The 134,921-nt window shown below is 40.2% G+C and overlaps 2 protein-coding genes and 2 pseudogenes across 4 annotated transcripts; 1 reads left to right on the forward strand and 3 right to left on the reverse strand.

Annotated features, from left to right (window-relative positions):
- The first annotated feature begins 2,677 nt into the window (after nucleotides 1-2,677).
- LOC143671220 (A-kinase anchor protein 17B-like) lies at nucleotides 2,678-38,030 on the forward strand. Of its 3 annotated transcripts, none has more exons than XM_077146229.1 (7): nucleotides 2,678-2,772; nucleotides 8,397-8,501; nucleotides 23,792-23,939; nucleotides 25,548-26,316; nucleotides 29,786-29,916; nucleotides 31,487-31,718; nucleotides 33,486-38,030. In XM_077146229.1, exons 4-7 carry the CDS (start codon nucleotides 25,564-25,566, stop codon nucleotides 35,130-35,132), a joined length of 2,763 nt encoding a protein of 920 aa, XP_077002344.1. In that variant the 5' UTR covers nucleotides 2,678-2,772; nucleotides 8,397-8,501; nucleotides 23,792-23,939; nucleotides 25,548-25,563; the 3' UTR covers nucleotides 35,133-38,030. The 3 variants fall into 3 exon arrangements, with proteins under 3 accessions (XP_077002344.1, XP_077002343.1, XP_077002342.1); XM_077146228.1 differs by lacking the exon at nucleotides 2,678-2,772 and adding an exon at nucleotides 2,812-2,861; XM_077146227.1 differs by lacking the exon at nucleotides 2,678-2,772 and adding an exon at nucleotides 6,226-6,666.
- Nucleotides 38,031-39,911: 1,881 nt separating this feature from the next.
- Nucleotides 39,912-48,026, reverse strand: PGRMC1 (progesterone receptor membrane component 1). Its single transcript, XM_077146261.1, has 3 exons — nucleotides 47,584-48,026; nucleotides 43,959-44,114; nucleotides 39,912-41,220 (listed from the first exon to the last, which is right to left on the reverse strand). Exons 1-3 carry the CDS (start codon nucleotides 47,909-47,911, stop codon nucleotides 41,117-41,119), a joined length of 588 nt encoding a protein of 195 aa, XP_077002376.1. The 5' UTR covers nucleotides 47,912-48,026; the 3' UTR covers nucleotides 39,912-41,116.
- An 18,569-nt stretch (nucleotides 48,027-66,595) lies between these two features.
- LOC143671813 (coatomer subunit alpha pseudogene) lies at nucleotides 66,596-70,202 on the reverse strand (annotated as a pseudogene).
- A 2,352-nt stretch (nucleotides 70,203-72,554) lies between these two features.
- On the reverse strand, nucleotides 72,555-74,370 carry LOC143670965 (WD repeat-containing protein 1 pseudogene; annotated as a pseudogene).
- Between the last annotated feature and the right edge of the window lie 60,551 nt (nucleotides 74,371-134,921).

Here is a 134,921-nt window from a genome sequence, read left to right on the forward strand (position 1 = left end):
TATTTACTCAGGTTACTATGCAGATTGAATATGAACAAAACAAGTGAAAACACTTTGAAAACTATAATTTGGTACAAATACCTCAAACATTTTTTTTTTATTTTTGCCATTAGCCCATCCTGCTTTCCTTATGCTAGGTGTTAATAACTAATAAATGTTAACATGTGGCTCTTCCACGTGGTATTTGCATTTTAAAAGAGGAGGTCCCAAGGAGACATCCAACCCTAAAGGAGAAAAATGGGCAGAGAAGCAGTCTGGGCACCCCTCAAATCATTCCAGAGGTCATGAAGTTGGCTTTGTAAAGCCATATATTTTAACAGGGAGAACAAAACCTGCTTTCAGATGGCAGGGAGCTGAGAACTTTGTAAAGAACCTGAAAAACTACCCACACAGTAGTTCGAGCACATAGGGTGGGGTTTGACTAAATTAACTTAAAAGTCCTTTTTAACACTGAAGTTCTGCGACTGTGTGATTCCAGTTGATTCATTTTTACAGCATACAGTCCTGTCCATGTACCTCTTCTTCAGGCCCAGAAACATTAATGTCTAAGTTATGTTACAAATTGCTATCCTGATCTCAAAAAAGAAAAAGGGAAAAGAACCCAATGCACTTACACAGAACACTTTAACAAGTTGTTTTTTTCAGAAGTTAACCATGAAATTTAACAAATGAGTATGATTGTTGGATCATTTTATTGATATTTCTTTTAATCTTCAGTATCTTAGAGCAGCCAGAAGTAAAAACCTAATGTTGTGAAATTGTAACCCATACCAAACTCTGAAATCTGTTCTACAAGTAATTGTTGTGATGTGCTTTGAAATTGGTTGCTTTTTTGTATACAATGTTCCTTACCACAAAAAAAAAGAAGAAAAAAAGAGGAGGGATATAATAGAGAAGATAGAATTTAAGAAATGAGTATGGCTGCTGAATCATTATATGGCTATGTCTTTTAGTCTCCAGTATCTTAGAGCAGCTAGGATTAAAAACTTAAAGTTGTGGAATTGTAACCCATACCAAACTCCAAAATCTGTTCTATGACTAATTGTGATGTGCCTTGAAATTTCTTGCTTTTTTGTATATATGTTATTTTTCACAAAAAAAAGAAAAAAAGTCAGTTCTGATGATAAATACAAAAAGTCGATTGTGATGATAAATGATATTTTGAACCATTGATTGTACACTTTGGATGATTACATGGTATATGAATATATAACACATAGTAATTTAAAAAAAGTTAACCATGAAGGAAAAGGGTCATGGCCTCTGTCTTTCAAACTTCCAAACTTAATGGAATGGGTTTGAATACTCTTTAATGATACTCGGCAAAGGAGAGCATTCCAATTTCAGTTTTCCCCACCCCTTCAGTTATTTGGATGAATCTGAAGTCCAAACCAATTATTCCAATTAGCTGCCTTGATATCTGTGTGGCAATGTGACCGGAAACACAGGAACTTCACCCCTTACTCTGGAGCACCTGATACACATTTTTTATACCCCCAGTACCTGATACAAGATAGGTGCTTATGACATATTTGTTCAGTGAACGAATAAGATACACCAGTGTGTTGTAAGTCGCTTGGCCTAGGAGGGTAGGGAGAAGGTTGTTCCAGACTTTGTCTAAAAGGCATTTGAGAAACATCAGAAAGTGCCATCTACCTGAAGTTTAGAATGCTCTGTGGTGGAGGTGGAACAGCTAGTAAAAGAGGCTGAGCAGGTGAGGTCAGACCAAGGGCTGAATGTGCCATGACCTGTTTTTTTTTCTTCTTAAATTTTTAATTTTGAAATAATCTCAGATTTCAAGACAGTTGCAAAAATAATACATCCCGCCCCACCCCCATCCTAGAAACCCAGATCCACGAATTTTAACATTTGCCCTACTTCTTTTGGATCTTATCCTGAAAGCAATTGGGGTGGGAGTGTGTTTTTAAGTTGGGGTGTGAGGACATGCTTTTGTTTGTGCTTTAAAGTAAACTCTGGCTTCTGGTGTAAAATGGGAGGCCAGGTAGGAGGGTGCAATCTTAGAGTTAAGTTGAACAGTTAGGAGGCTCTTTGGCAGTGTGGTGCAAACAGGATGAGGGCCTGAGCAAAGGCAGAGATAGCTAGCAGAGATGCAGAGGGTTTTAGGACAGCAAATAGCGAATAGCTATTAGCAAATAGCAAAGTGATCTTGGTAGAAGAGATTGGAATTAGCAAAGAAAAAGAAAGAAAAGAAAACGACCAGCTAATCAAATGGAAACCAGGGTCCCTGGGCCCCGTAATAGCAGCAGCAGTGAGAAATATCGCAAGGGTGAGTTGACAGTAAGTCTGCTATGAGTCATCTGTGTGATCTGACAGTCAAGAACGCAAATGCCGTGTTAGGGAACTTGAGTAGAAAAGTCTAGTATCTAGACAAGGGACGTTGACCATCCAGGTCTACTCTGTGCAGAAGGGTCTGAGGGAGAGGGGGGACGAGGGGAGGGGTAGGACTCATCTTCCCCCTTCCACTTTCAAAAGATATAAAGGAATTGGCATAGACTCAGAAAGGAAGGGTCTTGAACTCGGTCTTTGGAGGAACAGAGCCTAGGGGCACAGTGGGGCCAGAAGAGTTGTCTTCAAATAGTTCGACCACCAGGGGGAAGAGCTGGGGGCAAGGCTGGCTTTGCGTGGCCTCGAGGGGGCAGAAGTTACCAGGGGGCGGGTTTCACTGAGCCTCGAGCGAAGAGGCAGAGAGACCTAAGCGGCAGTCCGCGGAACCAATGAGTCTCGTCGCTGGAAGTTGTCCAGCCTACACCGGTAAGGACCCTGTCGAAGGGACTAAAAGTAACCAATGCCGGGATGGAGTCAGTCGATGACCTTCCAGGTTCTTTTTGACCCTGCGATGAGTAAGTTCTGGCCGAGGGAGTCCGGTCTCAGGGATGAGGGTAACAACAGTACCTCTCTCGTTCGCTTTATTTACACCCGTTTATGCAAAGGAAATAGATTGGGTGGGGGCTGGCAGACCAGGTAAATAGCAGCCTCTAAATCATTATAACTTCGTCGGAGAAGGGGAAAAAGCCTGGAGGAAAGGCTTGGAATCTTCAGGAGCAACCACAAAACCCGGGAAAACTTTGGCTGCAGCTTTGCCTCACGAGAGGGGCAGGGTTATTTGAATGGTTCCTTAGGAGAAGACGATTGGCCCTGGGGAAATCGGAGGGGCGGGACTAGTCCATTGTTGCCATTGGTCCTGCTGGTAAGTTGAGGGATGGCAGCGAGGAGGGCGGAGCCCGCGAGGGGAGGCAGTCGGCTTGGCGAGAGCCCACCGAGGGGAGCGAGCGGGCGGGCAGGCAGGCCGGCGAGCCCGGAGCGGGAGCCGGAACCCCGAGACAGCGGCGGCGAGCTCGCCAGGGCCGTGGCGGGGCGAGGGGCGCGCGGGGCGTTGGCGCCAGGGCGCGCGCCTGCGTCGAGGACTTGGATGCGGCAGGGACGCTGGTGCGCCCCCTTGCGCTCGAAGCGAGCGGTTCAACAGCTGGCCTCGTGGGCAACGTTCGCAGCGAGCAACGCGGTGTGTTGACGGTTGCGGCTGCGGCGGCTGAGGGGAGGAGGCGGAGAGGGCGGCGGCGGCGGCGGCGGTGGCAGCGGCGGCGGCGGCGGTGGCAGCGGCGGCGGCGGCGGCGGCGGCGGCGGCGGTGGCGGTGCAGCCCGAGCGGAGCCGACAGTGAAGACGCAACGGTTCCTCAGGCTCTCGGTAAATGCCCTCGGCTTTGCCCTCAGAGAAAGCAGCCACGTCCCGCTGCGTCTCTGCCGGGCGGTTGCCTTGGCCTACGGGAGCTGTGGGCGCCTAGCAGATAGGGGCGCGCCGGAACCTCGGTGGGCACTGGGGAGGGGATGCGCAGGAGAGCCGTGTCGCCCCGCCTTCCCCAGCAGTTAGGTTTTCCAGAGATGCACCCAGGCTCTCCCCCGGTCCTATCCCTTCTTCACCCAGACACTACCGCTCCTTCTTCGGCCCTGATGGCGCACTAGGGGGCGCTCTGGCACCCACCCCAGGGCTCTCTCTGGCCTCTGGTCCCAGCTGAGGTTACTGGGAGGCATTCCCCGAGGGTACGCTGGCACTCACATCCCGCTAATGGGAACTGGAGGTACCCTCTCCCGCTCGATTCGCCCGCCAACGGCCGGGGCGCTCCGTTTCCCCACAGCTCCCGCTGTGTTCATCCAATTAATCATTAGCAGGGCAGTGCTGCCCCCGGTTCACCCCCGCCCCCAACCCGGTGACCCGGGACTTGCCAAGAGTCTCGGCTTGAGGCAGAGCTGCCCTGGTTTCCACTGCGGCTGAAATAAGGCCTTTTCCGATCTGACCCGGAGAGCAGGTCTCACCCACAATGTTGCAGGGTGCGGGGTCCTGAGCTCGGGTTGGTGGGCAGCAGGGCAAGGGGGAAGAAGCAAGTTGGAGAGGCTTTCACTGTAGATGAAACGGTCATCCCCACACGTTGGAGGAGTCGCTTAGTCTTGGTCTGTGGGACCCGCGCCTTATTTACATTTGATGTCCTGCTTTTTGTGATTTTATTTAAAGCCCATGACCTGCACCCACCTCTACCGGAGAACTTTTGAATGTTGCTAACTCCAACCGGTGACTTGTATTGGAATCCTGGGTTCCAGCATGGGGGGGATGGGCTAATCTTTGGGCCTTTTTATTTCTTTGTGTCTTTTCTAGATTGAGAATAAGGTTCTCAGGGATCATGCCCATTTTGCCCTATGTTTTCCTGCCTGCCTCTGATCTAACTTTGGAATGTCGTGCTGTTGAAAGAGTGTGAGCTTGTGTAGCACCGATTGGTAGGACTCTGTCTTCATGCTGAGAAAACCACACTTTGGGATAAAATATTGGGACATCTCAGGTCCTGGGTTTTTTTTGTTGTTTGTTTGTTTGCTTTTTAAGGATGGTGACATTCCAGGTGTCACATTTTTCTTACTGTTTTCTAGGGCAGGGGGTAGAGGGAGGGGGGTCCCTCAGGCCTGGAGTAACCTCCATGAAGGTATTTTTACCTAAGACTCTTTTTAAGCACAGAGAAAACTGACAAGTGGAAAAAGTCTGCTGGCACTGATGCCCAAGGGATCCCAGTGATCACACACATCAGAGTATGTATGGGGCTGACTTGAAGTAGAGTAACATTAGAGGAGAAAGGGCTTGTAGAAGTCACCTAGGCTGCTATGACTTGTCATGGGTTCTCCATTTAGTCCCCAAGATCACCCCAGCGATGTGGCCTGTTTATCCCCATCATATACTCATGTGAAGAGAGTGGCCTTTAACTGACTTCACTTATCATCTCCAGCATCAGAAGGAGAGGTGAGGTGTAGAGGTTAGGAAATGTGGAGGTGATGGTAGTGGTGGTGTTGGTGTGGGCAGGTGAGAGAGAGACAGACAGACAGACTTGTTCCAAACTTTGAGGCAGCTCTCTGCCACTGAGACTGGCTACCTTTTTATCTTCCCAGCATGTATTCCTACCTTTGCTGGGGAGAGGAACTTTGCTGAATTGTTTCAGAGCCAGGGTGACATGAGATGTGCAACTTTCTGATTCAGTGTCCATACAACCATGGACGCTGTTGTATTCAACATACTCCTGACACTTTAAGAAGCTTTAAAGCCAAGTTTGGAGGCTGGGGCAGACTAAATACCTGGGGCACAGTCAGAGCAAACATGGACAGCATGGAATTCAGTGGTGCTTTGCACAAAAGAGACAGTGTATGGAACTAGAGCATTTACAGAAGGAGAGGAAGATTGGGGGAAATTGAGTGGTTATAATAATAAGAGCTCACATTGAGTACCTAATAGGGGTAAAGTTTTTTACCTGAATCATTTCATTTAATCCCTCAATCCTATAAGGCAGGTGTAGTTATCATCTTCTGAAGCTCAGAGTGGTTGGGCAACAAGTTCAAGTCATCATCCAGGTGGCAAATGACAGAGTTGGGACTTGAATTCAGATCTCCTGGACACCAGAACTTGAACTCAAAAGCATTTTGCTTTTTACTGTCACAGAGTAGGTTTTATAAAAGAGGTGGGATGTGAGTGAGGCCTTGAAGCGTGGGTAGGATATAAATGGAAAGAGAGGGTATTTGGCTGGGGGGTGGTGGGTGTCAACATGTTTGAAGACTCAAGGAAGACTGGCCCTGCTGGAATATATGCAGGGCTTGATGGAAAAATAAGACAGGTGAGGTGGGGTAAGAACTTGTTCTGGAGGGCCTTGAAGGGAATTTATGAGTTGCTGCAGAAAGACATAGGGAAATGTGAATTTTCAAGCAAGAAAAAGCATGACAAAAGCAATACAAATCACTTGGTGTAACCTGGGTCCCTGAAACTTTCTTTGTCTCACTTTCTTGAGAACCTTTCCCAATTGTCAGCATATTTAACTCTTGTTTATGAATTTCTTGAACCCTGGGGGAGTATTAGAGGTGAAGGAAACAGCCCTGGCACATTTGAAAACAATTGAAACATATTCCAAGGAATTCTAACGCTCCATGTGAAAGAATGTTAAAATCATAATCATTTATCTGTAGCAAACTATCCTATGCCCCTCTCAATGGCATTCACCATTTTCTTCCTCAGATTCCAGTTAATTGTCTTTAGTTCTTTTTCTTTCCAGACTCAGTTCTTTGCAAGCGACTCTCTTCACTGTAGCCCCCTACCCCACAAGGTGTCTTAAATGGAGTAGGTGCTTGGTATGTACACTTGAATTAATCTCAGCGTTCACTGATTAATGCTAATAGCTCTACATATGTAAAACAATAAGTAAATCTGCAGCATCATTTCACTATTGGTCTTTAGGTGCTTTTATTAGTATTTTAAATATGGGAGTAGCATCTTTTAAATGTAATTGAAGAAATTCTTTGTTTTAGGTAAGATTTGGCATTAAGTTCCTATCATGTGATAGGTAGGCACTGAAGATAAAATGGTGAACCAGACAAATGGAACTTACAGGCCCATGGGGGGAACTTCATGAAACTTACAGGTCCATGGTGTGGGAGGTAATAAACAGGCTAACAAATACCCAGGATCATTTCCGTGTAACAGAAAATAAAACAGGGTGATATGCTAAAAAGTGACAGGGCTAGGAGCAGTGCTACTTTAGATAGTGTTCACTGAAGGCTTCTCTAAGGAAGTGACATTTAAACCAAATATGAAAATTAATAAGGAACCAGCCATGAGAAAGTTGAGGGGGGCGGGTAGAGCACTTCAGTCAAAGGGATAAGTGCAAAGGCCCTGAGGCAAGAGCAAACCCGAAGTACTTCAGGACAAGAACTAGGTTAGTGTAATTGGAATAGAGAGAGCAAGGGCAGTGGGGAGAGGGGTACAGAATAAGATGAAAGAGGGAAATCAGGGTCATATTTTATTCAAAGCATGATGGGAAACCACTGGGAGGTTTTGGATAGAGGAGTGACATGATCTAATTTGACATTAAAAAAAATTACTTTGGCTGCTCTGTAGAGAAAAGAGTGGCTTGGACCAGGGTGAGGGCATTATAGATGAATGGATTTGGAATGTGTTCTAAAGCTGGAGTCAAAGGATTTGCAAAAGGGTTGAATCTGAGGGGAAAGGAAAGAAAACTAGGTTTTGAGCCTAAGCACCTGGGTTGGACGTATCTCCATTCAGGGATATTGGAAGCACTGGGGGTCGGGGGAGCCAGTTTGAGATGGAGGGAAGATGGGGTGGGGATGGAAATTAGAGTTGTATTCTACATGTTACGTTGAGATATCAATGAAACATTCAACTGGAGATATTGAGTGGGCAGTAAGGGTTGGCTGGAGGTTCAGTCTATATAAAAATTAAATAGCAAATGAAAGCCACTTTAAGTTGCCATTATATACTAATACAGGTAGCAGAAATAAAAATGATGAAGATTCTATATGAGCCAGGCTGCAAAGGGATCGGACATGTTAATAGTGCTGATGGCTTGGTAAACTGACTTAACTTCCAGGAGAACAATTTGACAATATATAGTGAGGCATATAAACTATTCTTACCCTCTGGGTTGGTAATATACTTTGAAGAAATAATTTTTTTATAAGATTTATGCAAAGATTTTCATAATGGTGCTCTTTCTTAGAGTAGCAGTATAGTCATAGTAGTACTGTTTTGGAAAGAGTAGAGGTCTTTCAGAAAAATTTTTAAAAAACTTAAATGCCCAAGGAGGGAAAATCGCTAGCCAAATGTATAGTAGCACAGCAAAATTCTCTCTAGCCATGAAAAATGAAAAATGTGTTGACCACATCAATATCTGGGATTATTATTAAAACACATGCAAAAACCAAATCATAATGGTACATCAGAAAACTGTATCAAGCTCACATGCTGTTCATGCTGAAAACTGTAACTTTACAGTTGTCTTTTTTTTTTAGAAAAGAAAATCACTTCATCTGCTTTTGACTTTGTACCTCTTTCTCTCTGACAGTATTCCCTCGTGAGGAGGCCGCATCGCAGTGGTTCACTATGAAGATTTCACTTGAATCCCAGCTTCTCCAGGCTTTCCTCCTTTGAGCTCATTTGTTTGCATAAGGTATTGAGTAATATCATATCCCATTCTGCTCGACTTGTGTTCAAATAAGTTTACCTTGGGAGTTCAAAAAGGTTGGGAAATATTGCTGCTCTCAGAAGCTGTTTAGTAATGCAAAACACAGCTTTATGACAGGGTTGCTTTTCCCCTGTAGGGGGCGACTCATGGGCAGGAATTCTGCTGGTGATTTTCAGATTGTGAAGATCAAACTGACAAGCACAACACTGGTGACTTCATGAAGTGCATTTCCCACAAAGAATACTCTAATTATCCAATGAGTGGGGCAAAAGTACAGAAGTTACTTGGCCACATTCCTTTAAATCCCTGATAGCTTTTTTTTTTTAATGTGAAGAAGAGAAAGTGATGAGTCTACTTTAGTGCATTTATGATAAATCAGTCCAAGGTATATGGAAGCATTCCTGGTTCAGTTGGGGCTGGAAGTGTCTGGAGAGAGGTGTTTTACAACAAAAATGTTCCTGGTGCTGAAAAAGAGGCAAAAGACCAAAAGACTGGTCAGACAGGTCTGCTGACTGCTCTGTACATATTTTTAAAAATAGCTGCCTCCCTCGCCATCATGGAATGGCTCCTGTACATACAAGAGTACAGAGTTATGTAAATGAATTTGCCAAGAAAGGTCTAACACAAACCTTTTTTAGTGGGTTAATTTATTTTCTGTTAATCTTGGAAACACTCATAGCACTTTGCTTTCACAAACATTGTCATGTAAAGTAAATACCAGTATGTTCTTATTTTTAATTGCCTTTTTTAAAACTTTTTTTAATTGTGAAAAATAACATATATACAAAAAAGCAGTAAATTTCCAAGTACATTTTAGCAAGTAGTTATGCAACGGATTTTAAAATTTGGTATGGGTTACAGTTCCACAATTTTAGGTTTTTATTTTTAGGTGCTCTAAGGTACTAGAGGCTAAAAGAAATGTCAATATACTGATTCAGCACTCATAGTCATTTGTTAAACCCTACCTTCTCTGTATAACTCCACCATCACCTTTGATCTTTCTCTTACTCTTTAGGGGGATTTGGGCTATGGCCATTTAACTTTTTCACTTAGGAAGGGGCTGTCAGTAATATGGGGTAGGGAGATGGAACCAGCTGATGTTCTGGAGTGGCTGGCCCCTCTAGGTTTCAGGACTTATCTGGTCAAGGAACCCATCTGGAGAGTTTAGGTTTCTGGAAAGTTACCCTAGTGTGTGGAACCTTTGTAGAATCTTATATATTGCCCTAGGTGCTCTTTTAGCTGGAATGGTTTTGGTTGAGGTTTGGCAAGTCATGATAGGTAGCAATGTCTAACTGAAATTTGCATGAGAGTGACCTTCAGAATAGCTCTCAACTCTATTTGAACTCTTTCAGCCTCTGATACCTTAATTGTTACACTTCTTTTCCCCCTTTTAGTCAGGATGGTATTGTTGATCCCATGGTGCCAAGGCCAGACTCATCCCTGGAGGTCATCTCCCATGCTGCCAGGGAAACTTTCATCCCTGGATGTCATGTCCCACATAGGGGAAGGGCAATGGTTTTACTTGCAGAGTTGGGCTTAGAGAGAGAGGCCACATCTGAGCAACAAAGGAGATCTTCCAAAGGTGACTCTTAAGGATTCCTACAGGTAGGCTAAGCTTCTTCGCTACATGCATAAGCTTCACAAGAGCAGGCCTCAAGATCCAGGGCTTGACCTATTGATTTGAGTGTCCCTAATGTTTGACACAGTATTAGGGGATTCCCCGGTGGTAAAGTTTAACAGTTCCATATTTTTTCTCCCATCCTTCAATGGACTTTGCCAATACTTTTTGATTATCTGCTTAATATACTGTATGATATATCCAGGCATTACATTAAGATACACAGGATTAAAGGCCCTCATTTTTATTCTGAGGTCCCTGTGTTTGGATTGTTTAAAGGATCTATCCAGACAGGTTGAGTTAGGTTATGTGCTACAGAAAATTTAGGTTCTGGACAAAATAAACCTTTCTTCCTTTGGTCTCAAAGAGTAGGTGAAGTTCTAAAATACAGGCAATGTCTTTCATACCCTTGTACAGTATACTCTTTTAACATAGGAAAAAGAAAGTAGAGAAATTAAGTTGTCCAAAGGGACGAATCCAGATTTCTTCATTTCAAGATCAATATTTCCTCATGCTAAACTCTACCCTAGAGTAGATTTCTTTGAGCGAGGGTAGAAGAGATTCTCTATCAATAGGTCTGTAAAATTCATTGTCACAAATTTATGCTGAATGGCCACAGATCTCCAAAAACCCCTTTCTGTCCTGAAAGTCCCTGGGGACCCCAGGAACTCCTTTCAGGCCATCTTAATTTAACCATTTGGAGGGTCATTTATTGGCTGTATTTCTACTATTGCAGCACTGAGTGCTGATCATTTTAATGATGTGACTTAAATTATTCAACATGAGAGCATATGGTCAGCCTCAGTTTTAAAAATGTTGTTTGGGTTAATGATGTGTCAGAACACATGAACATTCATCTATGGCATCTTGAGCAAAGATCTGGGGAATATTTCTATTTGGTTAAAACCTACTAGGATTTTTTACTAGCCAGAAAATTGGAAATTGGTTGGGTTGATTTGACACAAGTAAATTTTGCCTGCCGTGCTGACATCCATAAATATGTTGGTATAAGTTTATATATCTTATATGCTTAAAAATGAGGGTTCAAAGAAAAAAGAAAGGCAGCAAAGAACTACTGTGAAAGAGGATATTGAATTGTATAGATGATCCTGTTTTTTCAACTCTTAAAAAAGTTTGCCTCATTCAGATGTCCTTGCTAGCACTCTAAAAGCAAGTATTTATGAGTGCAAGAAAGTGTGAAAGAGGATGAGAGGATGGATACTTTACTTATGACTCAAATGCTTTTAAAGTTATTATTTTTCTGATTTAGATGAATCTCCCTAGTATCTTCTTCTGAAGTGAGAGAAAGTATTGGGGTGATGCAGATAGTGCAAATTTATGGAGTTTTCACTGCAGGTTAAAAGAACTGTTTTAGGCTTGTGATAACCTCTCAGGCCCATTTCCTTTTCTCTCTTCTGTGATTCTACTTTTATTTAGCCAGCTTTGCTACTAGGTAAGAGGCAAGGAAGATTACTAAAGAAAACAGCCATTTTCCCTAAAAATCTACTCCTAGAAATGTTCTGGCATTGGAATCATGCTGAGTGGAATACCTTAATAAACTTATGTGCGCAGTATAACTGCTGGAATGCACACTGTGTAAACATTATTGAATAACTTTTTTTAAGGTCAGAGGAGTTCTTATTTTCTTCTGCAAAGGTGTTAAAGAATAAGTTATCTTAGGAGTGTTGCTTTTAATCACAAGACAAGGAAAGATGGGGGTAGTTGTGGTGAAACAATAGAACATGGGAATAGTTTAAAGTATTTATTAAAATTCAACTTTTTGATAAGTTATGGAGGTCATAATCATGGCATTCCTTGCCATCCAGGATTGGTTTATACTAGGCTATTAATAAACTTTTGTTGAAGAAACTAATCTATGTGTATGACAGTGATTGGGGAAAATGATGGAGGAGTTGGTCATTCTATGATTACTGTCAATTGAAGCGCAGGCTTATTAAAGGAAACTTAGAGGGCAAATTCAGTTGTTCTAAAGAATCAGTTTTGACTTATAGCCTAATAACTTTATTTCAATGAGTCTACCTGTTCTAAGTTTATAATTTTGAATATATTTATTTGGTCTACTTAAAAATAAGGATTGTGTGGAGGGGGAAACACAAACCTTTTTAAGGCCTATTTTCAAGAGCAGAGTAGAGCCCCATGCAGCTTTAACTAGATTTAAGGATTGGTACATTTGAGCTTAGAGTTGAGAAAATATTCTCATTTAGCTCGGAGGAAAGTTACCTGTTAAAGTTGTGTATTAGATTTAGCTGTGAGTATTTTCCAGGAACATCTGACTGTTTTTGCTATATCATGAAATAAATCAGTTAAGATGTGAAAGTACTGCAGCCAGATCAGTGGTTTCTTGGAGGGGGAAAGGAGGGGGTCAGGAAGGAAGGGAGAGTTTACAAGGGGGCAGGAGGAAACTTTTAGGTATGATGCTCACTAGCTTGATTGTGGTGATGGTTTCGCGAGTGTGTACATATGTCATTTATTAAAATGTACACTTTAAATGTGTAGTTTATTGTTTGTCAATTATACATCAATAGAGCTGTTTTTAAAAAATAAGTTCTGTAGCCTATGAGATAGCTAGCATAGAAATTACCAGGCACACATTCAAAGTCCTATTCTAGTTTCCCAGGCTCCAGTCGTGACTCATACAAACTTTGATTATGCGTTGAGGTATCTACAGGCATTTGCAGTGTTGGCGGATAGAGAAGTGTCTGTGGAATGAAGGTGCAGAGTTCCCGTTGTATTAACGTGGTAACCCTTTTCCTGGACAAGTTTGTGTCAGCAGTAGTGCATTGCTTCCTTTTAAGACTTTGTTATCATTTTTAATTAAAATGTTAATATAAAAAGACATACTTCTAAACATTTAAAAATGGAAGCAATGACATGTACAAAGTAAAAATTCAAAGTCCATTTCTCTCCTACATTCCCAATGCATTTCCAAGGGCAGACACAGTTAACAATTTGATGTACATCTTTTGAGACTTGTTTAGGTGGAGGTATATGTGTGTGTGTGTGTGTGTGTGTGTGTGCATGCATGTGTGTGTGTTTACATTACTTTTATTACCTTATTATGTCACCTTTTTAAAAAAAGGATCATAATGCACATTATTATTCTACAGCTTGCTTTTAATTTTTTCCTCACAAAGGTATCATGGGCATCCTTCCATGTTAGAATTTCCCACTATCTCCTTTTCTCTGCCTCTGTTTCTCTGTTTCTCTCTCTTCTTCTTCTCCTCCTCCTGCCCTACCCCCAACCCTATTCTTCATTTTTTGGTTAGTTTGAGCTTGAGGTCTCCTTTAAGGAAGAAGCATCACAGAGGGAATTCATAATTGTATACCTATGTGCCATGCTGTGTGCTGGTTTAATTTTTACTGATCTGATAAAAGTCAGAATATAAGAATGTTCTCTCATGAATTATAACAATGTACAACTCTATTACAAGGTGTTAATAGTAGGGTGGTATATGGGAAAATACACCTAATTTAACCACACCCCATTGTTCACAACAGGGTTCACTGTGTTATACAATCCTATGTTTCATCTTCTAACTTTGTAACTCTACTCATTCTAGTAACATACACAACCCCAAACTTCTCCTTTCAACCACATTAAAAAATAATTCAGCCCTGTTAATTGCACTCACAATAATGTGCTACCATCACCACTATTTCCAAACATTTACAATAAACCCAGTTAGAAGTTATATGCAAATGAAGCATCAGCTTCCCATTATTTATCCCAATATATCCCCTGGTAGCCTCTATTGTAGATTCTAACTCTGAGTTTGCTTATTATAATTAGTTCATGTCAGTGAATTCACACAATATTTGTCCTTTTGTGTCTGGCTTATTTCATTCAACATAATGTCCTCAGGTTCATCCATATTGTTGCATGCATAAGGACTTCATTCCTTCTTAAACCTGAATAATATTCCGCCATATGTATATACCACATTTAGTTTATCCATTCATCAGTTGATGAACACTGGGCTGCTTCCATCTTTTGGCGATTGTGAATAATGCCACTATGAGCATCAGTGTGCAAATGTCTGAGCCACTGCTTTCAGTTCTTCTGGGTATATACCTAGTAGTGGGATTGCCTTATCATATAGCATTCTATATTTAGCTTCCTGAAGAACTGCCAAACTGTCTCCCACAGCAGCTACAGCATTTTACATTCCCACCAGCAATGAATGAGTGTTTTCCTGTTTCTCCACATCCTCTCCAACACTTGTTGTTTTCTGTTTTTTTTTTAATAGTGACCATTCTAGTAGGTATGAAATATCTCATTGTGGTTAGGTTTGCATTTCCCTAATGGCTAGTGATGTTGAGCATCGTTTTATGTACTTTTTAACCATTTGTATTTTCTCTTTGGAAAAATGTCTATTCAAGTCTTTTGTCCACTTTTTAATTGTTTTATCTTTTATTGTTGAGTTGTAGAATTTCTTTATGTATCTGGATAATAGATCTTTATCAGATATGTGGTTTCCAAATATTTCTCCCATTGAGTAGTTTGCCTTTTCATGTTATTGACAAAGTCCTTTGAAGCACTAAAACTTTTAGTTTTATGGAGGTGTGACTTATCTATTTTTTCTATCATTGCTTGTGCTTTGGGTGTAAAGTCTAAGAAACCATTGCCTGCGGACCACAGCGGTCCAGGTGTTGCAATTTATTTTTACATTTCCGTAGAGAGGCATTTTTCTTTCTTCTTCAAAGATTTTTGCCACCAAAAGAAAACATTTGATCTCCGTGCCCCCTCCTGATCGTGACTTGTCAGTGCTGATGGTTGAGTCCTTGCTCAGAGTTGTAGGTCCCAGCCCTCCAATACTATATCAAACACTATTATGTACATGATACAACACTGTGATCTAATTTAAATAATACTTTTTAAATGATTTATACTACTATATGTAATGTACATCAACACTTTTGCTATATAACCTAAGTGATAAACCTCTTTTAGTTACCTGCCAAACTCTGGACTTGGGTTTATACTGCAGTTAACAGTTACAGAGTTGTAATGGTGTCTTTTTTTCTTTGTAATGGAATGCGTAAATCAAACTGTATACATAGTGTGGTATTTTTGTTTCCAGAATTTCATGAGGAGTTACACACCAGCACCAGGTATTCTGTATAAAACTACCTACACTTGTGTGTCAACTTATTAACCCTTCTTCATTTGAGAATGTACTGCCGATGATGGCAAACTCCTTTGTGTTCTTTCAGATATAAGCACAGACTTCTTCAGCTCGGTTGCTTTATCATGAATCAAGTGTGTGACCTTGAAATTCTTCCATGGTTCAGCATACAAGTGCTAGTTTCACTGACCAAAAATTAAGAAAGGAAAATAGAATTTTTAGAGCAATCTATCTTTTAATGGCCAAAACCTCCATATCTATGATGATGCATCTTGCTGTTGTATATTTGAAATCAGACATATGTGTAAGCTCACTTCTGACTTACTGGGGTATGCTCACAGTACCCTTCCTTTTGTTTTGTTCGCATTGAAATCAAGACTATTTGGAATATTTACAGCAGTGTATTCTACTGAACTTCAGTTGCAGAAGCCGAGAATAGCGTTCTCTCCCTTTTGCAAAGAATGGCTAGCCCATATTGGATTCTCAAAAACTTCGATATGTAAACCTATCAAATCTAGAAATTCTATTTCATCCTATCATGACTGTGGCCTGAATTCCCCAACTCTTTTGTTTTTTAGATGAAACCTATCCTGCTTTCAGTTATTTCAGCATTAAACCTTTCTTGAGTATGTCTATTGAAGCCATCTAAGCTCATAGCTGATTCAGTAACCAGTTGGATGCTGCATCATTCATAGTCACTTACTTCTACTGCCATGGTAAAAATGAGGAGGAAAATAAAGTATCCACATATGCCTGGGAAGCATTATTACATTTGTAGATTTTTTATATACTCTGATTCTGTAACATTTCTTGAGTTTTTGTTTTTGTTTTACAGAAGGAAAAAAAACCAAAACAGTGATAAAGCAATTAGTAGACTAAAGTTTATATTGATGCTTAGGACCTCCTGGTCTGTGCTGGACAATAGGTCTACATGGCCAAATTAATTTTCTAGAGTAATAATTTTCCAAAAGTCAATTTTTTTTCTGTACTTTTTATGTGAAACTGCCTATATCATAAATAGAAAGGGAGAACCATAAAAGAGAAAGATAATGATGTTCAGTTGCATTTGTGCTAAAGAAGCAGTGTGGGGGCAGGTGTAATTGACTGAACTTTAGGGACTCGAGGAAGTTGCTTTGGCGGCATCCATGTTTGCATTCTACACCTTTCATATTGCCTAAGACAAATTATTTCATTATTTATTGTACATAACACTTTCCCCTAGACCTACCATAAAGTTTCTGTGATGTACTGTCTTCCAGTTGCAATAAAAATTACTGAGTCGCATCAGTTGATTAAAAAATAAAAAGAAGCCATTACCTACCAAAATATCATGAAGATGCTTCCCTACATTTTCTTCTAGGAGTTTAATGGTCCTGGTTGTTATATTTAGGACTTTGATCTACTTTGAGTTAGTTTTTGTATAGAGTGTGAAATAGGAGTCCTATTTCATTCTTTTGGATATGGACATCCAGTTGTCTGAGCATCATTTGTTGAAGAGACTAGTCTTTCCTAATTGAGTGAATGGGGTAGCTTTGTCACATAACCATTGGCCATAGATGTAAGGTTTATTTCTGAACTCTTTATCAATTTCATTGGTCAGTATATAGGGAGTTTAAGTTCTCCAACTTTGTTCTTCTTTTTAAAGATGTTTTTGGCTATTTGGGGTCCCTTGCCCTTTCAAATGAATTTGAAATTGATAATTGGCTTTTCTATTTCTGCAAATAAGCCTGTTATGATTTTGATTGGGATCATGTTGAACTTGTAAGTCAATTTGGGTAGAATTGACATCCTAATGATATTTTGTCTCCCAATCCATGACTTTGGAATATCCTTCCATATATTTAGGTCCCCTTTGATTTCTATAAGCAGTGTTTTGTAGTTATCTTAATATGGGTCCTTTCTGTCCTTGGCTAAGTTTATTCCTAGGTATTTGATTCCTTTAGTTGCTATTGTAAATGTAATTTTTTTCTTTATTTCCTCTTCATATTGCTCATCACTAGTGTGTAGAAACAGTACTGTGTTTTGTGTGTCGATCTTGTATCCTGCCACTTTGCTGAATTCATTTATTAGCTCTAGTAGCTTTGTTTCAGGACTTTCTATATATAGGATCATGTCATCTGCAAATAATGAAAGTTTTACTTTATTCTTTCCAATTTGAATGCCTTTTATTTCTTTGTCCTACCTGATTACTCTAGCTAGAACTTCTAGCGCAATGTTGAATTACAGTGGTGACAGTGGGCATTCTTGTCTTGTTCCAGATCTTAGAGGGAAAGCCATCAGTCTTTCACTATTGAGGATGATGTTAGCGGTGGTTTTTTCACATATGCCTTTTAACATATTGAGGAAATTTCCTTTGGTTTCTGCCTTTCAAAGAGTTTTTATCAAGAGAGGATGCTGAATTTTGTCAAATGACTTTTCTGTGTCCATTGAGATGATCATGTTGTTTGTGTCAATCGAGATGATCATGTTGTTTGTCCCCATGATTTGTTATTGTGGCATATTACATTAATTGATTTTCTCGTGTTGAACCACCCTTGCATACCTGGAATAAATCCACTTTATCTGGCTTTGGTATGAGAGTGATGTTGGCCTCATAGAGTGAGTTAGATAATGTTCCCTTCTGCTCAATTTTTGGAAGAGTTTGAGCAGGATTGGGATTAATTCTTCTTGGAATGGTTGGGTGAATTCACCTGTGAAGCCATCTGTTCCTAGACTTTTCTTTGTTGGGGGGATTTTGATAAATGATACAATCTCTTTGCTTGTAATTTGGTCTTTTGAGGTCTCATATTTCTTGTAGAGTCAGTGTAGGTTGTTCATCTATTTCTAGGAATTTGTCCATTTCATCTAGATTACCTAATTTGTTAGTATACATTTGTTCATAGTATCCTCTTATGATCCTTTTTATTTCTGTGTTGTCAGTAGTAATGTCCCTATTCTCATTTCTGATTTTATTTATTTCTATCTTTTCCCCTTTTTTGTCAGCCTAGGAAAGGGTTTGTTAATTGTATTAATCTTTTCAAAGAACCAATAAAATTAAAATTTGATTTTGTTAATTCTCTATTGTTTTTGTTATTCTTGATTTCATTTATTTCTGCTCTAATCTTGTTATTTCTCTCCTTCTGCTTGCTTTGTGGTTAATTTGCTGTTCTTAAGTTTCTAAGTGTGCAGTTAAGTCTTTGATTTTAGCTCTTTCTTTCTTTTTTTTCTTCCTTTTTAATGTAGGCATTTAAGGCTATAAATTTCCCTCTCAGCACTAACTTTGCTGTAGTCCATAAGTTTTGATATGTTGTGTTCTTGTTTTAATTTTATTTACTGATTTCTCTTGCAATTTCTTCTTTGGCTCACGGGTTGTTTAAGAATATGTTGTTTAGCTTCCTTGTATTTGTTACTTTTACAGTTCTCCACCTGTTACTGATTTCCAGCTTCATTCCTTTATGGTCAGAGAAAGAGCTTTGTATAATTTCAGTATTTTTTAATTTATTGAGACTTGTTTTGTGGCACAACATGTGTTCTATCCTGGAGAATGATCTATGTGCACTTGTAAAGAATGTGTATCCTGCTGTTTTGGAGTGCAATTTATTTACAGGTCTGTTAGGTCTAGTTCATTTATCATATTATTCAAGTTCTGTTTCCTTATGGATCCTCTGTTTAGATATTCTATCTATTGATGGTAGTGATGTATTAAAATCCCCAATTATTATTGTAGAGATGTCTGTTTCTCCCTTCAGTTTTGCCAATATTTAACTTATGCATTTTGGGGCACCTTATTTAGCTGCATAAATATTTATGATCGTATCTCTATAGCAGTTTTGCATTTAAAATGTATTTTGTCAGATATTAGTATAGCTACCCCAGCTCTTCTTTGGTTACTGTTTGCAGGAAATATATTTTTCTAACCTTTCACTTTCAACCTATTTGTGTCTTTGGTTCTAAGTTATGTCTCTTGTAGAAACCATATAGTTGTATCATATTTTTTTTATCCTTTCTGCCAATCTGTGTCTTTTGATTGGTGAATTTAATCCACTAACATTCAGTGTTATTACTGTAGAGGCTGTACTTATGTCAACCATTTTATCCTTTTGTTTTTATATGTCATATCTTATTTTTGTCTCTCTTTTTACCCTTTTAGTTACCCTTACTGATAACCTTCATTTTTACGATCTACTCTAATCTTCTTTCTCTTGTCTTTTCCTTTCTTCCTGCAGAACTCCCTTTAATATATCTTGTAGGGTAGCTTTCTTATTGATAAACTCTCTCAGTTTCATTCATCTGTGAATATTTTAAACTTTCCATCACTTCTTAAATCTCCCAGTATTAGTGTAGAAACATCTGTTACTGCTTTCACTTTTTTTTTTAGAGTAAGCTGCTAAAAGATGTATTAGGTACACAGGGGAGAGAAGATGCAGGCAGTCTTGTAGACAGAAGTAAGAAAAGTGAGAAGCCTAACTCCCCTCACTTTTGCCAGTGTTTGCTTCATGTACTTTGGAACACCTTGATTGGATGCTAAAACATTTATGATTGTTACTTCTTCTTGGTGAATTACCCCTTTTATTAATGTATAGTGTCCTTCCTTGTCTCTTGTAACATCTTTGCATTTAAAGTCTATTTTATCTGATATTAGTATAGCTGGGTTTCTTTTTGTTATTGCTTGTATAGAATATATTTTTCCATCCATTCACTTTCAACCATTATATCTTTGGGTCTAAAATGAGTCTCTTGTAAATAGCATATAGATCTATCATTTTTTTATACATTCTGCCAATCTGTGTCTTTTTATTGGAGATCGAATCTATTAACATTCAATGTTATTACTGTAAAAGCTGTCCTTACTTCATCCATTTTATCCTTTCACTTTTATTTGTCAGATCTAGCATTTTTCTCTCTTTTTATTCTTTTAGTTGCCTTTAATGATAATCATCATTTCTATTCTCTCCTCCAAGTCTCTCTCTCCTGTCTTTTCTTTCAGCAGACAGAACTCCCTTTAGTATTTCTTGCAGAGAAGATTTCCTGTTAACAAATTCTCGCAGCATGTTTATCTGTGAAAAATTTAAACTCTCCCTCACTTTCGAAGGCCAGTTTTGCTGGATAACGAATTCTTGGATGGCAATCTTTCTCTTTCAGAATCTCAACTATATTATACCACTGCTTTCTCACTTCCATAGTGCCAAGCAAGTAGTTAGCATTTAGTCTTATGTGGCTTCCTTTGTATGTGGTAAATTTCTCTTTTCTTGTTGCTCTCAGGACTCTCCTTTTCTTCAGCATTTGATAGTCTGATTTGTAGGTGTCTTGGAGTGAGTCTATTTGGATTTATTCTATTTGGAGTTTCTTGGGCTTCTTTGATTCACATATTTCTGTCTTTTTTAAGGGTTGGGAAATTTTCCCCAATTATCTCCTCAGATAATCTTCCTAATCCTTTACTCTTCTCTTCTCCTTTTGGGACACTAATGATTGGTATATGTCTACACTTCATGTTGTCCATCATTTCCCTGAGATCCAATTCAAATATTTCCATTTTTTCCCACCATTTGTTCTTTTGTACATTCTAATTCTGTTGCTCTGTCATCTAGTTCATTTATTCTTTCTTTTGCTTCCTCAAATCTGCTGTTGTGTGTCTCTAGTATTTTTTAATTTGATCTGTAGTATCTTGCATTTCTTTAGTATCTTCTATTTTTCTATTTATTCTTTAAAGTTCTTCTTTGCTCTTTTAGTTTCTTCTTGGTATCCTTTATCTCTTTAGCCAACTCTGAAGTTATTTAGGATATTTGTTTGAACATATTTGATTAGTTGTTCCAATTCTATGCCTCCTCTGGCTTTTTAATTTGATTATTTGGCTTGGCCATATTTTCTTCCTTTATCTCTTCAGCAATATTTTTCTTCATCTCCTTGAATTGATTTAGATTTGTTTGAACACCTTTGATTAGTTCAGAATTTGCTAATCAAAAGCCATGATCAGTGTTTGGCCATGCCATGCCAGCCCCACTCTCATTCTTGGGGAAGAGGATTCTTATGCCCCTTTATATCTGCAGCAGTTATCCAGAGACTAAACCCCAAAACATCCTGCATCAAGAGTGGGAGACTGGTGCCAGCAAGCACTGCAGAGTGAGTTACTCACAGTTCTTTACTGCTTTCTCAGCCTCTTCTTCCCACTCTTCCCTGGTTGCTGTACAGTGTTCTTCTGTCCTCCAGAGCCCCAAAACTGTTAGTTAAAATAGTTCCTGCCTGCTTACTTGCTATGTTAGAGGAGGAATGAGTCCTGGAGCGCCCTACTTTGCCATCTTACCAAGAAGTCCCACTCTCCTTACCCCCTTAGTTTTTTTGTTTTCAGGTTTTTTTTTTTTTTTTTTGCATAGGCAGGCACCGGGACTCAAACCCAGGTCTCTGACATGGCAGGCGAGAATTATGCCACTGAGCCACTGCTCCCCCCATTAGTTTTTTAAAATAAGATTTGAAATTTAACTCTCTATTCTGGGAGAGCATTTACAGATTAAATATTCATAGGAATTTGATTTTAAGATCAAAAGCCTATAAACAATTGGGGAAGTTATGAGAAGCATAAATGTGTCTCTGTTGTTTTTTTTGTTGTTAGGAAACAGGGATTTGAATTGTAAGGATTTTAAAGGAGGCCAGGTTTTTTTGTGTTTGAAATTTTGTTTGGGTTGATTGCCAATGTCTAAAAATCAGATTTCACATAAGGACCTAGATTTCTGGCTACTCTTGAATAATAGTGGTATCTGGCCATCCTAGCACCTCTTTTCCTCATGGCAGCTGGAGCTGAGTAGCAGCCACCCCTTCAGACTGAGCATATATTGTCCAGTTCCCCAGTCTCTGCATTGTATTAACTGATACCATCTTGCTGTCTACTGTAGTAATCTGAATTATGACTCCTGCTTGGTTTAGAATTTATTCTGTTTTTGCTTCAGTGTGAGATGGAAGTGATAGCTGGGTTTCTTTTTTTTTATGTCAAAAATACAATACGTCAAATATTATAAAATATTGGTGTTTTACTCATTTCCCCCCAAATGTGCAGTTTAGGAAAGCAGAAAAATATGGCTAAAATATAGACACTTATTTTACTGGGTAGAAATCACCCAAAAATGTCGGTTGTTTGTAAAGGGTATGAATGATGCAAATATTTAATCTTAAAAAGTTTCTTAAGCGGATTACTATATCAAAGGAGATAGACATTTTTATATGATTCTTGGTTTATTTTACAAGATTATTCTGGAAAAAAGAGGCAGCTAATTTACATTATCTCTAGTAATATATGAAGGTGCCTATTTTTTTCTCTATTCCCCAAATTATCCCAGAAATTGGTTTTTACAACTTTTATTTCTTTTTGTAGAAACTCTATTGACTGGAATTATATATCTTGAAACTAATTAAAATTTAGATGGTCATATCAGTTAGCTATTGCTATATAACAAACTATCCCAAAACTTAATGGCTTAAGCAACAATCATTTGTTATTTCTTACAAGTCAATGGGTTGGCAAGGCTATATACTATTTACAAGTTTGTGTAGCTCATCTGGCTTCTCCTGGTCTTGGCTGGACTAGCTCATGTGTCAGTGGTCACTTGGTGGGTTGGCTTGCCCTAACAGGTCTAGGATGGCTCATCTGTGATAAGTGGGCTCTTCTTTATGTGACCGCTCCTTGTCTAGCTAGCAAGCCCAGGTTTGTTCTCATGCTGTAAGAGGGTTCAAAGAGAGTGAGGGCCACTTGAGACCTATGCTTAAAACTGTCATTCTGTCACATCTGCCACATTCTGTCAGCTGAAACAAGTCAAGAGGCCAGCTCATATTTAAAGGCTGGGGAAAAATAGACTTTATCTTTGGATAGAAATAGCTCAAAGTCAAATAACAAAGGATGTGGATACAGGGAGGGTGGGGGATTAGGGTTAATTTTGCAGTCATTCTGCCACAACATTTGAATGAATGCTGCCCTTCAAAGTGGTTATCTTTCAACCTCTATACCCATCCAAATATGTACCAACAAATTTAGAAAATATATAGAGCCCTTCTTAGAATTTCCTTTGAAAGAGAGTTATATGCGAATTAGAGAAATCAGTTTTTTCTTTATAGTCATTCATTTTATCCAACATTCCTAAGTCTAAATAATTTTTGATGATTTCTAAATATTATACCAATGAGAAGAAAATTAGAAATTGGCCTCAGTCAAGGCTATTTAAAAGAATTCATCCCAGGCTTTGAAATCAATCCAGGCATTCTAAAATGTTTGAAATGAAGTATATACTGGAATAAATGGAGAGTATGACAACCTGAAGTAGCTAACTTTATTTTGGGTGTATTTCTTTCTGAAATGTTTTTTAAAGGCTGTTGCTTTAAGTTGTTATATAAATGAATACCTATTGACAGTAAATAAATTTGGGCATTCAGCATATCTTTATTAAATCTCAAATTTATTTTTGCCCAAAGAAACTTAGTGTTGGCTATTATTTATATTGCAGATTGCAGCCAACTAACTGGATTTTTTCCTTCATTTCAATATTTAGATAATACGTTTGGAGAAAGAAAACTTGTTTATTCACATCTCATTCCAGTTCAGTGCTGCTATCATAAGGATTTCTAGAGCCTAATATCTTTAACACTACTTTTGATGTCCTTTTTAAAATCAATCTATACAACCCTTGTCTCCTAAAGGTAAGTTAACTTGTATTGAACTTCAGGGACGGTTGTTAAAGAATTCTGTACTTATGAAGTTACCCAAGATTTAGTAGTAAATTTTGTGTTATCCATTTCTTGACTGTATATGTTTGGGCCTAAATCTCCTGGAAGTTGGTAGTCATATAGGTGTATCAGATAATATAGACTCTGAATAAATCTACTTTTAGAAAAAAAAAACTTTTTTTGGGAAGTGCTATTTGAAGTAAGAAAATAGAAGTAGAAATCCCTAATTCCCAGCATTAGTGATTATATTCACCTTAGGATAGCTTAAAAGAATTTGTTAATACAAAGTGCCAGCCAGTCTTACCTTAAGCCTGGCTCTCTGGGTTTTTCCAGCAGACTTCCTGAGACCATTCCCTCCCCAGAAGTTCTGGGCTCAAAGAGAAGGAGAAGAAAAGGTGGATTTTGAGTACTTTCTAGAGATCAGTGTCTAACCTCTGAATAGGGGTTTCTACCTTGTCTGATATTCATTTTACTTCTTTTATTTTGCTTTTGCATTTGTCTTACCCTTAAATTTTAAACTTTTAGGTTCATCTTTCTTTAGGTGAGTCTCCTGTGAGCAACCTATAGTTCAATTTTCATTTTTACCCCATTCTGAGGCTTTGCCTTTTTAAAAGAGAATTTAAACAATTGATGATTATTGCCTTAACTGATCTGTAGGCTCTTCTGTCATTTTGTGTTATGCTCGCTGGGTATTTTTGCATGGTTGTATTTTTCTTCTTTCTGCCTTTTTGGTAAATAAGCTCTGTTTCTTTAAAAAAAAAAAGTGCCAGCAAGTACTCATGTTTTCAGGTCAGGTTTTTCCAGTTTTAAAGTAGAAGGGCAAACTCACTTTGTCACTCAATAGAAAAGATTGTTTCTTCCTCACTTGAACTTGGAGTCCAATTTAGTTAAAGTAACATATTGGAGGAAAAAGAATAGAAAAATTCATGTAAGACTTGGAAAACAACCCGGACAAAGGATGTGGCATAAATCAGATGATGGGTTAGAACTATCAGTTGGGTGCATGTTCATGAATGTGCTACATGTATTTTACTCTTGCCCTGTTTCTGTACTACCCCCAGCAGATTTTTATGGGAATTTATATATGAGCTCTCCTGTACGAATGATTGGAGATTTTGAATCTCAAGGTCTCAATACATGAGCAATTTCTCCAACTGTACAACAAGGAGAAATGTATCTGAATTGGAAAAAAGAATGTAAATACCTACTACACATAAGCTGCTTCATGAGATAAAGTAATATCATTACCTCTAATAATAATATAGTCATAGCTTATGTTTATTGAGAACTTCTTGTGTGTCAGGCAGTGTTTTAAGGATTTCACATGTACTTGCTCGTTTTATCCTCCCAGAAATTCTATTATCTCTATTTTATGGTTGAGGAAACTGAGACAGAAATCAATAGATACTCTTGAAAAAGTCTAAAACCCATCAAGCAAATGGAAGATATTTTAATTTTACCCCTAGGATACTTTTCTCTATCAATTTTGACAGCAGGGCACTGCAATGCTAATGCCATTTCAAGATCCAAATCTGTGTTTTGCTCCATCTGCGTCATATCTCTTCTCTTTTGCCCTCTAAGGAATCCCAGCACCACCATGACTGTCACGGTGGTATATGATAACTCTGAGGCAACAGAGCTCTGTGCAGCTCAGCACCTCTACCTCAAGCCCATAGCAAAATTGATGATCAATGTATTGCTCCCTGAGAGTACAGAACCTGTGAGACCCTTCTCCAACTGGGAAGTTCTTGACCAACTGAAAAGCCTGATTTGCCCTGACCAGTTCACTACGGTTCGGCTCTCTAAGAGTACCAAGGACTTCATCCGATTCGAGGGTGAGGCTGAAACCCGAAGTTTGGTTCAGATCCTGAAGTCAAAGTTACATGGGAAGATCATCAAGCTAAATGGTTTGAAAACAGACTTAAAAGTAGTGGTTACAGACGCCCAGGGAGAGTGGGAACATTTTCCCAAGGAAAAGGAGGCCTCATGGGGTGAAGGGCCAGAAGAGCAGGACCCTGATAAGAGCCCAGATTCTATATATTTTGAAGGCTTGCCCTGTAAATGGTTTGCACCTAAAGGTTCCAGCGGGGAGAAGCCATGTGAAGAGATACTTCGAGTGGTCTTTGAAAGCTTTGGGAAAATCAAGAATGTGGATATCCCTATGCTTGACCCCTACAGAGAAGTGATGACTGGTGGGAGCTTTGGGGGCTTTAGCTTTGGCTTGCAGACCTTTGAGGCCTTTATACAGTACCAAGAGTCAACTGACTTTGTAAAAGCCATGGAGTCCCTTCGAGGAATGAAGCTGATGCTTAAAGGAGATGATGGGAAAGCTCTGGCATGTAACATTAAGGTAAGAAGTAGCCAGAGTTGCTGTTATTTTCCACTGTTTCGGTGGTCCTGAATTGAGGCTTGAAGAAAGCATTTGAAATACATTTCTATGAACTCCACTAGGCTCTGATTAATAGCTCATGGAAATATTTGTGTTGTCATTAATAGGTGAATGTTTAGGAAGGAAAAAAAATCCTCATTTGAACTCTCATTCTTCTACAATCACACATGCTGCCAGCTGTGGTTATAAAGTGATGGTTGTCATAATCTGGGGCTCTAATGTCCTCAGCTTCTTGAGGGCATTAAAGAATTCTTCATGGCCCTTATATAATTGTCTCCCATGCTTATTATATTAAACAAGTTTCTGAGAGAAACAGATACACACAGTTTGAAACAATGAGAGCAGTTTACTCCCTCTGTACTCTTGGGGTCATGACCCATGTGACTTGACTGTCTTTAGGGTCAGAGTTCATGCAATAAACTGTTACAGTTGTTCTTCCCTTTCCATTCTGCCCTAATACCCATGAATAATGTGAATATATTAGTGATCTTTATTTATTGCATAAGAACTAGTAAGGTATTAATAACCATCTTGAGCTCTTATGTTTTCTCTTTCTGAGGTGTGGATATCGGTTAATGTGGCTTTGGTTTTTTCATTTGGAACTTTTCTTGTTAGAGCATTGGACACACAGGTTTCAGATTTTGACTCCTGGAGTATGGGTTGGTTAATAGGGGAAGACATTTTTTGAAAGACAGATTTCAAGAACTAAGAAACAGGTAAACTCTTGTGTTGGGAAAATAGTAGTGCTAGGAAGATTGCTTATAGAATGGGATAAAGTCAAAACTCCTTAGGAGAGCACTTATAGCTCTCCACATTCTTATCTCAAACTACCTTTAGAACTTTCTCCTCCCAACCTCCCTTTCCCACGATTTAGAGTCCAGTTAAGTGGAATTACTCACTGGTCTCCAAATGGTTCCCAGGCTTTCTCTTCTCTGTCTTTCTTTACACCTGATATTTCTTCCCTTGGAATCTCCATACTATACAAATTTCCAGGTGTTGAAATCCTGACAATCCTCCAAAGCCACCAGCTTCATGAAAGGCTGCCCCTTCAAGTCTTCTCTCCATTCCCAAAGCAATTTGTGTCTACTTAGCCTTCAGCACTCTTCACATTCTCTACTGCATTATAGCTATTATATGCATGAATTAACTTCCTTCCTATATTATAAGCTACTTGAGGAAAAGGGATGTGTCTCTATTTCCCGCTGTACCAAGAACTGGACTCTACCCAGAGTAAGTGCTCTACAAATGTGGTTGAAGTGAGCAAAATACCAGCACTAATTTATTGCCTTTGGAAAGTGGACAGTATTACCATCCACATAATCTGAGTCTCACATGTGGGTAAGGGTCCTAACGTAGCCAGAGAGGGAGAAGCAGAAAATGGGTAAGACTGTCTCTTACAGCCCTCATTACTCCACCCGTAAAATATTTCCCTGAAACTTCTTGAGGGCATTAAAGCATTCTTCATGGCCCCAGTGGAATGATCTCATATGCTTATTATATTTGACAAGTTGCTGAAAGGGAGGGATGTACATAGTTTGAAAACACAAGGAGAGCAGTTTACTCCCTCTTTACTCTTTGGGGTCACAGCTCATGTTTTCAGGATGTCTGTCAGATAAGTTACTAAAACATAATCCCAGCAAACTTGGATCCTTTACTTTCAAAATCAACCTGTTTATCCAGTCACATCATCTCATTTATGTGTGAATCCTTTGACCATCTCCATCTTGAAGTCTTAATCCAGCAGTGGAAAAGATGTAGCTAAACACTCTTTTCCCTCTAAATGAAACTTTAGTGTGAATTTGGACTTTTCAAATAGCTTCCTGTGTATGAATGTGTGTGTGTGTGTGTGTGTTGGCATGTGTTTCCATGTGTATGTGTTATGTGTAAAACTGAGTATACTAAGATATATATTTTAAAATTATGAGCTTTTTGTCAGTCAGACAAAAGATACAGCAATTTCCATACTGGTCACCTGCTACCATGGCCCAGCTTAGAAAAGTAAAACATTACCAGTAGGATGGGAGAACCTCCCTCAGCCATAAACTCATCCTCAGTCACATTCACTTCCCTCCCCTGAAAGGTAACTGTGATCATGAATTTGTTGTTTATTATTCCCACTCATGTTTCAATAGCTACTTCTTTTTATTTTTTAAGCAACTCTATTTGTAATATCTCCATCTTTCACTTTTTTTGAGATTTGAAAACTCGTTTAATAATCATGATAGCTCTTTTATCTTATTAGGTCACTCTTTTTGTAATTTTGCTACCTCCATCCTTTCCATGCCCCCCCCCCCCCCCCCGCTTCTTGACTATTTTTGTCTCTGGTGGTTTAAAAGATACATTAACTCAGTTGATCTTAATAACGAATCAAGGTAATATACTCACATCTCTCAGAGCCAGAGTCTGTAACTATGACTATATGTAAAGTGAGCTCCTCTAGAGTTCTGCCAAAGAAAATCCTGGAGCCCTTAGGTGCTGTTTGGCAGGTGACTAAGAAGCAGCAGAACAGTTACGGGTACTGGGATGGAGAGAGGGCATTTTGTTTGTTTGTTTTTTATTGTGAAAAATGACATGTATACATAAAAGCAATGAATTTCAAAGCACAGCACAACAATTAGTTGTAGAACAGATTTCAGAATTTGGTATGTTACAATTCCACAATTTTAGGTTTTTACTCCTAGCTACTCTAAGATACTGAAGACTGAAAGAAATAACAATTTAATGATTCAGTAATCATACTCGTTTGTTAAATCCTATCTTCTCTTTTATAATTCTACCTCCTTTGATCTTTTTTAAATTTTTAATTTTTTATTGATATACATTATATATTCACATACCATGTAGCCATCCAAAGTGTACAATAAATGGTTCACAATATTATCATATAGCTGTGCATTTATCATCACGATCGACTTTTTTGGGGAAAAATAACATATATACAAAAAAGTAATAAATTTCAAGCACATCGTAAGAATTAGTTGTAGAACAGATTTCAGAGTTTCGTATGGGTTACAATTCCACAATTTTAGGTTTTTACTTCTAGCTGCTCTAACATACTAGAAACCAAAAGAAATATCAATATAATGATTCAGCAATCATACTTGTTTGTTAAACCATACCTTCTCTGTATAACATCACCATCACCTTTGATCTTTCTATCCCACTCTTTAGGGGTATTTGGGCTATGCCCAGTCTAACTTTTTCATGTTGGAAGGGGCTGTCAGTAATATGGGGTAGGCAGATGGAACTAGCTAATGGTCTGGAGAGGCTGAGCCCTCTAGGTTTCAGCACTTCTCTGGTCAGAGAGGACATTTTTAATTCATTTGATTTTGAATTGATATATACCATCTTAGTTTTCTCTCTCTGACCTGGGATATACCCAGCCAACTGGTAAATTTTTCTAGTGAAATTTTGAATTGTTTTGGGGCAGGTTATGTTTGATACAACCAAACACTTCAGTGAAGGAGCTATAAGAAAGAGAAATCAGGAAAGGCTAAAGTTACAAGAGCTGGAGGAAGAACGGAAAAAAGAAAAGAAGAGAGAAGAGGAAGAGGCTGAAAGGTAAGGAGATGAACTTTAATGAAGAGGTTTTTTTGCTTTTCCTTCTGTTTTTGTAAAAGGATTTATCCCTTCAGATGAATGGCTATATGTGATAGATAACATTGAGGATGGAGCAGGAATTGGCCCGGATTGGAAATCTCCACTGAAGACTACATTCTTTCAACTGTGCTGTTAAAAAAAAGCAGAATGAGAAAATAATTGTAAACAAGAGAGTTGAAAAAATATATTGGTCAGGGAAAACAGATAATGAGGACTAGAAAGATGAAGTTGCACAGAAAGAAATGAATGATAAACAAACAAACAAAGAAAGGCCAAAACTTTTATAGTCAAAACTCTAGCTTAACAAATTTTTAAAAATTTAGTTCTGGAAAAGATTTCCTGCCATAAAATGGCCAATAATCAAACTAACCTATAAGCAAAAAAGCATGTAGTTTGGAGGGGCCATTTTTATTGTTTGCCTAAGGTCTTTCTGTGACTTTAAATAATCTCCATCTTTATTTCTTTGAACTTATCCTTGTTTATCAGTTTGGGGACTGATATCTAAAAGGAATATGGGATTGCTAAAAGTTTGCCAAGAAGGTACAAATGGGCCAGAAGTACAGGCTTCTGAAAACTAATTTTACCTCCTGGCTCCTCCCCACGCATGTCTAGTCTTCTGGTCTTCATTGTAAATTGTAGTCATTCAAAGAAGGAGATAAAGAGTACCTTTCCATGTGCCTCTTACTCTTTCAACTGGTGGGGTGACAGGAGTTACTTGAGGTCATGTCTGTGAAACTTAACCAGCACTTGAGCCCAGTCAAGATAACTGTTTCCCCCCACCTTACCCCAATTCTAGCATAAACATGCAGTTAAGATAATTTGCCAGTTGTTGGCTGCAGTCCTGACCCAGGTCATTGTCCCTTCTTTGCCCCTCCCCACGTTCCCATAAGGGCCTAATCAAAGCAGGTTTAATTTTCAGAAAACAGCAGCAAAAAAGGCCCACATTCTTCTGGACCAGTAGGTTTTTTTTTTTTTTTTTACATGGGCAGGCATCAGGAATCGAACCCGGGTCCTCTGGCATCACAGGCAAGCATTCCTGCCTGCTGAGCCACTGTGGCCCACCCTGGACCTGTAGGTTTTAATGATAGTATGCTGTGTTAAGTACCATGTGCCTAGGACTAATTCTCACTCTTAAGAATTTGAGTGCCTTGATTTATCTTTATTTGCCTATGTGAAACCAGCCCACAGAAGGTTTTTTTTTTTTTTTTTCCCACAGAAGGTTTTGATCTGAAGAAAAATGAAATTGTCACTGTGAAAGCTGTATCTGGTAGTCCCAGGTTATGGTTTGAAAAAGTGGAGTACTAGAGGCCCCTTCCTTTGAATTCCTTTTTTGATACTTTACTTCTACATAAGGTCTCCTTTATGCACTTTTCTTTGCCCAACTCTGATGATGTGTAATGGGTTTATACATTGTTTACTTTTTTGAAAAACATAAATCGTCTAGGCCCAGCACTGGAGATAGCAGGAGGGGAAAGGAGGTCAAATGCCTAATAAATACCTTCTGAATGGTTTAATCTTAACCTTTCTGCAGAAAAAGAAAAGATGAGAAGAAAGCCCTGGAAAAGAGGAAGAAGGCCAGAGTCAGGAAGCGGGCTTTGAAAGAAAGGGACAGACAACGGCGAAAGAAGCAGAAGGAGAAAGCCAAAACTGAGGTGCCTGAGGAACCCGACTCTTCAGAGGAGTGGGAGGAGAGGAAGTACCTGCTGGCTCAGAGGCGGGTTGAGGCCCTCCGGTTGCTACGGGTTCTTCTGAGAAAGATTGCAGTAAGGCTATTTCTCAGTTGTTCTTAAGTTTTGGTAGATACCAACTTTGCTGAGACACAACCTGTGCATTTAAGCAGTAGCCTATTTAAAATAGGTCCCATGAAAGACTCATTGCATTCACTGGGGTTTGTTCAAACAGGCTGCTCTCTAATAAGTCCAGTTATCGATGTACAAAAGGGGTTACCAAATCCAGCAGAGAAGTTGTGTCTCGCTCTTGCCATCCAGAACACACACAATTTGTGTTTCCAAACTTCAAGATGGTATTACCCAGATTCATTTGGCTAGTAAATCTACTTTTCTAAGATCTTTATGAATGCAACAGAAAATACCAGGGGTAAGAAATAGATGGCATGAATGTTAGGTCTAGTCCTCCACTCACTTTACTTGCCCATTCATCTGCAACAGGTTTGGCTGAGAAGGGAGAGCTTTGAGCAGATACCCTTGTTTAGCAAGCTCATGTTAGCCTAGTCTTAAATTATCTGATAAGGAATTTCTCGTATTATAGAGCAGTCATTTGATTTGGAGAATTTCATTTTTTCAAGGTGATTTTCCCACTTTGCGAATTCCTAAAGATAGCCAGACTCTGCAGATGTCCCGGATTCAAAGTCAGAAAAGCTCCCAAAATGTTAATTAAAAAATCCATATTCAGGGTCTTTAAACATGAAAAGTGATGGGCATAAAGTATTGTGTAGTTAATCTTATGTATATTTGTAGTCTGGGCCTTTTTCTCATCAGCGTGGACACCTAAACTCAGTGAAATAGGGATCAGAAAAATCTCACATTTGTATTTATCATAAGCATAGTGGGATCTTTTTGAGTTTATCTTAATGACTGCCAAGGGTGACTATTTTTTTAAAAATTGCCTTAAGTTTGTGTGGTGCCTCATGTTTGGCACTGTTAGTACCTTTCATCTATTAGGCAGTCCCCAGGTTCTAACCCCAGGTAATGGGTATGTACTGTGCTCTGATTTGTGACAGGTGTCAGGGTGGGGCCTGGAGCAGCACCTTTCACCTACCCTGAAATTATATAGGGCAGATAGCACTATAGATAGAACCACTGTCACGCCCACATTTTCTCCTTACTGTCTTGCTTCTCACTGAGGTGGGCCGGCGAGGCACGGGGGTTGCTCAGAGACCCCCTCCCCTGTAATGTATAATGAGAGACTGGAATAAAAACCAGAAAGCTTATCTTTTAAGCTAGTTGACACTTTCAGACAACCCCATCTGATATACCACACATTTCACCCTTCAGTCTTTCCTTATATTAGAATTTTCTGGAAGGGCTAGAGATTATTTTCTTATTCCTCCTCATATCCCTAGCCCCTAGCACAGTACCTAGAAGAGTAGGCTCTCATATATATATATGACAGTTCGTTTTTGGTTTTGTTTTGTTTTGTTTTGTTTGCATGGACAGGCTCTGGGAATCAAACCCGGATGTCCAGCATGGCAGGCGAGAACTCTGCCACTGAGCCAGCATTGCCCACCCTCTCATAAATATTTGAACAAATGAAAAATGGGTTCAGTTACATTGAAGGTAAAGCCTTCTAGAATAAGGATGGGCACAGACCTTTTAAAAGCAGCACGTACTAGATTAAGTCATTACATGTTTTTGCCTCTTGTTTCTTCAGTGCAATATTGTTTCTAATTTGGTTTATCCCATATGTTAGTAGAAATCTCTTCAGAACAATGCTAGGGAGCCCAATTGTTTCAGAAATTTAAAAATCTGTGTAGTTTTTCATGTGAGATTTTTTAACCTTTTTCTTTGAAGGAATCCACACAATTCAATCCACACATGGTAGATGTTGCAGGCCCTGAAGAAGAGAAAGATCATGCGCTGGAGAACACATTGGAAACTTTGGAGAAAGAAGAGTTAAATACTCAGTATCCTCAAAATCAAGAAGAAATGCCAAAATTTCAGGTTGCCAAGTCAGACAGTAAACAAAAACAAAAAATGAAGAAAAGAACTGGAACTCACTTACGTAAATCTTCCCACTGTCTTGGGAGAAAAAAATCAAAGTGTTCAGCTGGAAAAGAGAGAGCTGGAAAATTATTAAGTGATACAAATAATCACAGTTTGGTCCCTGACCAAAATCCCTTGCAGATTACAATGATTCAAGGTCAGTCTCTTGAGAAAGAAGACTACCACAGTTCTGATAAATCCTATTCAAGATTACTTGAGAGAGACCATGGCAGAAGACAGAAGATCTATGAGACAGATGAATTTATTGACTACCTATTAAATTATTATCGGACTCCAAAATATGCCCGTATCTGCCTAGAACCAAGTCACATAACAAGCACATGCCATTGGCAGAGGGATGTCTATGCTAAGGGAAATGACCTTCAGATCAATTTGAGAAAACTTGAGCCTTACTTAACCAGTTTGAGCCAAATGCAAAACCCGGAAAGAAGAGAACAGGTTCAAGAAGATGATTACTGGGTAAAGATTTATACTCAGGATCCTGAACATAAACCACAAGAGAGAGGAAAAGTGGACTATACCAAAGAATGTACTAAGGACTTTAAACATCATTGCAAGGATACAGCCAGTGAAGCTGATGATCAGCTATCCCCAAGTAATGAAAAGAGCCATCTGTTGGAAAAGGCAGATACTCAACATGTGAAAGACTCAGAATCTGGAAGGCAAAGCCGAGTTTCCTCACCCTCTGCATCAGTCAGCTTATTTTGGGACTTGAAAGATGTCTTAGAGGAAATTAGTAGTGATTCCGAATGCTTCAGTGAAACCATTAGCAGCATAAACAAAGAGGAGCAAGAAAAATCTGTGGCCACATATCGTAGCTCCCCAGAAAAAGGATCCTTTGACTCTGATGAAATCATCACTTATGATCAAGACAGTAGGTCAGGTCAGCAGACCTTATATCCAAAATGGAAGTGTGATAGTGAGAAAAAATACTCTAACTACAGGCTTAGGAAACCAGGCAAGAGGTCCAAGTATGAACTGAGAAGTTCATGGCTTGAGGGTGAAAGCAATTCCAGTAGACCTGAGAGAAACAATAGTAAAATGAGGGAAAGACTAGCCCCCAGGTATATGTCTGATGAAGGCTACTACCATGAATCCAGTTCCAGTGATTTATTAGAGGACAACCCGAGGAAGAGGAGGAGGTTTAGTGGCAGTACATTTCACCAGAAAGTAAACTATAGGCCCTCCCATGTGCCAATAGCATCATCAAAAAGTGTGAATAGTTTCTATTTAGGGAATTTTTCCAGAAGAAGAGAGACTCCTTGGAAGTCGAAACATAACCAGGATGCCAGAAGATGTAAAAGACATGGAAATTCTAAAAATTTCATGCTAAATTGTGATCAATATTACATTAGACGTAACAGTCAGGAGCACATTGACAATGGAAGGTATTTTGGAAACTATACCAGTTCCTTATATTTTCAAATGTTTTGATGTTCACTTAGATCAAGAACACTCTTCTTCACAATAAACAATTTGAAAGAAGAAAATTAGAAACCAAACATAGTTATATAGTAGCAACTACAGAACAAGAGAACAACCTTAAAGGCTTGAGCAAGGTCAAATGCAATGACTTCTTTCTCTTGCCCAAGTTTATAGCATAGATCAAAATGATTGCAGGTATTTGGTTGATTGTATTTGGAGATACAAAACACCTAGATTCTGAAGTTTGGTACATCAATATGCTTGTAAAACTTCTTGATCCAAGGACAGCTGTCTCTACAGTTAAACTGCAACTTTAATTTGGTGCCAGCGAAGGAGCAAATTAACATTGAAAGGCCCCCTTAGCTGTCCTAAAGCCATCATTTAGTATCGTATCTCTTCTAGGGGGACAACAGCAGACAAATAAGGATCTTTTTTCACATTCTTCGATTTGGTCAGAGAAACCACGTGCAGCAACAAACTTTCCTAACTCACTTTTATCTACAAATAACCATAGATAAAAGAAGAGATGCAACAGCTAGAATATATAATAGAGTTCTGCGTGACATTAGGCAGTTTTATGAGCACCCACCAGAAGGAAAAATATCTTAGTAATACATTCATAGTACTCAGTGTTGTCCTTTTGGAGATGAAGTTTTGGAAGAAGAATCTAAAAGGGGCTTAGATTGTCTTTTGAGGTTTAAATGGATAATGGATCATTAGCAGAGTTGTTTTTTGAAGAACCTCATGTCTATTCATCCTGGAAAAGCAACAGAATTGAAGTGATATAACCAGTGGGATTTACAAAAGGAAATATTGAAAGATCCTAGGGCACCAAAAACGGCACTTGGGAAGAGAGGACATGACAGTATTCCATTTCAGGTTATGTAATCCTTTCACTCAGGGTTGGGTGACATCAGTTTGTAAAAAGTCACTGAATATCCCCAAATTGACTTTTATAAAACAGTAACAAGTGCCTCCTCAATCCTCATTAATGCCATGGAATTAGCAAGAGTCAAGGGCGAAGCCCATAGTTTTCTAGCTGGGGAAAAATTGTATGTGTGCAGGATTTGTAAACCCTTAACATAAGCAATTTATCTTTTTACCTACTGGTTTTGGACTTCCTAAATATGTTTTAACTTGAGATATTTTATAGATTCTTAAAACACATCTCAGTGCAGTACATGTTCTGTAGAAAGCTTGGCTGATTCATTCTACTTTATATTGGACTTAGAACCTCAGGGGCAGTAGACAACCTTTTTTTTTTTTTTTCCAACAAAACTATACCTGACCTGGCAATTGAAGACACATCAATGAGATTAGGAACTGCCTGCGCAGAAAAAGGTGATTTTAATCCACAGAAGGAGTGGAAAGCAAGACTTTTATATGACATGATTCATTTCAAACAGTCTTAAACTTGGTATTCTGTAGAAAAATACCACCTGGCGGAGCCAGGTAGGCTGCCATTCAGTCCAGTTGCCTAGAATGATGTCACACGATGTGTGCTCATAACCAGCCTCTTGAGCAACCTGGATTCTGAAGGGGCTACAAAATCTCCTAATTTATCTGAAATGAGAGCCACAAGTTTCATTGATCTCCTCTAATCATATTTTAATAGAGGTGTACCTGCAGAAATTCAGAAACAAATATGACATAGCAGAACATGTTTGCTATTAATAAGATAATAACCAATGAATGGTTGGCTCTCTTGTGTTCAATTCTACTTTTAAGTCACTGACTGCCATCAAAACCAGATTTGGCTTGTCAAATCTGAAAAATCACTCCATGGGGCGAGTGCCTTTTGTTCTCTGAGCACTAGCAATGACTTTTAATGTTCAAAGTACTATTTTCCAGGTTAGCCTTTTAAACTACTAACAGCTTGTATTTTGTTAGACTACCTTCAGTAAGTAGGTATTACTCTCCTTCACTGAGCACCTGCCTTCTTATTTTTTCACGTTTCATGCCACCAAAACAAAGAACGTTATAGGTTTCTAATGGAAAACAGCTATGCTTGCCTCGAAAAACAAAATCTCAATTTCTTCTGTCAAAATGTTCAGTTTTTCTTTGCAGAGTTTATAGTCATGAAACCAATTTGCTGCTCAGTATCCAGACACAAAAAAATCAATTGCAGAATACAGCACGTGGAGTTTTTTTTTTTTTTTTTGTATGATAGAATTGGTGCTAAATCATTCCTATATAACATTTTTGTTTTATTTGCTAAATACTGTCCTGGGACCCAGAAGATAGTACAAATACTGGTTTTATGTTTACTTTCTGTACAACCCTGGATTTTTATTTCCATCTTGTGGTAATGCGTTCTAGATTTGAGTAAGTCTTTTTTCTATGAGATCTTAAATGAGGAAGAGAACAACTTATCCTGTACTTTTCAATTGAATGACTCAGTAATGAGTGAAACAGTACTGAAAATATTATAAACATGTTCTGTTAATTGACCTGGTTATTCTTTGTTGTGCTGTTATTTCAGTGTACAAAGTAATTTCACATATCTCTTTTTTCTATGCCCTATTAAGTGAGGGCCTGAACTTTTGTCTTTTTAAATAGTTTAAAAACACAAAAGTTTTTGTGTTTTTCCTTGTATGCGCAGCTGATAGTGCTTTAAGCTAAAAGTCTGTCAATGTGTTTTTGTTCAATTTGTTTGAATTTCTCAGGTAGAAAGCCACATAACCTGATAATTTTGAAAATAAGAACCAAATAAATGTATTTTCATTTGTTGCAAGACTGTTTAAGATGTAAACTTTTAAATACATGCTGATAATTCCACTTTGGGGGGAAAATTTCTACCTGTAGTATGCTGCTTTGCACTAATGTTGCTGATTCTTCTGAATTTCGTTGTTTGAGAAATACATATTTAATTTTCAGATATATTAAAAATAAAATTGTCATGGTGAACATTGGGTCTTTGTTCATTTACTACATGTATTGACTAGAATGTTACACATCCACTATAACATTTGCTTTGAAAGTAATAATGTCTAGTTTAATATTTTCTATTCAGCTTTCTCCTTTATGGTACTTATCTCTGGAAAATGTCAGAGCTAATGGAATGAAGACCATGATTTCATTTTAATTTTGGATAAATTGAAATCATGATATTTAGGTTTAAAATTATCTTCCTTTCAGCAACTGTTATCAGAGCTATTAAAAGGGGGCAAAATTGACTCCACTGAAATTCATCTCATCCCTTCGGCACTTGTTGGAGGTTAAAATTATACAATATCCAAAAATAAGTGTGAGTGTGGGATGGGGAATCCGGTTAGAGAAGCTAGTGGCCTCAATAATCTTTAACCAAACAAGAGTTAACTGTATTTTTACATGAAATGTACAGCAAACTGCCTCTACGTATTTTATCACAAAGGCAGACTGTACCTTAGAGTAAAATCTGGGCACATTAGAACTGAAAGGGTCCTTGTTGGGTTCAAAGAGCTCTTTCTGTAACAGCAAGAATGTATGGACGCTTGTTTCTGGATCTAGGATTTGCATAAGTTTGGCCCTCTGAGATAAGGTGAATGTTATCTTATACCTTATGCAGAGAAGCCACAAATATGGGGCGATAGCAAAAACGTAGCAAATGCTGAGTATGACCCACAGATCCTGGTACCGAGAACGAAGTGTCTTCTCTATAGCTGGTTGGATAAAAGCAGGTGGGGAGTAGATGTTAACCTGACACCCCCCACCCCAGCCCAGGCCCCCTGGACGTGTAGTGTGGTAACTCCGCATCTTCCTGAATAGCGCCTTTTACATAATATGGCTTATGAACATGCTAGCTGGTTTCGAGTTTTTAGATCAAAGTCCTAGCTTATAGTAATATCCCTTTACATATAATCAACACAATGTTGAATCAGTTTGGAATGGAGAGGAATCAAGGCTACTGGGAATGAAGTTTTTTTCATGGGCAGGCACTGGGAATCGAATCTGGGTCTCTGGCATGGCAGACGAGAACTCTGCCTGCTGAGCCACCGTGGCCCACCCTGGGAATGAAGTTTTAACAAGGTTCTGTATGTTTTCTCTTGGCAACAGATAAGCTTGTTTAACTTTGTAAAAGGAGCCTAATTTAAATGAGATTTCAGGCTGCAAAGGTGGCCCAACTTCTCTCCACTAGTTTGCCAAAGCATACCGCCTAAGAGGTTGCCTGGCACAAAATAGGAACTTGAATATTTGAATGAAACCTTATGGGGAAAAGGCACATTGAAAAACAAAACGAAACATGTAGTATGGCTTAATAACATGGAAAATGGAAAACTGTACATATCTGGTAAGAAAATTGCCAATTTCAACACTCAAGCGACAAAGCAGAGTAATAGGTTGCCCATGTTTATACATTGGACTTCATTTGCAGCTCTACTTCTTTTGACATGAGGTGAAGTAAGTGCTTCTATAAGGATTCCTGAATACTTTTTTCCTGATTGGATAATAAATCAGAGCAAAAACAAAAAAAATCCTTCCTTAGCACTTGTTAATGTCTTTAGTAAAATCACCTCTTGATAACCTTGCTATAGATTTCACGATGGAGGTTTGCCTTTTATTGTGTTTAGACAGTTCCAATTTAAGGAGTGAGAATTTGACAAGTCAACAAGAAAATTAATTTAATACTTCTTAGCATGACAAGCCAGTATTTGGTTTGTGGTCTGATGTCTCTGAATTTTTGTCCCTTTACTTGTTTCTTTCAGAATACAAAGAATCAGCACTCAAAAGTGAAATTCCATTACGCTAATGTAAAATGATTGAATCTGGTTCCTTAGATTAAGATTAATAAAACAATCCACCACACTATGCTGGGTAAAACCATTTAATTAACTGACCAAAGCACTTCATTTTTTTTCTGATTTGAGGTAAAACCATTAAACACGGTTCACAAGAAAATACAATGATATTGAACTACCATTACAAGAAGTTTGAAACCTCACTAGTTGTTCATATAATACTTTTACAAATTCATACAACTGTACAGTCTACTTAAGCTAAGTTTAGTGTTAACCAAAAGACCAATATCAAAGACCTAGACACTCAACTACTACTTTTGCAGTGACTATAGTTTTGCAACAACAGAAGAATGGCTGTCACCTTATGAAAATATTCTACATTAAAAATTACTTGGCTAGTGATGTGTACGGTTTTTACTCATTCTTTGGGTGGGTGTGTGAAGGCTCGTAGGAGAGCAAACACCTGTTCCTATTTTGTATGCCCCTCTCTCACTTGTATAAAATAACCACTGCCTTGCCATGCATATGGGAATTGGGAAGATAGTGCTACAAACTTCATAAATTTTGGTTTTTAGGCAAGCTAGCTGATTTTTTTCTAAAGCTTTTCTTTTGTGTGTTCAGATCCTATTTTAGTCCTAAATGTAGATTACCTTGTTAGTGAGGGTGTCTGAATGTCCAAATGAGGACCGAGACAACAAAGCAGTCCAGAAACACAGTAAATGTTTTTCTTCCATGTGAATCCAGCTTTAAGGTGTCATTTTGTCACCAGACAGTTCTCTTTAATCAACAGCAAAAGCTTTGGAGCACTGCAGATTTGCTTTAGAGGTAGATAAAACAGAAATCATGCAGTTAAGTCAATTGCTGTCTTCAGAGAACATCATCACTAAAAGATGATCCCATATTCTTGGTGCTTGAATGGCCTTGCCCTTTTAACATTTTTTGCCTGTTTTGGGAAATATCAAAGTCTTATCTGTCTCTCAAAAACAATTTAAATTCAGCCTACACTAATGACAGATAGAAGCAAAACAGTATTAACATTACTATTTTTGTTACAGCACTGCAGTTCACTTTCTGGATATGAGACATACATATCATGCACATTCCAAGACAGAAGTTAAGTATATCAGTGTCACAAATGATGTTACAAATAGTTTAAAAATTTACAGCAAGTTCAAAACTTTCCTAAATATTGAAATCACCATGTTTTAAGGACAGACTGGAATGTTACAAATGATTCTGCAAAATACAAAAATAGATATGCTTCCACTGAATGCTTTAATCATTTTTCCGATCATTCTCATCTTTTGGTTCTTCCTCATCTGAGTACACAGTGGGCTCCTCCCCCTCCTTCAGCAGTTTGCCCACGTGATGATACTTAACTGGAGGTAGAGAAAAAACACAAATTGTCATTCATGCTTTATAGACTACTATCACATTTCATTCAAAGGCATTTATTAGAGGCCTACTATATACTTAGCAATGTGCTGGGCTTCTTGAAGGATACAAAGGTGGTTTATAATACAGTCCTTGCCAAAAGAGAAATAGAATTTTGTTCGGAAGACAGAAACAAAACAGATAGTCATGTCTGATAATGAGTGCAAGGTTATGTCCAAATGAACTGTGTGTAGGAGTATTTAGAAGAGCAAGGGCTTGTTAAGGGCTGCAGAATACTTCATGGAAGGACAGGAACTTAGGCTGAGCTTTGGAAAATGTGTACGATTTGGGGAGGGAGGGATTTTCAGGAAATGAAAATACCATGCACAAAGGCATGCAACTGGGACTGAATACATCTGGAGATCAATAACAAGACCAAGTTGGCAGGAATAGGGGTGGCATTTGAATGCAGTAGAAGTTAAAGTTGGCTAAGTAGTGTGGGGAAATATTATGGAGGATCTGAAATATTCTAAGCCAAACCTGAGGAATTTGTATTTATTCTATAACTGACAAAGGGTACTGAAGGTTCTGAGCAAAGGAATGACAGTAAAAAATGCCTCAGCAACAATGATATCACTGTGGTGCCATGAGCACATTATATTAAAGGCATATTAGAAGCAGGGAGACCAAAAGGCTAGCATGCAGATCCTAATGTGAAAAGACAAGAGCCAGCTATTGGGTGGTACCCATGGGAATGGGAAGGGAAGAATATGAGATACTTTAAAGGAAATCTGGAAACATGAGTTAATGAGGTGCTTAGAAAACGAGATCCTACAGACATAAATGGAGAATCTGTAGAGGGAGCCACCTGTATGGGGAGGGGGCATGACAGGAGACTGGAACAAGGACTAGAGAAGTGAAGTTAGTGTCGGCAAGAAGCAGGTCCCTGAAACTTTTGAGAAAGAAAGTTCACTCACATTGAGCTAGAAGCCATATTATAGGGAATTAGGAGGGAAGGTGTAAAGAGGAAGTGAAGCAGTGCTTAGAGATAAAAACTTATGAAGAATTTTGTTTGGCAGTGAAGGGAAGGAATGATAATAGTCCAGGAGATGGCGAGGATAGCAGGAGCCAGAACTGTTTCCCCAACATGGGAAGAAACCAAAGCAGTTAAAGAAAGCAGTAAAGGGGCCAAGAGAAGACCAGAGATGTTGGAGAAAACAGATTTAAGAGCGCAAAGCAGAATGCCAAGACTTGAGAAGGGGTGGAGTGAGCAGAGCACCATATTACTGCAGCCAGGCTAGTGTAGGGTTAATCAGAGGGACAGAGGACTGAGTCTCCTCTTTCTGAACCTGGGTAGGAATTAGAGGAGTAGCCAACCAGTCTAACCAGGTAACCAGAGCTGCTTTTGTGTGACATAATCATTGGAAACAATTGAAACTTCCCTATTTGAACATATTATAAAGATCCCTAGGGTGCTTGAGACTGCAAGACAAATAACAGAAAAAGCTGGGTGGTGCCTGGGAAACATGCCTTATGGGAAATCCATTCTGACTTTAAGTATACCTGAGGTGTCACAACAGTATCTGGAACTAGCTTTAGCTTAAGAAAAAGCAAACACTTTTTCCTCCCACTGATGAAGGCAAGTCCTAGAAAATAGAGCTGTATAAACTATGAATTCCAACTAATTGGTTTTGTATAGAGACCATAGTTACAAAGGCATCCTTAGGAGGCAAAGAATGAGAGACTAAGTTAGGTGGCTGAATTATGCTATGAAAGTAAAAAGACTTGCCTCTAGACTTGAAAGTTACACTTAGTCTGCTTGAAACCTGAACTCCAAGGTAGAGCCACGTCTGGCTAATTATCAACTCAGAACTCTCTCTGAAGTCAGCATTATTTTCAAAGAAAATAGTCACATTTTGCCAAAAAGGCCTGTAATACTTAACTGATTATAAAGAACAGCAAATAGAAAACCACACATTCTAAAAGAAAAATTTTCCTTAAAGAAATGGTCATGATCTTTACATACTGTTTCGTAAAAGCTGGGAATGATTATTATTCTAATTCATGGCAGTGAAATAACTGCTGAAGTGATAATTGTACACTTAGGTTAGACAGAATCCAATTCCTGAATTCTCAAGAATTGAACTTAACTTCCCATCCTTAACTCCCACAAAAGACCTCAGCCCACAGCATAAGCCATGAAACAAGTGTCTCCTTTTTTCTTTCTTTTAAAAAATGCAGACACCATTGTTGCTGGGCAGATTATAAGAATTATTTGTAAATGAGGCCTATATTTAGGCTCAATTAGATTCAAAGAGAAGCTGTTTTATAGAATACAAATCTCCCATTCTTTAAGAGATGTGGGCTGCTTTTAAACAGCAAGTTCTACAAGAGAGGGCTTATGGAAATCACTCTTTCTGTAGCAAAGATGACCCCTGTCCTTTCCCCTACACACTGAGTATGAAATATTAGTGTGGAGTCTATGCAAACCTCTCAAAATTTTATAAACCAATGGCAGAGACCCAAGTTTCCAAAGAGAACTAGCTAAAAAAAAAATTGGTATGCAATCATAGCAAGTGACTCAGCACTGCTGCAATTCAAACCATGAACTTGATCCGGCCAAGGTTTAGGAGCCTATCAAAATGCTCGCAAGGTTCAGGCTGCTTAGTAAAAACTATTGTACTACTGTGAATCCCCATTACCAGTAGAAATTTGATCCAGGCACAATTGAAAAACCGCTTACAAGTGAACTGAGAGTCCCAGTCACTCAGGGTCTCCTGCTGGGCAGGAGTGAGGTCAGACAGGTCATCGTACTCGTCCTTCAGTGCTTCCTTATCCAGGCAAAATGTGGCAAGGCCCCTGGATGCATCTCTTCCAGCAAAGACCCCGTATGGTCCCTCTTTAAAAACAAAATCAAACCAAAAAAAAAAAAACCATGATTCTTTATTAGACAATTTTTTCTGTGGTTCATACATAGAAAATGGCCTCCTTACTGATCAACATAGAAAGCCCCCTTTTTTGAATACCAAATTCTGTTCTGAAACCCTAATGCTGATGCTGTTGTCATTATGTAGTGGGCACTGAAAGACCTGTTGTCTTAAACTTTTACATGACTAAAACTAAAAACGCTATACATTTTTATCAATCTACTGTGAGTTTTAAATAGTTAATAAAAAAGTCATACATAATTTTCTCTTGGGGATGGTAGGGAATGATCCAAGATAATACCGAGTCCATGGGTCAGAAGTCAACTTTAGGACACTGAACCTTGAGCCTGGCTCTGTTCTAAGGCACGTGGACTATGCCAGTGAGATTTATGATTTCATAAGAGAATGACCACTCATGAGTAAATGAAAACATTCTTTTAAAAATGCATTCTAATATTTTTTAAGGAGTCTTCTTATAGAGATAGCTGGGTGCAAGACTCAAACATTAACATCTGGCATCTTCAGAACAAATTGCTTTATAAGAACATTGGTGATTCAAAAATCTATCCATGTTATATAACCTTCACTGTCAATAGACAGCACCTAGGAGATCAGCTCCTTTACCTGTTTTTGATGGGCTTGAAGAAAAGATTGTGAAAATACTAACTTTCATGGAGAAAAAAATTTGAATCAATACCCCTAAATAGTTCTATTGAACATTAGAATACTACTCTATATGATATTGTACTGAATGTTTGTCTAAGAAAGCAATAAATCATTCTGTAGGTTCTTAAGGTAGATGTTTAGACTTATTTAAATATTGCACAAGTAAATGAAAAGAATTCAGTGTACTTTAAATGATGTGTTATTTCCCCAAAGGCAGGTCGAGTTGCAAACTGACATTAAAAACTTTGTACGTAACCACTATGAGAAGTGTGAGAATGCCTCAGATTTCAACATGGCCTATTCACCTCAAACCTCAAATCTCAATCCACCAGGAAATTTTTACCAATTAGATAAATTTTATGACCAAACTTTTAAAGGCAATTAAGATTCCAAAGAAAAACGGTTGTTTTTAATCATTAGGTGCTGCCATTTCCACTAGAGAAGTTAAAAAAAAAAACTTCCATAGATTTTCCACAAACATACCTCTAGTGGGAATGGTAGCACTAAGTGCTTGAAAATAGGCAAACTGTATTGTTTTGGACCTCGCCATTTCAGAAATTAGTCACTGGATTGGAGGTGGGGGGTTTACCTTACAAATCTCACAGTATACTTAAAGAAAAGGGTATAAGCCTTTGGAGAATACATAATCTTCACAACATATATTCACTAGAGCACAGATTTGTGTCTGTTTTGTTCACTGATATATTCCCAGCACTTATGACAGTGCCTGGCATAAACTGGTAGGCACTCGAAGAATTTTTAGGAATCCTTTACAACACGAAGTATCGTTTCCATACAAAGTTCTCATATAATCACGGGCTCAGTGGATGACAGTGCAGGATGGAGAGACGTGGGAAACCTCAGCATGGACTATCCTTTTAATTTTACAGATGGAAAACTAAGGCCCATGGAGAACAAAGATTTCTAAGATGTCAGCCGGTCAGTGACTCAACCAAGTTGAGATCCACTGTTGCCTGTCTTCCAGTTTTGTGCCCTGTGCTCAGACCTATACTCCTCTCAATGACTTTGCTAACTCTTAATGTGATGATGCCCACGCTTTGCCTACTTTATGGTGTAGCTCAATAATAACAGGGTATTGACATGATTATGTTAATTGTTAATGCCTCTAGGTACACCATAAAGGTGACAAATAATATCGGTGTGATTTTCAAATTATTTTGACAGTTACATGCCTATGGAAATTAGGCATTTCTAAACTGCCCACTAGGAAAAACTAAGTGGGGGTGTTACTTAAGGATCTTAACACATTTGATTTTGATTAACTGGATTGGGAGAATAAGAAGGCAGAAGTGGGATGATGGGATTGCTGCCTTCTATACCCTTCCCTCTCTCCAGGCCAGTGCAGAAGAGAACGCTGTCCATGTGGACTCACCGAGTTGCCTGTTTTTAGGAGTCCATATTGGAGGAGCTAAAATCTCTTTCTCTTACGAATAGTCTATAAAGCAAGACTTTCCAAACCTGTCTGCTTCTCAAATTCGACTGGGAGGGTTTGTTACAATGCAGATTCCTGGACTTCACCCACAAAGACTCCTCTTCCACGGTTATGATGGTTAGGCCAGGAATCAGTATTTTTCCTCAAGTGCATCAGGTGACTCTGATGCGCAACTGGATTTAGAAAAGCCTCATCTCTAAGGAACCCTTCAAGCCTGCCCCCTCCAATGGCTTAGCAGTCATCTATTCCTGATGCGCAACTGGATTTAGAAAAGCCTCATCTCTAAGGAACCCTTCAAGCCTGCCCCCTCCAATGGCTTAGCAGTCATCTATTCCTCATTCCCCTTCTGGTTGGCTTCTGAAATCCAACCCCCCCCACCCCCGCCCCGCCCGCCCAAATCAGCAGCCTTCCTAGCTCCACCCCTTTTGTTTCTCAGGATCCTCCCACTTCTCCCTCCCTCCATTAAAAATTTTTTTTTTGGCTTCTAGTCCTTTCTCTCCTGCTTACACTAAATACTGCATTACCTTATCATCTTGCCACATGATCCTTGTCCACCACATTCAGCTTTTATTCTTCACTGAAATCAGTTCCCTTTCTCCAATGGAGCCTCCCTGCTCATCATTCAGCTTTTCCCCGTCTGCCACACACAGTACGCGCACACACATACGAGACACATGCCACACACATACCTGACACATGCAAGTCTGCACGCGCGTGCGCACACACACCCGACAAGCCACATACAGTGTACACACACATCGCTTGTGCACACACACACGCGTGCACGCACACACAACCCCCACCATCATACACAATGCTTCTTTCTACCTGCTGCTAATCCCATCTCCCAAACCCCCACATTCCACCATGGCTACTCCCGGCGTCATTGGCCTTCGCGTCTTCTCCAAGCCTGGACCTCCCTCTTCAGCCCTCCCCACCCCCCCTTCCATTTCTCCCTCGAGACACCCTCATTTCCTTTCTCGAGCCCGACACCACCCCCTCCCTTCCAAGAATTCCCAAACCATTACCTTTGGAAACTCCCCCAACACCCCGCGTCCCACCCACGCCCGGCCTAAGCTCCACAATCTTCCTCCATGCCTCCATCTCCGCGCGAGCGGCGCGGGACCGGGATATGCGCCCTCCACAGGCCCGCCGCCCTCCCGCCCGAATCTCTCAAGCCTCCTCTGCCTGCCGGGGGAGCCGCCCCACCTACGACCGCTCTGCTCTCCTCAAGGTTCGCCCTCCCCTTCGCCTCTCCTGGGCCCTGCCCCGTGCCAGGGTCCCCTTCTTTTGTTTTCTCGCCCCTCTGCCGGCCGCCGTACCGGGCCCATAGAACTTGCGGCCTTTGGTCACGTCGAACACCTTGCCGTTGATGGCCATGAGTATGCGCGAATCCTGGACGCCGTCGAAGCGCCGCAGCTCGGCAGGGGTGAAGTCGCGCCGCTTGAGGCGGGGCAGCCGGGGCGGCTCGTCGTCGTCGCTGTCGCCGCCGGCCGCCGGCTGGTCGCCGCGTACGATCTTGTAGAGCAGGAAGATGCAGAGGCCGAGCAGCAGCAGGTTGAGCGGCGACGTGAAGATCTCGTGCAGCAGCCCGCCGCTCTCCAGGTCGCTCGGGTCGGCGCCCGTAGCCGCCACATCCTCGGCAGCCATGATCTCTGGAGCAAAGGTTGGACTGGGCTAGGTAGGGCTCTGGAACTAGCCGCTTCCTTCTCCCTCTCAGCTAGCGAGTGGCGCGGGGCGCTAGGCGGCGAGCGACCACAAGCCAGGGGCGAGGGGCGGGGCCGGAGGCGGGGCTTCCCAGCCCCGCCTCTAGCGTGGCGGTCTTGGTGCCCTGCTGGGCTCAGTCCCGCTTATGCCGGCTGGGGGGGGCGGGGGGCCCTCGTTGCCTCCGGTCCTGCTCCTCACCCCCCACCCCACCCCCACCGCCACCCCACCCCACTCCCCCGCCACTGCCCAGGCCAGATCCTGCCTCTTTTTCCGCCGATCGCAGCCCGCCCTTCGGTTCTACCTGCGAGGCCCCTGCGCGGGCCTCTCATCAGCCTCTGCCAGCTTCTATAACAGCCACGCAGCGCGCATCCCTCCCCGGCACCCCCCTCCCCCCATTGCTCCTCGCAGACCCTCCCGCTGTGAGAGCCTTGGCTTGGTAAAGCTCCGTCTGAGGCCTCCTCCCCCACCTGATGCTAGCCAAACACCGACTCCATTTCTCTTGCTTGGGGTTTTTGCCGGCTCCATTACGAAGCTTCACATCACGTCCCGGCCACCCCCAGGGAACCGCAAAGCTCTCTTTAGGAGACAAGAAACTCATTCCTCGAGCTCCCTTTTTCCACTTTAGAGACCCGGGCTACCAATTTTCACCTTGGGATCCCCGCCCCGGTTCGTTCTCTTTGACGACCCTCCCCCAGATGTTGTGGGACGGACACCCCTGGGATGACTAAAGTGGGTGTACAGGCCCTTCTGACAACTCTCCCAATATCTGGGAGAAAGAATTAGATCCCCCGATTTACTGTGGGTCAGTACTTGGGAAAACGAAATCCTTTTGCAAACTCTGATTTGCTTAAGGCTCAGCACGCAATGTTCAGTTCAGAATAATGGCCAAAGTTTCTTTGTTTGGCAGCATTTTTCTGTTTGCAATCTGTCGAGCTACCCTTGGCGGTCACAATAACCCTGAGCTGGAGTACGGAGGAAGGCAGGAGTTAGAAAGGATCCTAGCTTTCCTCCCCCTCCCTTCTTAGGTACTTCATCCGGGCTTTTGATGTGCTAACTAACTGGCTGCACAGAAGTGTGTAAGAAGGGAGGGTTGACTCTACCATCCAGAGTCCTAATCTGGCACTCCCCTTTATTGTGGCCTGGGGAGGGAGGGAGGGGGAGGGGAGCGGAAGAAAGGATAGAGAGAGGGGAAAATAATTAAAACCAAGCCATGCACACATCTGCAGCCCAGAGCAGTACTTTTCCATCAAGGGTTCTGTTCGCTTGCGCATAATTTACTCCCCCACCCAACACGCAGGAGACTCGAGGAAAGAACTGGCTCCTTAAGTCAGAATTCTAAAACCTGACTGGGCCAAACATTACTGGCAAAAGCTGCTGCTATTCCCTGCTCTCCCCCTCATCTTCGTAAAATATTTTAAAGGCATATGAACAGCGACAACGATAACTTTAAATCGGGCCTACGCAGTTTTTTTCCTCAAAGAGTTAAATTTAGAATTAGCCGAAACGGCCTTTCTAGATTTTTTGTCAAACCTCTTCAATTTAATCATGGGGAAATTGAGGCTCAAACTGAGGGCACTCGGTGTTGGGTAGAATCCATTTATCTTTTCTTAAAAACGTGTATGGCCAAAACAATTTTAAAAAACAACAAACTTGTGAAAAATAGTTTCATTTGCAACTAACTTAACAGACAACGGGCTAATATTCTATAAGAGCTTATTTTAATTGGTAAGAAATCCATAAGATTTTGTCACTAAATGGGAAGCATTGGAACAAGTAGTTCACAAAAGAGATGATACTAATGGGGAATAACTCTATAAAAAATTTTGAGTCACGCTAGTAATAAAAGGAAAAAATCGAGATACCACTTTCACTTAGAGTAGAAAAATGAAAGAAAAAAAGTATAACATGCAAAGCTGGCAAGAGAGTGGTGAGACTCTCATCACTGCTTGGGGGAAGAAGAAATTGGTATAACCTTCTGCTAGCCATAAAAAAATGTTTCTATCCATTAATCCCACTTCCAGCAAGCTACTCTTCAACCCTGTAATTACACTTCTTGGAATTCATCCCGAGAAACTACTTACAAATGCAGGCAAAGATTTCATTGCTACCATGCTCATCAGAGAATAATTTTTAATATGGAAAACCTGGAAACAACCTAAATGTTCACTTTGACTGAAATGGCTAATTAATCAATCCACTTGAATTGTTATAAAACTATAAAGTGGCATATGGTGCAGCCATACAAATATTAGTATGACATGGGAAAATGTCCTAATCGAGAGAAACAGGATACAAACCAATATACTGTATGAACTCAATTATGTAAAAAAAAAAAAAATGCATAAAAGAAAGCTTGAAAGAAAACAAGCTAAAATGTTAACTGTTGTGAATTGTTAGTATTTTCTTTGTACTTTTCTACATTTTCCACAATGAGTACATGCCACTGTTAGCCTCAGGAAAAAATGGTTTATTATTTCTCTTCTGAAAAATGTAGAACAGTAATATGTGTTCTCTATAACAAACTTAAACAATACATAAGTATATAAAGTTAAAAAAAAAAAAAAAAGAAACTCATTTTCTCCCTCTTCCCATTCCAGCTCCCAACCACTATGAACAATTTGGTTTATATTTTCTTGAAGACTTATGCAACCCCCCACACATATGCCACAGATTTTGTTTTACAAAACTGGGAAAAACTTTAAATAATACATGATTTATTAGGTTTTTCCTAATACAGAGAGACACAAAGTAAAAAATAGAATCAGGCCTATTAGCTCTAGGCCTAGATAACATCTTTGCCATTTTCAAAAGGTTATATATGTTTAAGGCTGGAAAATTCAAACTATGAAAAGATACAGAAGGCAAATTGAAGCCCCACTATTAGCAGTGGGGAAAATGGTGGAGGGCTGGGGGTGGTTTATAATTTTCATTTAGCACAGTCCAGTGTCCTTTCCATTATACCTGTGTGTCCCCTTGAAGGGGTAATGGATTAAAGGGAGTCCTGCTTCAGGGTAGACAATTTATGTGATATAAAACTTCAGAAGTGATGCCATTTGAAAATATAAAATCAGATTTGATATGAAATGAAGTGGGTTGTTAACTAACATTGGAACCTTGAGTTTGTTGAAGGTTGAAGACACCGTTCTGGTCCATGTCAGAAACAATATGCAATGGAAATGCCTCATCTAGGGTGACAGTTCTCAGCAAGGGTGCTTCTGACTTAAAAATCTTTCCCCCAGAACAAGAGAGTTATATTATACATGCTCGTGGGCTTCAAATCAATTCCTAAAGTCTAAGTAATTGACCTGAGGACTACCTATTTTCTAAGATATGGGACGTATTTTAATGTCATCTCTTTTTTAATGTTCCCAAACTTCTTGCCTCCTTAAGTTATTTTCAAAAGCTTTTAAAGAAAAATAGAACAATTGGCTGATTAGCTTGAAAATGTATGGGAAATAATGCAACCTCACTAATAATCAAATAAATCCAAAGGAAAATAATAATGAAGTTCCATTTTTTTCATCATTCAAGTTACTGGCACCTTCTTTTTCATTTGATAATCAGTTTTTAAGAATGGGTAATACTTGTCTATTGGCAAGCATATAGCAAAATGAACACTCTGACACAATGTTGACAAGAGTGAACTTGCTAGACCACAAGGGATCTTTGTTTTGTTTCACTGATGTGTTTCAAACCTCTAGATGGTGTTTGGCACATAGTAGGCACTCAACATATATTTGCTGAATTAAATTAAATTAATTGGGTACAGGCTTCCTAGAAAGCTCTTTGGCAATATGTATAAGAGCCTTGAGTTATTTATAATCTATGAACAAGGAATTTAATTTCTAGAATTTTTTTCTAGAGAAGTATTCAGAGATGTGAAGAGAGATTAGAACAGAAAAATCACAAACCTTGACATATGATAGCAAGAAACCGGAAACCGGAGCGTCCAAAAATGCTCCACTCTAACTCAGAGTAAAAGCCAAAGTCCCTACAGAGGATCTACACCATCCCACTCAGCTCAGCCATTTCACCCCAATGTTTCTTTAGGACATTAGGGCCTCATTTACCACTTCCTACCCCTGTCACTCTATTCTGGCCACAGTGGCCTCTTTGTTGTCCCTCAAACAACTGAGGTCTCTGTACTTGTGAACCCCTTTGCCTGGTAATGCTCTTCCCCAGATATCTTCATGGATCATTCTCTTACCTCTTTGAAATTTGCAATATTCACCCCCCACTCCCCAATCCCCTTCTCTACTTTATTTTTCTCCATTGCATTTACTGCTTCCTAATATACAATATCATTTATTCATTGAAAAAAATTATCTCCTCCAACTTGAATATGTTACATGAGAACAGAGATTTGTCTCATTTCCTTACTATTGTGTCCCCTGCACTTAAGATAGTACCTGACATATAATAAGTGCTCAATAAATATTCATGCAATTGAACTGAATTGGATATGGTTACACATGCACAGAAAAAAAAATTGAAGGAAATACACCAGAAAGTTAATAGTGGTTATCTCTGGGTTTTGAGAACATGGGTGATTTTTTTTCGCTTCTTTTATAGAGAGCATAAATTACTTTTATTACTGTAAAAAGCAGTAACATGTTAAGAAATTTAAAGACTACAAAACAATATTCCAAAGTTACCAATGATATCTTGACTGATAGAGCACATTTTCAATTTCAGAGACTAGAGTAGGCAGCACTTAGTGCTAAGATTTTAAAGAGACTCAAAAGGGGCCTGCCCATCTACATCCATTTGACAAACTTTTTGTGTGCTCCTGCTCCATGCTACGCTCTCGGTTGGGTGCTAGCGATGCAAAGTCTCTGCTCCTCAAGAAAGGAGCTCTCATCTATCAAGGGCAGCAGTTAAAAGGTTATAGATGCCGTGGTCAAGGGCTGTACACGGTAAGGGAGAGGTGGGCAAAGGAGGAATGAGAGGTTTCCTACAAGAGGTGACATTTGAGCTGAATCTTAAAGATTGTTCACCAGGTGGTTAAGGAAGGGAATGATCTTTCCAGGGAAACCAGGAGTTCTTAGAATTTAGTGAGCATCAAAATAATCTGGGGGGGAAAAGGTACTTATAAAAATGTCTCCTTCTAGGATCAATCCCTAAAGATTCTGATTCAGTAGGTCTAAGGTAAAGCCTGATAACATGCATCTTGAGCACTTATTTAATGCCAAACAGTGTTTTAAACCCTTGGTATGGATTAACTCATATACTCTTTATAAAACACTATGAGGTGGGTGCATGGGTAGTTCAGTGGTAGAATACTCGCCTTTCATGCAGGAAACCAGAGTTCAATTCCCGGACCATGCACCCCCTCTAAAAGCAAAACAAAATGAAAAAGCACCATGAGGCAGCTGATCACATTATCCTCATTATGACCTTGTCCACTGTCACACAGCTAGGAAGTAGCAATGTCAGAATTCAAATACAGTCAGTTTGGCTTCAGACTTCTGCTGTTCACTATTACGTTATCTTCCTGTCCAACAACTGAACAAGCATCTCAGGTGATTCTAGTATAGGTAAGAAACACTGAGCTAGAGGAATCACTCTGAGCAAAGGCACAAAGGGGTGAGGCAGCATGCCCCATTCTGGGAAAACCCTTTGAAGACTCCCCATTGTCAATGAAACTGAAGTCAAAAGTCCATAGCAAGCTTTAACAGTGGTGGATGCTGTGATGTGCTGCCCAGCTTTTGCACCCACCCCCACTTAAGGACTGAAGCAATTATGCAGCTTTTCAGCTGCTAGAAGTGGCTGTCAATTTGCAACTGAATCCCCCTCCTGAGTTTGCACTGAGTTAAAGAAAGCTTCCATGCCCAAAGTCACACCTCGTTTTTGGGATAATCTGCATGTAATGAATGGTCAATACAGGGATATACAGCATGTCCCCCTTGCCTCAACTGGACAACTCTGAGGGGCCATCCCAGCCTCAGAGCTCTCATGGCATTGGCTGAGGCTGTGTTGTTACTGCACCAAAGCCCAACATCTCCCTCTGCCCAATCCTGCTTCCATGTCTTACCTTTCAGGTAGACCCCAAGAGTACTCCCCCAATAAACTTTCAAAATGTTAACCTCCATTGCAGAGTCTGTTTCATAGGGCACCCAATCTAAGACTAACCTTCCGTGATCTGACCTTATACTGACTCTAGCTTTATCTCATTCTGCTTCATCATTACCTCAATACTCCAACCATACTGAAGCTGGAAATGACATGGCCAACATCACAGCTAGGCATGTTTATTTAATTGAGTGCTATATACTAAGCACTGTTCTTAAACACTCTACATGTTGCCCTATTTATTCCTCACAATGAATTAAGTTCTATTATCATCTTTTTATAGATACACAGAGAGGCTAAATGACTTGCCCAAAGTTATACAATTAGTAAGAGGCAAAACTGGAATTGAACCCAGGCAGCCTGGCTCTAGAACCCATGCTTTCAATGAAAATCACTTTGCTTTTATAGAAATATCATGCTGGTAGGAGCATTGAGGATGCACTGAAGGGGTGGATACTGGAGGAGGGACACCAATAAGGAGCCTTACCCCAGGAGAAAATGGGAGCTTAAACCACAGTTGTGATAGTGAGGACATTGATGCAAGAATGGATATGATATATGTTAAGGAGATGGGTGGGGCAGGGCTCAGGATTCCTCCTCTAATTTCTCTCATTCCTTCTACACCCCAAGTTATGCCCTGAATGTTTGCTTTGGTGACTGGGTGGATGGTGCATTGTTCACTGAAATGAGGTATTCAGGGGAAAGAGTAAACTTGCACGAAGGACTTTGTTTTCAGATGGGGGTTGCATCGCAAAGTATAGTTCATGGATCAGCAGCATTGGCATCATCTGGGAGCTTGTTAGAACTGCACAGTCTTGGGAGTATTCCAGACCTGTTAAATCAGAATCTTCATTTTAACAAGAACTCAGAAGATTCACATGCACATTAATGTTTGAGAAGCATTGGCATAAGGAACACCTCCTAGAGGTGTCCAGTAATGATTTGGGTTTGGGGCTCATGATAGAGGCTTGGACTGGAGAGACAAAGACAGGAGATAGCAGGGGTGGTAGTTGAAATCACTGGTGTTGAATACAGGGCAGCGGTCTCTCCAAGCTGCATTGCACAATGTACTAATCTAATGTTGAAAATTGTTGGCCAGAGTGACTAGCGTTGGCTCAAAGGCATGTTTATTTGACCTTCGCATTACTTCAATTTAAAAAAAAATATTAGATTTAAACACTTAAAAATGAAAGTATTTTTACATAAAATCTATCTCGCATTTCTGACTTCTCTTAAAAAATTTGGACGATCTGGCAACACCATCTAGCATGACAATTATTGGCCAGAGCTGAGTAACAATTGCCTTCTTCAGCAGGTGCACCTAAAGGAGGCCCACTTCTTACTGTATCATCAATACCAAGGCAAAGTATCAGTTTTCTTTGATGACATTTGCTCTATTTCTGTTAATAGTAAATAGGCTAATCAAACTTTTTTTTGTGCCAATGACCCTATCAAAAATGGAAAATGAAAGATAGAGAAGAGAGCTTGTGTTTCAAGAAAAAAAGGAGACAGCATATTTCTTTGTGAAATCCCAGCATATATTACATTGTCACATATCCACAGTGCTCACGTTACTCATTCATATTACGTGCCTGACACTTATAATTTGTTAGCCATTGTAGATAGAGAAAGAGGGCCAAGATAGACTCATATAGGAAATTAACATTATACGGACAGGTAGAGGAAGAGGAACCCATCAAGGAGATTGAGAATTTAAAAATTCAGGGGGCAGGAAGATGACTGGAATAGTGTGGTCTGACAGAAACAAAGGGAGGAGAAAGCTTCCAGGAGGGAGAGGTTCACAGTGTTGAGGGCTGCAAAGGATAAAGAAAGGTGAAGACTAAAGAGAAAGTTGAACCAGGCGGTTAGGAGGTCAAGGGTTACCCATGTTTGAGTCCTTTTACTGTGGCATGGAAAGGGTGGAAGCCAGGTTCCAGTATCCTAGGGTGTGAGTGGGATGTACGGATTGGGGAGTTCTATCATTCAATTAGTGTGCTGGTTAATTTCATATGTCAGCTTGGCCAGGTTATGGTGTACACTTGTTTGGTCAAGTAAGCACTGGCCTGATTGCTACTGTGAGAGTATTTCATGGATTGAAATCATTAGTCAGTTAATTACATCTGTGGCTGATTACAGCTACAGTCAGCAAAGGAGATTGCCTTCAGCAATGAGAGTTGGAGGCCTAAAAGGGAGAAATGATGATTTCAGCAGTCAGAAAGAAGAATTTCTATCTCTACTTCAGCCAACTAGCTTCTCCTGCAGAATTAAACATTACCATTGAGTTTCCAATTTGCAGCCTGCCCTGAGGAATTCGGATTTGCCAATCCCCACAGTCACATGAGCCAATACCTATAATAAATCTTTTTATATTTCTATCTCTATCTCCATTTATCTGTCTGTCTATGTCTATCTATCTAATCTTCATTGGTTCCGTTTCTCTGGAGAACCTTGATTAATACAATTATTTTAAGAACCTTGACTAAAGGGAGACTGGAGGATAGAGGGAAAATGGATTTCTTGGTTTGGTTTTTGTTTATCTGAAAGCTGCAATAGACTTAGGTTGTATCAATCTAGCTAACAGATGCTTGACATTAAAGATACAGGAGACGGGAGTATTAACCAACCTTGTGGCATAAAATGAGATAGAAAAGGATGAAATCAGAATGAAAGGCAGAGAGATCAGACTTTATCCTTTGAGAGGAAAGGGAGAGAGATGGGGGGGGGGGGCTCACATCCGATAGCCTCAATGTTTTCTTTGAAGTAAGAGGCAAGGTCAGCAGCTGGAGCAATGAGTGGGAAGGGGGAGGGCAGGGGCTTGAGTATTGGCCAAGGTTAATATTTTCACCATTCCCTCCAGAGAGACTTTTAGAAACAGGAGAAATACAGAAATTATGTTGCCCAGGAAACACAGCTATTGCTAAACCAATAGTAGGTTGCTTTTTTTTATCTTATTAACCCATTCATATCCATTGTCATCTAAAAGAGAGCTGGTGAGCAGCAGTGGAAATAGGGAAAATTCTTCTCCATAGGGCACACAGTGGGCATCCTCATAATCTATGGAGAATTTGGGGGTATGAGTAGACCTGCTCTCCCTGCTCTGCAGGATCCCAGAGCAGGTGGTATAAGCTCTACTGGGGGTGCCTTTCCGTCCAGACTTAAGTGTCCTCCCCATGTTGATACTTCTCATCATTCTTGGATGACCCGCCCCACACCCTGGCCTTTCACTACTTTGACCTTCTTCACCTCCGACCATCTTTTCCTCTACCCTACATGGACCGCCCTCTCTGTTGTTTACATACTAAGCCTTTTCAAAATCCCAACCCTGGTTAAATTCGACTGCCACCTACTTTCTAATTGCCCGTAAACAGCTGAGCATTGTAGTAGCAAGCAGAGCACTCTCCTGGCTGGGCTCACTTAAAAATTTTTTTCTAACCATAAATCAAAAATAGACAGAATCAGGAAATTATTGTATGATCTCATGTATGAGACATACATAATGAGTAAATTCATAGAGATATAAAGTAGATTCCAGGTTAACAGGGGTAGGAGGTGAGGAGAATGGAGAATTATTGTTTAATGGGTGCAGAGTTTCTGTTTGTGATGATGAAAATGTTTGGGTAATGGAAGTTGGTGATGGTAGCACAATATTGTGATTGTAATTAATATTACTGAATTGTACACTTGAAAGTGGTTAGATGGAAATTTTGAGTTGTATATACATTGTGGCTATGAAAAGTAAAAAAATAAAATAATAATGCTGCCTAGCAATGATATTATATGTCCACAGTCCATTCTCTCTCCAACTCTTATCCTTTGGGAAGACTCTATCATACCATCTCTGCTCTCTTCAAACTTCCAATGGCTCCTTGCCATTCTTATTCTCAGCTGATGACCTTACATTGTATTTCATTGAGAAAACAGAAGCAATTAGATGGCAACTCCTTCATCCTCCAATCATCAAATCCACTAAACTTTATCTGCATTTACGTACTCTTTTCCTTCTTGGTACAGTGCCGAGAGTGTCCTTCTTTCTATCAAAGGCCAGTCCTTCCCCCTTGGACTCTGCGTGCATTTGCCTCACATGCACCCAAGGCCTTAGCTCCCACAGTTATCCCCTCTCTCTCCTGAATTTTAATCTCATCTTCTCTACTAGATCATAACTGTGTGCAAATAAACATGCTTTAGTTGTTTCTTCTCTTTTAAAGCCCTTCCCTTGACACCAGATCTTCCTTCTAGCTACTGCCCTCTATATATCCAAACTTCTCAAAATGGTTATCTATGCATTGTCTCCATGCCCTGCCTCCTGTTCTCTTCTTCACCCTCTCCATTGGCTTTTGCACCCCATGGCTCCTTCAAAACCATTTATGTTACTATTTCCAGTCTCGTGGACATTTCTTCATTCTTGTCTTAATCTCTCAACAGCATTTGTCAAAGTCAATCACTGTACCTTGAGATGTTTTCCTCACTTGGCTTCTGGGATATGTGCTTTGCTGGTTTTCCTCCTTTCTCACCGGCTACTGCTTCTCAGCCTTCTTTACTATTTTTACCTCCTTTACCAGACTTCTAAATGTTGAAATGTCCCAGGCATGTCCCGGGTCAGCATCTCTTCTCATTCTCTCTCTTGGTGATTTCATCTTGTTCTATGGCTTAAAATGTTATTCATATGCTTATGACTTGCATGTTTGAACTTTCTGCCCTGTCCTTACCCCTAGACTCTGGACTCTTACATACAATTGGGCATACTCAATTGCTCTGCTAATGTCTAACAGGCATCAGAATCTTTAAATGTCTCAGGTAAAAGTTTTTATTTCATCTCTATTTTAGTCAATGTTCAATGGTAAGAAAAAGAAACTGTTTAGTTATTTTGAGGAGAAAGGAATCTAACACAGGGAATTCAGAGCTTGCAAAGTCATTGGCAGGGCTGGAGGGACAGGTTATAGACTAGGGCTGCAGGAATGACTCCCAGGACTCTATCACTAAAGAAGCGTGGGATGCTACAATCTCTGCCGCAGTCAAGAGAGTGGACAATCAGGAAGTCTTCAGTAGGACTGTTGACTTCAAGAATGCAACTATTGCAGTCCAGAGAAGCTAAGCCACTACCACTGCCACCATAAACTGCCTGTTAACATCCATGAAACTAGTAACTGAGACACTGCAACACTAAATTCAGTTGCTGTAATTATTGTGACAGCTTCTTGACCACCCTGAAGCTAGTTATTGGACACTGGAATGCCAAGACCAGTCACTGCTACAATTGCCTCTCAACACCTACTAAGCTAACAATTAGACAAAGGGAAAAAAAGCTGTACAAACATCCTCATAACCTTGCTTGACAGCAGCAACAACTGACGCAGCCGAAATAATACCCCACCTTCCTTCAGCCTTCTAAATCTCATGCCAGCACACTTAATTGACAGACCCTAATTTTCATTCAGCAGCTGAAGTAGAGTTTGGAAGGGTTATATTTAATGTTCCAGCCTCTGTAGCACAGGAAGGCCCAACAGAAAGTTGGAAAGCATGATGGGGGCTAATGTAGCATATCCACCACAGCCTATACTCCTTTGACCCTAAACATTTCCCCATCCCCTTCTACCCACACTAAAAAAATATCAAGCAAAAGCCACACACTCCTACCTAACATAATGTAACTAACTCTCATACAAATGAAAATATTCTTACCCTCTCCCCAAAAGGATAGTAGAGACACAAAGCCCCATAAGTCATTGTATCCATCTATGGGTAATGCTTGGTCTCAATTCCACCAAGGACTAAATTATAAAATTCACTACTACCTACACCCATGATATAAAGTAGGAGGAGGAAAGGAAGGGAGGAAAAGCAATAAATAAATACTGTATATACATAACAGGGCAAGCAAGACTATATGGGCATCCCCCTACATGAGACATGACTCCTAGGGGTGTAAATTTCCCTGGCAACGTGGGACCTGACTCCCATGGATGAGCTGAGACCCAGTATCATGGGAATGAGAAAGCCTTCTTGTCAAAAGGGGAAAGAGAGAAATAAGACAAAATAAAGCTTCAAATGGCAGAGGGATTTCAGAGTCGAGAGGCTATCCTGGAGGTTATTCTTATGCATTATATAGATATCCCTTTCTAGTTTATGGTGTATTGGACTGGCTAGAGTGAAGTACCTGAAACTGTTGAACTGTGTTCCAGTAGCCATGTTTCTTGAAGACTATGTAATTATAAAGCTTTTACAATGTGATTGTGTGATTGTGAAAACCCTGTGTCTGATGCTCTTTTTATCCAGGGTATGGACATATGAGTAAAAACAAAACAAAACAAAACAAAAAAAGAAGGATAAAAATAAATAAATAATAGGGGAAGAGAAAGGATAAAAATTGGGTAGATTGGAATACTGTGGGTCAATGAGAGGGAGGAGTAAGGGGTATAAGATGTATGAGTTCTTTTTCTAGAGTGCAAATATTCTAAAAATGATCATGGTGAAGAATGCACAACTATGTGATGATATTGTGAGTCATTGATTGTATAATATGGTTGGACTGTATGTGTGTGGAGATTTCTCAATAAAAATATATGTTTTGAGAAGAATATATGGGAAGCTACTTTACTTTTCCTATCCACACGGGGTTGAGAGGCTATGTTTGGTATTTATAAATTACTCTGGGAGCCTGTCCAATTTACTTTGCCCTCACAGGTACCTCGCCAGGATGTTTTTTATTTATTACCAAAGTTTATTATTGGTGCCAATTTCTGTCTACTGGGGGTACAGCTATGTCTCAATGTGGGCTATAGTAAATCTAGGGTAATAGCTAGTTTGCAAAGCAGTTGTACTAGGGCTCTGTTAGGCATAGATCATAAAGCAGTAGAAAAATGAGCCCAGAGAAAAATTGACAGTAGAGCTATTACTCTAGGAAAGTTCCAGTGCTATGCAACCTGTAATGCATCATCTATCTGCTTATGAGACTCAAGGAGTTGTTGGTGGAATGAAACAGGAATTAAACCCATTTTCTACTCTTCTCAGCAAGATAACTATGCCCCCAATGCAGGAACCTTAAATTCAAAGTCTTGAAAAAACACTTTAAGTTACCAAAGCAAGTGAAATAGGACATAAAGAGGAAAGGGCAAGGAACTTGGGTAGTGGAGGATAAATTAAATAGAATTGGAGGGAATGGAAACTTCTGGAATGGAAAGTAGTTGGAAGCCATATGAGATGACAAAGAATATAGCACAGGTAAAAGAAAATGAGAAACAATTCAAATATTGAAAGTCATTCAGGCACCAGAAGTTAAGTGAAAAGAAATTCAAATTTCAAAGGTTAAGTGAAATTTCCTCCCTTGGGGGAAAACTGGTTTAAAAGAATTAGAAAGGTAAATCACTAACAGGGAAACGCGTACTTGCATAGAAATTGATATTTCAAGATGCCAAGAATAGGTTATGATATACAGGTGATATGAGTTTATAAGAAGGAGCAGTGGTCATGGTTGCTTGTTATCTAGATTTGATATTGGAATGACATTTTTAGCAATGGCTTTGTCTGTGAGGTTCTGGCATGTTTTGTAGCGCAGAGAGCTTGGAAGGAATGTTTTCATAACTTTTGACTGATGTGGCAATGCAAATTACTATAGTGTAAAAAGTCAGTGACCCCCTCAACCTATTCCTTCAGGGTAAAAGGAGATTAGATGTCCTGGAACAGCTGTGGTTTGACGGCTGTGCCCTCCCACTACTCTTGCATAAAAATATTAAAGGAAGTAACAAAACAAGTATCGGATGAGTCAATGGGTCTTGGACCAAGTAGACAGCAGATAATTTATGGTGACTTCTGCAGGCAGCCTGAGAAACAGAAGAGTTTGTGTACTTAATACTGCCCTATCATTAAATATAATAATAATGAAAAAAAAATAGGGCCATTTAAACAAGACCCTAAAAGTCTAGCTGCCAACCAGATTAGGAAGATAAATAAAACAGCATAGCTTATTTTAACCTGTATCTTCCACATTAACCCAGTGTGTCTATTGAAAAGCCATCTGCTGGCAACGGACCAGCATGTCTTAATTTTGCTATTGTCATTAGTATCTCATTTTGCCAGAAGAGGAAACGTATAAGTAGCAGGTGTATATAAGTGACACAACATTTCTACAAAGACTTCTCTGCAGTCTTGACCAGTGTGGGGATAGGTCCTATTCTGGGATGCGTTTTCAAAAACAGAATGAGACATTTTTTGAGGTTTTCTCTATAGGAAGGACACCAGTAGGGTTGTGCTCTTATGAGCCTTGTTGGTGTTGGTCTCTTCTCCAGGAAATACTTTGTTCATACAGGTTTTTTTTTTTTTTCTGCATTGGCAGTCACTGGGAATTGAATACAGGTTTCTTTTAATGGTCACATGGACTAATCTCCACAATAAGAAATGGGGCAGAAGCAATTTCTTTTCTAGTCTCTGATGAGTGTCCAATATTTTTCTGATCCCTCATAGATGTGGGAGGGGTTGGGCTGTCCCAGGATAGACTCTGTCTAGAGCACCACAGACTTTTCCTGCTGCTCTCTTGCCTCAGCACTTTCAGGAATCTTCTTCTTGAGGATTTTCCTCCCCAACTGTTTCAATCACAGTTCCATTTGCTTTCCTTCAGTTGCTCTCAGTCACCTTTCCATGTCACATTATTTTGGGGGTTCTCCTCCTTCTGACAACTTCCTCTTGAATTCCCACAGGATATCATCTTCATCTTCCAAGTTGCTGCATATGTGGGACTTCTTGAACCCTTGGACAATGGATTCAGTTGCGTGCTATTGCACATGACCATGACCCATTCCAGAAAGAGGCCAAGCTTCTTAGCATTCCTGGTTGGGCTCAGTGCCAAGTTCCCAGCCAGAAGCCAGTCAGAGAACTGGGCCCACACACTGTCATTCAGCAGTTTATAGACCACCACACCTAACACCTGAAGATGTGAGGTCAGGACCCTGAATGATAATCATGTCTGTGTTCATACTTTTCATAAATCTCTTCACAGAGTCAGTGGCTTGGCCCTGGAAGCCATTTAAGAGCAGCATCCCTTGCTGCTTGGGCACTGCACCAGTCCCCTGTCTCCATGTCACTTCCAACCAGTCCTGCATCAAGTTTTCAGTCATCCATCCATACTGGTGGCAGTGGATTTCCATCCCACTGGGGAACTTCCCAGGGAGGGCGTATGTTCCCCTCAAAATGATGTATGGAGGTAAATTCCTCCCATCAGCCAAGACACCAAGCATTGCTGTGCTTTTCAGTTTTTCCCTGCCTGGTGTCTTGACCGATATGGGCTTTTGCCCATGGTTGTCCACAGTCACTGGTGACAGCACCTCTGAACAAATTGGAGTCTCATCTGTATTTCCCATCTGAGCCCCCTCATAGTCATGTGCCCTTCACAGAGCAGGACACTCTGCTACTAAGTGACAAGTTTCTCAGTCAAGTCTTCAGGCAGGTGCGGGGGCACAGGCTCTTTATGCCTTAAAGACAGGTCATATGTCCTCATCATTCTTCGATACCAACCCAAGTTTGCTTTGAACCCTTTCTCTGGAATGCTTAGTTCCTGGGCAATTTCAAGAGATTTCAGCTGCATTGCCTCCTTGGCAATAGGGTCCCCCTTTGGCCTGTGTATACCTAATATATTCAGCCACACACTGATCCACTAGAGTCTTGGAATGCCCACCACATGGCATGGACATTCTGGAGCTGTGGCTTTACTTTGAGCCAATCTTGGACATTTTTTCTCAATACTCTGAACTGCTTGGCAGCCTGTTAGTTGTTGGTGCTCTTGGCATATTCCTCCACCATTAACCTGAACCCTGCATCATAGCTGCAGTGCATGCCCTGGCTAAACAGAAACTTCCTGGCTATTTTATCAGCCTAGAAGTCATACCCTGGGAAGCCCATGGCCATGTAGAAGGGATATCCCCCACTCCACTGGGGCAGCTCTGTGATCCTGAGGCAGGTGGAGGCCAAAGCTGTAAAGATGCTGGGGCTGAGGAAACTGGGAGGTGGTCTTCATTGGGCCTGCCCAACCTGGATGCTTTAAGTAGACTCTCATTTTCTGTGAAGGTTCCTTCCTGGAGCTACCACTTGCCAAATTCTGAGACTCTTCCTCCTCTTCCAGCCAAGTGATCATGTCTGGCTTAGGGAATGGGATTCCATCCTCCCTCTGAGCAGATTCGCACTTTGTGCATATCCTTGTGCCCATTCTCCAGTTCCCAGCTCTGAAGCTCTTCTTCTTCTTCTTCTTCCTCTACTTTCTGGGTCAAATTGAGAGGGAAGGTTGTGGACTCCATCTCTGTGGGCAGCGGGAACTGGCTCTGCCACCCTTTCTCCCCCCTCACCTGGTACAAGGACCCAAACTTTTATTCCTAAGGGGTTTGAATCTTTGGTAGCCCACTGTGTAATGACGTATCTGGCACCACCTAAGAGAATGGCAGTGTCTCAGACATACTCTTCTCTGCCCCCATTGTGTAACAGTGACCCTACTTCTAGTTGATAACAGGGAATCCTCTCCTCACCCCATCCTCTTTTTATTGTCTGTGGGTTCAGTGGAGATAACCAGGTGGCAATCTCAACTCCCAGTGTGTGGGGGCAGTGTGATAGTGGCTCAGTGGCAAAATTCTCACCTGCCATGCCAGTGACCTGGGTTTGATTCCCGGTGCCTGCCCATGAAGAAAACAAAAAACAAGAAACAAACAAACAAACATGGAAAAAGTTTACAGTATAGTGGAAACATTATTTTGCCCCCTAGTGGAGGCAATCCGCTCTTGGGTACTATTTAGTTTCCTGGAGCTGCTGTAACAAATTACCACAATCCAGGTGTTTAAAACAACAAAATTTTATTCTCTCATGGTTCTGGAGTCTGGAGGTCTGAAATCCAGGTGTCAGCAGGGCCATGATCCCTCTGAAGTCTTTAGGGAAGAATCTGTTCCATGTCTCCTAGCTTCTGGTGGTTGTAAACAATACTTGGCCTTCCTTGGCTTTTAGAGACATCATTCAAGTTTCTGCCTCTGTCTTCACATGGTGTTCTCTTCTCTGTATCTACGTGTATGTATTTCCGTGTGCAAATTTCCCTCTTCTTATAAAGATACCAGTCTTATTGAATTTGGGCCTGCCCTATCCAGTATGACTTCATCTTAATTAATTACATCTGCAAAGACTGTATTTCCAAATAAGGTCACGTTCACAAGTACCAAGAATGAGAACATGGATATATCTTTTTTTGGGGGGGAAAGAAACATATCTTTTGGGGGAACACAATCCAACCCACAACAGGTATTAAAACCACTGAGTGGACACGTCTCTGCTCATTTTCCTCGGTAGATGGGTCGGTAAGATGCAGCAGTGATGTCAAGGGGGGTAGTACATTGTCATAATTGAGCTGGTAGGCAGCTGTGAAGTTCAAACAGGTGACGGGATTTTTTTCTGGAGATTGCTTTCACTTCTTTTACCTAGGGTTTTCTTGCTGGATGAATTTGTTGTCTATCTGTTCTTTGACATTCAGTTCAGCTTTTTCTGAACCTCTAGCTTAGGTTTTGTTTAACAGGAGAATTTTTCAGTTTTTGTTTTCTTGTTTCTTGCCCTGCTTGTATGGTGCCTTTCCCCCCCCCCCCCCCCCCACCCTTAGGAGGGTATACTTAGGTGTTATAGACCCCAGACGGATTTTTCCAGACCAAACTGGCCTATCAGGAGAAAAGAGTCACCTGCGTCGGTTTTCCCTGAGGGCGAGACCCAGTGGGTTGAAAGACTTTCCTGTGAAGTCTCTGGGCTCTGTTTTTCTTATCCTGCCCAGTATGTGGTGCTTGTCTGCCTGCAGGTCCCACCAGCATAAGATGATGCGGTACCTTTAACTTTGGCGGACTCTCCCTGCTGGGGGTGTGGTGGAGACAGAGGAGAGGTTGTAGGCTGGTTTTAATGGCTTCAATACCAAGCCCTGGGGTCTGAATTCCTTGAGGGAGGGATCCCACCTGAGTTGGGCTTCATCCCTCCCCTGGGGAAGGCACAGGCTTCAGACAAGCTCTCAAACGAGCTTGTTTCTGCCTATGCCTGGGGCAGTTGCAGCCTGAGAAGTCCAGCTGCTGTATCCAAAGGCAGTTAAGCCTTTGTAGAAACACAGCCACAAAAACCTGTTTCCTTTTTTTTTTTTTTTCCATCAGTACTGCCCCCTTGGCACCAGGGCAAAAATGAGCGACCTCCGCTTTGACCAGGTTCACCTGAGCTGGGGGCCTATTTTTTTAGCAGCCAGAATTTGTTAATTAATTCCACAATTGGCGTTTGGTTGGGCTCAGCCCCTGCTGCTGGTAAAGTCTCTTTCCTTTCCCCTCTGGGAAGCAGCCTGTGGGGGTGGGCCGACGGCCGCCACGGCTTGGGGAACTCATGGTTCTGGGGGGGCTCGCAGCCGGTCCAGCTGGTCCACACTTGCGTATGCTGTGTGTCCGGTCCCTGACGTGGCCCCAGGAGCTGTTCTGTACTGTTTCTGGTTATTTAGTAGTTGTTCTGGAGGATGAACTAAAACATGCACATTACTAAGCCACCATCTTGGCCCGGACTCAGGTGACAGGATTTTTTTCAGGTCGGTTGAGCCACCTCAGGCTTGGGCGTGAGTGCCAGCAGTGCTGAGCATAGGTCACAGCTGTCTTGAAGTTCTTGAGTTTGAAGAAGAGGGTGAGGGCTGTGCACAGTCCCAGGATCACGTGCACATGGTTTGAGTGGTTGAAAGAGGCTGCCATATCAGATTCGCTTCTGCTGTTCTAGAATCTCTTTGGGCTCTTCTGTTTCTTTCTTTCTATCTCCATGGGCAGACTCACAGCGTACTCATGGCAAATGGGCCTCTGCAATCTCCTATCTATTGTCCACAACAAGAAGTGGCACACTGATTAGGATGGAATGGATTTTTTCCCACAGGCTTCTCAAATCTGCCAACTGTGGTGAACTGGGAGCACTACTGCAACCATTGGAAGAAGTCATTAAGCTTCAGACCCACAGCTGGTCTACCATTCTTCGACCCTGCTTTCCTCCAATTTGCAATTAGGGTAGCCATACATGGAGACCAGGCAAGGCAGAACTTGATAGGTGGTATGGCCCCAGGAATATGTATATAGGAAAAGTTGCTTGTAGCGGCCTCAACCCTGTAATAAAGGAACTACATGGCTGTTTTAAAAGAGCCTGAAAGGATGTGATCAACTGGAAGCTGAGAGCTATTACACCAGATCTGAGTTGGGCTAGTTTCCTTGGGGGGAACAAAGAACCCATCCTTAGCCCCACTAGCTGCCCCAGGGGGTATATCCAGCCCAGGAGGGAGCTCCAGATCTTCTACATCCTAGTCATCTCGTTCTTCCTGTTCTTTGCCAAGAGCATCATCTCCCAAACCTTCTTCATCCAGCTGCAGTTCTATATTCTCTCTCCAACCCTCAGTACCTAGCAGTGTAAATGTCAATGTCAGCAGTCAGTACTTCTCCCTTCCCCTTCCTGGCAATGGGGGCTTCAAAGAATCCTCTGGACACAGTCAATGAGGGGCAGTTGGTATCCAATGGCATGATAGGTGCAGGCGGCTGAAGCATCTTAGCATTAGGGTCAGTGTCTGAGATTGTCTCATCTCTGGATCAAAAATCTTCTTCAGGGTCTCACTTTCTTCATCTAAGCCATGGGTAACAGCTGTGAGATAGGCCAATGACTTCTGGCCACAGTTCTTTAGGATCCACCTCGCTCTGGCACATCACCCAGTTATAAGACATTCTGATAATGGCCACTCAAGTCCTTTCGAACCTCAGCAATCTTCATCTCTTGTGAAGTTTCCCTGAGTTGCTAGTGATAAGGTACAGGAAGAAAAGTTTGTAACACTTTTGGTGCACTGATAGCACATTTCCACAATCTGGTGGCATCCTGTAGCAGGGGCACTTCTCTCAACCTTTCCCAGCAGTTCTTGTCATCCAGTGCTTTGGCTGCTTCCAGAGCAATCTCAATGTTTCCACACTCCAGTGCCAGACTAAATCAAATTTTTCTCATCCTTGACAAAGGGCAGTGCCACTTCAGAATAGCCCTTCTTCTGGAAATAAGAATGATGGTCTGGTCTACTAATTTGACATTCCTCACTATATGCAGTACCTCATCATATTTCCTGTTGATCAGGGCTAACTGGAACTTGAACTTGGTGGGATCAATGATGAGGACTTGTGGCGATTTGGGTGCTGTATGTACCCCAGGAAGGATCATGTTCTTTTAATCCATTCCTGTGGGTGCAGACCTATTGTAGATGGGACCTTTTGATTAAGTTATTTCGGTTGAGACTTTCCCCAAGGTGGGTCTTAATCCCCTTACTGGAATCCTTTATAAGAGGATAAAACTTATACTGAACCTAAGAGATGAAATTCAGAGAAGTTCATAGAAAAAGCCCCAGAGTAGCTGAGAGGAAGCCACTGAAACCAGAAACTGAAAGCAACGAAACATGGGAAAGAAGTACCAGTAGACGTCACCATGTGCCTTGCTATCTGACAGAGGAGATCAAGCTCTCCAGCAACTGATCTTCAGAGCAGATATCATCCTGTTGATGCCTTAATTTATACATTTTCATGGGCTTACAATTGTAAACTTGTAAGCTAATAAATCCCCATTGTTAAAAGCCAGTCCAATTCTGGTATATTGCATCTAGCAGCTTTAGCAAACCAAAACAGTACCCAAGGACAACACTCCCTGTCTAGCCAATATGTATTGTTGCCCTTCACCCATGTGATATAGATGGGGAAATCCAGAGTTTGGATAATCACATGGTCTCCGGTGGCGACAGAATATTTGATGCAGTTACTTTCATCCCAGGCCCATTCTTGACATGAATGTTCTCATGAATGTTACATACACCTCCAGTTTGCAGTTACAAATCACAATCGTATGCTTGGCCAAGAGTGCTACATCGGACATATCTGCTGACCAGGTAACATATTTCACCTTGCACATCTTCACAGATGCCACATCTGCTTCTGCTGTACATCAAAGAGTATGATGAAATCTGTGTCTTGAAGAAGGAGGTAACCTGTGCCAGCATAGTTGGGCACCTGTACCTTTTTGGTAATCTCATTCTTTAGAATCTTGATCAGAAGCAAATGCATCCAGACTAGGACTGCAAGCCGATTTTGAGCAACCCCAATGGTTGTCAGGCCATAGGATTGTTCCCTTCATGGGCATCAGGATTCTGGGAATCAGCATCCTTGGGAATGGTATACAGGTCATAAGTACCATTTTCTCAATTCCTGTCTCTTGTACACAGTAGAACTGCATTTTCTGCTGGATTGTTTGACGTATTGAACACTGGAGACTTGGAACCACCCCACAACTACATAACAGCTACATCTTTGGGGCTGCTGAAATCCAACTGAGGTAAGAATTAGACCTTGACATAATGCCACATATTGCCATGAACAGCATAGGCAGGTCATTCCCATTTCAGTTTAAACACAATCATGCCACTATCATGGCCTGTGGCAGAGATTGAGATTACAGTGGGCAGCCAGGACCAAGAAATGATCATGATCCCTGCAAAAGGCCTGAACCACAGTCTGTTTTGACATACTCCAAACTCAGATGCGCTTGTCCTCAGAATTCCTCTTGGTGAGAAAGACAGCATAAGACACGTTATTATAACAGCCTCAGCAAGTATCAACCTTCAATATCTTTGATTCATTTATGTGCCAGATGTTCACTTGACAGTCATCTACCCAGATACAATAAGGGGCATATTGGGGTGGAAGGTAACCCAATTTATGCCACAATCTTGGCCCTCAAGTGGTTGTTTCATGACTACATCTGTAGTTCCAAACAGATCAACCCGCATTATTCCGCTCACAAAGGACTCCACTGCACCAGGGGACAGGTTTTCTTTTTCCTTAGGCCAGAACTATCCGAAATGTGTACAGAATGGACCAGGCTGGCTGATAGAATGAGGTCTTCTGAAGGGTGGAACTGCGCACACATTACATAGTGATTGTGCTCTGTTAGCACGCAGACACAGGTCCTTAACTGCTGGTTCCACACTCAGATGGTCTGATCATCTGAGGCACTTAGAATACTCATGATGAAAAGACTTTGTGAGGACGTAATCTATGTGCCCAAGCAATGTGAAGAGACAGTGCCAAAGCTTATAATTCCAAACCTTAATCTTATAGTCAACTCCTCCTGAGACAAACAGTAGAGATCAGTGAATTTTATGAGATTAATCTTCTCTTCTGTAAAATGGGTTCCTTGGTTAAAAACAATGTTGTGTGGGGTACCATGTGGAAAATAAGACATTTAATAAATTAATGGATTGTGGTTTTGTTAGAAGCATTGGAAAATATGACATTAAAGGCAAATTTCTTAATGAGTTGTTTATACCAGAGAGGGCAAATCACAGCCCTTTTCATAATGGAAGCAGTTCAATGTAATTATTCTGTCACTAGGCAACTGACTGCTCTCCTAGGGGATTGGTACAGTGTTGGGGCTCTGTAATTGTTCGTTTTTATTAAAACCATTTTAATTGAAATACAATTCACATAGCATAAAAGTCACCATTTTAAGTGTACAATTCAGTGTTTTATTCACTTTTTCCAAAGAGATATAGCCATAAAATCTTCCTTATTGACTTACCTTTAACATATGGTCTTTGATACTTTCTATAATTGATGCATTTTTATTTTCTTGATGATTAAAGTATTCCGTGAATAAGAAACAGTCAATAGTTTAATCTAAGGAATATCTGATTAAAGTTAAATATTCTTTGCCAAAAAAAGTTCACAGTGCTGTGAATTACAACATTTTCATTATCCCAGAAAGAAACCTCATGCCATTTATCAGAATGAGGAAGTCCCCTTTTATTCCTAATATGTTGAATATTTTTTATCATGGAAGGGTGTTGGATTGTTCCAAACACTTTTTCTGCCTCTGTTGACATGATTATGCAGCTTTTATCCTTTATTCTATAAATATAATGTGCTGCAAATTAATTGGTTTTTGAATGTTCAACCAATCTTGCCTTCTTGGAATAAATTTCACTTGGTCATTGTGTACAATCCTTTTTATATGTTGTTGGGTTTGGTCTGCTAGTATTTTGTTGGTGGTTTTTGCATGTATATTCGTAAGGATTACTGGACTGTAGATTTACTTTCTTGTGAAGTCTTTGTCTGGTTTTGGTATCACTGTAATACTGGTCCCATAGAATGAGTTGGGAATGTTCCCTCATCTTTTATTTTTTTGGAAGAGATTGTGAAGAATTGGTATTAATTCCTTAAATGTTTGGTAGAATTCACCTGTAACTCCATGGCCTTTGTGAGAAGTTTTGAAATTACTAATTCAATCTCTATGCTTGCTATAGTTCTATGTAGGTATACTATTTCTTATTGAGTCAGTTTTGGGAGTTTGTGTCTTTCTAAGAATTTGTCTATTTTGTCTAAGTTCTCTAAATTGTTGGTTTATAGTTAGTTTCCATACCATTTCCTATAATTATTTTCCTCTCTTTCTGTATGTCGATAGTCATTTCACCCATTTCACTCCTAATTTTAATAGTTTCAGTCTTCTCTCCCACTCCCTTCTTTCTCTCTCTCTCTCTCTCTGGTCATTCTAAGGGTTTGTCAATTTGATGTTTCTAACAACCAACTTTTGTTTCATTGATTTCCTCTGTTGTTTTTCTATTTTTTTCATTTATTTCCACTCTAATTTTTATTATTTCCTTCCTCCTGATTTTTTAAATTTGGTCTGCTCTTTGTTTTCTAGCTCCTTAGAGTGGAAAGTTAGGTTATTGATTTGAGATCTTTCTTTTTAATATAGGCATTTACAGCTATATATTTCTCTTTAAGTACCACTTTAACTGTATCATATAAGTTTAGTAGTTGTACTTTTGTTTTAGTTTATCCCAAAATATTTCCTAATTTCCTTTGTGATTTTTTTTCTGTGATCCATTGGTTATATAGGAGTATGCTGCTTAATTTACAAAAATTTGTGAATTTCCCAAATTTCTTTCTGTTATTGATTTCTAATTTAATTCCGTTTGGTTGGAGAACATATTTTACTTGACTTCAATTCTTTTAAATTTATTGAGGCTTGCTTATGGCCTAGGTCATGTTCTATCCTAAAGAATGCTTCATGTGCACTTGAGAAGAATTTGTATTCTGCTGTTGTTTGGTGGAGTGTCCTTTAAATACTTGTTAGGACTAGTTGGTTTATGATGTTAAGCTTTCTGTTTGCTTTTTGGTCTTCTGCTTAGCTTTATATCCATTAGATAGAAGTGGGGTATTGAAATCTCCAACTATTATAGTTGACATCTATTTCTCCAATCAGTTCTGCTTGGTTTTGCTTCATGTGTATAAATATGCTTCTTCTAATCTGTTTTCCAAAGACATGTTCTGATAGGAACATCCTGTAGATACCAGGAGAATCAGTTGAGGCTTTCCTCCCTCCTGAGTGGGGCTGGCAAGGGGGGTGTTACAGAGGTATTTGGAATAAGAACACATTCCACTGCAGTTAAATGCTACTCCCTGATTCTGTCCATCCAAGGGTGTGGCCTTCAGTAGGTGATTGTCCGCTCTTTGACAGAGGCATCGAGAAAGGTCATCACCAGTGTGTGTGTGCCAAGCCATGCCAGGATGGGATATGGTGCAGTCTGTGTATCTTGGATCTTGACCCTGGTCTCTGGGTTGCTGAGGATCCACACATACACCATCATGTCCATGCCACTCAAGACAAAGTGCTCATTGCCTGAGGACCAGGCCAGGCAGATGAGTTTTGTATGATGTTCATAGAAAATGTCTTTCTCTGAGTAGCCATCAACTGTGCTGAAGATGGTGACAACTTTGCTGGCATCACATACCGTGAGGAAGGCACCATTGTGGGAGTGAGCAAATTCAGTGATGGGGCCCTTGGCCTTCTAGAGCTTTCCCTCATTCTTTAAAGTGCTACCCAGGATGAAATACAAGCAGACATTCCCATCTGCATCCCCGACAGCCGCTGTGTCACACCCATGGTGCACTGCCACGATTTTGGGCTCGTAACTGGGCTCATCAATGCTGAAGCACTTCTGGTCCTTCAACGGGATGATCTGCCTGATTCACATGACCATAGTGTATACTCTGGGCTGACAGCCATGCACTTCAGTTGAGCATCAAGTTTCATGACTCCTTGCCTGCCATAGTCCTGCAGGACTGGTGTACTGCACAGTATCATCCATGCTGCGGCTGCCCAGCTGCCCAGACTCTTCCATGTTCATCCTGGACACGCCGTTTGTGTAGCCTTTCCCAGTGAAGGAGTCACTCTCTGTGGTCTCGGTGTCCCACTAATTAAGGTGTCCATCATGGTTCCCAGAGTAGATGTAGGGCTTGCTGCTGTTTTTGTGCACTGCCAAATACTGGATTGATTTATGTGACCCTTGATGACCTGCAGGGGCTTGCTTGGGTTGTTTTTGTCCAGTTAGTTGATGTAGCCAGAGGGGGAGATGTGGAGGAGGTGGTGTTTCTGACACAAGCAGCCAAGTGCTTGTCCAGAATACTGGAGTCCATGGTAAATGTGTTGATAACAGAATTCACACTAACATCCCAAATTTTATAAGTTTTGTCTCCAGAAGCAAAAAGCAAATGGGTACTATCAGGACTCCAACTAATAGCCTAAGTTCCTCCATCATGAGCCTTGCTTCCTCCCAACACATACACACACTTTCTCTCCCATCTTTCTATTGTAGATCTATATCTGGCCATCAGTATTGGTCATGGCAAACCTGTCCCTGTTGGTGGAGAATCTCACACAGTTGATAAAGCAGCTGTGGTCACCAAGTGTAAACTTGAACTTGAATGGTGGCCCTCAAAGAACATGATGCAGATGTTGTTCCCTGGGGCCAGCCAGTATGGCCTTATCTGTTTGATGTCCAAGCTGTTGATGACTTTGTTGTGTCCTGTGATCTTGCCCATGGAAGAGCCATTGAGCCATAGGAAGATGGAACAAACTTCTCCCTTCCTTCCCCGACCACAGAAATCCTCTCATTATCTTCGGTTCAAGCAATGTCCTTGTCTTCCCAGCAAATGACTGGTACTTGAACTTCAAGAGGTGGTCCTTCTGCATGGTGTCACAGATCCTCAGCTTCCCAGACACATCTCAAGAGGCAATGTAGAATCCACTGGGCACCTACTTGGCCATCATCACTTGCTGGGCATGCTCCGTGTAGATGTCAGCAAGAGTTGGGTTGTCGATGTTCCTGCAGATGATGTACTTTCCACAGGTGTAAAGAAAATTGTTGCCCTTCAGGTCCCTACTAATGATTTTGGAGACCTCTACACCTCAGGGAGGCTGGCAAACACTTTCTTGATCTCATGCGGCATCTTGCCCACTTGTTACTGCACCATGCTTGCTGACAGCCTCCAGGACCCACCCGTGCTACAAACCTGATGGGGCAAAGGCTTCATGCCCACACTGGACCAGGTCGAGACCCTCTGGTGGCACTGGCATACTAGCTAGTTGGTGCGGTAGCAGGAGCTCCAAGGCTGGCTAGCACCCTGATGGTTTACTAGGATTTATTTGAGGATTTTTGCATCTATATTCATAAAAGAAATTGGCCTGTAATTTTCTTTTTGTGGGATCTTTATGTGGCTTTGTTAGGAAAGTGATGTTGGCCTTGTAGAATGAATTAGAGAATGTTCCCTCCTCTTAGATTTTTTTGGAAATGTTTGTGCAAGAATGGTTTTAATTCATGGAATATTTTTAGAATTCTCCTGTGAAGCCATCGGGTCCTGGGTTTTTCTTTCATGGGAAGTTTTGATTACTGATTTGATCTATTTACTAGTAAATGGTTTGTTGAGAGCTTCTATTTTTTCTTGGGCCAAGGTGTGTAGTTTGTGAGTTTATAAGAATTTGTTCATTTCATCTAGGTCACTTAATTTATTGGTGTACAGTTGTTCATACAATCCTCTTATAATCTGTTTTATTTAGCAGAGTGGGTAAGAATGTTACTCTTTTCATTTGTGATTTTCATTATTGTATCCTCTAGCTAATGTTTTGTCAATTCTGTTGACAAAGATCCAACTTTTGGTTTTGTTGATTCTCTATATTGCTTTTTGTTCTCTATTTCATTTATCTCTACTGTAAGTTTTGTTATTTCCTTCCTTCTGCTCACATTGGATGTTGTTTGCTCTTCTTTTTCTAGTTCTTCCAGTTTTTAGGTTAGCTGTTGGATTTAAAGTCTTTCTTTTTTAATTTAAGCATTTACACCTATAAATTTCCCTCTTAGCACTGCCTTCAGTGCATCCCATAAGTTTTGGCATGTTGTATTCTCTTTCATATGCCTCAAGATATTTATTTTCACTACTGATTTCTTCTTTAACCCATTGATTGTTTCAGAATATGTTTTCATATATTCATGAAATTTTCATTTCTCCCTTTGTTGCTGATTTCTAGCTTCATTTCTTGTGGTCAGAGAATATGCATTGTATGATTTTAATATTTTTGAATTTATTGAGACTTGTTTCATGACTTAACTTATGGCCTATCCTAGAAAATCATCCATGTGCATTTGAGAAGAATGTATAGTCTGTTTTTGTTGGATGAAGTGTTCTCTATATGTCTTTTGAGTCTAATTGGCTTAGAGTATCATTTGATTCTTATAATTCCTTATTGATCTTCAGTCTAGATGTCCTATCCATTATTGAAAATGATGTACTAAAGTCTCCTACTATTAATGGAGAACTGTTCATTTCTTCCCTCAAATCTGTCAGTATTTGCTTCATATATTTTGGGGTTCTGCCATTATGCACATATATATTTATAATTGTTGCTTCTTCCTATTGACTTGTCCCCTTTATTAGTATATAATGACCATCTTTGCCCCTTGCAACTGTTTTTTGACTTAAAGTCTATTTTATCTGATGTTACTAGAACCACCCCAGCTCTCTTTTTGTCACTACTTGCATATTATATTTTTTCAGCCATTCACCCTCAACTTACTTGTATCTTTGAATTTAAGATGAGTCTCTTTCAGACAGCATATAGTTGGTGTGCTGGTTTGAAACTGGTATGTACCCCAGAAGAGTCATGCTCTTTTAATCTAATCTTGTGAGTGCTTGTTTTATTATGGGTTCTTCCCATGGAGATGTGGCCCTTCCCATTCAAGGTGGGTCTTAATCCACTTACTGGAGTCCTTTAAGAGAGGTACATTTTTGAGAGCACATAGACATTTGGAGGTGCTTGGAGACAGAATTGCCCTGGGAGATGCTAAGCAAGGTCCCATAGAACCTGAAGGACACAGAAGCTGGAGAAAGCTGAGAAAAGTTAAGAGATGAAATCCAGAGTTTGCCCTGGAGAAGGTAAAGGAGAAGACCCACAGATGCTTAGAAAGTGAAAGCAATGGACCATAAGCAAGGACCAACAGATGCAGCTATATGCATTCCCATGTGACACAGAAACCCCAGTCATGATTGGCTTTTATTGAATGAAGGTATCCTTTTGTTGATCCCATAATTTGGACATTTTCATGGCCTTAGAACTATTAAATTTGTAACTTAATAAATTCCCTTTATAAAAGCCAATCCATTTCTGGTATATTGTATTCTGGCAGCTTTAGCAAACCAAGACAGTTAGGTCATGCTTTTTTTTTTTTTTTTATCATTCTGTCAATCTTTGGCTTTTGACTGGAGAGTTTAATCCATTTACATTTACACTCACTACTGATAATATGGGATTTTCTTTTGCCATTTTGTTATTTAGCCTTTGTAAGTCTTATACAATTTTTGTCCTTCACTTCTGGTAATTCCTACTTTTATATTTATTTGATTGTCATTGTACCATATTAAATGCCTTATCATTTATATCTGGATACCTTTTTCATCTCTTTTTTTCTTGTTTTTATTTTTAATGTTTTTCATTGTGAAATATAACATATATATATATATAAAAGCAATTTCCAAGTACATTTTAACAAGTAGTTATAGAACAGATTTTAAAGTTTGGTATGGGTTACAGTTCCATGATTTTTTATTTTTTTCTTCTAGTGGCTCCAAGACACTGGAGACCAGCAGAAATATCAATATAATGTTTCAGCAGTCATACTCATCTGTCAAAGCCTATCTTCTCTGTTATACTCCTCCTCTTGCTCTCTTTTTTTTTGTGAAAATAACATATATACAAAAAAAATTTCAAAGTACGTTGCAACAATTAGTTGTAGAACAGATTTCAGAGTTTGGTATGGGTTACAATTCCACCATTTTAGGTTTTTACTTCTAGGTGCTCTAAGATACTGGAGACTAAAAGAGATATCAATTTAATGATTCGGTATTCATATTCATTTGTTAAACTCGAACTTCTCTGTATAATACTAACATCATCTTTGATCTTCCCCCCACTCTTTTTTTTTAACTTTTTAAATTGTATAATATAACATATATACAAAGCAAAAAAGAAGGCAATAGTTTTCAAAGCACTCTTCAAGAAGTGGTTATCATATCATCTGAGTGTTTTACTTCTTTCTTTCAAATTTAGATGCTTTTATTTCTTTATCCTGCCTGATTGCTCTAGCTAGAACTTCTAGCACAATGTTGAATAATAGTGGTGACAGTGGACATCCTTGTCTTGTACCTGATCTTAGAAGGAAAGCTTTCAGACTCTCTCCATTGAGTATGATGCTGGCTAGCAGTTTTTCATATATTCCCTTCATCATATTGAGGTAGTTACCTTTCATTCCTATCTTTTGGAGTGTTTTTACCAAAAAAGGATGCTGAATTTTGTCGAATGCTTTTTCAGTATCTATCAAGATGATCATGTGAATTCTCCCTTTTGATTTGTTAATGTGCTGTATTACATTAATTGATTCTCTTGTGTTGAACCATCCTGGCATTCCTGGTATAAACCCCACTTGTCATCATGTATAATTCTTTTAATGTGTTGTTGAATTCGATTTCCTAATATTTTATTGAGAATTTTTGCATCTATGTTCATTAGGGGGATTGGCCTGTAGTTTTCCTTTCTTATAGCATCTTTACCCGATTTTGGTATTAAAATGATATTAGCTTCATAAAATGAGTTAGATAGAGTTCCCTTCTCCTCAATTTTTTGGAAAAGTTTGAGCAGGATTGGTGTTAGTTCTTTCTGGAATGTTTGATAAAATCCCCTGTGAAGCCATCTGGCCCTGGGCATTTCTTTGTAGGAAGATTTTTGATGACTGAATGAATCTCTTTACTTATGATTGGTTTGTTGAGATCTTCTATTTCTTCTTGAGTCAGTGTAGCTTGTTTGTGTGTCTCCAGGAATTTGTCCATTTCATCTAAGTTGTCTAGTTGTGGGTGTGTAGTTGTTCATAGTATCCTCTTATGATTTCTTGTATCTCCTCAGGGTCTGTGGTAATGCACCCCTTCTCATTTCTGATTTTGTTTATTTGCATCCTCTCTCTTTTTTTCTTTGTCAGTCTTGCTAGTGGCCCATCAATTTTATTGATTTTCTCAAAGAACCAACTTCTGGTTTTATTGATTCTTTCTATTGTTCTTTTGTTCTCCCATTCATTTATCTCTGCTTTAATCTTTGTTATTTCTCTTTTCCTATTTGCTTTGGGGTTAGTTTGCTGTTCATTCTCAAGTTCCTCCAGGTTTGCTGTTAAGTCCTCGATTTTTGCTCTTTCTTGTTTTTTAATATAGACATTTAAGGCAATAAATTTCCCTCTCTGCACAGCCTTTGCTGCATCCCATAAGTTCTGATAAGTTATATTCTCATTTGCATTCGTCTCCAGATAGCTGCTGATTTCTCTAGCAATTTCTTCTTGGACCCACTGGTTCTTTAAGAGTGTGTTGTTTAATTTCCATATATTTGTGAATGTTCTCATTCTTTGCTGGTTATTGAGATCCAGTTTCATCCCATTGTGATCAGAGAGAGTGCTTTGAAAAATTTCAGTATTTTAAAATTTATAAAGACCTGTTTTGTGCCCAATCATATGATCTATTCTGGAGAATGTTCCATGAGCACTAGAGAAGAATGTATAATCTTGTGATTTGGGGTGCAATGACCTATATATGTCTGTTAGGTCTAATTCATTTATCAAGTTATTTAACTTCTCTATTTCTTTGTTGATCTTCTGTATGGTAGTTCTCTCTAGAGAGGAGAGTAGTGTATGGAAGTCTACCATGATTGTTGAAACATCTATCATACACTTCACTTTTGTGAATGTCTATCTCATACTTTGGAGTTCCTTGATTGAGAGCATAAACATTTATGAATGTTATATCTTCTTGGTGAATTGATCCTTTAATTAGTATATAGTGTCCTTCTTTGTCTCTTATGAGGTCTTTACATTTAAAGTCTATTTCATCCTATATTAGTATAGCTACTCCTGCTTTCTTTTGGTTACAACTTGCATGGAAGATCTTTTTCCATCCTTTCATTTTCTATCTATTTGTATCCTTGTGTCTAAGATGAGTCTCTTGTAAGCAGCATATAGCTGGATTATGTTTCTTAATCCATTCTGCCAACTGCATCTTTTAATTGGTAAATTTGGTCCACTAACATTCAGAGATATTACTGAAAAGGTGTTTCTTGATTCCACCATCTTATCTTTTTTATTTTATTTGTCAGGGCTATATATTCTTTTCCCTCTTTCTCTTTGTATTCTTTAAATTACCCTTGGTGGTGCTCTTCAATTCTGTGCCCTCCTCCAGACCTCCCTCTCCTGTCTTCTTTTTTTCAACTGGCAGAACTCCTTTTAGTATTTCTTGTAGGGCCAGTCTCTTGCTGACAAATTCTTTCAGGACTTCTTTGTCTGTGAAAGCTTTAATCTGTCCCTCAATTGTAAAGGACAATTTGGCTGGGTACAGAATTCTTGGCTGGAAGTCTTTCTCTTTCAGGATCTTGAGTATATCATATCACTGCCTTCTTGCCTCCAGGGTGCTAGTTGAGTAGTCTGAACTCAGTCTTATTTGATTTCCCTTGTATGTAGTAGATTGTGTTTCTCTTGCCCCTTTCAGGATTTTCTGCTTCTCTTCAACATTTGACAGACTGATTAGTATGTGCCTTGGGGAAGGCCTATTTGGATTTATTCTGTTTGGAGTTCTTTGGGTTTCTTTGACTTGTATATTTATGTCCTTTATGAGGGTTGGGAAGTTTTCTTCCATTATATCCTCAACTACCCTGACTAGCCCTTTACTCCTCTCTTCTCCTTCCAGGATACCAATGATTCTTATGTTTGTTCACTTTGTTTTTGTCTATCATTTCCCTGAGTTCCAATTCAATTTTTCCATCTTTTTGGCCATTTGCTGTTTTGAGTCTTTGAAGTCAGTTATCCTGTCCTCTATATCACTTATTTTTAATTCTGTCTCTTCAAATCTGGTGTTGTATGCCTCTAGTATGTTTTTTTTTTAGTCAACAGAGTCTTTAAGCTCTGTGATATCCACTATTTTTCCATTTATTCTTTCAAATTCATTTTTATGCTCTTCCTCTGTCTTCTTGATCTCTTTGTGTCATTTTCTATCCCACTTATTTTATTAAGAAGAGTTCTATGAACATCTTTGTTCAGTTGTTCCAATGTCTGTGTCTCCTCTAGTGTTTTAATTTGGTCATTAGGTAGGACTGTATCTGTCTGCATTGTGATATGCTTAGGGATCTTCTACTGTCTTCGTCGCATTTAAATATCTTGATTGATTTACTTTTGGAATTGATTTCTTTCAGTAGTCTAAGGCCTTGTGTCTGCAGGATGGTTGTACAGCAGGGAGCAGGGCATGGGGTAGAGCACTCAGTGCAATGATTTGTTTCAGGGCAGGTGTAGACGCAGGTTGGGGATGTTACGCTGGTGCTTGTGAACGTGGGTGCCCAGCAGCCAGGGACGATGTAGCTGTGCAGGTGCACCGGTCTGGGGAGAGTAGCCCTGGTGTGTGCTGGTCTAAGGCACAGGGCCCTTTGTGCACATGTGTAGAGCTGTGGCAGCAGGTCGGCATTAAGCCTTCATGGACTGGGGGCAGATGTGACCCAGCTGTGCAGGTCTGCACTTTGTCAGAGCTGGGAAGTGAGCCTGAGGGCTGTGCACATGTGCAGTTCTAGGACTGCTGTAATGTGCAGTTCCCAGAGCTGAATGATTTGATTGGGGGCCCGTGCATGTGCATGGGCCTGCGAGTGCCGTAAATGGATGTGCTGAGCTCAGGGAGGATGGGGTGAGGCTGTGCGACACTTTACGCAGGGGTAGCCTAGGTATGGAGGTTAATGCCTCCAACCTTTATGCGCTAGTAACAGCCTGCAGGGAACAGGGAGGGGGAGGTAGTGCTTGGGAGGAGTTCAGGACAGGTGGGTTGGGCTGCACTTGGGGTGAGGGTTTGGGTCAGGTACATTCACTGGGGGCTGGTGGCGGGGGGTGACTGGAGTGCGGGGAATGGGAACGGGTGAGGGGGTTCAGGTGCGTGAGTTGTGGGGTAAGTCGCCGGTCATGGGGCTGCGCCAGTGAGGGTAGCATGCCCAAGGAACGCGGCCTGGCTTACTTCCTAGTCCCATGTACCAGTCTGCACTCCCATGGGCTCCGCCACTCTGCGCCTCCATGCCAGGGTGCAGCTTTCTGCCTTTCAGTTCCTCGGCCTCTGCAACCAGGGCTGCCACAGGTGGTGCAGAAGGCTCTCCCAGGTCAGCCACACTCCTGAAGTGCTGCCTTAGTTGCTCTCCTGTCCCTTCTCTAACTTTTCCATGGAGCAGGGCTAATCTCAGGCTGCCCTATTTGGCCACCTTCCCAGAAGTCCTCTATAATTATTTTTAAATGATTAATAATTTACAAGATTCTCACAAAGAAAATCCCAGACCCAGATGGCTTCGCTGGTGAATTCTCCATAGCAATTAAAGAGAAATAGCACCAAGCCTATACAATCTCCTTCAGAAAATAGAAGATGAGGGAACATCGTTCAATTCATTTTATGAGGCCTCACTGATACCAAAATGAGACAAAGATAGTCCCCAGATAATTAAAATTCCAGACCAGTATTCCTCCTGAACATAAAGTCCTCAACAATATATTAGCAAATATAATTTATAATATATTAAAAGAATAATATTCTATGACCAAGCTGAGTTTATTCTGGGAATGCAAAGGAGATTCAATATTTGAAAAGCAGTCAATGTAATCCACTATATTAACAGTCTACAGAAAAAAATGTAGATGCCTGGTCCTCAAGCTTAGGCAAGGTAAATCAGCATCTCTTGTGAGCCGGAGTAGGAAATCTACAGTTTTGACAAGTCCCCCAGTCGTTTCTAGTGTGCCTTGATGTTGTGCCCTTGTAGAGACCCAGGGCCCGCCATATTGAAGATAAGTTATTGCACGTAGCTATCTATTATGACCAGGACAGATCTCCTGGGGCGGGAGGGAGGAGAATGTACAGACGGTATCTTTTTTACCTTTATTTTTTCATTTTTTACAAGTTTTATTGAGATATAACCTATATGCCATACAACTCAACCATTTAATGTGCAATTAATCACTTCATGTGTATAATTCAGTGGTTTTTATGTTCCCCAAGTTGTAAGTCAATTTTTAACCCCTTCCTCAACAGAAGACCTTTTCAGTTGCACTCATAAATGAAAAAAATAATAATTATGATCAGAAAGAAAAGATCATTTTAAATAAAATTTTCTTTCATGGAATGTTTTATGTATGATTATCAAAGTAAAACAGTCATAAGGAAATTTTCAGAAAAGTACAACAGGGGCAAAAGGCACAATTTAGGCAACTCCTAAATCATACAATCCTGTAAGGTTACATTTTTTTATTTTTGTTTTAAACTTTTTTAATTGTACAGTATAACTATATACAAAGCAAAGAAATAAAAAAGCAGTAGTTTTCAAAGCACTCCTCAAAAGGTGGTTACAGGGTAGATCTCAGAGTTTGTCATGGGCTACCACACAATCCTCTCACATTTTTCCTTCTAGCTGCTCCAGAATATAGCTGCTCCAGAATAGAGGGCTTAAATACTTTATCATTACAATCAACTTTTTTCCCCTTCTTTTGTTGTGAACAATAACATATATACAAAAAAGCTATAAATTTCCAAGTACCACAATTAATTGTAGAACAGATTTCAGACTTTGACATGGGTTAGAATTTCACAATTGTAGGTTTTTACTTCTAGCTGCTCTAAAATACTGGAGACTAAAAGAGATATCAATTTAATGATTCAGCATTCATATTCATTTGTTAAGTCCTATCTTCTATGTATAATTCCACCATCACCTTTGAAGTTTCCATACCTCTCATTGGGGTTGTTTGGGCTATGGCAATTCTAAATTTTTGACATTGGAAGGGTCTGTCACTAATACATACAGATGGTATCTTAAAGCATTAAAACTCCCCTCCCTTGATCACTGTTGATAACAGACCTCCAGATGCCTGTTATCACAAGACCCCACTGAAACTCTGTTCTGACACCCTTGTCCTAAACCCTTATAAGCCCTTGCACACCCCACCCCCTTGCAGAGCACTAGCTTCCATTTGAGAACCAGCCGCCATTGGTAAGAATCTCCTCCTGTTTGTAAGTCCTAATAAAATTCTTGTGTAACTCCATGCCTGATGTGTTCTTTGGTCTTAGGGCTGCTCTGACCTAGTTCCAAGAGTTGGGTTGGAACAACCCTTAAGTAGAAAGAATGCTTGGCATACAAGTCCCTTGTGATGGCTAGGTTCGTGCGTCAACTTGGCCAAGGATGATGCCCAGTTGTCTGGTCAGACAAGCACTGACCTGACCGTTGCTGCAAGGGTATTTCATGGTTTGTTGATAAACCAAAAGGCTGGTGTATTAAGTCATCAGTCAGTTGATTGTATGTGTGGCTGATTACATTTGAAATCAACTAAGGTGTGTGTGCTAGTTAAAAGGTTATATGTACCCTAGAAAAGCCATGTTTTAATCCTAATCCAATTTTAGAAATCCAGCTATTTCTTCTAATTCCTATTCAGTACTATATGTTTGAATCTGTAATTAGATCATCTCCCTGGAGATGTGACTCAATCAAGAGTGGTTGTTAAGATGGATTAGGTGGAGATGTGTCTCCACCCATTCAGGTGGGTCTTCATTAGTTTACTGGAATCCTATAAAAGAGGAAACATTTTGGAGAAAGCAGGAGATTCGGAGAGAACAGAGAACACCACAGCACCACGAAGCAGAGAGTCTACCAGTCAGCGACCTTTGGAAATGAAGAAGAAAAATGCCTCCTGGGGAGTTTCATGAAGGGAAGCCAGGAAAGAAAGCTAGCAGATGATGCCGTGTTCACCACATGCCTTTCCAGATTAGAGAGAAACCCTAACCCTGTTCAACATGTGCCTTCTCACTTGAGAGAGAAACCCTGAACTTCATCAGCCTTCTAGAACCAAAGTATCTTTCCCTGGATGCTTTAGATTGGACATTTCTATGGACTTACTTTAATTGGGATATTTTCTTGGCCTTAGAACTGTAAACTAGCAACTTATTAAATTCCCCTTTTTAAAAGCCATGCTGTTCCTGGTATTTTGCATTCTGGCGGCTAGCAAACTAGAACAGCATGCCTCTCACCAAAGAGATAATCCAATCAGTTGAAAGCTTTGAGGGAGAAGAGAGACTCTTGCACTGCTTCTTCAGTCAGCAAGCCTCTCCTGTGGAGTTTGTCCAGTTCCTTCCTCAGAGCTGCCAGCTTCACAGCCTGCCCTGTGGATTTTGGACTCTTACATTCCCACAGTTGTGTGAGATGCCTTTATAAATCTCATATTTACAGATATCTTCTGTTGGCTCTGTTTCTTTAGAAAACCCTGACTAATACATCTAGAGATATTTTTGGTTGTCACAACTCACGGGGGTTTTATGTTACTAATATCCAATGGGTAGAAACCAGGGATGCTGCAAAACATCCTACAATGCACAGCACAGCCCCTCCCCCCTCAAATATCAGTAGTCCCAAGTTTGAGAAACCCTGAACTAGAGAGGGGTGAGGGATGGGGCCTGAAACTGCCCTGAATGGTGGAGACAGATAGCAAATTACTTGTCTGACAATATGACCTGAATAACTGTACTGACCCATGTGCCCCTGATGCACACGTGAGTCAAATGAAGAACTGAAATGATATGCAACAGGTCGTTGGTCTTGCTGTTTTTGAATAATTAGTGGATGAAGGCCCCTATATTAGTAAGAAGTCTGATGCATAAATTGTTTAAAAATAAGTTATTTTCAAGTAAAAACAGTAATCTGTTTAGTAAACACTAATGACCAACAGGATGTAGTTAAGTAGAGGTTCCCTTCATCTTCTTAATGAATAAATAAAGTAATTAGCACATAATTAACATGCAAATTGATACTGCCTCTAAACCAGTTGCAAAGTTCCCCATTTTTATTCCAGTGTTTAATTTTCATTGCTTACTATATATATATATATATATATATATATATATATATATATATATAAATAGTTTGGAAAAAGGTAAACCTCAGCTGCAGGGACTAGCGTTCTTCAAACATTCAGAATTATGACCCTTTCAGATAATGAGACTTCACTCTTTCAGAAATCCAACCAAGTGTCCATTTTAATGTTAAATGAAGAGTTTAATGTTAAATGAGGAGTTTAATGTTAAGTGAAGAGTTTAAAGCTAAGATAAAAATCATGTAGAAAAAAATATGTGTATATTTTTGTATGTATGTGTATTTAAAAATACACAAAATATATATGTAAACACACACACACATCGCTCTTGTTCAATACCCTCTATCAGGTATTCCTGTGGGGAATCATGGGGCATCTCACTAAGTGAGTACTAGAAAGGACTTATAGGATTTGGGCTTTTTTCTGTGATTTTAGGAGGGTTTAAGGAAGCTGGGATTTGCTGTAAATTGGATGCTATCAGAACGTAGGGGTAATTCTATGATTGGGCATTACAATACATCTCATCTAGAGGGAGGGCAGACCAGACCAAGGCAAAAATTGTAATTGGTAAAGAAACAGCAGTCACTTAGGTTAGCCAGGAGAGGGGGATGTTTGGTCATTTCTTTGGTTTGGATAATGTTGGTGATTTTGTGTTCAAAGGATTACGGAATGGTCTCTTTTGTCTTGATCCATCATGATCACAGAATAATCACCATGGTTATATGATGGTATTCTGTGAAATTGTTTATGTTAAACAGGAAATAGCATCAAAACCTAGCTGTGAATGCTCCGAAATACCTGAATGGCAGGGGGCGCCTTTCTCTTTCTGGAAACACACACACACAACACACACACACACATAACCCAGAGTCAACTACTATCAATTTCTTAGATTTTTTCTTCAGTCATTAATTTAGTGCCCAGGTTTTCATTTATTGGTTTGTTTTGCCGAAAGACTTTAAGCCTGCTATTAGCTACATTAGAAGATAATAATTTGCCCTCGGAAACACCCACGAAGTTAGGGCCCTCCACTCTCTCCTTTCCCCCCAACCTAGCATCTCCATTTTTTAGTTCTGCCCTCATGTCAGTATGGACTCTCTCCCTTCCAACTGCTTACCTCTCTTTATCTCAATGTCTATCAAAAGCTTCTAACCTACCGGGGATTCACTGGGAGGCAGTGGACTGAGAATACCACAGCAAACTCCTGAGTGGGCTTGCATTTGGGCAGCTGAGGGACCTAGCTGGGCCCTACCCCACACAGGACAGGAGGCTCTAAGCTAAAGGAAAGATGGAAGTTCACGCATAGCAAATGAGGGGAGGGGCAGGCACCTTGAAATTATGCTGCCTTCTAGTTTTGGGGAATGAAGCGTACCCAGCTTGATGGAACAGAAATTTTTTAATTCGAATGTGTGACTACATTGGGCTTCTGGTTATATTTTTGATGCTCATCTTTCTGCCTGTCTCTAGGAAAATGGAAGCTTATCAGCCATGGGTGAGCAAGTTTTGGCTGACTCCTTTGGGGCCAGACTAAACCTGATATTTTAACCTGTTTCTGCTAATTTTCTTGACCTCACTGAACATCAGTTCCCAGATCTTTAGAGAGGTGCTAATAATAGTACCTTCTTTGTAAGATTTGTTGTGAAGATTCTAGAATATATGTATGTGTAATGTCAGGTAAATACTTAAAACACGTACCATTATCTCATCATCATTGGCCTGCCGGCTCTACCCTGCTGTCCTGAGTGTTTAAGAAGCATGAGTAATCTGCCTTGAACTGATGAGTTGTTGACTCAGGCCCTGGCAGACTTATACAGGAAGGGAAGACTTCCCCTTCTTCCCTGTTTTCCCTGTTCCCCTTTCCCTCAGCTGAGAGCTCTCATAATCTCCCCCTTCAAAAAATCTACCCTCAGGTAAGATTAGGGATGGAACATGGAACCTGACCTTAAACCAAAGGACTGCAACATGAAAGGGGAGATGCCAAGCATCATCCAGTGGATGATGTGTGGAGTAGACTCTCCGAAATCCCAGACTACTCTATGCAAAAGAAAAAAAACAAAACGAAACAAAACAGTGGGTTTGGTCAGGAGGGAGTTATTAAGGAAGAAACATGGTTTTAACAGGACCCAGTCATTTCCACTGATGTGCTACTGAGGGAGCTCCCCATGCCGATGTTTCCCTGAGCTTCACCACTCAAGCTTTCAGTTACTGAGTTAATGAGCCAGCTGCAAGTAAACTCACTGCCCTCCCCACTTTGTGGGACTTGACGTCCAGCAGTGAAGGTCTCCCTGGCAACGTGGGAGAGAAATCCCAGGGATGACTCTGGCCCTGGCATAGTGGTATCAGCAATGCTATCCTGATCAAAAGGGGGAAAACAAATGTCAAAAAAATAAGGTATCAGTGGCTAAGAGAGTTCAACTAGAGTCGAGAGGCTACTCTGGAGGTTACTCTTATTCAAGCTTCAGCTAGATATTGCTAATTGCCATGGTATGCCAAGCCCCAACCAACACTATTCCTGTAAACCCTAAAGAATACCCAGGGCTCTATCTGAGACTTTTAGAAAGTTTCACTCACTATGTTTATTTTTTAGAAACCTATAACCTCCAAATAGTTCCTAGGCCAACTAAGTCCTGAAAACCAGAGATGCCAGTCTCTCCAAGAGCATCAATCGGTTACATCCCCCTATCCCATAATGTCAACACCCCTTTTCAACATGAAGAAGTTAGCATGGCCATTGTTCAAATATCCCTAAAGAGTGGGAGAAGGATCAAAGGAGAAGGAGGAATTGTAATAGAGAAGATAGGATTTAACAAATGAATATAACTACTGAATCATCGCATTGATATTTCTTGTAGTCTTCAGTGTGTTAGAGCAGCTAGAACGAAATTGTGGAATGTAACCCATACCATACATTGAAATTTATTCTAAAGCTACTTGTTAAAATGCAGTTTGAAATTTATTGCATTTTTGTTTATGTATTTCACAATAAAAAAATGTTAAAAAAAAAGAGAGGTAATGAGCTGGATTCAAATGCATAAAATGCAGCAAGCAGACTGGTCTCTCAAAGAGCTTTAAGGGTATTTCTTGTGTAACCCCACTTCTAATTTTGCCTAATTTGTACTTCTATTTCTTTTTTTAAGTGCCCTCATGGATCCCCTTATCCTCTATGTCCTCCTCCCACTCCTCTATGTAACACAGTATTCGTCTGCCGGCTCCTGAATGCCACCTCCCTAAGCACAGGTGCCTTCATTTTCCTCCGCTCTAAGCTTAGCTAGAGGCTCCCTGAAAATGGGGGGCAGTCCCTGGTTTAATAGTAGTTGCATTTTGCTGAATGCTTTCTGCATGCTGGGTCCAGCATTTTATCTCTTTTTTTCCCCAAGCCTTTTTACTTTGAAATAAGTATAGATTCATAGGAAGTTGCCATGATAGTACAGAGAGGGCCTGTGTACCCTTCATTCAGTTTCTCCCAATGGGTAAACCTTTTTAACAATGTTAAAAACCAGGAAATTGATACAGTAGGACGTCTGTCATTTTATCAGATGTGTAGATTTGTGTGTCTACCATAGCAATCAAGATACGGGACTATTCCATCACCACAAAGACCTTCTTTGTGTGCTACACCTTTATAATCACACCCACCCGCTCCTCCTATCCCATTCCTAATCCTTGGTAACCACGAATCTGTTTTCCATCTCTACAGTTTTGGCACTTCAAGAAGTGTTATACAAATGAAATCATATAGTATATGATCTTTTGAAATTGGCTCTTTTTTTTTCACTCAGTATAGTACCCTCGAGATCCATGCAAGTTGCTGTGCTTGTCAGTAGCTTTTTTTCTACTGAAGTTGAATTTTTCTATTATTAAACTGTTTCTTATATTGCTGTAAGGCTGTGGCTTCATTGTATAAAAATAGTACCAGCAAATGTGCCATGTATTGCAAAATTCAGGTGTATTGTTCTTCCTCTGATGCTGTACAACTAACAAAAACTTATCTTCACTCCCAGTTCTTTCCAATACTTCCAATGAAAATATTAAGTATTTTGACCCAAATGCAGGGATGTATGTAAGCAGTAGTTACAATATTATATGAGGCTTAAGATAACAGTCTTACCCTTGAATGACTTAATTTTTGCAAGTAGTTTTGCCTCATATAATTCACTGAATTCTAAATATAATAACTAGATCCTAGGCTAAATCACAGGGTGCTGTGAAAAAGATACACATTAGGTTTATTTTCAATCATTAGAAAGCTAAAGAATATTTTCTCTCAATAACATAGTTGCAACGACTAGTGCTGTTTTTCCTCTGGTATTGCTAAAAATTGCTATTTTAAATCTCTATCACTACTATTTTCAAACAACACTATGCTGGATTAAGTTTAAGACTAGTTTATTTAGGGATTCCATTTTCACTCCTCAATAGGTTTTATGTATTTTTCATACGCTTCTTCACTCATTAGTTCAAGTTTAATTTTTTTTTTTGCTGAAGGATCTTTTAATTTTTATGCCAAAGTTGTATATTTGCAGAAAAATCATTCAGAAAATAGAGTTCCCATATGCTCACTCCTGCTATTAACATTATAGAATGAGTAATATTTTGACAGGCAGAATTGAAGGTGCCAAGAAGTTGGGAAGATGGAGCATGTTAGAAATTAGAAAGGGTGCCGCTTGATGAAGGTGTAGGTTATACCAAGGGGATAGTGGGAATTAGAGCTGAAACGAGAAGTTCAGGGTCAAATCATGGAGCGTTTTGAATACTAAATTTAAAGAGTGTAAATGTAAATTAAATGATTGCAATTGCAACTTATTGTGTCCAGTACTGTATTAGCCACCTTAATGTATTATTTTATGCTTGCAGACATTTCCCAAAACAAATATTATTATCTCCATTTATAGGTGATGAAACTGTGCTCACAGAACAAAGTAACTTGCCCAGTGTTAGCTGGTGTCTCAGTAAATTTCAGAGCCAGGATCTTGGCTTACTACCACTTTTTTTTCTCTCTTCTATAGTATTGTTTTCCATAGTTGAGATAATATAAATATGTAAGTTTGTATCTTACTTTGTGAATATTATTATGACATAAACATTTTTCCCATGTCAACAGAAATGTTTCTTAGGCAATATTTCTATTGGTGTTACCTGTATACAGTTGTGTCAGTTTATTGTTTTTGTTACATTACGTTTTCTAACATATAAATAATGCTATAATGAATATGTTTGTGGATCTATTTATCCTTCTACCTGCAGTTTGAGAACAACTTATCTCATCCGCCCCAATACGAAGTATTCTCATCTCTTAATCTTCGATAGTGACAAATGACATATCATGGTTATTTTTTTTAACATTTTTTGAGCATTTCTTAGCCATATGTATTTTTTTCTTGTGAAGTGCCCGACCAGTTCCTTTGCTCTTTTATCATTTTGAGTTTTAGTGATATTTTAACTCTGTAGAAACCCTTTATAAATATAAAGACTGTTAATCCTTTGCTGTCATAATTGTTGGAGCAGTTTGTTATTCTTGACCAAGAAGCAAAGTTAGCCTCCAAGTCCTTGTGTTGGTTTGACCACTGTCACTTGAGAGCCACCATGAAGAAGTCTTCAGAGAGGAGGTGATCTCTGAGGTCTGTGAGATGATCTGTCTGGGAGAAACCCAGTGTTCAGGGGGGGGTCTCTGGTTAGCATCTGTGTAGGCGTGTGCCATTGTTTTGCAGACAACAGAGCCCCAGGTGCTGAGAGGCACGTGACCCTAGGGCTGAAGCCACGTGTCCCCTCTCATGTATCTCTGGGAAGTGGAAAGCTATGGAATTGTGAGTAGTGGTCGCAACGGTGGCTTCCCCACTGTTTCGGGTGAAACTTCCCTGGTGCCCACCTGTTCCAGGTGTGTTCAGGGGCCAGTCGGGGGCTTGCCCCTACCCTCCATTCCCTAGCGGAATCCTCTCCTTCTTCCAGAGAGAAAGTTCCTGAGCCCCTCAAGGTGCTGGGCAGAGGCCCGGAGGCGAATGGAAGAGAGCTCATCAAATTTTGAAGCATTACTCAATGCATCTTGATCAGTCAACCATCGTGATAAAAAGATTTGTTGACAAGTCCTGCATTTTCTGCGAAAGCTTCATCCATTTCTGTTACTTCTCTTTATAGTGGAGAATAGAGCTCGCTAGCAACTTTCACACTTCCCAAAGCATCAAACTCATCTTGTTTGTTCAATTTTGCTCCAACCTTCTGGGAGATTACAGTAAACAACATTTCCCAAAGTTTCCTGTGCAAATTTGCTGATTTCCCATCTTTGGTGGTTTGGCGTTGTACATACCCCAGAAAAACATGCTCTTAAATTTAATCCATTCCTGTCACTGTGAACCCATTGTAAGTAGGACTTTTGGATGAGGTCGCTTCAGTTAAAATGTGTCAAACATCAATCAGGATAGGTCTTAATCCTATTACTGGAGACCTTTATAAGCAAATGAAATTCAAACAGAGAGAGAGAGAAAGCCACAGAAGCAAGAAACTGAAGGTCAACAGAACGTGGAAGAGAAGGGAGAGGCCAGGAGAGGTTGCTATGTGCATTGCCATGTCACAGAAAACAGAAAAGCCAATGACCAAAGATGGTTGGCTGCCAGTTCCAGAATGCCAGTGTGCCAGTTTGAATCTGTGATGGACCCCAGAAAAGCAATGTCCTTTAATCCTCATTCAATATTGCTGGCTGGGAGCATTTTGATTATTCCCATGGCGATGTGACCCACCCAATTGTGGGTGGTAAATTTTTTTTTTACTCTTTTTTTTAATTGTATGGTATAACATATATACAAAGCAAAGAAATAAAAAAGAAATAGTTTTCAAAGAACTCTTCAACAAGTAGTTACAGGACAGATCCCAGAGTTTGTCATGGGCTACCATATGATCCTTTCAGATTTTTCCTTCTAGCTGCTCCAGAATATAGAAGCTAGAGGGCTTAAATATTTTTTTTATCATCACAACCGACTTTTTTTCCCTTTTTTTGTGAAAAATAACATATATACAAAAAAGCTATAAATTTCAAAGCACAGCACCACAATTAGTTGTAGAACATATTTCAGATTTTGACATGGGTTATAATTTCACAATTTTAGGTTTTTACTTTTAGCTGCTCTAAAATACTGGAAACTAAGAGATCAATTTAATGATTCAGCATTCATATCCATTTGTTAATTCTTATCTTCTCTGTATAACTCCATTATCACCTTTGATCTTTCCATTCCTCTCTTTAGGGGTGTTTGGGCTATGGTGATTCTAACTTTTTCATATGGGAAGGGTCTGTCACTAATATGGGGTAGGGAGATGGAACTATCTGATGCTCTGGAGAGGCTGGGCAAGGTTTCAGGACTTATCTGGACCAGGGACCCATCTGGAGGTTGTAAGTTTCTGGGAAGTTACTCCAGTGTATGGAAATCTTGTGGAATCTTATATATTACCCTAGGTGTTCTTCAGGATTGGGTGGAATGGTCCTGGTTGGGGGGTTGCAGGTAGCAAGGTCTACCTGAAGCTTGCATTAGAGCAACCTCCAGAGTAGCCTCTCGATTCTGTTTGAACTCTTTCTGCCACTAATACTTTATTAATTACACGTCTTTTCCTCCTTTTGGTCAGGATGGAATTGTTGATCCCAAGGTGCCAGGGCTGGATTAATCCCTGGGAGTCATCTCCCATGTCTCCAGGGAGACTTTCACCCCTGAATGTCATGTCCCATGTAGGGAGGAGGGCAATGATTTTATTTGAAGAGTTGGGGTTAGAGAGACTGAGGCCACATATGAGCAACAACAGAGGTCCTCCAGAAGTAACTCTTAGGCATGCCTATAGGAGGTCTAAGCTTTTCTGCTACCTACCTAAGCTTCACAAGAGTAAGCCTCATGTTCGAGGTCGTGGCCTATTGATTTGGGTGTCCCTAAAGTTTGACACTATATCAGGGGATTCCCTGATGGTAGAGTGTAATAGTTCCATATTCTTTCTCCCCTCCCTCAGGAGACTTTGCCAATACTTTTTGATTATCTGCTTAATATACTCTAAGATGTATCGAGGCATTACAATAATCTATACGGGATTAAAGGACCTCTTTCTCATTCTGTGCTCCCTCTGTTTCAATTGTTCAAATGAGATATATAGATAGGTTGAATTAGATTATGCACTACAGAAAATTTCAGTTCCAGACCAAATAAACTTTTCTTCCAATGGTCTCAAAGAGTATGTGTGGTTCTAAAATATAGACACTGTCTTCCTTACTCCTAAATTCTGAATTACTTTAACCCCAACCTGTTCGGCTTCATTCTTATCTCTACATATCAGGTTTATATATATATATATATATATATCGTCTCTTGATGGGCATTTGGTTTGTTTCCATCTTTTGGCAATTGTGAATAATGCTGCTATGAACATCGATGTGCAAATGTCTGTTTGTGTCGTTGCTTTCAGCTCTTGGGGGTATATACCAAGTAGATCTCACAATCCAGAAATAATAATCACCACTCCAGACTGAAAGTGTCTTCTCTAAAAGCTTACAATCTAGGCTCCTGTTTTCTTATAAGCATTTTCTAAATGTGACCATACTATTCTTCGTCTTTTGTTTCTGGGTTATTTTGTCTCACCAAATGTTCCACATGTTCACTTACATCATTACATGCCTCGTGACTGTTCTTTTTGTAGCAGCACAACCTTCATTCATAAATATACACCATCGTTTGCCAATCTACTTCTCCGTCAGTGCATTCTTCAGCCACCCGCATTCATCGGGCATCATGTAGAGGGCCCAAAGTCCACAGTCCATCAACCTTCTCAATTTTAGATAATTTCATTGTTCCCAAGAGAAAGAAAAATAATAAACACACCCTCGCCAAGTAGAGAACCTAAACCTCCTCTTAACTTGCCCCTCCCCCCATTATTTACCTCTGCTGTTGCTGTGGTAGTGCTGATGGTTTCCTTTTGAACATAGCTGATAGCATACACTAGCAGTTCCCGCTCCCCCGTACCCTGGACTTAAACACTTTTTATACAAGAATGATATCTTTGAAGTAATTCTTATGAGAACTCATTCATATTTCTAGTGTAAGTCAGTGGGACATGTAAGTCTATAGAACCCCTTTCAATCTTGTTCATCTTCAATATGGTAATATTATTAATCAACCCACTAGAGAACCACCTTCATTCCTATCTATTCCCTTACACTGGAGTTCAAACTCATTAGCTAATGGTTCACCCATCTCTAGCTGTTATGTATCTCTAAGTCCCCTATCCTCTGTATTATAAGCCTCTGATTATTCCTTTATGCTGGTCATAAAAGTGGAATCATACAGTATCTATCCTTTTGTGTCTGGCTAGTTTCACTCAGCATTATGTCCTCAAGGCTCATCCATCTTGTTATGTGCTTCAGGACATCATTTTGTCTTACTGCTGCATAATATTCCGTCATATGTATATACCACATTTTGTCAATCCACTCGTCTGTTGATGGGCATTTGGTTTGTTTCCATCCTTTGGCAATTGTGAATAATGCTGCTATGAACATCGGTGTGCAAATGTCTGTTTGTGTTGTTGCTTTCAGCTTTTGTGGGTATATACCAAATAGTGCTAATGCTGGGTACACAAAATTCTTTGAGGAGCTATTTTGAATGGAATTTTTTCCTTAACTGACTCCTCAGCTAGCTCATTGATCGTGTACCGAAATGTTACAGATTTTTGCACATTAATTTTATATCCTGCCACTTTGTTGAATTTGTTTATTAGTTCAAGTACCTTTGCTGTAGATTTCTCAGGATCTTCCAAGTATAGTAACATATCATCTGCAAATAATGAGAGTTTTACTCTTCCTTTCCAATTTGGATGCCTTTTATTTCTTTGTCCTGCCTGATTGCTCTAGCTAGAACTTCTAGCACAATGTTGAATAATAGTGGTGACAATGGGGATCCTTGTCTTGTACCTGATCTCAGGGGGAAAGATTTCAGTCTCTCTCCGTTGAGTACGATGCTGGCTAGTGGTTTTTCATATATTCCCTTCATCATATTAAGGTAGTTACCTTTGAGTCCTATCTTTTGGAGTGTTTTTATCAGAAAAGAATGCTGACTTTTGTCAAATGCTTTTTTGGCATCAATCAAGATGATCATCTGATTTTCCCTTTTAATTTGTTAATGTGCTGTATTACATTAATTGATTTTCTTTTGTTGAACCATCCTTACATTCCTGGTATAAACCCCACTTGGTCATGGTATATAATTCTTTTAATGTGTTGTTGGAATTGATTTGCTAATATTTTATTCAGAATTATTGCATGTATGTTCATTAGAGGGATTGGCCTGTAGTTTTCCTTTCTTATGGCATCTTTACCCGGTTTTGGTATTGAAATGACATTAACATCATAAAATGAGTTAGGTAGAGTTCCTATTTCCTCAGTTTTTTAGAAAGTCTGAGCAGGATTGGTGTTAGTTCTTTCTGGAATGCTTGATAAAATTCCCCTGTAAAGCCATCTTGCCCTGGGCTTTTCTTTGTAGGAAGATTTTTGATGACTGAGTGAATCTCTTTACTTGTGATTGGTTTGTTGAGATCTTCTCTTTATTCCTGAGTCAGTGTAGCTTGTTTGTGTGTCTCTAGGAATTTGTTCATTTCATCTAGTTTGTTGGCATATAGTTGTTCATAGCATCCTCTTATGATTTCTTGTATCTCTTCAGGGTCTGTGGTAATGCACCCCTTCTCATTTCTGATTTTGTTTATTTGCATCCTCTCTCTTTTTTTCTTTGTCAGTCTTGCTAGTGGCCCATCAATTTTATTGATTTTCTCAAAGAACCAACTTCTGGTTTTATTGATTCTTTCTATTGTTCTTTTGTTCTCCCATTCATTTATCTCTGCTTTGATCTTTATTATTTCTCTTTTCCTATTTGCTTTGGGGTTAGATTGCTGTTCATTCTCAAGTTCCTCCAGGTTTGCTGTTAAGTCCTAGATTTTTGCTGTTTCTTGTTTTTTAATATAAGCATTTAGGGCAACAAATTTCCCTCTCAGCACAGACCTTGCCACATCCTATAAGTTCTGATAAGTTGTATTCTCATTTTCATTCATCTCCAGATAGCTGCTGATTTCTCTAGCAATTTCTTCTTTAACCCACTGGTTGTTTAAGAGTGTGTTATTTAATTTCCATATATTTGTGAATGTTCTCATTCTTTGGTGGTTATTGAGATCCAGCTCTTCATCCTATTGTAATCAGAGAAAGTGCTTTGAAAAATTTCAGTATTTTAAAATTTGTAAAGACCTGTTTTGTGTCCCAGCATATGATCTATTCTAGAGAATGTTCCATGAGCACTAGAGAAGAATGTATATCCTCGTGCTGTGGGGTACAATGACCTAAATATGTCTGTTAGGTCTAATTCATTTATCAAGTTATTTAACTTCTCTATTTCCTTGTTGATCTTCTGTATGGTTGTTCTATCTATAGAGGAGGCTGGTATATCAAAGTCTCTTACTAGTGTTGTTGAAACATCTATTGCTCCCTTAGGTTTTGCCAATGTCTGTCTCAAGTACTTTGGAGCTCCTTGATTGACCATAAACACTTATGATTGTTATATCTTTTTGGTGAATTGACCCTTTAATTAGCATATAGTGTCCTTCTTTGTTTCTTGTGATGTCTTTACATTTAAAGTCTATTTCATCCTATATTAGTATAGCTACTCCTGCTTTCTTTCGGTTACAGCTTGTGTGGAAAATGTTTTTCCATCCTTTCATTTTCAATCTATTTGTATCCTTGTGTCTAAGATGAGTCTCTTGTAAATAGCATATAGCTGGATTATGTTTCTTAATCCATTCTGCCAATCTGTGTCTTTTAATTAGTAAGTTTACTACTTTGTACTTTACTACAAAGTTCCTATGGACCCATTTTTTTATACTATCATATAAAAAATAAGTTGCATTGATTTGTTGGTTGTTTTTTTTTCTTTTGCATGGGCAGGCACTGGAAATTGAACCCAGCAGACCCATTTTTTAGTTCACAAAATGTTTGCTCTTTCTTCAGGATGCTGTTTGATTTCAGCTTTAGCAGTACTAACTGGAAAGCATCTGCAGATCTTAAAGAGGTGGAGCATGACTCTCTGGTAATGAAGAAGCATCTTTTAACTACCCAATCTAAAGGAGCCCTCCCCCATTGCCCCTCTTCTTTGTTGCTTCCTATTGAAACGGAGCTCGAAGGATATTAAGGAATGATGAGAAAAAAAGAAAGGAAGAAAGAAAGAAAGACACAGACGGGCTTAGGGGGTCTGAAGCTTGAGTTTACTTCAGACAGACTTCAGACAATTTTATTCTCAACCAGATCCCGGTTATATACCACAGGATGTCAATAGATATGCAGGCATTTCCTGAGGGAGCAAGATTCTTATCTCACAGTGTTCTTCATACTTAACATAACTGTTTGGGGTAAACATTCTCTTCCTCCCAGACTGCTCTACATAACAATCTCCACAGTTTACTGCTGCCATCCTGAGGCCAGCAGCTTGCAACAAATTCTGTAGGTCTTGCTTTAAACTCTTGGCTCTACATTTCCCCCTTTTTATTTTATTAGCCGAGGAAAACAAGAATCACCTTTTTAGGTTGACTATAAGCAGAGGTGACCGCGCCTGTCTTAGGTTGCCCTTAGGCTCTGAAGGGTCTTACCCGTCATTGGCTGCCAGTCAAGCTCTCTGATTTTGATTCACAAGAATCACATTGTTATAAGCAGAGGTGACCGCGCCTGTCTTAGGTTGCCCTTAGGCTCTGAAGGGTCTTACCCGTCATTGGCTGCTAGTCAAGCTCTCTGACTTTGATTCAGGAGGGAGCCAAGAGTTTTTGCAGGAATCACCTTTTTCTTTGTTGTTAAACACAGCTGAGGAGGAAGCGAAGTATAAACAGCCCCAAACTTAAGATTTTTTAGCTCTTGGGTAAGTGATTGTGTAACATTACCTCCATAGGCTACATGTAGATTATTCTAATTTACATTTTAGTACCCCTTTTTTGTAATTCTAAGATATCAGGACTTAAACTATCTGAAAGCCTTAAAAGATGCCTTTTCCCTTTTCCCATTCTATTTCAGACAGGCCATATGTTAAAAGAGGGTAATACAAAAACTGCTCTCATTTCTTTTACACTTTAAACTTTGTAAAAAATTTAAATTATACATTTGATCTCCAATATGAACCAATGTCATTTCTATATTATTTAGTCCATTATTAGTTTGCTCATCAATGAGATTCTCTATGCCACAGTTCACTGGTGTTTTTCTAACAATGCTTCATCTGTATAGTTTGCTGCAATGCTGTTCCAGTGACTGCAGCCACTGTGATGCTTCCAATGATTCCAATGACAGATGCAATAATGAATCCAATTAGTCTATTAGTCCTTTTTAGATATTCTTTTGCCAAATGGATCAGTATGTGTTTCTGGAGAGGATTGCAAAGATCTTGACATCTGCACCGGCCGCCAAATACCTCTTCTCCTTGCTGCTATAATCGTCTCATTTTCCTGCAACATAAATGCTTGGGGCCAAGTAAATAGAGAATAATTTTCACAATTAGAAGTTTGATTTCTTATATGCATATGAACTTTAACAAGTATATATGGATCTCTAATACATATTTGTATATAGTGTTTATGGCTGCTAAAGAGGAGTTATAGTTACTAGAATTCACTATGAAAATTGGTCCCAGTCCTAGGAAAATTCCCCATAAATTTCTCTGAATAATGTATTTATCATCCCAAATCATGGCACAAATCATCCTCTATGTAATAACTCTGGTTTAGCTTGCCTATCCATATAGTCTCAGTTATCTTCAACCCCACAGGGGAATCTTACAATTCCATAGGAATCATTAATTATGATAACTGCTCGATCCATATGACATGACTGCCATCCATTCCAACTTTCTTTCCCACCTAACAGGCAAGTATCCTTTGTATCCAGAGTTAAGCATATAGGTCTTTCTAAAAATGGAATTAAATTTGACACCAGTTTTCTTCTTACTGGACCTGGGAATCCTAAACTTGTATTTAGGTTATTTTGGTAAAGTTGGATTGGCCCATGTTAGGGCTCACAGATAATCCCAGTAAGTATAAATATGTCCCTGTCCTTCAGCAATCAAAATTGTATGTCCTATAGTATACATTACCCATTTAGTTATTTTTTGTCCAGGTCGATATATCTGGGTTTTATTCTCTTCGAGGGAATCCAAACTGAAGTTCCGTCATCTGCAATGACAAGAGCAAATCCCCTACCCCACACCTTTACCATTCCTGGTTTCCATAAATCATCTTTAACATCTTTCCAATAGATTGGCTGCAGCTGCAGTTCTGTTTGGGATATATCATTTTTCTTTTCCAAATTGCTAAAATGTTGTTCTGCTGGAGTCTGTGATGAATTATCATAAATGTTTAAAAAATTTAGAGTAAACAATGCCTTTGCTAATTGATCTTTAGCAGTACTTATTTTCATAACATCATCCTCCTGATCATCGTCTCCCCCTTTTTGTTTTAAAAGCATAGACTTTAGCATCCGGTTTGCTCGTTCAATAATTCCTTGCCCTGAGGGATTGTGTGGAATTCCTGTAATATGAGTAATATTAAAAGTAGTACAAAATTTACGAAATTGTTTTCCAGTATAAACAGGACCATTGTCCGTTTTAATAGATTGAGGGCATCCCACAACAGCAAAAGCATTAAGTAAATGTAATTGAACATGGCAAAAATGATCTCCAGATTGTGCGGTAGCCGAGATGAAATGAGAACAAGTGTCTATGATAACATGTACATATTGCATTTTACTAAAATGTGAAATATGAGTAACATCCATTTGCTATAATTCATTTGCTTTTTGACCTCTAGGATTAATCCCTGATGCAAATAGGAGTGCATTTAAAGGCCCACAGGTTTGACAAGTCCTAACAATGTCCTGAGCTTGCTGTTTAAAAAAAGATGGAAATTTCTTTCACAGCCCTTTGCTATTGATATGAGTCAATTTGTGAAATGTTGTGGGATTTTGCATTACCCCCATAAGAGTATCTGCTTGCTGATTTTGTAATGATAAAGGACCTGGAAGATTGGTTTGAGCTCTTTATATGCATGATAAAAAGGGGAGTAATTCAGCTTTTGACTAATGTTTGTGAATGTAAAAACATTCAGGACAATTCATTTCTTTTAAACAAAGAAGCCCTCTCAATGTGAGTAACTGTTTGGTAAACATATTCAAAATCAGAAACAATATCAAGAGATTGTGGAAAACTTTGCAATACTTGAATTACAGCTGCTAATTCAGTAAGCTGGGCTGAGGTATAAGGTATTTTCTAACTTGTTTTCCACTGGGGTGACATATGCAGCTTTCCCATTAATATTATCATTGGTAAAGACAGTAATAGCTAGCGGGGAAGCTGGAACTATTTTAGGCAAAATCCATTGCGTTCATTTTTAAAAATTGTAAAAGTTTTGACATAGCAAATGATTATTCATTTGTCCTTTAAAGTCACTTAATGCTATTTGCCAAAAGGTATTGAAAATATATAGACTTCGAACCTCTTCCTTTGTGAGATCACACACTATGTGATTAGGATCATGACTTCTTAATTGATAATATTTTTGGTGACTTTTGGCTATTAAAGAAATAATCTTTTGCAAATATGTATTTAAACATTTTTGTCAATTGTTTGGTAAAAAAAAATCCATTTTAAAACACCGTCTTGCTAAAAATAGGCCTGTGGGAGATTGCAAGGTAAAGAAAATAATAAAATCAACAAGCTTTTTAAGATCTATTTGAACAAGTTGTCCTTTTTGAATGCATTGTTCAATTAATTGTAACTCTCATTCAGCTGCAGCTGTTAACTGCCTTTTGCTTAATAAATCAGAATCTCCTTGTAAAATATCAAACAAGTTTTGTAACATATAATTAGGAATCCCTAAAATGGCAGGTAGCAAAAATGAAAGCAGAGTGTCAATAGTGACATGTACCCATAGTAAATGACCAGATTTTTAAAATTGAATTCATTGGATTGATTAAAAAGGAATGCAAGAATGTGGATTCTTTATAATTGGTTGTGCATATTTGCTAATTTTAAATTTATTTCATGCAGTTTTTATGATACTTTCTCACAATAGTGGCCAAATTCTGATTTGCTTACATGACCGGGCCCAGTTGGGTCCTCTGGGAACTGGCTAGGGACCAAGAGGAGCTTCCTGTGACCTAGATATCTTTATTAAAGTACACCTCCTTCTGGGGGGATAGCCAGTCCTCCCAGCTAGAGTGTACATTTTAACAATTTCTTACCAAGGTCATGTGATAGCAATATCAGTTGCATGTAATGGCAACATCAGGTGAACAAAAAAGACTCCACGAGTATATTTTTTCCTTGCATTCAACCCTCAAATCTGATCTGCTTCCACTATAAGCCATGGTTATCTTGGGATAAATTTAGTTTATACATATATAGTTTATATAAACACTGGACAAAGCATTAAAGTATTTTGGCTTAAAGGAATTTAGGTATTTGAATGATTTGAATATTATTTAGTCAGTAATAGATTCATTTATAGTAATAGTACTTAGATTAATAGATTAAGCCACCTGGTTTAGGGCAAGAAGCAGTTTTGCCAGTATGATGATACCCAGGAGAAAATCAGTATTTTTTATACAGATAATAACATGATAAAAGTTAACATAAGTTATTTTGATAAAACACAGGCTCTTTGCTTTCTAACTAATTATTTAGAATTTTTTTTTATATATTTTCATTAGAACAGGCTAAAAGTCCAAGAAAACACTGTCATTTTAGACTCATTAAATCTTTCTTGATTTTAACCATAATTTCTATTTTTATAAACCCTCAGCACTTATTATATTAGTTTAGGCTTTGTCCTATATTTTTCTCGCTTAGTAACAGTTATTCATTTTAGGATAAAACTATTCTGTTTTCCTATTAATAAAAATACATCTTTCATATTTTTCATACTTAAATCATTACTTTGAACAAATATTTTACCACATATGTAATTACCATCAAAATTAAATTTGTTAGAATAATGTTAAATATTTAAAATACTTTAATGTTTCAAATATGCATTAACTATCAATATATAGTTTTTAACAAGAATTTTTAGTTTTAAAGTTTTTAAAATATATTTCTCTTTTCAAACATGAATAGGAGCTAAACTCATGGCCAGTTTCCAAATTGCTGTTTATTGAGGATTTAAGTTAACAAAAGGAGATGGGGTTGCCGTTCCCATTCTGAGTCATAGGACTTTACCTGTAGTATTGGTATAAATCTCATAGAATAATCATTCAGACTAAACAAAGGCAACCTAACAGAATACCTTGAGTCAGAACTACAATCCCGAACTGCACACCCCGTTGGGGACCAACCTGCCACAGGAACCATCAATGAGCACTGACCCCCGTTTGGTATGGCACCTTTCTCACTGAATACTTTCTGACTCAGGTGTACATGAATCCCTATATAAAGGCAGCCCATCAAGAACAAGCCCAGAAACCAATCTTTCTTTATCCTGCTCTGCCAAAGGCATGGCAAGGGAGCAATTTTTAAAATCTATCATAATAAATAAGTTCTTAGAAATTACAACTGGTGTGGGCAAGCCAGGCTGCAATGACTCCATAGGCTGAACCACAGTATCAACTTTTATCAAATCAGTCAACATTCTCCATTTTCCTGACCTCCCTCCTGCAATAAATATTGGAGAATTCCAAGAACCACGAGACTCCTCTAAACATCCTGCTCCAAACTGTTCCCAAATCAACCGAGTCAGAGCCTCAAACCTCTCTACAGATGAGGGCCACTACTCAACCAAAAAAGGCCCGCCTGTAGTATTTGTAGTGGATGTCCCTGGAGCATCTCCTCACTTTATGCTTTAAGAGTTCCCTTATTAGATGCCTGTTCGGGCGCCAATTGCCGAGTCCAGCTCAAGCAACTGTCGAAACAGGGTAAGAAGTGGTAGTGGGAGATTGAGAAGAAACACAACTTAGAGTTTAAGACAAAGCATGAGCCAGGTAGTTCATTGCCTGACTGAACACAATAACCAAATAGAAACAGGAATATTTCCCCCATCTTATGTTCACTGCAAAGCCTTCATAACGAATTTCCATTACTTAAGATTTAAAACATTATGGCCTTAAGGCTGAAACCAACAATAATGTTTTTGAATGAGATCAAATAAGCTTACTAATTCAGATGTTTTAACAGGCACCCCAGTAGCTTTAACACACACACATACTCCTCCAGCCACCTATTATGATTACCCGTTACCCTGATGATCCAAGGAAAATGCTTACTTTACCAATATGACTCGAGTCCTCTTCTATCGGCTGGACACACGTGCCTCTAATGAGACTTTTCCTTGGTTCCTTAATATTGATTTGGAGTCTTCTTCTTCGAGCCCCATGTTGGGTGCCAAACGTTGCTTCCTATTGAAACGGAGCTCGAAGGATATTAAGGAATGATGAGAAAAAAAGAAAGGAAGAAAGAAAGAAAGACACAGACGGGCTCAGGGGGTCTGAAGCTTGAGTTTACTTCAGACAGACTTCAGACAATTTTATTTTCAACCAGATCCTGGTTATATACCACAGGATGTCCATAGATATGCAGGCATTTCCTGAGGGAGCAAGATTCTTATCTCACAGTGTTCTTCATACTTAACATAACTGTTTGGGGTAAACATTCTCTTCCTCCCAGACTGCTCTACATAACAATCTCCACAGTATACCGCTGCCATCCTGAGGCCAGCAGCTTGCAACAATTCTGTAGGTCTTGCTTTAAACTCTTGGCTTCTACACTTCTTTGTCTTATCTACCATTAGGCTGAAAGGTCCAGAAAGGCAGAGACCTATGTCCACCCTGTTCACCACTATATCTCTAGTGTCTGGTATATAATAGGCGCTCCATAAATAATTATTTAATGTGATGGAACTGTTAGTGAATGAATGAATGAATGAATGAATGGCTAATCACATTGCTAAAGGCTCCACAAGTTGACTGGAAGCCACAAACTGGATTGCCTGAACATATGCTCTTATCTTCATATACCTGACTCATGTCTTCCTCTGGTTATCTGTCCCCTCATCCTAGACTGGAAGCAATTGGAGGGCAAGAACAGGGACCCAGGACAAAGCCTGGGGTGGGACACACAGTAAGCTCTCAGTAAGCAATTTTTAGAGGACTCACTGACTGAACCACTGGATGCTTAAGAACCTTCAATGTAACCTCACCCTCCTCTTCCTTCCCATTCAAACATTCCTGGCCTCACAGCTGCTCTATGTTTCCAATTTGGCATCCTGCAAATGGATGAACTAATTCAAGCTAATGGCTTCCTGTACTTCCCTTCCCAAGCAGCATTTGCATTTTCACATTTTAGACCTATCTCAGAGATCTGGTGGGGGCAGCAGTAGAGAAGCAGGTTTCTTGAGAAATAATCCAGACTTTATAGGGGAGGGAGGCTCCTTCTCATTCTGCCTTCCAGGAGGACCTGATTTGGTTCTCTCCAGTTTCTGGATGAGCCTTTAGGTAGAGGCAAGAAGGTCTGCCCTCTCCACCCTTAACTAATATCACTAAGGAGAGATTGATAGAGGTGTCCAGAATGGCCTTGGAGAACCATCTGGGTGAGGCGCTGCCTGCTCAGGAGAGACCTGAACCCTCAAATTAGTTTCTATGCCTTTAAATAGGTCATTGGAAGCTTGAATTGGGAAGGATGCTGCCTCACCTGGTGGATCCCTAGAGACTCTTCAGGCTTTTTGCGGCTCATTTAGATGAGAAGTTGTATGGAAAGGCATGGGGAGGTCGGGCCACAGCCCCCTCAAGGAAAGACCCAGGGTGGAGACAGGGACCACATTCTCTTTGTTGTAGCTTTTCCATTTGGACATCATCTCTGCTGTGGAAAATGCCTGGCCTTGGAGTTTCATTTGCTATGTGAAACTTGAACAAACCTCAGCCCTGACTAATATCAGTTTTTGCGAAGGTAGAATGGGGGTATTCTCTGCCATATCTACCTCAGGAGGATGGTGAGGAGTAAAGATGATAATGGATAGGAAAAATCTTGGTCAAAATGAGAAGCCTTTCTTCTCTCCAGTGCAACTCGTGCCCTAAATTGACAGCTATCCTGGTCCATGGGCCAGCTCTTCATCCTATTGTCTCTGGGTGAAGCTATGCCCAGGGTAGGGAGCTGTCTACATGGGATGCTATAAAGGGCATTTCAAAGTGTCACTGAAGAAAGACCTCTGTCCCAGTGGGGCTGAACTGCCCTTCCCCCCATTATAGCCAACCCCTTGCTTTAAGTATTCTGCCATTAAAATGTTAACAAAAGCCTTAATAAGTGCCTCCTTGGAACAGGGAACTGGGCCAAGTCCTGGAGATTCAAGAATGCCTAGGACACAGTCTCTTCCTTTAGTCCAATGAATAGGGACAGGGAAGGAGGAAGAGAGGGAAGAAGCCCTTCACTTCACCCTCAATCTTCTATTAGTAGCATTTTGTAAACAGCTTTATTCATACAGCATGTAGTCAATCCAAACTGTACAATCAATGGTTCTACACAGAATCACAGAGTTGTGCACTCATTACCACAATCAATTTCAGAACATTCTCATTGCTTTGAAAAAAAAAACCCCAAAACCCCATATCCTTATACAATTGATGCAAGAATATTACAATGTACTGTTAACTATAGTCCATAGTTTTCATCAGTTGTATTTTTCCCCACACACCACTCTACTATTAACAACTTGTAATAGTGACGTACATTTGTTCTAGGTCATGAAAGAACATTCTTATATTTGTACAATTAACCACAGTTATTATTCATAACAGGATTTATACAGTCCCATGCTTTATCCTCTAGCTTTCTTTCTAGTGACATGCACAGCCCTAAACTTCCCCTTTGAACTATAACCACACCCATAATTCAGGCCTGTTAGTTGCCCTTACAGTAATGTGCTACCATCACCTCTACCCATTTCCAAACATTTACAATCAACAGAAGCCCTTCATTTTGTTTACTGTTTTATGATTTCCCAAGTGTTACTAGGTTTTCAGTTAATTCTCAAATTTTTTTACATATGATGAAATGGAATCTCAGAGAGGCTGAGTAATTTGTCCAAGGTCACAAAACTTATTAAGACCAGTCCTCAAATTATACTGATTTTAAATTCAAGGCAGCTTCTTCTATAAAAAAGCTGTACTTCTATCCTCTCCAGGAAGCCACTGCTGAGATATAAATGGCTGTTTTGGGAAGGGAGACAGGGATAATACCAGTGCCATTTTTGCCCACTAATACTTCAGCATGGATTACTATAGTAGGGTTCAAGAAGACAGGCAGTGGAACAGAGAGGTGTTTTTAATTAAACTTTTAATTTTGAGACAGGTTCATACACAGTTTTAAGAAGCAAACCAGAGAGATTTCCCCCATTGGTAACATCTTGTAAAACTATAGTATAGTATCACAATGAGGATATTGATAAAGATACAGTCATGATATAGAATATTTCCATCACCATAGGACCCCTCATGTTAACCTTTTAGAGCCACACTCACTACCTTCCTTGCCCCCACCCTCCTTCACTCCTGGCAACCACTAATTCATTCTCCATTTCTACAATTTTGTCATTTCAAAAATGTTATATAAATAGAATCACATAGCATGTAATCTTTTTTTACATTTATTTATTAATTAAAAAATTAACAAATGAAATAAAAATTAACATAGGTAATCAGTAATTCACAATATCATCACTTAGTTGCATATTCATCATTTCTTAGAACATTTGCATCAATTCAGAAAAAAAATAAAAAGACAATAGAAAAAGAAATAAAATGAAAACAGAAAAAAAGATTATACCTACCATACCCCTTACCCCTTGCTTTCACTGATCACTAGCATTTCAAACTAAATTTATTTTAACATTTGTTCCCCCTATTATTTATTTTTATTCCATATGTTGTACTTGTCTGTTGACAAGGTAGATAAAAGGAGCATCAGACACAGGATTTTCACAATCACACAGTCACATTGTGAAAGCTATATCATTATTCAATCATCATCAAGAAACATGGCTACTGGAACACAGCTCTACATTTCCAGGCAGTTCTCTCCAGCCTCTGCATTACATCTTGAATAACAAGGTGGTATCTACTTAACGTGTAAGAATAACCTCCAGGATAACCTCTCGACTCTGTTTGGAATCTCTCAGCCATTGACACTTTATCTCATTTCACTCTTCCCCCTTGTGGTCGAGAAGGTTTTCTCAATCCCTTGATGCTGAGTCTCAGCTCATTCTAGAATTTCTGTCCCACATTGCCAGGAAGGTCCACACCCCTGGGAATCATGTCCCACGTAGACAGGGGGAGGGTGGTGAGATTGCTTGTTGTGTTGGCTGGAGAGAGAGGCCACATCTGAACAACAAAAGAGGCTCTCTTGGGGGTGACTCTTAGGCCTAAATTTTAAGTAGACTTGACCTATCATTTGTGGGGTTAAGTTTCATATGAACAAACCCCAAGACTGGGGGTTCAGCCTATAGCTTTGGTTGTCCACACTGCTTGTAAGAATATCAAGAATTCAACCTGGGGAAGTTGAATTTCTCCCCATTCTCACCATTCCCCGAAGTGGGCTTTGCAAATACTTTTCCACTCACTGAGCAAATCACACTGGGATTCATCAGGGCATCACTCTGGGCAAACCAACAAAATCTCATGTCCTACCTGAGATTCCAAGTACTTATGACATTCAATCAAATTATCTACATAAGTTATATTAGGAAGTGCTCTAGTCAAAATATAAATTTTGTACCAAATAAACATTTTTTGCTTTTGTCTCACACATAAGGTAACATTTTAAAATATTAATTACCATCTATTTTCAGCACCCTGCAGTAATGACATTCCTTTGTTCTTCCTCATGCAAAAACATTTTTAAGATTTGTACATTCAGTGTCTATTATTATATACTCTAGGCATTCCTAGATTACACCATCTCAATCTTTAACATCTTTCTTTCTGATTTCATTTATGCCCCCAGCCCTCCTCCCTCTATCATTCTCACATGCAGCTTCATTCAGTGTTTTAATAAAATTGTATTATGGTTAGGTAGTATTGTGCTGTCTATTTGTGAGTTTTTGTATCCAGTCCTGTTGCACAGTCTGTATCCCTTCAGTTCCAATTACCTAATGTCTTACCCTATTTCTATCTCCTGATGGTCTCTGTTACCAATGAAATATTCTAAGTTTATTCACTAATGTCAGTTCATATCGGTGAGACCATACAGTATTTGTCCTTTTGTTTTTGGCTAGTCTCACTCAGCATAATGTTCTCAAGGTCCATCCATGTTGTTACATACTTCATAACTTTATTCTGTCTTAAAGCTGCATAATATTCCATCGTATGTATATACCACAGTTTGTTTAGCCACTCGTCTGTGGATGGGCATTTTGGCTGTTTCTATCTCTTGGCAACTGTAAATAATGCTGCTATAAACATTGGTGTGCAAATGTCCGTTTGTGTCTTTGCACTTATGTCCTTTGAGTAGATACCTAGCAATGGTATTGCCGGGTCATATGGCAATTCTATATTCAGCTTTTTGAGGAACCGCCAAACTGCCTTCCACAGTGGTTGCACCATTTGACATTCCCACCAACAGTGGATCAGTGTGCCTCTTTCTCCACATCCTCTCCAGCACTTGTCATTTTCTGTTTTGTTGATAATGACCATTCTGGTGGGTGTGAGATGATATCTCATTGTGGTTTTGATTTGCATTTCTCTAATGGCCAGGGACGTTGAGCATCTCTTCATGTGCCTTTTGGCCATTTGTATTTCCTCTTCTGAGAAGTGTCTGTTCAAGTCTTTTTCCCATTTTGTAATTGGATTGACTGTCCTTTTTGTTGTTGAGTTGAGCATGTAATCTTTTGGGATTGGCTTTTCTCACCCCACTTAATTCTCTGGGGATTCATCCAGATTGGCAAGTGTATTGGCGCTTCAATCTTTTTCATTGCTAAGTAGCATTCCATGATATGGACGTACCCTAGATTGTTTTACCATTCACCTGTCTGTGCTCATTACAGTGTTTGATTATTACAAATGTATGAACATAAGTTTTCAGTTCTCAGAGATAAATACTTAAGAATGCAGTTGTTGGGCCATATGTAATTGTGTGTTTACCCTTTAAAAAACTGCCAAACTCTTTTTCATAGTGGCTGTACCATTTTACATCCCCACCAGCAATGTCTGAGTGATCCAGTTTCTCCATATCATCACAAGCATTTGGTGTTGTCACTATTTTTTTTTATTTTAAACTTCCTGATAGATATCTTGCTGTTTTAATTTGCATTTCTCTAATGGCTAGTGAACATCCTTTCATGTGCTTATTTTCCATTTGCATTTCTCTTTGGTAAAATGTTTGTTCATGTCTTTTACTTTTTCTAATTAGATTGCTTGTTTTTCTATTGTTGAGATTGAGAGTTTTAATATATTGTAGATGCTAGTTCTTTGTTGGATATGTGGTTTTCAAATGTTGTCTCTCAATGTGTAGCTTGTCTTTTTATCCTCTTACCAGAGTCTTTCACAGAGTAAAGTTTTTTTTTTAATGAGAGCCAATTTATCATTTTTTCTTTTTTATGGATTATGGTTTTTGTGTTAAGTTGAAGAACTTTTTCCTGGCCCTAGATCTCAAATATTTTCTTCTATGTTTTTCCTTAAAAGTTTTATAGTTTTACTTTTAAAATTTAAGTCTGTATTCCATTTTAAGTTTATTTTTGCATAAAGCATGAGGTCGAGGTTCATTATATTTTGCCTATGGATATTCAATTGGTCCAGCACCACCATTAGTGTTTTAGCTATTTTATTTTTTTTTGCCCTTCAGTATAAATTTTATAATAAGCTTGTCTATACCTACAAAGAATCTTGCTAGGATTTTGCATTAAACTTGTACATAATTTTGGGGAGAACTGACTTCTTTACTATATTGAGTCTTCCAATTCATGAACACCTGACATTTATTTAAATCTTCTTCGATTTATTTCACCACCATCTTGTTTTTAGCATAAAAGTCCTGTACATGTTTTGCTAGATTTACATTTAAATATGCTTTTTTGGGGGGGGGTAATTATAATAGAAATGCATTTCTAACTTTGGTGTTTATGAATTCACTGCTAATATATAAAAATATAAATTGATTTTTGTATGTTGTTCTCATATCCTGAAACCTTCCTGAACTCACTTATTAGTTCTAGTATATATATGTTTTGAGATGCCTTGGGGTTTTCTACACAGACAACAATGTCATCTGCAAGTAGGACAGTTTTATTTCTTCCTTTCGATCTATATGCCTTCCCACATGGCCTCCACTGACATCACAGGAAAGGGGGAGGGACATTACCATGGGATGATTGTGAAATTCCTAACTTGCCACTAGGTCTTCTCTGACACCACTGGCGGGGGTCAGAGCACCTAGTTATAGCCTTCAGAGGGTGAACGTTTAGGTTTCCCACCAAGCCTTTGCAGGCTGGAGCGGGGTGGGGGCCACAATTTTTCTGTGGAGTTTTGGCTGCAATAGAAAGGTTATTTTTTTTTTAAGGTTTTCTCTTTTACTGGCTGTTCCTTCTCTGGTCCTTTATCTTGAGAGAGCAGGCTTTCCTTGGGTCTTGTTTGGTCTGCACCTGTTGGCCTTTCCCGGTTGCTGGTTTCTTCAGCCCAAAGTCTGAGATATATGAGGCAGGACAAAAACCTAGGGAATGCATCACTATGTTCCTCATGTCTTGAGGTCACTAGTCTCTCCCCTTCTTTCTACCTTTCAGAGTCCTCATGTATCTCATTTTTAAGTATATTATGTCCAGACTCTTATATGTACTTAGTGGGAGGTGTAGGGAAAAGTACATCTACTCCATCTTCCTGGAAGTGGAAGTCTCCCCAGGACAGTTTAGTTTAGGAAAGTAGGCAGGAGAGAGAGGAAAAGATCTGGAGTGTGGAATTTGCATGTCTAGATATGGTGGGCTTGCCTCTGGGCTGGGTACCATCATGGGTACAAACTACAGTCATCTCATTTGTCCCGGGTGTCTGAGGTAAGAAGGGTTGAGAAGGATGCATAAAGGGGCAGGTGAAAGGCCCCCAAACTTTGGCTGCCCAGACTCTGGTTACCCAAATGGATCATGCTGAGGCCCCAGGAGACTTAGGCAAGCCATAAAGCTGTCTGGGTCAGGATTCTTGAGCAAGTCAGCCAGACTCAGAAGGGCCCATATTTGGCTCTTGGCATCAACAAGTTCAGATGTGGGCCTTCCAGAAATGCCAGTGGCTGTGACCACAGCTGGATGGTTCCAACTGCAATCTTACCTTATTAAACCAGTTCCATTTCTGAAAGCCCAAGTGGACCCCACAGTGGGACATGGCTGCTCAGAAAGTTGGAAGCGTTCATGAAATTTTCATGGATTGGAACTGGGTAGGAAGAAACAGGTTTTTATTTCACTTTTTATGAAGATTTGCTAGGTAAATGTTCTGGGTCCCTGAAAATTAGCTCATTGAGCATCAGAAACTTTTTGGTGCCAGCCACTATACAGTTATTCATGAAATATTGTTGTGTACCAGGCACTATTTTAGGTACTGTGGATACAAAATAGACAAAAATCCCTTCTCTCAAGGAGCTTTCTAGTGGCATTATTTTTGGCAATCTTTCCCTTCTCAGGACACAATACTTAGCTTAAGTTGGGGTGATTTTGCGGGCCTCAAGGTTAGGGTTCTAGCCTTGGGGTCCTCAACTGGGCTTGCAGCTCAGAATCACCTGAGAGCACTTGTTCAAAATACAGCTTCCTGGCCCTTATCTCAGATTTACTGAAATTGACTTTCTGACCTTCTGTCTGTCTGTCTTTCTGCCCTTGAATGAACCAGCCACATTCCTATCTTGTCAGGGCCTCTGCAGTTGCTCTTCCTTCTGATATAATGCCCTTCCCATGGCTAGCTCCTTGTGTTCATCCAAGTCACAGTGTGAATGTCGCTCTTCAGAGAGGTCTGCCCCATTTCCTTTAAAGTCACAACCTCCCCCTGGTCTCTCCATATCACATCACTTTGTAGCTCTCCATATCACTCATAAATAGTCAAGTTATCTTCTTTCTTTCTTACCCATCTCATCCACTAAATTGTAAGTTCCTTGTGAGTAGGGATTCTATCTTGCTCACTGTTGAATCCCTAGAGCCTAAAACAGTGCCTGGCACATAGTAGGTATTCCCTAAATATTAGTTGACTATCCAATTTGTTGACCAGAGGTGAGTTTGGGACACTTCCCATAGGTGCCCCAGGTGATTCCAGTGCCAACTGAAGTTTGACAACCAATGACCAAGAAACAGAAATGAAAAAGTCAGAGCCTGGGCTGACTGTGGATGTGCTCAAAATGTTCCCACATCAAAAATGTCCCTATCATCTTGTGATTTGGCTCATTTTCCTATAAGGGAGTGGGGCAAGCCAGATGAAAATCGCTGGTTATCTGAAGAAACACTGGTCAAGAAGGTTCTCACTCGGTAAGAGATAAAATAAAAAGAAGGTTCTCACTCGTTGAAGTTCAGGTCTAATTCTAAGGGGATTGAAAATATTTTTATATTTCAGTCTATTTTATTACAGGATATGTATGCCTTTTCAATCCCTTACTGACTTACATTCATAACAAAAGCCTGTGTGATCTCCCTGTGCGCACTACAGTTAGCAATCAAGATATGGAAATCAGAATAAAGCCAATCCAGTGTTTGTGATTTGCAATGGATGGAGGTGACCTAAGGGTACAACAACTGAGGGAAGGGAGGGGGAACTGTGGTGTATACATACAGTGGACTACTGAGTGGCTGTAAGAAGGAATGAAGTTGTGAGGTATGCAACTAGGTGAATGAACCTTAAGGACTATATGTTGAATGAAACATCAGAAACAAAAAGACAAATATTATCATGCCTCCTTCACTCATGGACTAACTATAATATACAAACTCAGAGAGTTGAAGTTGACGGTATGGGTCACTAAGTTGGGGCTTATTGTAAAGGGTCTTAGGTTGTAAGTTCTTACAGCAGTCACGTATATTCAGGAGTTGTAATGACTATTTCTAAATTCTGAGATACTGAGCTATTTGAGTACAGTCTGGTCATTCTCTGAAACTTTAGGTATGTACGTGTTACCTGAGACTCAGAGTCAGAGCACTGAAGCTATGAAAGTCAGCATTACCCCATACAGCAGCTGTTTAAAAAATAGAAAAAGTGATCAGACTTCAACTAGAAATATGAATGAAGCAAATTTGGATAGGAGTAAGGTAAATCAGAATACTGGGTAAAGGATAATATGGTCCATATTTTAAAACTTCAACTTCTGTGTGAGACCAAAGGAAGGTATGCTTATTTGGTACAAAGTTGATATTTTGGGTAGCATAATATCTAATTTAATTTGTATCATCAGTTTATCTGAACACCATAATTACATGGAATCTTGAATAGGGCATGCGATCCTACTGGTTTGTACAGGTTAGTGTGATGCTCTGATATATCCCATAGTACTTTAGGCAAAGAATAAAAGAGTATTTGCAAAATATCCTAGGGGGACTGGAGAGAAAGGAAATATTCAATTTCTCCATCTGGAAAATTCAGGATATTCTGGCAAGCAGTCGGGATAATCGATTCAATATGCTGAGCCCTCGATCTTGGGGTTTGTCCCTATGAGACTTGTTCCTGCAGGAAAGAAGCTTCAGCCTACTTATAATTATGCCTAAGAGTCACCCCCAGGGAACCTCTTTTGTTGCTCAGATGTGGCTTCTCTCTCTAAGCCAACTTGGCAAGTGAACTCACTGCCCTCCCCTCTACATGGAATATGACACCCAAGGGTGTAAATCTCTCTGGCAATGTGGGACAGAAAGCCTGGGATAAGCCAGGACCAAGCATCAAAAGATTGAGAAAGCCTTCTTGACCAAAAGGAGGAATAGAGAAATGAGACAAAATAAAGTTCAGTGGCTGAGAGATTTCAAACAGAGTCGAGAGGTTATCCAGGAGGTTATTCTTATGCATTCTATAGATATCCCTTTTTAGGTTATGGTGTATTGGAGTGGCTAGAGGAAAGTACCTGAAACTGTTGAGCTGTGTTCCAGTAGCCTTGATCTTGAAGATGATTGTGGCATTTACAATGTGACCATGTGATTGTGCAAACCTTGTGTGTGATGCTCCTTTTTTCCAGGGTATGGAAAGATGACCAAAAGAATAAGGACAAAAAAATAAATAAATAACAGGGAGGGGGTAAAAGGTTAAAAAAAAAAGGTAGATTAAAATATTAGTGGTCAACAAGAGAGAGGAGTTAAGAGGTACAATTTTTTTTTCTGTTTTCTTTTTATTCCTTTTTCTGGAGTGATGCAAATGTTCTAAAAGTGATCATGGTGATGAATACACCACTATGTGATATCATTGTGAGCCATTGATTGCATATCATGTATGGGCTGTATGTGTGTGAAGATTTCTCAATAAAAATGTTTTTTATAAAGAACAAAGCCAATCTAGAATTGCTGTTTTTTAAAATTCATCACAGAAATCTGCGATTATCCCCATGTGCCTAAGGGCAAATAGACCTTGCTGTGTTTCTTGCCCAGCTCTGTGCCCTCCCTTATGATCCTCACATTTACAGCTGGATATAGATGGCCCAGAGGAACCAGCTGCTTTGCTAACACGTGGGTTCTTGTTTCTGCTCCACAAGCATGGCTGTTGCTTTGGCATCTAGCATCGGGCTGTGGATAGAGAAGCAATGACATAAAGGGCATCCAGAGGCATGGGACTGCATGGTGATAAGTTGGTGCAGAGTGGTTCCTTAGGGAATTGTTTGAAAGGCAAGGCCTTGCTCTACTCCTGCGGTGATCAGATGGTTGGAGTGCTGAATGCCCCTGCTGTGGCAGCTTCTGGGTGACCCAGAATGCATATGCCACCATTTCCCATTTGTGGTTCCTCACAACTGAGTCTTATCATGAAAGACAGCCAGAGCCTGCCTCTGAAACTCTGGTCCTGGGCAGAGCAACAGGACAAGAAGAACAATAGGGCCAGTGTCACCCAGAAAAGCCATTGTTGGAGAGATATTAAAGGGCTCTTTGGGCTCTGGGCTCCACATAATTTGCTGTCTGTTGACCCCTGCTAACCAGGTTCCCAAAGCCTGTGGCTCTTTGCAGATTTGTCTCTAGAGTCCCAGAGGACTATAACTGGTAAATAATAGCAATGGGGCCTGTTTTGTTGTGCTGCCAGATTTGGCCTGAGTTTGTTTGCTAGTTTCTCTGTTCTTATGATTTTCATTACATCTACTAAAGTGTTTGTTTTTATTTTAAAAAATTCATCCAAGAGACTGTTTCGGGAAAATCAAGTGCTTTATGTTGCTGATTTAGCAGGAGTTGTGATAATTTCTTCTGGACTTGTTTATTTAGTTGCTGCTAGGCTGGCTTCTTTATTAAGTACCACTCATGGAAGGTCAAAATAAGGAGCAGGGTGTGGGTTTCAGAGCATACTAGAGAGCTCTCCAAACAGTTTTGTAGACTGGCTGGACTTTGGAGAGCATCTTTAGGGGGTTAGACTTGTTAGAAATCCTTAATGCCCTTCTGGATAGAAAAATTATTAAAGGAATAATGAAAGTTATTCAAAACAAAACTAATTAAAGCAAGAGAAAAGAGAAAGAGTAGCTTGGGGAAGGAAAGCCTATCTCTTCTCCATTTGCTACTAACATAGTACTAAAAAAGAACTTCCCTTTGGAGAACTTGAGGGAACAATTGCAGCTTGAATGGTGAGGAGCTGATTAAGTTTGGTTCATTAGAATTTAAGGCACTGCATGAATAATGTTGGCAAACTGATGGCCAGGACTGGGTGATTATCGGAGGAGGTAATGACTGTTATTTCCCCTATGGCCTAGCATGAATCCAGGTGAAATTTGGGGGGAAATAAACATCAAGGACAACTTAAAGGGAAAAAGGAAGGCAGGAAGATGTCATTAATGGGGACAGAGGAAAGTGAGATTAGGCACATTCTGCAGATTGCTATAGATGTGTCACCACCTAAGCAAAGAACCACAGTGTTAGGGGAACCATGGGAAGAGGCGCCTTCAATCCTTTAAGGCATGTTAAGTTTCTCTTTGCAAAGTGCTCTGAACATGGAATATAAGTGATAGTTATTATTGTGCTCATTATTAGAAGAATAATGCCTGTTATTAGGGGCAATTAGCTCTTCTCCTTGTAGCACTTCATACTAGCAGATAGTCTTCTCAAATCCTGATGAGACCTGCTTGGGGGTGGTTTCTGCTACCTTAGCAAGGCCCAGAAGTTTCACCCAACTATTGTGACTTCAAGGAAAAACAGGGGAATCGTTCTCTCTTGGCCTTTAGTGTGTCCACTGGCAAACTTAGGTGGACCTAGACCAGGAGAGTTCTTTTTTTTTTTTTTTTTAACAAATAGCTTTATTGAGATATAGTCCAGGCAAATTACCCTAATTTAAAAATGCCTTTTATTTATGGACATTTCAAAAAACACACAAAAGTAGAGAGGACAGTAGAATGAATTCTCATGTCCTCATCTCCCAGCTTCAATAATGATCAACTCCTGGCCAATCTTCTTGAATCTATCCTGCCACTTCTTCAATCCCATACCCCCATATACCTAGGAGTATTTTGAAACAAATACCAAATAACATAACATTTCACCGAGGATACTCCAGTATGTGTCTTTAACACATAAAAAATTAGAAGAAAAAGAAACAATACACCCATTATGACCCCGAATAAACTTGTCAGTAACTCCATATCATCCTATCATTTGTACTCACCCAGCCAGTATGTATCTAAATTTCTAAATCAGAAGTTTCTGGGGTCTTTCAGTTGATGGGGAGAAGGAATTCACAAGTGGGCCTCAGGGAGGGAAATCATGAGTGGGCCCTAAAATTGTATGGAAAGAGTTATGCATATGTGCATTGTGTGAGGTGGTCTGTCTGAAGAAGTGTAGGCTTCTCTGTGTATGTGTCTGTGTGTGTGGTGGGGGAGAGTCAGAGCTTTCAAGAAACCTCTCAGGGGTATATGACCTCATGAAGGCTAGGGAACTCTGGTCCAGGTAAAGAGGCTTAGTTGTCCTGGTCTGGCTAAAGAGTCCTGGTTTTCGATGACCAATACCGGGTAGCAGATTTGCTGGGAAAAGAGCTGAGTAGAGTCAAGCCTGGTATGGAAGCTTTAGCCATTCTGCTCCTCCCTGTATGCCAAACTCATGAGACAGCACAATGTAGACCAGGCTTCTAAAACTTGAGTGCCTCAGTACCCCCTTGAATGATGTCAAATATGTGCAGATTCCTAGTCCCTGCTTTCTGGGATTCTGAGTCAGTAGGTCTCAGGTGGGACCTGGAAATCTGCACATGTGTGACGAGACTCTGCTTTGAGACATACAAGTGCAGCGGTTAAGAGCATGGGCTTTAGAGTCCAACATAAATGGATTTGCTTCTTGGTTTTGCTTAATATTAACTGTGTGACTTGGGCAAGTCATTAACCTCTGAGCCTGCTTCCTCATCTTTAAGGTGGGCTTATTTATAGCACATCTGTCCTAAGGTTGTTGTGATAAGTATGCTAGAGAACATATATAAATCACACAGCATAGTACTTTGAGTGAAGACTAGCACTCAGTCAAGGGTGGTGGGGTAGTTTTTTTTATTCCACTTAAAAATGTCCCAGAATAGATGAAAGTCTTCCTGGGAGTATGGGAGATGACTTCCAGGGATAAGCCTGTGCCTTATGATCCAGGGATAAGGCACCGTGGATCAACAATGCCTTCCTGACCAAAAGTGGAAAAGAATTGTACAAATGAGGTATCAGTGGCTTAGAGAGTACAAATAGAGTTGAGAGGCTATTCTGGAGGCAACTCCTATGCAAGCTTCAGCTAGATGTTGCTAATTACTATACTTGCCAAACCCTAACCAAAACCATTCCTGCTAACCCTAAAGAACTCCTAGGGCTCTATCTGAGATTCTACAAAGGTTCCATGCACTATGATTACTTTCCAGAAGCCTACAACCTCCAGATGGTTCCTAGGTCAGATAAATCCTGAAACTCAGAGGGTACAGCCTCTCCAGAACATCAACTAATTCTATCCCCCCAACCCATATTATCGACAGCTTTTTGAACATGAAAAAGTTAGAATGGGCTTAGCCCAAATACCCCTAAAGAGAGGGCCAAGGATCAAAGGAGAAGGAGGATTTATAACAGAGAAGATAAGATTTAACAGTTGAGTTTGATTGCTGAATCACTATATTGTTATTTCTTTTAGTCTCCAGTGTCTTGGAGCAGCTAGAGGGGGAAACCTAAAATTGTGGAACTGTAACCCATACCAAATTCTGAAATCTATTCTACAACCAATTGCTGTGCTGTGCTTTGAAATGTATTGCTTTTTTTGTATATATGCTATTTTTCACAATGAAAAAAAAATGTCCCAGAATAGACCTTGGAAGGCCTCCCCTGATTGTCCTCAGGATTATAAGAGTTTATTGTTCTTCTCATGGAATTAAAGAGATTTAAAAAGTATCAGAAAGTTTGTTTGGCTCACAGGCCCTCTGAGCTACCCCAACCTCAACTGATAATAATGAAGGTCAGAAAATTTGTGGGCTGAGATTTTATTATCGAAGCTGCATAAGCTAGGAACATTTCTTTCCCTAGATAACTTCTGGGAGCTGGCGATCATGTTATCTCAATTGTTTGGAACATGGAAATCCTTGATAGCAAAACCAGCCTGATTTGGCAAATATGTTTCCTTAACCATGCTGAGGACTCCATGAGAGAAGGTGGATAACTCAGTTAGTGGGGAGCTAGGCCTCTGGTAGAATATCTTAGGCCTTCTCAGCAGAGTGGAACCTTGACTGGTCAGAATTTTGGGAAAGGGACTTAGTGGGAATTTTTGGGAAACTGAGGCTCAAGCAGAAAGCCTATTTTGTCATCCGCTTTGTTGGAAGAATAAAGCGACAAGGCCAATTTCCTGCCTTAATAAGTTTAGCCTAGTGACTGTAATGAGACTTTGTGTGGTGATTAAGCTTCTTAACTATCTGGGATCACTGTCCAGGCTGGGGATAGAAACCAACCCCATTATACATCCAGATAATTATGCCTTTGTGTATGTTTGTGTATGTATGTATGTGGGTTTTGGAAAGCTGATTTTTTTCTCCCAAGAGGAAAATTAAGAAAAATATTTGAGGAGATCCAAGTAAGTGGGCCTTTACCTCCCTAGGAAATAGAATCTTCCAACCTCAAATTATTTTGATCAGGGATGACCTCAGCATTTGGAAAATCAGGTAGAAAACATAGCATGTGGCAAGTAGTACCAAGGCCAACTCTTCTGCAGTGCTCTCAGCTAGACTGACTTCAAGATGAGCCTCTTTGTTCATTTTAGAGTTCTCTGGGGAAGTAGTCCAGGGCTAGTCATAAAGAAGCTTTCAAGGAGCTCTATTATGTGCACAGCAATGTGCTGGATGCTATCAGGACACAGAGGGTGATGAAGAAACAGCCTCTGCCATCAAATAGCCTCTTATGAGCCAGTTGAGGAGACAACAGATGTGTAGTATAGGGTAGCTTAGTGCTTGTCAAAAGATATCTCCCAGATCCTTATTCTGATTTCATAGATCTAGAGTAGGGCTCAGGAATCTATTTTGATCACACATCCCAGAAGACTTGGGAATTAGGGCAAGTCACTTACCTCTCTTAAATCTTTGGGTCTTTGGCATAATGTGATAGTCAAAGCAGATAACCTCCCAGGCCTCTTCCCACTCTGACAGTCTGAGATTCCTTGGAAAACCAAGTAGCCTAATTAGGCTGTCTATACTGGTGCCAGACTTGCCCAGGCAATGGGCCTTCCAAGATTTCTGACTAGCAGGAACCCCTTGAAGCTGGGTTGGGGTGAGAATGGTCTTTCTTCATGAAGAAGCTCCAAATTAGGCTTCGAGGGATAGAGGGAGGATTTTGGAGAGGGTAGATGAATCCTATGACCAAAGACTCAAGGCCATGGCAGTTCTGCTTTTCTGTTTCTCTTTGTGCTTCTTATCTGGGGATGGGGTGGGGTGGAGATGGAGGGGTTGACCTGAGAACAACTGAGCAACAGTCAAGGCCAGACTTCAAGTCACTTGAAATATCTAAGATCCTAGCCCTGCCAAAGTCAGAGAAACTTCATTAAGCAGGAACCTGCTGTTATTGGGAATAGAGACTTAGTGAGGCCATTAATTTATTCCGCAAACCTTTATTAAATGCCTACTATGTGCTAGGTCTTATGTTGACTGTTAAAGATGCAAGATGAATAAGACATGGTCACTGTCCTGGGGGAGCCTCAATATGGTGAGGGGAGCAGGATATTTAAGCAGATAGTTACAACACAGTGTGGTGTGTATTATGTTCAAGGCCTTATGTGGGACATTAGAGAGCAAAGGAGAAGCTGCAGTGAGGGGAGACAGGGAAGACCTCACAGAGGAGGTTTGAGTAAGTCTTATAAAGTGGGGACGATTGGCTAGGTTGGGGGAACAAGAGGGGAGCACTTTCCAGATAGAGGCGACATAGAATTATAAAATAGAAAGGCATAGCAATCATGAATTAGGGCAGTTTGTAAGGCTATAGTCTGTCCCTGTTCTAGTTGATGTAAATTGTCTGAAGTCTCTAGGGGAAGAGGGAATGTTGGGCACAATTTAGCTGGGGCCATGGCTTATGTCTCACCAAAGCATTTCCATTTGACTCTGAAGACTCTCAGAAGATAGGGAGGTGTTTTGAATGCAAGGATTTAATTTGGCAGATCTGAGTTTTATAATGTTCCCTCTGTTGATTGCATGGAAAGTGATTGTGGAATGGGTTGAGTAATAGCAAAAAAACTATAGAAAAGAAAATTACTCTGGTTTAAGGAGTTGATGAAGGTCTGAATTGAGGGATTGGAATAGAGGGCAAGCTAAGGGTGGATTGGAGAGCAATTTAAGAGTTAGAATCTACACTTTTGTTGATTAGTTGACAGTGAAGTGTTGAGAGAGAAGGTAGAGTTGAGGATGACTTTCCAGTTCTTGATTTGGAAAATTGAGTGGGAGGGGAAGGCTTAGGTATTTGTGGATTAAGAGGGGAAATGAGCTTAGTTTTGGACAAGTTAAGTTTGAAGTGCCCATGCAACATCTAGGTGGAGGTCTTCAGTAAGCAACTTATCTGGATAACAAGAAAGAAAGAGGCCTGGCATAGAAGAAGTGCTTCTGAGGAAGAATTTCTGGATCTTGTATGAATTCTCTCCTATGTATCATTTGCACTATCCACAAATTTCTTGGAACAGAGTTTGGTGAAGTACAAGGATCTATATATTTCCCTCCCTTCCTCCTATGTCCACCTTCCAAGATTTCTGACTAGCAGGAACCCCTTGAAGCTGGGTTGGGGTGAGAATGGTCTTTCTTCATGAAGAAGCTCCAAATTAGGCTTCGAGGGATAGAGGGAGGATTTTGGAGAGGGTAGATGAATCCTATGACCAAAGACTCAAGGCCATGGCAGTTCTGCTTTTCTGTTTCTCTTTGTGCTTCTTATCTGGGGATGGGGTGGGGTGGAGATGGAGGGGTTGACCTGAGAACAACTGAGCAACAGTCAAGGCCAGACTTCAAGTCACTTGAAATATCTAAGATCCTAGCCCTGCCAAAGTCAGAGAAACTTCATTACACATCACATAAACATTGTTTACATATCATATCATGTATGATATATCATTACATATCTATATCCTATGATCCCTAAAAATATTTTCCTGAATCATGAGGGCAATTACAGAAGACCTAAGATCAACACTTCTTGACTTTTTGCAGTCAAGTGTGAATATTCCAGAAGGCAAACACGTATTTGTTCAAGATTCTAGAAGTCACTTCTGCTTTTTTAAGAATGGGGAGGAAGTAGCAGTGGTCACAGCCTGTGAACATTCTGCCATAAGGCCTAGCCTCCTGGAGTGGGTTGATATCATCATCATCATCATCATCATCATTGCTAAAGAGCTAACCACTTGGAGCATTTCCTATTTGCTAGTCACTATGCTGAGGACTTTCATGCATGATCTCATTGAAACTTGGTAACAGCCCTACGAGTTATTTCTATTTGCTATCCCTGTTTTTACAGATGAGAAAAGAGAGGCACAGGGAATGTTAAGTGACTTGCTCAAGAACCCACACTCAGTAGAGCTGGATTTCAACACCTCATCTAACTCCAGAATTCATGTTCTTAACTATATTTAGCCTGCTTAGGAAGGCTTTTCATTGGACTGAATATAACTGGATTGCTTTTCTTTCAGAAAGTCTTCCAGGATTCTTTCTTTTTCAGTATGTAACTGCATGATAAATCAGCTAGTTCTTCAACAGGATGAATTGCATACCTGTGGTACAAGGAAAACTGTACCATCTGTCAAGGGTGGGGTATGAGACAAAAGAACCAGAAAGTACAGTTCCTGTACTCAAGGGCATACCTAGCAAAAGGCATCCATGAGTTAACTTGAATGCAATTATGCCACCTGGGGTTAGGATTGGGTGAGATCACAATAAGGCAAAACTTCCTGAAGGAATGTGAGTGCTAGATGCTTTCCCACCCAGAAGGAGGTGACAGGCAGATGGGTGAGGCATTCCAGGTTCTTAGCAGGAGAATTCAGAAGTTGTCAGAGCTTGGAAGGGTTATAGAGAACATCTGGTTACTAGATTCTGGCCCCAAATTCTCATTTCTCAGATGAAGAAAATAGCAAAAGAAAAGAGGGGATCTGCCTGGGTTATAGGATTCTTGAAGCCCTAGCCAATGCTCTTTCTCTGGGGCAGGGCAGAAGATCAGCATGGACAAAGTCTTAGAGGAGATAGCTGAGAGGTCATGTGCAGGGGAGAATCAGACCAGGAATAGCCACAAAGCTACCTTGTTCCAAATACATTTCAGCAGAGCCTGGGAAGTTTTGTTTCTATTTCCACCTACTCTGTGGGCTTTCTTTGACTACTGGCAACAGTGTGCAGCTTGCTCTTGCCATGTGCCTCTGCAGCCCAGGCTGATAGTGTACATTTCATTGTCCTGACCATGCTGAAGTCATACCGTCAGTGGAACATGCTTATGCATTCTATTTACCCAGTACAGAATATTTCCTATAAGGAACTAAAGCTTCTTTATTCCAACAACTTACGTATTTTCAAGCAAAGGAAACATAGAGTCCTCATTTTAAAATTTCTGGCTGCCCTGGTGTGTTTGGTTAGGAAATACCCACTTTTTAACATGGTGTCAAAAATGAATCAGCTTCCCCCCACCAAAAAAAAAAATGAATGGACTTCCCATCTCTTCTCACAAAAATGTTGCTTCCAGATACAAAGACGTGGGGGTTGGAAATCCATCTCACTTGGCTCCCAGACTACCATCTCATGGAGCCCCCAAAATTAGGAGGCAACTCTTTCCACTAGGCCTGTATTAATCTTTGCAGATGAGCAGAGATGTCAAGTTATGGAGGGAAATTTCTCTACCTGTCTTCCATCTGGAATCTGCCTGTGGTGCACAGCTACCTCCAGTTAGGCAGGGCTTATGGGCTGTGGTGGATGGCAGAATATATGTATTCCTTGACTCCAGGGTAGGTATTCTAGATGCTCCCTTTCCTCTTCCCCAGGTATCTAAAACTTTACCATCCATCCCTGGCTTTTGGTCCCTCAGCCCTGCATGGGGAGCTCAGAAGAACTGCCATACTCTTGCTGTAGCTACAGTGATTCTGGACCATGTGGAATGCTCACTGGCTAATGGGGAAGCCTCACTATTGGCGGCCATCAGCAGAATGAACCCCTAATATGTGGGGAGGGGTCACCAGAGGGCCATAGGACTGGGAGGCCAGTTGGGATATGGAGGGAGGGAAGCAAAAATAGCTCCTATGAACCTGTCCCACCTGATCAAAATGTCATCTTACAAGAAGGGGTTTTGAGGGGTTTCAAGACCCAGTGAAACACCCTACTGCCTTTTTCTGAGATTCTTAAGATCAGAAACTTAGCCATATGCTATTTTAATTTTCTATAAATATTTCGTTTTGTTTGTCATACATTCATTCAACAAATATTTATTAAGCTCTTTACTGTGGTCAGACATAGAGCTGGATGCTTGGCTATAGTGATGAGGAAATCCACACATGGTCCCAATATAGTCTAGTGAGTGAGCCAGACATTAATCATAATCACAGGAACAAATGTTAAAATACAATTGTGAAAAGTGCAATAAAGGCGAGTTATATGCTATGAGAGCACACTATATGAGAGTTCTCATTTGTCAAGAGGTCAGGGAGGGTTTCCTTGAGGCAGAGAAGATTTTGTTGAGACCCAAGGGATGAGTAGACTTTATCTAGGTTAAAAATGGAGGGAAAAGTGTTTCAGGGAGAGAGAGCAATATGTGCAAAGGCCTCATGGTGGGTCTGCAAGAGGACCAGTACAGTGAAGCAAAGGATCAAAGTGGGGCATGGTGGAAGATGAGGCTGGCAAAGTCAGCAGGCTTCCAAGGACAGACTAAGTGGGGCCTCAGAGGAGGAGTTTGATCTTTATCTTAAGAACAATGAAAAGTTCTTGGTCAAGTTCCTTTTGAAAATGTCAGCCTTCTAAGGGGAAGATATGGAAAAAGTTTTTGTCCGTATGGGACTGGGGTTTGGGAGAGGCAGTGAGGATGGAGGATCTGAGCGTACTTTAAGAAGGAGACAGAATGGTGTAGGGGTAAGGGGCAGGAAGAATTGCCAAACCTGCCTTTTTTCCATCTGGAGTTCTTTTCTGCCTAAATATTGGACGTTTTTATTTTGTTTTAGTAAATGAGGCACTTTCCTTACTGGGACACCTCCACAGGGTATTCCTTGAGCTGTGATGTTGTGGGCATTGCCCTAATTTTGGAGTTGAAAGAGCTAAGAACTATTGTTATTCCCATTTTACAGATGAGGAAACTCTCTGAGGCTCAAAGACTAAGTGACTTGCCCATGAGCACACAACCATTAAGCTGGGATTTGAATCCGAGTTTGAACTCCAGCTCCCATATTCTTAGCAAGATTATTTCCCAACTTGGGGTGGTAGCCAAATGGAGGCATTTGGAAATATGTGAATGTTTTTGGTTATCACAAGGTACTAGGGGTGCTAAAGACATTTAGTGGTAGGGAGGAGACAGGGACGCTAATCCTGCAAAGTGCAGCATGGTCACACTTAAAGACATATTTTCCTGTCCAAACTGCCAATACCACCCATCCTACCCCAATATTATACCTCCCCTGTCCCTGTATTCCTGGGTGGTGTAGTAGAGTGCCCATGCTTTGGAATAATACTGTGTAACTCTGGGCATGTTACTTAACCATACTGAGTCTCAGTTTCCTCTTCTATGAAATGGGGATAATGATGAACATTTATAATTCATCTTACTGTTTGTGGAGAGGAGGAAATGAATTAGTATGGGAAAAACTGCTTTGGAGGCCAAGGAGTTCTAAGCTCTCTAGAGGCATTGTTCTTGACAGAGGGCTCAGGAGAGTACCTGTGCATCTCTGGAGATGTTCAAGTCCCAGGGTGAGTCTCCTAATCCTCATCTGCACAAAGCCCTTGGGATTAGGTTCAGAACTAAATAGGAGCATCTGCCCATTTGTTTTCACTGCAATCTATGATCAAAATCTTCAGCTCCCTCTCCTTGCTCTTACTTGCTGTCCACCTCCTCAAAAGTCTCCCAGTTTTACATGTCCATGCTCTGAACTACCCACCATCAAACTTACTAGCACGACGAACGTGCTAATTTTGCTAGCCTCCTTAAGGGAAGCCTTGCTACATGCCAGGGAACACTCCAGTCAAGGTTAGGACTGGTCCTTTGTATACCCCTCAAAAACTACCAGGATGGCAACTCCTCCCTATAGACAGGGACAGCTTAAGTACATGCTCTGCCCTGCATCCCCTCCCTCTTTGCCCCTCCCCTCACCATCACGGCTTCCGTGCTAGACTTAGTCTAGTGTCTGACTTCCACTGGGGTCCACACTAGCATCTCATTTCCTTTTCTACTGCAGGAACCACTCCATCCCCACTTCCCATGCTACAACAGAAGGGGGTGGTGTGGGGGGAGCTTTGCAAATGGGGGTCTTTGTAAAAAGTTCTCACAGATTATTCTGTCACTGTCTCAGCAGCCCAGGCTGGGAAGTCATCAGCAAGGCTCTGCCCCAACACCCCTGCCTTTTCTTTTCCAACACGCTTGTGTTCTCTGAGCAGGAAGATTTAGGCCTAAATTCAGAAACTCCCCTCAGCCTCAAGGAAGGGCAGGGTTTCAGAGATCAGCATCAGGAAAGTTCTAGCCCAGTAGTGGATGGGCCCTACTGAGCTCTCAGGGGAACTAAGCATTCCCCAGCACTGCCAACCACGTGTTCAATTAAGCTCAGTGTGATTGCAACTCAGGAAAAATGTGCTTTTATGGATGTCACAAGAGGTGCAGGAGTCTTTAATGGGAAAACAAACATTGACTAGGCACCTTCTCTTTGCTAGTCACTGCTAAGTGCTACCTACATTATTTTATCTAATTTTCACAACCATATGAAATATGCACTATCATCTCAATTATAATTTCAATTTTAACAGATGAGGAATTAAGATACAGAGAGGATAAATAGCATTCCACAAGGCCACACAAAAAGTGATGGAGCCAGAATCTGAGCCTAGTTCTGATACAAAAGTGGATTCTATCTCTCCCTCGCACTCCCTCTCTTTATCTAACTCTACCTCCATATCTCTCTCTACCTAATTCTAACTCTATCTCTCTCCCTCTTTAAAATGATTTTTAAATTTTGGAATAATGTCATATTTACAGAAAAGATGCAAAGATAGTACAGAGAACTCTCATGTACCCTTCACCCATGTTCCCCTCATGTTAACATTTTTCATAACCAAGGTCATAACCATTTGTCAAAACTAAGAAATTAATAATGGTATAATACTATTAACTAAACTACAGACTTTGTTCTGGATGCTCTTTTTACTATCCCACTTGAAGGGGCAATTTATTACCCTTCTTTCTTTGAATGTGCATGGGTTTATTAAAATGTAAATAAATATCATTTCCTACTGGGACCCAAAAGAAAAAGTCCTCCCTAAATTGAGCCTAAATCTTTAGGCTGACATGAGCTTGATAAGATGACATGGCATGTTGGGAACTATATGTGTGACACTGTTCACTTCATAGCACATTCCCAATCTTATCTCCCTTTTATACTCTGGCCCATGCCTCTACCTCTCCTCTAGCTGCTGTACTCACTTTTATAGAATGTCTTTTCTTAGAACACAGTTCCCAGTTCTGGCCCCAGTTCTGCAATGGACATAACACACCCTTTTGCCCAATAATAATGATAGCAAAAATTTATCAAGCACTGAGTGCCAGACATTGTTCTAAGTGTTTTATACATTTTAACTCATTTAATATTTCCAACAATACTGTGAAATAGACACTATTTTATTTTCATCCTTCTTTTACATATGAGGAAACAGCATTATTGAGATTATGTGGCTTGCCTGATACCATACAACCAGCAAATGCCAGAGCTGATAGGCTTTCAAATGGCCTGACTTTAAAACCCATGCACTCATCCATTCCAACATGCATTCCTTCCTTCCATGGCTCCTCTTGTGAGGAATAAAGGTATGAATAAGGGCTGTAAACTGTTCAGTGATATAAAGAGCTGAGAGATGGTGTCCATTTCTGGGCATATGAAAAAAATAGTGGGGGTTAATTGACATAAACAAGCCATTTCTGGGACATACTAGAATTTTGAGGCGTGGACAAGAGGCCTTTGCATGGGGCAGAGCCAGTGGGGTGGGCTTTAGAACCCAACCACAAACATGAAGAGCTACTGCTCTCCTCATTTGGCCCCTCTCAGCCCATTGTAAATGTATGTGCCTAAGAAAAGCTCCTTGCAACTGTATAACACTTAAGAAGTTAAGCATAGCTTCACACATGATATTCCATTGGATATACGTAATGACTCTGTCAGCCAGAGTCAGCCAGGAAGGGTGGGGGATATTGTTATAATCTTACTGATGGGAAAATAGACTTAGGAAGCTTAAGAGGCTTCCATAAAGCCCCAATGTGTGGCTAAATCAGAAAAAAAAAGACCCTTGGATCATTTTATTCATTCCTCAATAAGTCTTTTTTGCATACCCACCATAAGAGCCTATCCCTTCTTCTGCCAGTGGGCTAGTTGGGCAGGAAATGCCAGGTAAGTGCCAACCTCCCCATGACTTGGGTCGAGGCCAGAGCCTGACCCATGGTTCCCACATAAAGGCTTTTTGGGGTGATTAAATGTCTCCTTTGCAGCCCACTGGTCAGCAGTGCGCGCTTGACTAGGACCATTGTTCTGGGGGTTGAAACACAAGTGTTTAGATACCTCTCTAGGTCAACATTGTCTAGATGTTGGAGCAAAAACTGTATGAAAGAGACCAGGAGGACATTTGACAGATGTAGAAACTGAGGCCTAGGCAGGGGGAGGGGTAAGTAACATGCCCAAAGTCAGACAGCAAGTGAGTGCTGGAGATTCTGGCTGCATTATCAATATTTTAATCACTACACCAAGCTGCCAAAAGGCTGGGGAGGGAGACTTAACCATGAAAGTGCTATATCATAGTGTAGTTGGGATACTTCAAGTATACAGGCAGCCCAACAATGTGGTAAGATACGGCGGAAATAAAGACCACCCAAATAAGAACAAGCAGTTATTCAGAGATAGCTATAAGGAGTAAAAGACCATCACTTGGGTTCAGCAGAGACGCAAAGGCAGGGAGAAGAGTGGGAAAGCTTTATAGTGAAAAAAAAAAAAAGAGAAGGCTCAGGTATACCCTGATTGGACGCTGTTGGCATGGGGAAGCTGGAGGTGGGCTAACTACAAGTGAGGTACCCCATGTGATTGATTTAGGGAGTATATTTGGCTTTCTCTGGTTGTACTTGAGTTGGAAGCGGGGTCAGGGGCAGGGTGGGGGCAGTAGCAAAATAGGGAAGCTGGTGATAACTGAGAAATCCCTGGGCCAATTGCTGAAAGGTTTTGGTTTGTTTTCTTGGGATGGTTGTTGCAGAGATTGAATCCTAGAGAGTTGGATTTTCATGTATGTTCTGACCATTGTCTGTTTATATGTTCAGTCTGTTTATATAAGGAGTGTAGAATTGTCCTAATTGGAAAATCTGCTCCAGCGGGTCAAATGTCTTCTATTAGCTTTAAAAAGAATGGAAGGGCTTCCTGACATCCTTACAAAGTATGTCTTTTCCCACAGGTTTAAGATACTGTGATCCTGGGGACTTTTTAAATATCAACCCTAATAGAGTTTTCATGAACTGGTTGATTCTGATTGACCCATATGTTCCTGTCATCGACATGCATCAGAAAGTAGTTTCCTGTGTGTGGGAGAAGAGTTCAGATCAAAAGTTATTTTGGTAGGTGGTTGGGGGCAGTGTCTGGTGTACTGAGGTTACGCTCAGTGTAAAGAGATGAGGTTGGGGGACTGGAGGAGGGCACTCAAGGGTAGAATGAGGTGAAAGTGAAGGAGCCTCCAAGATAATTTTCAACTGGAGCCCTCCATTCAGAATGCTCTTGCAGCAAATCAATTGTTTTAATTTCTCCATGCCACTCCCACTCCCACCGTAACTTTTTTTTCTTTATTCATTGTTTTAATGACTATATATGCTCTTTTAGGAAAGAAAAGCATCTGATCCAGAAGTGCATTAATTTAAAAAGGAAATATGATGCCCACCCCTCATTCCCACCCTAGAGGTAACCACTGTTGAGATAAACCAGTTATTGTCGAATAGGAAGTGTCACTTAAGAGTGAATCCCCCCATATTGCCAAAATGATCGGGAAGATTGTGCAAGCGGTTTCATAATTGGTAGCTGTCTCCCCTCTCTGGGAAATGATCTTGATTTCATTTCTTTGATTATTTTGTAATCCAGATGTATGTCTGCCTGCCTTTCTCCCAATAGTCCCACATAAAAACGGCCAGAAGCCACTGGTGCTCTGCCTGGCCTAGGCAGCACCCAGAGCTTTGGGTGAACTGTGAATTTCTGAGCCTTTGCAGCCTGTGGGAATGTAATTCGGTGTGTGTATTCCTGGTTTCTGCTTCTATCATTGAACCTGGGAAGTTTGGCATTCTTTTTTGAGTTTTCAAGGAAAGTTATCCCACATCTCGAGCTTGATTGTGGTGAGCTAGCTAGCCCTTGTATGGGTGAGTATTGAGTGGTTAAACCTAAGTCACTTTGAGGCTTCTGGGAATTTACCAGAGCAGTTGAATTCAGCAGCTGAGTAGGTGGCATATAGGAGGTGACCTGAAAATCTACAACTTTCCCTCACCCCATCCCAACTCAAATATTCTGTACTGGACCTTCCATGATACCTGAACCCTCCACCACTAGCACCTCTCTATGGAACTCGCTCTTAGCAGGCCTATGTTCTTTGTGGCTTGAGATAGGAAATGCATGGACTTGTTCATCTGATTACTATTACTCGTTGTTATCACCTGGCCCACAGCAAGGCTCTGAAGTGCTGAGGAAACAGGACAGAAACTTTGTGTGTGTGTGTGTGTGAGAGAGAGAGAGGCCAGTGTAGTGGTTCCCAAATTTGCATTCTCCAGGATCACTTGCGAGCTTCTCAAAGAATGAGGGACATCTCAGGCTGCCAAGATTGCCTATGAAATGGAATAAAAGCAAATGCAAAAGCAGTGTAGAGCATGATTGTTTATTGTTTTTTTTGGTAAATAAAAAGAACAAAAAATATAAATATATACATATACTGATACAGATGCACACAAAGGAACCCACAAAGTAACGTAAAGAACTTTTAGGATAGGGACTTGCTGGGGATGAAAAGAAGAGAGGAGCTTTCATGTTTCATCATTTTATACCTTTATATAATGTTAGAATTTTCCAAACTTTTTTTTCTTTTTTCTTTGGGAATTCTTGGAGGCCAGCTGCTCTGGCCACATAACTCTACTTGTTCCACTAACCATTCCTTCAACTCAGAATACCAGCAGCATAGGAGAAAGGCCTAAGAATACTTTCTCCAGGATGTTAAGTATCAGGGAATAAAATGAGAGCAGGATGCTGTTTGGGTAGGCCAGTGTGAATCACTGATTCCAGAATCAGAGTGTCAGTTTCCTCTCAGCTGCCAGTGCAGGAAGCCAAGACAGTTCTCTGCCTGGCTAGGGCGTTAAAATCTCACTTGTGCCAAGCAAATCTCTTTCAGCGAGACCCAGGTTGGGCCCTTGCTCCTTGGGCTGATGGTTGGGTGGCGAGGGATGAGGGTGTGAGACTTGAACAGGGTTACTTACAGGAAGTGCAGCTTGGGTGGGTTTCTGGCCCAGAGGTGGCAGCTGTGGGGTCTTAGCAGCTTTGCAACCCCAAGCTCTTGGATGAGTGTAGTGTAGGTGATAAATGAGCATGCTTTCGCTTTCCTGAAGATTTTCAGGTTGGAATTAGTTATGTTGGCCATAGCTGTAGTTGAGGGAAAAGGAAATTGCATTTCCTCCTTCCTGTACACTGTTCCACCACCAGGCTTTTAAGGCTAGGGAGCTGGGGAGAATGGAGGGAATCATTTCAGTTTTCACAGAGCCAAGAGAAAGGAAATGAAAGCATCCAGCAAAAAACTGGCAAGGGCCTTCCACATTGTTGCACCTTCACTCGCAACATCACTGGCTTCATCTGTGTTCCAGTTCCCGCTTAGCAGGAGGAAAATCTGAATTATGGGCAAACCAAGCAAGCAGGAGGATGGCTGGGTATGCACTTAGAAACATCACAGTGTCTACTTACAGACTATTCTCATCTCTGTTCGGTAAGGCAGGTCCCCTGGATCACACTTGAGGCCAAGTTTATATTTTGGATATATAGCCTGAAAGTGATAAAACGAACTTTAAACATTCTATACAATACAGACTTTCCTCCAAATCTGATTGCTCTCCTCTACCACAAGAACGAATGATGGTGATTTTCCTGGTTGCCCTCTCTCCATCCCCCTATACACACAGTCAAGGTGAACAGGCAGCAGGAAACATCCGACGACTTTGAAGATGGCCTGCCAGAGGAGGAGAAGGAGCAGGAGGAGGAAGGGAGGAGGAGATAGTCATGGCTGTGAACTACTATTAGCAAACACCTCCCTGACATCTGGCAATCCTTTTTACCCCCTGTGCTGGTTTGAAAGGATGTATGGACCCTAGAAAAGCCATGTTTTAATCAAAATCCCATTTCACAGAGGTAGAATAATCCTTATTTAATACTGTATGCTTGAAACTGTAATCAGATCATCTCCCTGGAATGTGATTTAATCAAGAGTGGTTGTTAAACTGGATTAGGTGATGACACGTCTCCACCCATTTGGGTGGGTCTTGATAAGTTTCTGGAGTCCTATAAAAGAGGAAACATTTGGGGGAATGAAAGAGATTCAGAGAGAGCAGAGCAGAAAGACATAGCCACAAGAAGCAGAGTCCACCAGCCAGCGACCTTTGGAGATGAAGAAGGAAAATTTCTCCCAGGGAGCTTCATGAAACAGGAAGCCAGGAGAAGCTAGCAGATGACACTGTGTTCGCCATGTGCCCTTCCAGATGAGAGAGGAACCCTGACTGTGTTCACCATGCACCTTTCCAGATGAGAGAGAAGCTCTGACTGTGTTCTCCACATGCCTTCTCACTTGAGAGAGAAACCCTGAACTTCATCAGCCTTCTTGAATGAAGGTATTTTTCCCTGGATGCCTTTGACTGGACATTTCTATAGACTTGTTTTAACTGGGACATTTTCTCAGCCTTGGAACTGTAAACTAGCAACTGATTAAATTTTCCTTTTTAAAAAGCCATTCTGTTTCTGGTATATTGCATTCCAGCAGCTAGCAAACTAGAACACCCCCTATTAGATTTCCCCTCTACATTCCCACCTCCTTGGCCGTTAATGTGAATTTGCATCAAATCTGACCTATTTACAAATATTGGAGGTTAGGGGAGGACTTTGTCCCAGCAAGTATAGCTGGCCCTAGCCCAGCACTCTTAGAGATGGCTCTGGCTCTGTTGATCTTTATTTCTCAAGTCTCACTTGCCCCTAGACTCCCTAGGGCATTCTGAGGTCAGCTATTCTGAAGGCACTTTGATATGTCTGGATGAATGGCTCCATAGAACCCATAGCTGTGCTCTCTTGCTTATCCTCTGAAGATTCAAGTCACTCCATCTGGGATGCTGTGATCAGAAGGGTCACATGGATTCAGACACTAAACTTCTTTGTCTTTCTCATTCTTAACCCTTAAACCCACCCGCTCCTTTGCTATCCTTTAGTGGGAACTCACTCTTGAGTCTCTGGAGGTGGACTGAGAAAAGGGGGAAAAACAAAGGAGGGAGACAGAGACCAAAAGACCAGGGCAGAGAGACAGGAACTGGGAGGAACCTTCTGGGATGGTTTGCAACTGCTCAGCAGCGAGGGCAGCTCACCACTCTCCACTTCTGGCTCTACTAATGGCAGGAATCTTTCAAGAGCTGGATGTTTCAAGGTCCTGGCAGAGTCCTGAAGGTTTCAGCTGAGTTTGCCCCCCATGTTTCACATTCACCAGAATCATTGGTTAGAGCTAGGAAGATCAGATTTCTCTCCAAAAGCAATAGAGGCATTTATCCAGGAAGCTGGTGGGGCAGGGGGTGGGAGTGTGGTGTTCATTCACAGTGCTTGCACTTTCCTATTGGGAGGGAGAAGCTGGGCCCTTCTGCCCCTGGAAATCTGTGTTATTGGCCTGGCACCCTAAAGATATGCCCAAATTGCTTAGAAGAGAAAACTCCCATCCTGAATGCCAAGTAATGAAATGTATACCCTTCAGGCTGTGCATGAAGGCATCTATTTACCTTTGATTTTAAGAATAAAAATCTTTGAGTGGTTACTCTGGAGGTTGCTCTTATGCAAGCTTCAATTAGACCTTGCTACCTATCATAACCTGCCAAACCCCAACTTGGACCATTCCAGCCAATCCTAAAGAACACCTAGGGCAATACATAAGATTCCACAAGAGTTCCATGCACTAGTGTAACTGTCCAGAAACCTACAATCTCCAGATGGGTCCCTGGACCAGATAAGTCCTGAAACCTAGAGGGCCAACCTTTCCAGAACATCAGCTCTAGTTCCATCTTCCTACCCCATATTATTGACAGACCCTTGGAATATGAAAAAATTAGAATCACCATAGCCCAAACACCTCTAAAGGGAGGGATAGAAAGATCAAAAGTGACGGTGGAGTTATACAGAGAAAATAGGATTTATGAAATGAATATGATTGCTGAATTATTAAATTGATATCTCTTTTAGTCTCCAGTACCTTAGAGCAGCTAGAAGTAAAAACCTAATATTGTGGAATCATACCCCATGTCAAACTCTGAAACATGTTCTAAAACTAATTGTGGTAGGGTGGGCCACGGTGGCTCAGCAGGTAAGAATGCTTGCCTGCCATGCCCGAAGACCCGGGTTCGATTCCCGGTGCCTGCCCATGTAAAAATAAATAAATAAAAAGATAAAACTAATTGTGGTACTGTGCTTTGAAATTTATAGCTTTTTTGTATATGCATTATTTTTCACAAAAAGAGAAGGAAGAAAGTCAAT

Source organism: Tamandua tetradactyla, chromosome X (assembly GCF_023851605.1).
Source record: "Tamandua tetradactyla isolate mTamTet1 chromosome X, mTamTet1.pri, whole genome shotgun sequence".
Classification (NCBI taxonomy): domain Eukaryota; kingdom Metazoa; phylum Chordata; class Mammalia; order Pilosa; family Myrmecophagidae; genus Tamandua; species Tamandua tetradactyla.

Coding starts and splice junctions, on each gene's coding strand:
- LOC143671220 (XM_077146229.1), top strand. CDS start 25,564: ATGACTGTCACGGTGGTATATGATAACTCTGAGGCAACAGAGCTCTGT. Junction 26,317..29,785: donor CTCTGGCATGTAACATTAAG/GTAAGAAGTAGC, acceptor GTTTTGGGGCAG/GTTATGTTTGATACAACCAA. Junction 31,719..33,485: donor TTCTTCTGAGAAAGATTGCA/GTAAGGCTATTT, acceptor TTTTCTTTGAAG/GAATCCACACAATTCAATCC.
- PGRMC1 (XM_077146261.1), bottom strand. CDS start 47,911: ATGGCTGCCGAGGATGTGGCGGCTACGGGCGCCGACCCGAGCGACCTG. Junction 44,115..47,583: donor CCGCAAGTTCTATGGGCCCG/GTACGGCGGCCG, acceptor TTGTTTTTAAAG/AGGGACCATACGGGGTCTTT. Junction 41,221..43,958: donor CTGGGACTCTCAGTTCACTT/GTAAGCGGTTTT, acceptor CTCTACCTCCAG/TTAAGTATCATCACGTGGGC.